This window comes from Notechis scutatus, chromosome 4, assembly GCF_049901735.1.
Source record: "Notechis scutatus isolate UNSWTSFEM ecotype Mainland chromosome 4, rNotScu1.2, whole genome shotgun sequence".
Classification (NCBI taxonomy): Eukaryota; Metazoa; Chordata; class Lepidosauria; order Squamata; family Elapidae; genus Notechis; species Notechis scutatus.
The window spans coordinates 7283702-7408172 of NC_142012.1; the positions used below are offsets into that span (position 1 = coordinate 7283702).

General features: G+C 52.3%; 3 protein-coding genes across 6 annotated transcripts in view; 1 reads left to right on the forward strand and 2 right to left on the reverse strand.

The window, feature by feature from the left end:
- The window catches only part of EMX1 (empty spiracles homeobox 1), a 17305-nt gene extending 16172 nt beyond the window's left edge, over positions 1–1133 (forward strand). Inside the window, exon 3 of one of the 2 annotated variants that reach the window (XM_026690938.2) lies at positions 460–1133. In XM_026690938.2, coding sequence (XP_026546723.1) covers positions 460–627 — 168 coding nt within the window. In that variant the 3' untranslated portion in view covers positions 628–1133. The remainder of the gene's footprint in view (positions 1–459) is intronic. The other variant, XM_087965855.1, reaches the window with a different exon arrangement.
- A 9422-nt stretch (positions 1134–10555) lies between these two features.
- On the reverse strand, positions 10556–80305 carry SFXN5 (sideroflexin 5). Of its 3 annotated transcripts, XM_087965727.1 has the most exons (14): positions 80168–80305; positions 74002–74070; positions 57046–57123; positions 51587–51613; positions 50442–50496; positions 49275–49300; positions 44787–44840; positions 43871–43927; positions 42184–42249; positions 40238–40328; positions 39921–40036; positions 37604–37689; positions 27513–27630; positions 10556–12079 (listed from the first exon to the last, which is right to left on the reverse strand). In XM_087965727.1, exons 1-14 carry the CDS (start codon positions 80222–80224, stop codon positions 12002–12004), a joined length of 978 nt encoding a protein of 325 aa, XP_087821853.1. In that variant the 5' UTR covers positions 80225–80305; the 3' UTR covers positions 10556–12001. The 3 variants fall into 3 exon arrangements, with proteins under 3 accessions (XP_087821853.1, XP_087821852.1, XP_087821854.1); XM_087965726.1 differs by lacking the exon at positions 51587–51613 and having other exon boundaries at positions 80168–80280; XM_087965728.1 differs by lacking the exons at positions 27513–27630; positions 39921–40036 and having other exon boundaries at positions 11893–12079; positions 80168–80280.
- A 4977-nt stretch (positions 80306–85282) lies between these two features.
- Positions 85283–119752, reverse strand: RAB11FIP5 (RAB11 family interacting protein 5). The gene is given in 8 exon segments (XM_087965702.1): positions 85283–85622; positions 86368–86554; positions 100443–101097; positions 101100–101120; positions 102663–103099; positions 119238–119404; positions 119407–119528; positions 119531–119752. Coding segments are annotated over 8 exon segments (1896 nt in total). The 5' UTR covers positions 119637–119752; the 3' UTR covers positions 85283–85421.
- Between the last annotated feature and the right edge of the window lie 4719 nt (positions 119753–124471).

The following is a 124471-nucleotide window of genomic DNA, read 5'->3' on the forward strand; positions in this document are numbered from 1 at the left end:
CTACGCTTATATAAATGGCAACACACATTCTCTTCTATTGATAGGTGTGGTTTTTTTGGAGGCTGTGGCTCTCATTCCCATGCATTAGGCAGGCAGCCCCTTCCCCTTCCGGCAGGCAGCCCCTCGTTTAAAACTTTTCTTCCTCTCCCTGGGAGTGGCAAAAGCTGAGTGGCTGGCCGTCCTTTGGTTCTGGATTACGGTTGTTCCGTTTGGTTGGTTTTGGGTGCCTCTTTTCAACGTGTAACTTCGATCCTCCTGAAGAGGGAGGTGAAAGATGAATATGTTTACATCAACGAATAAGTGCCAGATCTCTGGCAGTTCAGAGACAGGGAACACATGAGTGCTTGTGCACATCAGGACATCAGAAAATGCTTCCCCGGGCCTGGCACTGCTCCAGTGGTTTCCAAGAGGGCCTTAACTTTTTACCTTCCCTTCTTTTCTACTCTCCGTCTCGTCCAGGTGAAGGTCTGGTTTCAAAACAGAAGGACCAAATACAAAAGGCAGAAACTGGAAGAAGAAGGTCCCGAATCCGATCAAAAGAAAAAGGGATCCCACCACATCAACCGATGGCGGATCGCCACCAAGCAGTCCAACACGGAGGACATTGATGTCACGTCCAACGACTAGCGAGAGGCGGGAGGAGGTGGCCCGAAAAGGACCCAATGGAGATCCAGCTGCTCTCCTCTCCACCAGGGGTGCCCCCTTCATGGGGAATCTGGGGAGGGGGGGGGAACCTAAGGATGATCTAGGAAGTCATTTCTCTCCTGGAATCCTGCCAGTTGCCTAGTTGCCATGGGGCAGACTGGGGAACGTGGGATATGCCCAGCCCAGCCCAGTGTGGAGGGACGAAGCCACCAGGGACGAGGTGAAGCTCTTTGCCAGCCGCGGGAACAAATCCATCCAGCCACCAAGCCCTCCACCGTAACTCCATCCTCTCGTCTTTGTTGCACTTTGGTGGGATCATTTTTTTAATCAACAACAACAACAACAAAAAAAGAATGCATTTTTATTTTAATTTATTATTTCGTGTCTCTGCATTTTGCTGGGCCCTGTGTACATAACTCTGATGTCATAGATAGCGAGCAGCTGTAGTGTGTCTTGCTGTGCCGTGAATAAAAATAACCTGGGTTGGATGTGCAAGGCCTGGTTGTAGCCGGCTTACCTGCAGAAGGGCCCCTTTACTGGACCTGGTTGTCTCCCCAGCCTTTGGCTCCGTTCCGGACAGCCGCCCAAAGTTTTAGACAGGGAGGGCCAGGAAAGCTGCCGGATTCCGGTGGGAATGAGGGTGTCCTTCTGGGCCACGCCCGTGCATTCCCTTCCTGGTTCAGAGGGATGTGTTCCAGTTGTGGCTATGGCTCGTACCTCTCTCTCTTCTGTGCCCAGAAGGCCCCCAACCCCAACTGGGGTCAGGGGGTGGTGGTGGATAGGACAAGCCAAACCACTGGCAGCTGCCTTGTTCTCTGGTTCCTGGTGTGGTCATCCGATGCCAAAGTTTGGGTCACCAAAAATCCTTTAGGCAGGAGCTGCCCTCCTGCCGGCATCTGTGGGTTGGGACTAGGGTGGTGCAGAGTCTCTACCCTCCCCCTCAACAACTGGGTGACCTCTGCCCCTTCAAAGAAGACCCCTCCCTCCCCAGGACCTTCTCCTTGAAGGAGGCTGGGGGGTGAGCAGCACCATGTGGGGCACCTGAACTGGGCGGGCAGGAGCTTCTGCAGTGGACAACCGACTCCCCTGGCCCAGGTGTGGATTGGTTCAGGAGACACCCGGAGAAGGATGAACTGGCTCTCTGGCGCAGTTCCGCCACCACGCTGCCCTACTCTGCAAAGGGAGGAAGCACTGGGACTTCCGCGAGAGCAGCACGGATCTCCCTACAGGCGCTTTTCGGGGACCCGGCCGCCCCATCGGCAGCTTTCAGGCTCCCGGATGCTGCCCGCCTGGAGATGCAGCCTGGAAGGGTGCCCACTGAGTCTTCTTTGCCAGGAGGCCTGAGCCCAACGCTGCGAGAAAAGGGCAGGGGTGGGATTCTACAACTTCGCACCTATTCGCTAGAACCGGTTGTTAACATCCTAAGCAGTCCGGAGAACCGGTTGTTAGAAGAAATTACTGGCCTAATCCTGTAAGGAAGGCAGGAAGGAAACATTCTGGTGTTGCTTACAGAAACTGCCTCTCCGTTAACCCTTATTACATTCTTGGCAGGACTAGACTTCCCGTCTCAGAAACTTCTCTGGAGTTTTTTTCCCCTCCTTTGCTGGTACTTTGCTTGTGTGGAGCGACCATTCAAAGTTACAATGGCACTGAAAAAAAGTGACTTATGACCATTTTTCAGATTTACGACCGTTGCAGCATCCCCACAGTCATGAGAGGCCAGGCGAGGAGATGCGTGCCTCGATGTGAATGATATTGAGTTGGCCACACCCAGCCAATAACATGACCACTGAGCCACGCCCACCAACTAAGCCACGACCACAGAACCGGTGAATCCCACCCCTGGAAAAGGAGTGCGGCACCCTCCCTTTGAGCCCCCCCCCACACCCCGGGATAGGACGAAGGAAGAGGGAGGCCTCCCTACCAGTCCTGAGATGGATCTGTGGGAGCAGGACAAGAGGTGGGGGGAGGGGCGAAGAGGGTGACCCCTTGTGGGCCCCAGATGTAGAAACAAGATTGGGGGGAGGCAGAGGGGGGGAGATGGTGGCAGCTCTGCCCATAAATAAAGGAGCCTCCTGGGGCCCAGGTGACATCTGGTAACCTGTCATCCTCGGGGAAGAGGGCCTGAGGTGGGGGATACTACCTCACCTAGGTGCTGGTGGCTGTGTCTTACCTGGCTTCCTCTGAGGTGTGGGGTTGACAGATGGGCCTTGTTGCTGGAGGTCCGAAGGGGCTTCCATATGGCATCTCCTCTAAGGCAGGAGTCTCCAACCTTGGCAACTTTTAAGACTTGCGGACTTCCAACTTCTGGGAGTTGAAGTCAGGGGTGTTATCCAGCAGTTTCTGACCCGTTTTGGAGAACCAGTAGCAGAAATTTTGGGTAGTCCGGAGAACCAGCCAATCCCACCTCTGACTGGAGATTTTACAGTATCCTTCCCCTGCCACGCTCACTAAGTCACGCCCACAGAACCACTAGTAAAAAACAAAATTGAATCCCACCACTGGTTGAAGTCTACAAGTCTTAAAGTAGCCAAGGTTGGAGACCCCCTGCTCTAAGGCACCTGGGATTCAAGGTGCCAGGCAACTAGCGTCCATGCTCCAACCTTTTTCTTTGGGGTAGCAGCTACAAAACACCTAGAAGAATCTGTAGAGCTCGGCTGTTTCCATTCAAGATGCCTTCAGGACATGGGACGGATATCATGTGGTCACCCTAATCAATTACAGCATACCCCAAGTTGGAAGAGACCTTGGAAGTCTTGGACCAAGCCCCTGCCTAAGCAGGAGACCCTACCCCATTCCCAACAAATGGCTGTCCAGTCTCTTCTTACAAAGCCTCCAGGGATGGAGCAGCCACAAGTTCTGGTGGCAAGCCGTTCCACCGGTTAATAGTTCTCCCTGTTGGGAAATTTCTCCTTGGTTCCAGGTTGCCTCGCTCCTGGGTTAGTTTCCATCCGTTGTTTGTTGTCCTGCCTTCTGGTGCTTTGGACCAGGGGTCGGCAACCTTTTGGACCTCAGGGAACACCAAACTCCTAATTTTAGATCCCAGGGACCGCTAACTGGTTCTGTGGGCGTGGCTTACTTTGTGGGTGTCGCTTGGTGGTCATGTGACTGGCTGGGCATGGCTTGTATGTAAATATTATAAATATTGATATATTGAATTTTTTTATTTAAAAAAAAGAGCAACTTTTACCCAAAATCAGGCAAAGCAGGCAGGCAGATTGAGTTGCTCACAGAATCACAGATTCATTCAGAAATCTATCTATCTGCCATTGGCTAGCTCAGTCTGTCACACAAAATTTGCTTGCGAGCAAACTCATAAAATTTGCTAGCAAGCAAACTCACAAAATTAACTCACAACGCACCATGTATGTAAATATTGATTTTTTTTATTAAAAAAGCAACTTTTATCCAAAATCAGGCAAAGCAGGCAGATTGAGTTGCTCACAGAATCATTGAGTGATCTATCTATCTGCCATCGGCTAGCTCAGTCTCTCAAATTTGCTTGCCGTGAGTCTGCACTGAATTTGCTTGCAAGCAAACTTTCAGTCCTAAGGGAGGTTCGGCTGTGCTTAAAAGCAGAGCCGAAGATCTAAAGACTAGCTAGAAAGCAAGAAATCCAACCATTTCCTGCTTCCTAGCTAATCTAAATCTCCCGGCACAGCAGAACAGATGATGGTCAGAAAAAAAGGAAAAATAGCAACTTAGCAGACAAGTTTGCTGGGTAAGGAGCGAGTGGGCGAGGAGGGTTCTCGTGGGCCATGTGGGCGGCATAGCCTTGTGTTTCTGCGCAGCCTGGATTAATTGCTTTGTTGGCCGCAGAGAAATCTCTGGGGAGTGAGATTTCTCTGTGGCCCACCAAAATTTTCTCATGGCCCACCAGTGGGCCGCAGCCCACCGGTGGCGACTACTGCTTTGGTCTTTTACCTTTACTTGAATCAGGGCTTATGTAAGGGATTGCAACCTTACCTGTCCAGGTGGTTCTTCCAATGGCCGGTTCTCCCAATGGCGCTGCAAATTCCTCCTGAGGGTTTACTTCCAAAGGTTGGCTGCACCTCAACACGGGCTGTTAGAGGTCTTAATCTTTTCCTCCATCTTATTTAACCACTGTAGGAAACCACTAGGAAGCTCATCAAGGTCAGCCTGCTTTACATCCTGCTCCCCAATTTAATGGCAGTATCTAGGTGGAAAAGATGGAGGAGCCAATAAAGAAGGCAAGACATTGCGGAAGAGAACATTAGCTCTGCTTATTCTGCTCTCCCAGAAGGAGCGGGTCTAGAGCAGGGGTCCCCAACCACCGGTCCGCGGACCAGTACCGGTCCGTGGAACAAGTCCTACTGGGCCGCTGGTTTGCTGGGCGCCGCCATCTTGTTTTGATGAAAAGTGCTTCCAGTGAGCTTTTCGGATAGAAAGCCATTTCTACCCGGAAAAGCTCACGAAGCGCTAAGCGCCGCCATCTTGTTTTGATAAAAAGTGCTTCCTGTGAGGTCACCGGAAGCACTTTTTCATCAAAAGATGGCGGTGCCCAGCTGATGCCGTACCGGGCGCGCCATAAAAAGGTTGGGGATACCAGGCCGCGGCATAAAAAAGGTTGGGGATCACTGGTCTAGAGCAGCGGTCGCTAACCTTTTTGGGCTCCTGTGCCGAAAACTGCATGCATGCAGGGCCGTCCATGCGCATGTGTGAACGATATCTCCCGCCACCCCCTTACCTGCACTGCACATGCGTGCGTCTCCCGGTTGATTTTCAGCCACCCAGAGGCTCAAGGGAAGCCTCTGCAGCCTTTGGAGGCCGAAAAATGGGCCAGTTTTGTCACTTCCGGTATTTCCGGAAATACAGGAAGTGACTAAACAGGCCTGTTTTTCGCCTCCAAAGGCTGCAGAGGCTTCCCTCGAGCCTCTGGGAGGCCGAAAATAAAACTGGGAGGCACACGCATGTGCAGTGCAGGTAAGTTTGGCTGGGGCTTGCGTGCCCGCACAAATGGCTCTGCATGCCACCTGTGGCACACATGCCGTAGGTTCACCATCACGGCCCTAGAGCAAGACTCATGCCCCTGTGCATTGACTAGACTACTGCAATTCATTTTATACTGCACTACCCTTGGAGACCACCGAGAACCTTCGGCTGGTACGACCGGTAGCTGCCCAGGTGCTAACAGGACATCCCCAGGCTGTCATGACAGCAGCGCCAGCCTGCTTCTGGGTGCAAGAAGGGCGTGGATGATGGCTAGGAACCAACCGGATAGTATCTGGCCAGCTACCCAAGGCCCACAGGGCCCCCACTTCCTGCCAGGGACAGCAGGAGAGGACTCCACAGTGGGCCTCCCTTCCTGAATTCAGCCCCTTTGGGAGAGGCTTTGCTCCACAGTTTAAGGTGGGCCTGCAGAGATGTGGCTGCTTTTGCAAGATTTGGGGGTGGAAGACGGAAGCATCTCGCCCCTTGAATATAGATTTGCTCTTATTATCGCACTGAAATGGTGTGCTGGTTTTTTTTCCTGCGTCCCTTTCTTGTCCGTCAGCGTGATTGGCGTTGCTTGTGTGCTGCTTACTGCCATTTCATTGTCAGAAGCGGCAGAAAAAGGCCCCCGACTCGCTTAGTGCATAAATCCTGACAGGCCACTTCAAAAATTTGCCAGTGTGACCACAGGTTGGCATTTAGGGCACCAGAACGTTTTTCCTGCAATGGGCATCGGGTGGGAGAAGGGCAAACCAAGTTCTCAGTAGGGCGTTTCTCCTCCTGTGGGGCAGGCGTGGCCTTGGGGGCATGGCTGGGCCCCCACCTGGCCCATAGAGGGGAGGCCAAGGCAGGGAGAAGCGGGAAGGAGTTCCTTCAGGATGTTGCCACCCAGAAGGGCCGTCTCAAGAGGACTAGCCTCTTTGTGGCTTTCATTGCAGGTTCTTGGCCAAGGCTCCCTCTGCCATCCGTCAGCTCAGTCGTGGTCTGTCTGCCCTGCTGGTGGGCTTCCAGGAAGAGCCGACAGGAGGGACAGGACTAGATCAAGGGGTACCTGGGGCTGATCTAGGAGAGATCTGAAGTGCTCTCTGATCTTAGATGTTTTCTTGCAGCCGTTTCATGACCCAAACTAGGTAACATCATCAGTGCTACAAGGGAGTGGGGTTTGTGGAAAGGAGGAGGAAACGACTACGGGGTCCTTGGTGCTCTGAGCTTGGCTGTTTTTTTTTTGCCGAAGTTTCATTAGCCAACCTACAAATATCCTACATACATTATCCTTCCTTGGCAGGAGACATCTGAACACTATACACCAGGGCCCTGCAACCTTGGGAACTTTAAGACTTGTGGACTTCAACTCCCAGAATTCCTCAGGCAGCTTTGCTGGCTGAGGAACTCTGGGAGTTGAAGTCCACAAATCTTAAAAGTTATCAAGGTTGCAGACCCCTGCTATAGACAGCTCCCTCGAGATACAGAGGTGGGCAGCATATACATTTAATAAATAAACAAATAAAATATAATAAAGGTGTCCTATAAAATACCAACAGGTGGCTCAGTGGCTAAGACACCCAGTTGTCGATCAGAAAGGTCGGCAGTTCGAATCCCCAGCGCCGCGTAATGGAGTGAGCTCCCGTTCCTTGTCCCAGCTTCTGCCAACCTAGCAGTTCGAAAGCACATAAAAACTCAAGTAGGAAAATAGGGACCCCTTTGGTGGAAAGGAAACAGCGTTCCATGAGCCTTTGGCGTTTAGTCATGGCGGCCACATGACCACGGAGACGTCTTCAGACATTCCTGGCTCTTCTTCGACTTTGCAAAGGAGATGAGCAGCGCCCCCCCAGAGCCGGAAACGACTAGCACGTACGAGCGAGAGGAACCTTTGTGAAATAATACCAAGCCACAGATGCAGGTGAGTAGTTTTAGCTGTGCTTTTATTCTAGAGTTTAGAAGTGTTACATAAAGTGTCATGATCAATAAAATCTACTGAGGAAGTTAAAAAAAGACCCTCTGGGCATTTCACAGTCCGCTCACCCAGACAGAGGTAACTGTGCTCAAAGAGTGAGGTTGTTGGAAGACAAACGATGGCGAAACACCACCACCCCCGCGCCCTCGGTCACCACTGGATGACCATTCGGGGGCTCAGGCGAGCCATAAGGTGCATTGAGATCAGTGCGGGGGTGGGTGAGTGGAAGTGCAGGGCAGGCCCAGCTGTGGTTCCCTGCCAAAGACAGCTGAGCCATTGGCCGTGCCCAGCCAGGACAGAGCCTGCCCTCGGCAGCTCTGCAGCCCACTGAGTGGGCTTTCCCAATACAAAACTTGGCAACGTCCTCCAGGGGCTGAGCAACCGCCCAGCTGCTCCATCCCCCCCCCCCCAACAGTTAAATGCATCGGTGTGCCACACACCCCACAGAAATTAGGCTAATGATTTCACTGGGGTTAGAGTTGCAAGATACGAAAAGAACATAATTACATTTTAATTCCTGTATTCCAGTTCTTAAACTGCAGAAGCAGAACCGCCTGCAGCTTCTGTCTTCGGGGTGGTGGCTAAGTGGCAACACAGCCTTAAGTTTTGACACGCACACACACCCAGCACACAGACTTGTGGAATTCTGGGAGTTGAAGCCCACAAGACTTAAAAGTGGCCAAGTTTGGAGACCCATGGAAGATCCCTGATTTAACCCGGATGAGACCGTTCCCCCCTACAGAAGTCAGGAGGGAGGTGAATTGCTTGGACCTCTGGCCGTGCGGATTTCTTCAACCGACTGCACCCGCGTGGCCATTCTGTGGCCAACCACCCCTTCCTTAGCTGCTGGGCCTCACACCTCCTGCAATGGGTCTCCCCTCTTAGCTGCTCTCTGGGCCCCAGCCTCTTTGCCAAGGGATTGACCGGCTGTGGAGCATGGGCCACACAGGTGCCATTGGCCGAGGCAGGTGTTGCAGCTCTGATGGAGGGGGACACAGTGGACGGCCCTCTCCCCTCCCAAGGCAGTCAAGAAGGGGCAGGAGTGGGAGGGTTGAACACCCCACTGGCCTCACAGGGCCCTGCTTAAAGGACTACCTCCCCTGGCCCCTCTTTTCCCCCATAGAGAAGCCAATTCCGGGAGGCAGGATCTTGGCGGCGGATTTGGGACGCCCGGCCCCACTTTCCTCTGCCTTGAAGGGGGGAGGTGGAGCAGCCTTGGCTCCCTCTTTCTGCTTCATCGCAGCCCTCATTATTCCTTAATTAACATACCCAACAAATCAATTAACTACTCAGTTCCTAATTAAAAGCTACAAGAGAGGATCCTCTCATTATTATTATTAGCTGCTGAGGTGAGCATCAAGCCAGCCTGCCAGCCTCGCCCCAATTACGCCTGAGCGAGGACGCGGAGTCCGACGCGGCTCCTTTTGTACTTTCTTCGGAGCGGCGGCAAAATTAATTAGCCGGCGGGTTGCGGGTGCTGGTGCAGCCCCCCGCCTGCCCTGCTCTACTCTGCTACTGGCTGGGGTGGAGAGACAGAAGCCCCTCATCCAGGCAGCGCGGAGACCCAACCAGGCGCCCTCCCGGGAAAGGGATGGGGTGGGTGGGGGGGCACTTTGGAGCGAGGGACGGTTCACTTTTGCTGGGCTAAAAAAACATCCTTGGAATCTTGTTTTTTTGGGGGGGAGTTTAAAATAATCCGCTGGGATCAAGGTGGAGCCCCTCCCTCTGGGTGAGCGAAAGCCCCCGACGGGCGTGGATTTCGCGACCCAAACATACCCTTGGGCGGAGGGAGGGGAGGCTTGCACCCACCGCCACCCCCCACCCACCCCCGGGCATTTCCTGCTTCAGCCCCAGCTGGGAGATTAAGATGCAGAGTCTGAGCGCCCAGGGTACTCCTTTGGGGGTTGGGGGTGGAGGGGTGGGGGTCTCCTCGGAGGAGCTTCCCTTTGGGGCAAGTTTGAAGAGGCTTGGCTGTGCCCCACTGCCCCCAACGCTTTGGGAAGACAAAAACCAATTTCACCCAGCCCCCGACTTAGGGGACTAACCGGGCAGGGGGTCCAGGGGGCACGAAAAGGGTCTGGGGAGGCAAGGTCTGGTTTGGGCAGAGGCACCGTCTCAGCCCCCCCCCCCAAGGCACAAGGGCTGCGTTCACATGTTTAGGGTCGGCCCAATACACTCGCCTGAAATTTAATCTCATTACCTGAGTTTCCACAACACCCACCCAAAACAACAACAGGAAGGAAGGTGAGGAAGCGTAATGAATGCTGCAAAGAGGCTCACTCAGCTCAGCCCCTGGCTCTGCCAGTCATCGGATGAAGCCTGCTGTCTGCTAAACTGGCACTTCCTCCTGTGGCACTACTTGGCTGTGAAAGTCTGTCTTTCTGTCTTTTTCTTTCTCTTCCTTTCCTTTCTTTTCCTTTCCTTTCCCTTTCTTTCCTTTCCTTTCCCTTTCTTTCTTTCTTTCTCTTTCTTTCTCCTTTCTGTCTTTCTCTCTTTCTTTCTTTTTCTCTTTCTGTCTTTTTCTTTCTTTCTGTCTTTCTTTCTTTTCCTTTTCTTTCTTTTTCTTTTCCCTTTCTTTCTTTTTTTCTTTCTTTCTGTCTTTCTTTTTCTTTTTTTTTTCTTTTTCTTTTTTTTCTTTCTTTCTTTCTTTCTTTCTTTCTTTCTTTCTTTCTTTCTTTCTTTCTTTCTGTCTGTCTTTCTTTCTCTTCCTTTTCTTTCTTTCCCTTTCCCTTTCTTTCTTTCTCTTTCTTTTTCTTTCTTTCTCTTTCTTTTTCTCTTTCTGTCTTTCTTTTTCTTTCTTTCTTTCTTTTCCTTTTCTTTCTTTTCCTTTCCTTTCTTTCTTTCTCTTTCTTTCTCTTTCTTTCTTTCTTTTTCTTTCTTTTTCTCTTTCTTTCTTTCTTTCTTTCTTTCTTTCTTTCTTTCTTTCTTTCTTTCTTTCTTTCTTTCTTTCCTTCTTTCCTTCCTTCCTTCCTTCCTTCCTTCCTTCCTTCCTTCCTTCCTTCCTTCCTTCCTTTTCTTTCTCTTCCTTTTCTTTCTTTCCTAATCTACCAACCTACAGCCTTTGGCAGTTGGTCTCAGACACCAATGTGCCACATCCACTCCCACGAAGGCAGGAAGTGCTGGCCAGTCCTGTGAGAATTAAAACAGCAGGCAAAGCTCAGCCCCCACCCCCCCCCTCTCCAAAAGAAGGGGTCGATCAGAGAAACCCCCTCTCTGAAGCGCTCCCAGAGCTGCAACCAGCACTGCCTGTGGAGAACCTGCAAGAGCCATAATACGCGGGGGGCTGGGGGGGCTTTCAGGAGGGAGCCAGAAAAAGTATTTCAGGGGTTGGGGTGTGTGTGAGCAGGCTGCCTATTTTCAGTGGGCTAGAACCAGCCTCTTTGTGGCCCCCAACCTCTAAGGCTCTAGGGCTGATTGCTGTTGCTGCCCCATATTCTGCCCCCCACCCACCCAGTATGGCTGCCTCCCCACCCCCTTATGTCCCTGCCCCAAGGCCCTCCCGGGTGGTGTGTGTGGAGTGCAGTGGGAAGGGAAGAGCCCTGGCCTGGCCTCCGTCCCACGGCTGGCCCCATAAAAAGAGGCCCTCCTCTGCCCTGGGTTTGAAGGGCCCGTGGGGAGGGCCACTGCAGGGAGGTTCCCTCCCTCCATGGGAGTCTAAAAGCCAAAAAAAACCCTGTCCCCACAACACAGAAAGGACGACCCCAGCTGCCCCTCCAAGAGCTCCTGGGTTCAATGCCCCACCTCCTGAGGGCTGCAGGAGGCGGCTCTGCTCAGGGAAAAGGGGGAGGGGTCCCAGGGAGGAGCAAGGAAGCCCTGAGAAGGGCTTACGATCAAAGTGACCCTCACAGCTCCAGCCAGGACTGAAAAGCCGCCTACTCAAAAGAGTTGCAGCTTGGCCCTCCAGCCTGAAAGGAGGAGCAGGGCGGTCCCCCTCCCCATAGTTCTGCAGTTGCTCCCCCCCCCGTCCCCAAACTATCTGGGACTGCACCTCCCTGCTTGGCCATGGGTGCCTGGGATCCTGAAAGCTGCACCCCCAAACATCTGGTTGGGGGTGGAGGGGTGGGTTGCCAGGCTGGCCTGGAGCTCAGCAGAGCCAGAGGAAGTCAGACTTTCCAACAGCCCCTTCCCCTCACCCAACAGTTCCTGCCTCCTTCCTTCCCCCCCCCCTCTTCTCTTTGTGCTGTTACTGTCGCTAATTGAGAACTTTAAATATTAATCTTTTCGACCAACGTGAGATACCGGGTCTCGGGAAAGTGCTAATTTACACTCCGTTCTTGACGGAGGGAAGATGTTACAAGCCACAGCTTCCTCGTCTTCTCCTTCCTATTGTATTCCGCCCCCTCCCCACCAGCCCCCCTCCTCCCTTCGCGCCTCTCTGTGCCTCCGCCGCCGCTGCTGCTGCTGCCGCTGCCACCGTCTTGGGTGCTGAGGGCTGGGCTGGCTTCGGCTTTACAGCCCTTTGTTGTAGGTGACGGTCAGGCTGGCGGTGGCCTGAGCGATGTCCGGCTCCAAGCGGGCGGTCTCGATCTGCCGAGAAGAAGAAGGCAGGAAAATGGGGTCAGAAGGAGGCCCCTGGATGGGGCACGAAAGCTGCCAGGGGGCAGAGAGGCTAAGAGGTACCACGCCCGGACCTCTTGGATCTCCTCTGCTCACCCAGGTTGTCAACTCATAAAGATTTTAGAGTTGTCAGCAGAAAGGAAGTGGAGGAAGTAGTGCATTCCTTCAATCCGTGATGGTGAACCTATGGCACGTGTACCACAGGTGGCACGCAGAGCCATCTGTTCCGGCACGCAGGCTGCAGGCAAACTTACCTCACTGCGCATGTGCGCGCCTCACCGCTGATTTTCGACTGGTTTGAGGCCTTTTTCGGCCTCCCAGAGGCTTCAGGCTGAAAACCAGCCTCGTTTCGTCACTTTCTGTTTTCCGGAAATACTGTAAGTGACGAAACGGGCCTAATTTTTGGCCTGCAGAAGCCTTCCTCAAGCCTTTGGGAAGCCGAAAAAGGCCTGAAACCGGCTGAAAATCAGCTGTGAGGTGCGGTGCCGGTAAGGGGGCCGCAGGGGGGGATTGCACAGGCATGTGTAGGGAGCGTGGGGGGATGCGCATTGCCTTCTGGGTGCTGGCACGCGAGCATGAGCGTGCAAACACACACAAACTTTTTGGCACAGGAGCCCCAAAAGGTTAGCCACCACTGCCTTAAATGCTTATAGATAATTTCTAGGCAACTGAAGCTTCTGGCGCACAAGATTATTACTGGAGAGCATGATTGGTGACTCTTGGCTATGGATGTGTCCCATTGGAGAAGATACATCCAGGGGGTGGGGGGAAGACCAGGGTCAAGGGTCAAATGAATGATGTGTCTCAGAGTCGGCTACACCCAGGTATGGTCACTCCTAATAAATCTTCTTTAAACTCGGAGAGATGCGGCTAGAGATTCATGATTTAAATGGGGGTGGAAGCCGGAGCCCTGGCACAGGTTGGTTCTGAGAGGCTACTTGGAGCAGCCGAGGCCCGAGAGCAGGGGTGTGATTCAACCGGTATAACAACCGGGTCGGTGTATGCGCACGCATGCATCGAACACTCCTCTGTGCACGTGCTCCATGTTTAAAAAAGCCCCCACATGCTCGTAGGAGCGAACCAGTTCGGACCCAGCTGATTGTTGGAGAACCGGTAGCGGAAATTTTGAGTAGTTGAGAGAACCGGCAAATCCCACCTCTGACTGGCCCTGCCAACCCCATCTATTCCCTGCCTCCCGAGTCCCAGCTGATTGGCTGGATCTTCTTTGGTTGCCCTGCACAGGAGAACGGAGCTGGAAAGCAGGTTAGGGGGGTGGGAAGGGAATGGGGATTTTGCAGCATCCTTCCCCTGACACGCCCACCAAGCCACACCATGCCCACAGAACCGGTAGTAAAAAAATTTGAATCCCACCACTGGGCCAGGTGCAGGGGACTTCTGCTTCCCCAGCGCCTTGGATCTGGAGCCTCCTTCCCCAGGAAGATGGGAGGGGTGTGTGTGTGTGAGGCAGTGGGTGTGCAGACACATGACAGGAGCACAGCTACCCATCATCCCCTGCCAGCATAAGCGGAGCCCGAGCAACCCACCCATTCGTGTCGTCAAAGGAAGGAGGAAAGCTGCTCTAATTAGCAACAGCAAAAGCACTTGGACTTATAGTGCTTTACGGCTCTATCGGAGCGGTTTGAGCGATAATAGATTTTAATTCATTACTTACACACACACACACACACCAAAGTTATACCAGTGACATGAGTGGAGTCTGTTAGCACACCAACGGAGAGTTCTGCAGGAACCCCCGTGGATTTTCATCGTGGCCCAAGCCCCGCCCCGTCCGTGGCCGTCTTGAGCGCCACACACACAGTCTTGCCAGGCGCGAGGAATCACCAGTTCAGCACACACTCACACTCACACACGCGCGCACAGTCTTGGTGGCTGCCTTTGGCTGCCTGTCTCTTAGAGGGACAGGTGGGAAATAGAGAAAGTGGGAAGAATCATCTGGAAGCATCTCAACAGCACAGCTGCGACACCGAGCCCAGAGGAAGTGCCGGCAGAAGCCAACATTCGGAGTTGGGAGGCTGAAAGCGAAAGGGGGAGGTGGGAGGGAGATAGGGAGGTCCCCCTGGTGCTTTGACTGAGGGTAAGAGGCCCGGGGTGCAGAGACCGGCCCCTCCCGGGGGTCTACAAGCCACGATTGCGCCCCAAAGGACCTGCTGCTGTGTCCAGTCTGGACTCCCAGGAGAGGCCGGGGTCCAAGGAGGACCCCCTCTTTCTCCTGGAATGGAAGGCCACATAGTCCCCCCTCTGGGGCCACCCCATCCTAAACAAGATCATCCTTTTACCCTTACAGAGCCAGTACCAGCCAGAAACCTGTCCGCTCAGTGCCACAGTATGTATGTTGTTCATGCCACAACATCCCACGCTGGACGCTCCTTGCAAGCCGCCTCAATGCTGCCTCTCTGCTCCCCACACCAAGGGGGCTTGGCTTCCCTCTGGCATGTCCTTCCCTCGTTTTGAAAGGTCTTTCCGGCATCCCCAAATGTCCCACGCCTCCATCACGGGCAGCACCTGTGCCCCATTTTAGTCAGCCAGAGGACCCAAGACCAGAGGTGGCGTTCAGGCAGGTTCTGACCAGGTTCTGGAGAACTGGTAGCTGAAATCCTGAGTTCAGAAAACCGGCAAATAGCACCTCTGACTGGAGATTTGACAGTCTCCTTCCCCAGCCAGGCCCGCCAAGCCACGCCCACAGAACCTGTAGTAAGAAAATTTGAATCCCACCACTGTCCAAGACCCCCGGTGGATACAACACAGAGGGTTTCAAAATGGGTTTGCAAGACTTAAGGAAGTGGAATGCCTCTTTTCATCTCCCCCCCCACACACTTCCAGCCCCACTTGGCTTTTCTAAACTCTGAAGACATAGAGGCCCCAGTGGTGGGATTCAATTATTTTACTACCGGTTCTGTGGGCGTGGCTTGGCTTGGTGGGCGTGGCTTGGTGGGAGTGGCAGGGGAAGGAGACTGTAAAATCCCCCTTCCCTCCCCACCCCGCTAACCTGTTTTCCAGCTCCGTTCTCCTGCGCAGGGGCAACAAAAGACTAAGATGGGACTCAATGGGAGGCAGAGAAGAGATGGGGTTAGCGGGGCCAGTCAGAGGTGGGATTTGCCAGTTCTCCGAACAACTCCACATTTCCGCTACCGGTTCTCCAGAACTGGTCAGAACCTGCTGAATGCCCACCTCTGAGTGGCCCCCAAAGGGTTGAGGGAACCCGTTTCTTGGAGAAGTCTGAATGATGCCCTCCCCTGCCAGTCGGTTCTGTTGGCTTTGGATACGGGTGGCTTTATGATTCCCGCAAGATGAGTGACTATGTCAGTTGAGGAAGGAAATAAAATAAATACTGCCCCTCGGTACTAAAATCTTGTTTTGATCCCGCAGGCTCTGGAGCCTCCCAAGGGAAGGTCAGAACCCTGGAAGGGGCGTAAGCAGGTGCAGCCACCCAAAATGCTCCTTTTAAAATTATTACTTTTTATAATCTTCAAAACGGTATCGACGGGAGGCAGTGCCAAAGGCTGACACAACAACGCTAGGAAACCTACATGGAAAACCTAAAAGCTTTTGAAAATGTTTAACCTAGTTAGACAAATTAGCAAAAAATTGTGCAAAACAATTTAGGTATTTAAAATATTCAATGTTTTTAAAAACTGGAAAAAACTGTTCTTAGCTTTCAGCTGCAGAAACCCAACAAAATATAACATCCAAGAAATCTTAACATGAGGTGCAACATAACCCTTCACCAAAGCTGTTAAACAGTTCCTGGTGCATCCTGGGAAATAGCACTTCATTTATTCAAATGCACATATGTCAGGTTTTGGCACCATATGTCATTCCAAGCTATTTACAGTAATAATTAAATCTTAATCAACGTTTAACCTCTGTAAAATGTTTGAAGGGATCTAATCACCCTTCAGTCTGCACTAATGAAGCAGAAATATATAAACATAAAAAGAAAATGATATACACCAGAAAGAAGAAGTAATTGCAAAATTGTATTTCTTTTAAATATCATCAGCAAAGTTATGTAAAGGAAGCCGACGGGTATTTTAAGTGAAGACATCTTGGGTGTCAGAGGTGTGAGTAGCTAATTTTGTACTGCTATCCATAGCAGATGTAGCATATTTTCTCTTAGAGCCATTATTAGCAACTTCACCATTTCTTTTCTTATTTAAACACAAAGCAGAAAGCGGAAAGGGAGACGGCGGAGGCCTTCCTACGAGGGGAGGGTGGGACCGGCTGACGTGGAGGAGGGCCACTGCGCCAGCCGCTGGAAGGTGTGGGCCCACTGAGCCCCTTTGTTGGACCCGCCAAGCCCAGTTCCCTCTTGGCAAAGCCATGGAGGCCACCTCCAGCTTGGCGCCACCTTGGCCTGTGCACTTCCGAGGGGCCGGCCAGGCTGAGACCGGGCAGCAGCTGCGCCCAGCACCCGTGGACATGGGCTCATACCACAAATATGCAGAGAGAGGGGCCGCCTGGTCTCTGCTTGCAGGGCAGCCCACTGCTCTCTGGGTCGCTGATTCCCCCCCCCCCCAGTGAACGGGTCTTCACGGGAGGAAGGTCAACAGATCCCGCCCTCTGAAAATGGGCAGAAGAATAATTTTAATCGCACATAAGTATGGCAGTGAGAATCCGCGTGCAAAACTGAAAGATAGACAGAATTCTTTATTGGCCAAGTGTGGTTGGACACACAAGGAATTTGTCTTGGTGCAAATGCTCTCAGTGTACATAAAAGAAAAGATACATTCATCAAGAGTCAAGAATCATCAGGTACAACACTTAATGATAGTCATAGGGTACAATAAGCAATCAAATCATACCAGGAAACAGTCAATATAATTCGTTAGGATACAAGTGACAAAGTTACAGTCATACAGTCACAAGTGGGAGGGGATGGGCGATAAGGAGTGATAAGAAGATAGTAATGCAGACTTGTAAATAGTTGGACAGTGTTGAGGGAATTATTTGTTTAGCAGAGTGATGGCATTCGGGGAAAAACTGTCCTTGTGGCTAGTTGTTCTGGTGTGCAGGGCTCTATAGCGTCGTTTTGAGGGGAGGAGTTGAAACACAGTTTATGTCCAGGATGTGAGGGGTCTGTAAATATTTTCACAGCCCTCTTTTTGACTCGTGCAGGATACAGGTCCTCGATTGAAGGCAGGTTAGTAGCAATTGTTTTTTCTGCAGTCCTAATTACTCTCTGAAGTCTGTGTCTGTCCTGTTGGGTTGCAGAGCCAAACCAGACAGTTATAGAGGTGCAGATGACAGACTCAATAATTCCTCTGTAGAACTGGATCAGCAGCTCCTTGGGCAGTTTGAGCTTTCTGAGTTGACGCAGAAAGAACATTCTTTGTTGTGCTTTTTTGATGACGTTTTTGAATGTTAGGTGTCCATTTTAGGTCTTGTGATATGATAGAACCTAGAAATTTGAAGGTCTCTCCTGTTGATAGGACAGACAATCCACATTCCCCTACTTGCAGGTCATCAAAACTTCATTTAACCTTGACAAACATGGTCCCGGATCTGTTCATCCAAATGTTGGTTTCCCCCCACCTTCCCTCTTCCCACGCCCCATCCCCCATCTCAGCCCCTCTCCGGAACAACTTATGGATCAAATGCAAACCAGGCAGCGAAGGGAGCAGTGCCAGCCAAACCATCCAACAGTCACCCAAAGTGGGTTAGGTGCATAGGATTTAGTGCAAAGCCACTTTGCGCTCGGCACCTGGCCCAAAGCGAGAGTATAGAGTTGGTGGTACCTGGGTTAATAGCAGCAACTCCAAGACAGATCTAGCTGTCCTAGTGGACCAATGTTTACGTATGAGCCAGCTGCCAAAAAAGCCAAGGCAGTCCAAGGATGTCCCAAAGGCGATTGCTTTCATATCAACCCTAATCCTTCTCTTCCTCTCTGCATAGGATGTTCTCCGGATCTTCGTTCATCTGTGAATCCGTTCGTTTCCCTACATCCATCCTAAAAGGGGGTGCTCCTCCACGTCGAACCCCACAACCCAAGAGCAATATAGGAAACCAATGCAAAGTTGCCTTGCCTATTCTCGCCACCACACCTGCTGACTTACATTCAAGTGTATAATCGGCTCTAAGACTTTTTACGGAATGAAGTCCTCTATTCAATACTCGGCGTTTCACTTCTGCTTCGTACAGTCTTTCATAAATTGTAAATCTTTGCACAACAGGTAGCTGCAATTTGGAGGCTGATGCTTTGATCTCTTGAGAACATTCTGAGTTTTTTTTTTTTTTAAATTCCTCAACCTGAACCGATTCGTCTGAACTGGAGAAGCGTGCTTTTATTTCATCCTAAAAGACACGGTGGCTCGGTGGCTCAGACGCTGAGCTTGTCGATCGGCAGTTCGGCAGTTCGAATCCCTAGCGCCGCATAATGGAGTGAACTCCCGTTACTTGTCCCAGCTTCTGCCAACCTAGCAGTTCGAAAGCATGTAAAAATGCAAGTAGAAAAATAGGGGCCACTTTGGTGAGAAGGGAACCATGCACCTTATCGGCGTTTAGTCATGCTGGCTACATGACCATAGAGACGTCTTCGGACAGCACTGGCTCTTTGACTTTGTAATGGAGATGAGCACTGCCCCCTAGAGCCGGAAATGACTAGCACATATGCGTGAGGGGAACCTTTTCCTTTACTTTTATCTAAAAGTAAGAACCGAATCTTTAGCTTGTCCACCCAATACTCACTCCTACAATAAGAAATGACTGAAAAGTACGATTTGGGGGCAATTTTTGGATCAGCCTACGAACCGCTTTTGGACCCTGCCAGCCAGCCCCAAATGGACTGGCATTGCCACGAGGGACTGCAGCAATGGCTTTGTTGGAAGCAGACATATTACGGCCCCAGCATTTCCACAATCGATTAAGAACCCATTCAATCAATCAGAAAATGAAACACAGATGTGCTGGCCATTCTGGAAAGAAGTACTACGTAAACACAATTCCTATTTATTTGAAAAACCTGAAAAATAGGTATCAACAAGTGGGCCTCTGCATTGCCTATAAACAATAAATTGTATAATTAATGCAATCTTAAATGTGTTTGAATCTGAAGATATAACAGTAAATCCCAGTGGTGCTTAAGAATATGTGCTCTCGATATTTCTGCATAAAATCTAATGTGTTCTCCACACAAGTCCTCCAATTGGATAAAGGGCACCCCATCAATGATCCAAAAATATTATGCTTGTTCATTGACTCCCGTGTTTCATTAAGTTCTTTTTATCGAGTCTGAGGACTTATGTGGAAAACAGATAAAGAGGTAACACTTTAGCACACGGTTATGCTAAAATACTGAAATATTGAAAATTCCTAAAGGTTCACAAACTCTGGGGGTTTCCAGTCATCCAGGCACACAACTCTTAAGAACACTCCAAATGTGGTTTTTAATGCAAAAGGTGGGAAAATGTGGTTCTTGACAAATCTACACAGAATTCCGGCAAGCATCACATTATTTTTAAGAGAATTTCAGAGCAGCTGCACCCCAATCTGTCCCCAGCCGTTCTAGGCCCTGCTTTTTGCAGTTCCCCAAACCCTCTGAGGGAGGGGAGGGTCTCCCATGCCTTCCCGCCCTTGTCTGTCCGCTCACGGGGCCCCTCCAAGTCCGGTTGCAGCAGTCTGGAGGTTGAACTCACGGGAAGCGAACAGGGATGCCCCAGACATACTTCCTATCGGTCTCAAGTTTGACTCCTTTCTGCTCTTCGGGGTTGCCTGGTGGAGCAGCTCTACCTTTTCTCTGATCCCTGGAAGAATTTTTCGGTTGGTATTTCCGAAAGAGGTCTTGGAAGATCATCTAGACTGAGCAAAAGTCCTGAGCTTTAAAAAAAGTGTGTGTCAAGTCCTCTGCTGAAAGGAGAGCCCCAACCGCCCCTGCACTGGCGGCTCTTCCGGTTCATGGGGTTAATGCCTCCGTCCAAATCTTGTAATTTAAACGGCTTGTTTCTTGTCCACCTTCCTGGGAGCAGCTCTGAACAATCCTTGCCCTGTCTTCTATGGGGCAGCCCTGGGGGTCTCTTGCCAGTGGTGGTGGGATTCAAATAATTTAACGACCGGTTCTCCACCCGAATGCTTTCTTCCAACAACCGGTTCACAAAATTGCTCAGAAATGTAACGACCGGTTTCTCCCCAAGTGGCGCGGACCGGCTGAATCCCATCCCTGGCCTCTGCCCCAGTTGGGAATACCTCAGCCAAAACAAGACAGAACATTTCGGGAGCGCAAGAGTTTAGGTTGGACCCAAAGCTGGTCAAGCATTCTGCACCCGGCTCACCATCCCATCCTGGACGTGTCCTGCCCTCCAAGTACCGGGAGGGGCTGCTGGTGCACGGAGGGGCTCAGACCCTGGAGGAGCTGCCTTAATACCTTGAACGGGCCAACCTTTCCTTCAGAGGCACTGCAAAGAGGCCCACCCCTGCCCTGCCTTTGTTTCCTGGCCGTGGAGATTCTCTAAGGCACAGCCTCATTCCACCCTTACCCAGCCTGGAGAGAGAGAGAGAGAGAGAGAGAGTCGCCCAAGGCCGGGGTGTCTTGCCTGCATTTTCCTCCGGAACCTTTGGCCTCCGAAGGTCTCGATCTGCTCCTCCCCCCACACACACCTGGCCTTTTAGTCTCCATGGCAAAGGAGGCCCGCTGCGAGATCCCGAAAGGGCAATTCCTTGCCCCAGGGCACCGAGCGGAGCCTTGCCTCTTCCGGCCTTGGCTTTGATCACCGCCTCCTGTTTGACATCTTAAAGCAGGGAATGTCCAAGGGATGAGTGATGTCCCTGGAACAGCTTTCAGAGTCTCCACTTTCTCTTTGCAACCGGGGATCTGGAAGACTTTTCCTACCTCCTTTGGAGTTGGCAGCTGAGCATCCAAGCAGCCCGCAGGTGCCAGGTGTGAAAAGGTGCCTTTGAACCTCTTTGTCCTGATCCCTCCTCCCTTCCCCCATGGGGGGGGGGGGGAAAGAATGCTCTGTTTGCACAACAGAGCGAGAGAGAATTGGAGGAAGGGGCAGGGGGATCTGCTGGTGGAGGGGAAGGGGGAAATGACCGCCTCTGCGGCATCATCATCATCCAGCCTTGTCTTTCTCCCCTCCCCCCCAGAGAGGCTGACAATCCAAAGGCTCCTAGGGGAGGGTCCTAGGCCCAGGGAAGTGGTGCAAACACAGTTGAAAGGGGGTGAGGAAGCAGAGCTTGCAGGAATCCCGGTGGCCTCTTCCGGCTCACCTGGAGAGGAAGGAGATGCCCTTTCTGGTTCCAGAGAGCAGGACCAAAGCCAACCAAGGGTGAAGAGCATTTCCCAAGAGAAAAAGCCCTGTCCAGAAAGGCCCTTGGCCCTGGTCCAGCGGAAGACCATCTTCCCTGGACGCCAGGCCTTCAGGTTCTGCAGAAGCGAGGCTCGGCCCTTCTGAATACCAAGAACCAGGCTTACGAGAACAAACCTTTGAAGAAAAATGTGGTTCCGTATTCATGTTTCACTGTTCGACAGAAGCTTTTCTTTCTTTTCTTTGAATACTGGGCTCTTCCTAGGCTCTTGCAGGGCAGCTTTGGACTCCATCAATCAATCGGACTAGAGGAGGCACCTTGGAGGTCTTCTAGTCCAGCCCCCTGCTCAAGTAGGAGAGGCCCTACACCATTTCAGAGAAGTGGCTGTCCACTTCTCTTCTTAAAAACCTCCGGTGTTGAAGCACCCACAACGTCTGAAGGCAAAGCTGTTCCACTGGTTAATTGTCCACACTGTTTCTCCTTAATTCCAGGTTGCTTCTCTCCTGGATTAGTTTCCATCCGTTGTTTTTTTGTCTTGCCTTCTGGTGCTTTGGAAAATAAGTTGACCCCATCCCCCCCTTTCTCTCTGTGACGGCCCTTCAAACCACTGGATTCGGCAGTTCATGACGGTCTTCCAGATGGTTCTCAGAAACTCCGGGCTCGTCCCAGGTGAGCAGGTGCCCCCAAGGCTGCCAATCCTTGTGGCTCCTGTGCCTGCAGAGGATGTGGGTCCACGGGTGTAAAAAGAGAGCCCAGCTAAGCCAACCAGGTGTCCTTTGTGGAGTTTCTTCTTCCTGGGGCCCACATGGGGATGAACATTTGGGGGAGCTGCGATCTTGCAAAGCTCCCCCAAGGCAGCCTGTTAAGGCCAGAGCATCAGCTGCAGGAAGCATTCGCCGACATTTTAAGGCATAAAAGAAAAAAGTGGGGCTTTTGTTATGATGAAACATTGTCCTTCCTTCCTCCCTTCTTTCCCTCTCTCAATTCCCTTTCTTTTCCTTCCTTCCTTCCTTCCTTCCTTCCTTCCTTCCTTCCTTCCTTCCTTCCTTCCTTCCTTCCTTCCTTCCTTCCTTCCTTCCCTTCCTTCCCTTCCTTCCCTTCCCTTCCTTCCTTCCCTTCTTGGCCCGGGAGCGCCTGAGTGGTTCTGGCATGGCACGGGGCACAAGAGCCATCCCATACTCAGCGTCTCTGTCTTTCCTGTCCAGGATAAGCCCCAGAAGGAGCTCCAGCAGCAACCACGCCGGTTCCAAATTTGGGAACAAGGCAAGGCCTCTGGGGCTAGGCTGAAATCTTGATGGCACCCCGGCCACCACTCACCAAGGGCTTCACGCAATGACCACAAGCCAGCTTAGATGTTGGGCAACTGACTGGCTTAGGGGAACGCCAATCCTTTGTTCTCACGGGATTCAATTCCTGCCACTCGAAGGGCTGAGATCCTTCCCTGAGGCTGCACCAGGATCCAGCCTCCCTACTGCCCGGAAAAAGCCCCTGCCTGCCCTGAGGCCGGAACCAGCTCAATCCCAGTGGAAAAGGCTGGTCCCTGCCTGTCCCCCTGAGGTCCTCCTCCTCCTCTTCCTCCTCCTCCTCTTCCTCCTCCTCCCTGCAAACCCCTCCTCCTTCTAGCAATGAAGATGTTATCTAGTTGGGTCATGAAATGTCTGCAAGGAAACAACCAAGCTCAGAAAAACACCAAGGACCTCGCAGTACCTTCCTCCTCCTCCTCCTCCTCCTCCTCCTCCTCCTCCTCCTCCTCCTCCTCCTCCTCTCCCAGGCAGGAGCCGCCTTTTAACTGTGGACACATTTCAGCCTCACCAGATCTGCTAATTATTGACAGTTGGCGAAGAGGAGATGTCACTCCCCCCCTCCTGTTAAACTGCATCTAATTAGTAATTGCTGCTCACTGTCATCGTGCGGCTGCTGCCGCAACACCACGGCGGCGTTGGCTCATTAACCTCTTGCTTCTCTCATGGCGCTGCCAGCAAAGGGGGCCTCAAACAGATTGGCGAAGGAGAGCCGCTCCCACCCACCCCCTTGGGGAGCCAGAAGGACGCCGGGGCTCCCCGGGGCCAGGCCTTCAGCTGCTCTTCCACCCATGGACAGGGCAGGCCAGCTGCGGAGGGACAGTTGCTCCCAACCTGTGCTGGGAATGGACTGGGCAAGGCAGCTGCCTCCCAAGGACAGGCTGGAATGTTTGGGGGACGGAGGGGCACCTGCGGATGCCCAGAGAGGGGAGTACCAGGAGAAAGAGGAAGAGGAGGAGGAAGAGGAGGAAGAAGAAGAGGAAGAGGAGGAGGAGGAAGAAGAGAAAGAGAAGACGAGGAGGAGGAAGAGGAAGAGGAGGAAAAAAAGGTGGAGGAAGAGGAGGAGGAGGAGAGGAGGAGGAGGAGGAAGAAGAGGAAAAAAGGAGGAGGAGGAGGAGAAGACGAGGAGGAGGAGGAAGAGGAAGAAAAAGAGGAGGAAAAAGGTGGAGGAAGAGGAGGAAGAGGAGGAGGAAGAGGAGAAAGAGAAGACGAGGAGGAGGAAGAGGAGGAAAAAGGTGGAGGAAGAGGAGGAGGAGGAAGAGGAGGAAAAAGGTGGAGGAAGAGGAGGAGGAGGAACAGGAAGAGGAGGAGGAAGAGGATGAAAAAGGTGGAGGAAGAGGAGGAGGAGGAGGAAGAGGAGGAGGTGGAGGAAGATGAGGAGGAACAGGAAGAGGAGGAGGAAGAAGAGGAAAAAGGTGGAGGAAGAGGACGAGAAGGAAGAGGAGGATAAAAGGTGGAGGAAGAGGAGGATAAAAGGTGGAGGAAGAGGAGGAGGAGGAACAGGAAGAGGAGGAGGAAGAGGATGAAAAAGGTGGAGGAAGAGGAGGAGGAGGAGGAAGAGGAGGAGGTGGAGGAAGATGAGGAGGAACAGGAAGAGGAGGAGGAAGAAGAGGAAAAAGGTGGAGGAAGAGGACGAGAAGGAAGAGGAGGATAAAAGGTGGAGGAAGAGGAGGATAAAAGGTGGAGGAAGAGGACGAGGAGGAGGAAGAGGAGGAAAAAAGGTGGAGGAAGAGGAGGATAAAAGGTGGAGGAAGAGGACGAGGAGGAGGAAGAGGAGGAAGAGGAGGAAAAAAGGTGGAGGAAGAGGAGGAGAAGGAGGAAGAGGAGGAAAAAAGGTGGAGGAAGAGGAGGATAAAAGGTGGAGGAAGAGGACGAGGAGGAGGAAGAGGAGGAAGAGGAGGAAAAAAGGTGGAGGAAGAGGAGGAGAAGGAGGAAGAGGAGGAAAAAAGGTGGAGGAAGAGGAGGAAAAAAAGGTGGAGGAAGAGGAGGAAAAAAGGTGGAGGAAGAGGAGGAGGTGGAACAGGAAGAGGAGGAGGAGTTTCTTCCTCACTGCAAGCAAGCAGCATTGCCTCCCACTGGCAAAGGGTTTGAAACTTGAAACGGGGGCATCACGCAGGGAATCATCGCTGCTAACTTGGGCAGTTCAGAGCCCCAGACCTGGCAATGGCCGCTGGCTTGGAAAGTTTCCAATTCACCTCTCAGGTGCTGGGGCAGGGCTGGGCGCTTCCCCCTGTACATCTGGTGCCTTCCACACACACACACACACACACACACACACACCCAGCAGCATCTGGCTGGCCCTGCTGAGGAACTAAGCGCTGGGCTCCCTTGCGTGGCCTTGGTCCCTTCAGCCCCCCTGCTCTGCTCCGCCCTCCCTTCTTCCAGCTCCCTCCAAGACTCTCATCTGAAGCACCAGGGAGGCAGAATCCCCTTGGATGGGAGGGGGGCAGCCCAAGCATTTAAATCAGGGGTGTCCAAGCTTGGCCACTTTAAGACTTGTGGACTTCAACTCCCAGAATTCCTCAGCCAGCTTTGCTGGCTGAGGAATTCTGGGAGTTGAAGTCCACAAGTCTTAAAGTGGCCAAGGTTGGACACCCCTGCTCTAAATCCATCCATCCACCCTTAGAAAGGCCCCCTGGAGGGAGGGGGCAGAAGGCAAGGCTCGAAGGGACAAGGAAAGCAGCCAGGGCAGGGGGATTGGCAAGGGGAACCAGGCAGCGGGGGAAAAAAAAGGGGCCCCATTTTGACTTCTCCAATATCGGAGCCCTTCCGGAACATTCTGGGACATCAGAGCCAACCCAGGACAACTCGCCACAGGGCAAACTCGCCGAGAGACCATTCAACAAATTCGGTTTTTAAAAAATCACTTTAATCTTTTTTTCCCCCTTCCCATTTCATTTTTCTCCCTCCTTTTGACCTCCCTTCCTTTCGTGATTTTATTCCTCTCTTTCTTCGGTAGTCGTGTTAACTTCTGTCCCGTGGCGAGTGACTTGCCGTAAACCAGAGGTCCCCAAACTTGGCAACTTTAAGTACTTGTGGACTTCAACTCCCAGAATTCTGTGCTGGCTGGAGAATTCTGGGAGTTGAAGTCCACAAGTCTTAAAGTGGCCAAGTTTGGGGACCCCTGCCGTAGACCCACCAGGAGGCCCCCCCAAACCTTTCTGGCCCTCCTGCCAGGCACCAGTTGCCTTCCCACGTGGGCAGGCTCAAGCCTCCACCCCACAGGCCCTCCGAGCCCTCGCCTCAGGAGCCCAAACCAAAAACGCCCAGGAGGGCCGCCCTCTCGGGGTGCCGGGGGCCCAGCCTCCGGGGCCCAGGGCTGCAGCTGTCCCAGGCCCCTTTGGAGGGTGGGGGGCCTCGCAAAAGGGTCCGGGTTTTCACTCCTCTCTCCTCCCCCAGCCCCATTTCCTGTAGGGGCAGAGCAAGCGAAGGCGGATTTTCTGCGCTGGCCTGAGATGCGGCCCTGCCTTGCCCCTTCGGGGGGCTTCCCCTCAGCTTCCCTGGGTTACCCATTCAAGTCCTTGGATCAATTAAAGTGGCGCTCTAATTAAAACGGGGCGGCCGATTTCCCCCACCTCCACCCCGCGCGTTTCATGAAAGGGTTTCGGGAACTCCAGGTGGCCTTTTGCAAAGCCAGCAAGGGGGGGAAGGGGGCGAGGGAGGGGGAGGGCGGCACTCCTCTGATGATGCCCTTCCCTGATCCCAAGGCACAAAGGAGGAAAATGCTTTTACTCTCAAACTGTTGCCCAAACTGGGACCTTGGCATGCAAATCCCGCCGCCAACCCCACAGATTGATGTAACCGACAAGGAATTTAAAAAAAACAAACCCACCTTTTATTTATTTCTCAAATTGGCAGCCCTCCCCTCCCCAGTTATTTATTCCACGGCTTATATATGGGCTAAACCCTTTCACTGCAGTAAGCGGATAGGAAAGGGCAGCTATTGGCAATCAAATCTAGCACCCCCGTAAAGTTAAATGGATGGGCCTGCCCCCTAAACAGAAAGCGACCTGCAAGTAAGGGCCATGCCTGCCACCTTGGGGACAAAAGCAGCAAAAGGCTGTAAAGGCCTCGGAGACTGGGACTCTTTGCTTGGCCTTGAAATGGGGGGGGTCGGAGGGAGGGAGGCAGCAGCGAGAACAACTTTCTGGGGTGCCACACGCTCTACGTTTGCCCCCCGCCCCACAAAGGCTGCAAGCAGCGTCTCTGCCCCGAGCCAGCAGAGATCGGACTCGGGGGCTCCTGGATAGTCCCATGGGGTGGTAGGGGTCTCATCCATTCATGGAAGCAGCAGCCCTTTGGTGCCTCCAAGAAGCAGCGGGAGCCGCAGACGAGTGAGCCCCTACAGGTGCTCTGAGCCCAGGCTCTGGAGCAGGTTGTCAGAATGTTCATGAACTGGCAGAGACATGGTTAACAAGGTCAGCCAATGGGAGCTGAATTGGGGGCGGGGACTGGGAGGAATCTAGGCGTGGTTTCTCTCTGCTCCGTGCTCAGCTCTGAGGAAACTGAAACTTGCTTGCTTGCCTGCTGAACTAAAGTGAAACCATTTTGCTTCTCTGCTTGTGTTTTGCCTGTAACTTTCTCCCAGTTGGAAGAATCTACAATTGGTATTGTAAACTTTACTTAGCATGTTATTACGTATATAAAGAAGTGAATGAATCCTGCTGAATCAGCCATCTGTGTGTTTTCTGAATTTGAAATTCTAACACAGGTGGGCTCAGGACCCCCACACCTGCCACTTTGTCGACCGAGAGGGCGCTCAGGGGTGCCCTTGGCCCCTTCCACAAGAGTCCCCCCTTGCCCCCCCCTCCCCCAGGGACCAGAACGAGTGTGTCACTGACCTCGGACATCTGGGGGAAGAGGCTGATGGCCAAAGGCAAGGCAAGGCCGAAGGCGGCAAGGCACACGAGGCTTTGGACTGGGAGAAGCAGCCGAGGTCGGGAGCGCAGAAAAGCCGTCCTGGAAGACAAGACAGATGTCACCGTCAGACAGAGAAGCCCACAGGGACCCCCTTCCCTGCCCCCACTCACAGCCCCCCTAGAAGACACTGCAATTTAGCCCCCAAGGGGCCTGCGGTGGAGGAGAGGCCGTCTGCAGAAGGGACTCTCTCTTGGGCGAGGGTCTGGCCCTCGTCACCCACCCTGGCCAGAAAAGGCCCCGATCGCCTGTCTTTGCTAGCCAGCCAACCAGCCAGCCTCTCTCCTCTTCAAGGACCCACGATGGGCAAACCAGGAAGCTGGATGAGTTTCTGGAAGACTTCCTTTGCCCCCAGTGGAGTTGAAGGAGGGAGGCAATGACGGCTGCCCCTCTGGACCCCTTTAAGAGGGGATGGACAAGACAGCAAAGGCTCCCAGTGACCCCTTCCCGGCTCTAAAGGACCCTTGACAATTGCCCCCCTTGCGCCCAGAGGGCGGGAGCAGCACCGAGGGCACCCGGTTCTTCTGAAGTGTTGCTGCCCCCTCCCTGCCCGGGCGGCCTTCTCTTCCCCTCCCTCGTCCTCCATCCCTGAGACCTTTGGCAAAGGGTTCATCACCTCCCTAGTTGGGCAATACACTGAGACGCTGGCCTTGCCAAGGGGCCACCATGTCTAAGGGCCCCGGAGAAACCAGAGCCATGGAGGCAGGGCAGGAGGACATAGGCGGTCGCCCCTCCCTTCAGGGACATCCCTTCCTTCTGCCGGCAACCGGGTTTTTCTCCTCTCAGGGTAACCCATCCCCTGTCTGTGTACCTGATGCAGGTGGCCGGTGTCCCTTGGAAATTCTACCCAGCACCCTCGCCACCAAAGCTGACAGCCCACTGGAGCCCAAGCAGGACACGCCTGGCCTCTCTGGGATGCCGCCTCTTTTCCCCAGGCCACAACCCCCATTTCCTTTTTGGGGGGGGGGGCTGCTGCCACTTAATTGAAGCCGTTGGGCTCCCCCCCACCCCCCACCCCACCCCCGTGCATTTCTACAGGGAACAGAACCAATTTAGAGAGCCTTGCCTTGGTGAGGCTTGGCTCCCAGGTGTGACTTCCACCCTGGGTGTTTTAAACTCAGACCAATTCAGATCGCAATGGCTATGGGCCTCCTAATTAGAAGGCGTTTTATGGCCCGGATTAAAGAAAAAGCCTTAATTATCACATCAAGTGTAATGTCTTAATTGGGACTTAGATCTCCGCGTTGGCAAAGTTCAGACAAAATGACTCACAATTAGCCAAGAGGGAGGCTCACACACACACACACACACCCAGCCTTCAGTTCCCGGCTCTTAAAAACCGCAGCAAGCCGCGGATGCTGCCTGCAAGGGTGCCACCCTGATCCTGCACACCAGCCAGGGCAAGCCTTGCCCACCCACCCACCCCGGCCTCTGCCCCCCAACTCCCCCGCTTTCTTTGCCAGGCGAAAGAGCCGGTCAGCTTTGGAGGTCAGCTTTGGAGGGAGGCTGTGAGAAGCCCAAGGGGGAATCCGGTGGAGCTACGGCCGTTTTCATTATCTAGGGAGGTTCTCCATCATCCAGCTCAGGGTTGTTCCAAAGGCAGGTGGACTTCCTTGGGGTTTTTTGTTTTTTTCCCCTTTGAAGACGCTTTGCTTCTCATCCAGGGACCTTCTTCAGTTCAGTTTTTCTCCAGAACTGAAGAATCTTCTTGGATGAGAAGCGAAGCGTCTTCAAGGGGAAAAAAAAAAAAAAAACCAAGGAAGTCCACCTGACTTTTGGAAAAAGCACCTTGTCAGAGTATATTTGTGAACTGGGACAGAGCTAAGTAACAAAGTCGGTCAACGAATAGGCGTGGCAACGGACCAGCCAATGAGAGCTGAACTGGAAAGTGAAACTAGATCTCTATTTACATTAACAGCATGGTGTCATTAATAATACATATATTTGCATTTATTCCTACACATTAATTCTTCTTTCTGTGTTCTACCCATTTATACCACCTATCCCAAACCGCATAATATTCTTGCCTTTTAATTCCACTGTGAATTTATCCACAGAGATTCGTAATTTTTAAAAAAATAAATTAAATTAAATTTTTTTTTTTTAAAAAAAAGGAAAGTGAAACTAGAAGCGGCCTGGGTGTGGCTCTGGTCTCTGCTCTCAGCTCTGAAGCTGCTGCTTGTGTTTTGCTTGTGTTACGTCAGAAGAATCTACTATTGGTATTGTACATTTTACTCGTGTTATGATGTATATAAAGAAATTAATGAATCCTGCTTGCTGAATCAGACATTTATATGTGTGCTTTCTGGATTTGAATTTCTGCTGCAAAATCTGACACACCTTTGGAGCATTCTCATTGCAGCCGGTCACAAAGCCAGGGTTAGAAATTACTGGATGCCGTTAACTTCAGGGAGGCTCCTGGAAGCTCAGCTTGAGCAAAATAGAAGTTGCGGTCCTTCTGTGAGGCAGGCTACTCTGACCCAAGCCTCGTTCAAATCAAACAAACACAAAGTATATATAAAAGCAAAGCTTTTTTTAATGCTTCTCTGTGAATTCTGTTCATTCGCAGCAAAGAGTCATTAAAACTAATTGTCCCAGACTTCCGGTTTGAGTTCCTTCGGCGATAGACAGAAATCCGCGATCGTGCATGGTTTCGGTCCAGGCTCGCCGCTGGAGCGCCCCGAGCCGGCTGGTTTCGGGGCTAAGCCACCCCATAGAGGTGGTGAAGAGGGGGGAGACTGCCAGCAGGGTTGAGGAGAGCCGCATCTCTCCTCCTCAGCTGGCCATTACTCCCTTTCCTGAAGGTGGTTGCAGCGGTGGTCAGAAATGGCCACCACAAAGAAGAACTCGACCAGAAAAGAATGTGCAGGAGGAAGATAAGAAGTGAAAGTTTTGGCTGACCGGGTTAAATTACAAAAGCAACAACTAAGGTACCCTGGAATTTAAACTTACAAAAAAATAACATCGCTCCCAAAGAAGAGTCGGAAGCAGAGAAGGAAAGTGAAAAGGGAAAGGTTTGGGTTTTTTTTTTCTTCTCTCTCTTTCCCTATACTGACAACTAAGAGACTTAAATAAGAAATCGGAAAAATCCGTTTTGACATCAATAGGCAATTAAGCTGAAAATAAAACAAAATGTCAAAAGGGATAATAAAGATTTCTGGACACTAAATTTTTTTTTCATAAGCAGGAAAGGAGAGAAAAAGAATAAAAGGGCTGGAAAGAGGGAGGAGACTGCCTGGAATTAAAAAGAATCTACAGTAAAACTTCAACAAGACTTCTAAAAGATACATTTTAACTGAAACTTTGCAACTAAATAGTAGAACCCCAGGAAGAGAAAGTGAAAAAAAGAGCAAAAAGAAACAGCTTGCATGTATTTGGATTACTTGGTGATCTTTGGATTCTTGGTTATTGCATTTGAATGACTAAAATTAATTGGGTGGTTGTTTAAAAATTTATACAATGGCACTACTTCTGGATGAATTGAAAATGGAACTTAAAAAGTATAAAGAAGATGCACAAGAAGGGAAGGGTTCTTTTGGCTTCGTTTTTCAATTCTTAGAAATGGAGATTTAGAACTATGAGAAACAACAAGAAAAGACTGCAAAACAAGAAGACTGGGACAAAGAAGAAGCCATCTTTAATGAACAAGTAATTCTATGTGGGGAAGAAAAAGGAAAGGGGGGAAAGAGAATGGAGAATTTAAGACTTAAAAAAAAACAAAAAAAAAGAAAAATAATTCAAAAAATAAGTATAATACTGGAAAGCAACAGAAGAGGGGAATACAGAAGAGAGAAATAGAGGTAGAGAGACAAGGGGGTAAAAAGGGGAGAGAGAAGAAGAGAGGGAAGAAGGAAAGGATAAGAAGTTATAAAGGACCAGAACAAGATATAGAGAAACAGGACCTATTTAGAGATAATGGGTGAAAATTTAACTGAAAAAGGGATTCTGTAAAGGTACATAAGATTGTATTGTTATATTAGTAATAGAAATAACGTTAGAAAATTGGAAACAATGTATGATTAAAATGAGGGATAAAATAGTGTAATTTAGTGAAATGTTTGTTAATAAAATAAGTGAAATAAAATAAATGAGATAATTGAATTAGGAAGGGACGGGAACATTTTAATTATGGAAAGCTTATAATTGTTCCCATAGAAGTATGATATTTAATTGAAAAGTAATGTTAAAGAAGTTAAGACTTTTATGAATATTAGTATTAATGAAAGAATTGAATTGGAATGGAATGTGTTGTTTTAATTACATATACTTATATATTTTTCTTTTTTAAAGAATATAGTGTGTATTTTAAGAATGTACCAAGCAGAATCCGAATGGAAGTTATGTATTATATTGAATGTTATAACTTTAGGGTATATATTGAAGCCTAAATAAGAGTTAAATGGATAAACTTAAAAGATATAAAGGCGTCATACTCCAATCAGTAACTACAGGAGAAACTTTGTTTAATGAGAAAAGATAATAGATAATTGAAACAGGACAGACAAAAAATATAAATATAATGATTTGAATTGAGACGAGATAATTAAAATAAAATTGAGAAAATTAAAAGAGGGGAGAAGCTATGCAGAAAATGTAAAACAGTAATAAGATATGGAATAGAACATAAAAATGAGCATGAAATTGAATTTGTGTCTGTACAAAGAAATGTAACCCAGGATTATGCTATTTTCAAAAAAGATGTTTTATTTGTATTTTTTTTGTGAAAACTCAAATAAAATTTACAAAAAAAGAACAACTAATTGTCCCAGATAAGAGCAAGCCCTTTCAAGGTTGCGAAAGGCTGCCAAGAACACAAGAGTAATTGCAGAGAAATATCCAAAGCCAGGAGTCTCCGAAAACAAACCAGAATAAACAGGACTCCCACGAGAACTTTGAGTTGAAAGAACTTCTTTTCTTCCTGCAAAGAAGCCAACCCCAAAGGCTGGCTTTTATCCCTTATGGGAGGAGCCATCACCTTGCAGTCTTACTCCCAAATCGCCCGTGCTGCTTCAGCTGCTCTTTCCTTCGAGCAGACCTGCACGCACGCACACTGGGCACAGGCACCTTTCCTTCGTCACTGCTGCCAGACTCCACAAGCTCCGAAGGCAGCACCCCACTCTCCAATAGTCCTGGCTCCTTCGCTGCATCACACACAGGCCCCTCATCCGAGTCCTCACTATCAGAGATCTCAGCCGTCCGCACCTGCTGCCGGCGAACCACAACACAGGCGGGCTAAATCTGGTATCACCCTCATCAACCTCGTCTTAGCCACTGTCTACCCACCACAGTATGAAGGCCTCTTTCCCATGTCTCCAACCAATCCGATATATAAATAAATAAATTACATGGAAGGAAAGCCAAAGTGCCCCGCCTGTAAGGCCCAGGAGCCTCCCCACCCCGTGGGCAAAGGCCCCCCAAAAGGCCCCCTGAGGGGCCAATTTAGGCTGATGGCGGAGAAGGCGCCAAACGCTCCCTGCAGGAGCTCCATCTGAACAGTCAGAGGGCATCCAGTGAGGGCAGGAAACAAACCCACTTGAGCACACAGGCATTCCTTGACTTATGACCACAACTGAGCTCAACATTTCTGTTGCTAAGCGAGACAACGGTGAAGTGACTTTTGCCTCACTTTACGACCTTTCTTGCTACAGCTATTTAAGTGAACCTCTGCGGTTGTTAATAACATGCTTGTTAAGGTCGCAAAGGGGGGGTCAGGTGACCCCAGGACGATTGCGACAGTCATAAATACGAGACAGTTGCCGGGGAACCACCTTCCCCGGACAGTCTCCTCGGGAGCAAGGCAGGAGGAGAAGGCAAAGGTTCACGTGCTCCAGCTACCAGCAAAGACAGGAAACCGTGTATGGAACAGTACGGAAAAGGATCCCCGTAAGCCTTAACTCCAGTGTTGGTTGCATGTGCGAATGGCTGCTTTCCCACCGTGCAGAGGCCAGGGGCCCTTCTCTGCCGGGGCCTGGATGGGAGGAGGCTTTCCGGGATCAAGGCCAGCCTGCAGCCCACCCAGGTCAGTGCTCGTCAGCCCACTCCACGCAGACCCTGCAACCTGCTTTAGAGGAAGGGTCTCCAAACTTGGCCACCTTAAGACTCGTGGACTTCCACTCCCAGAATTCCACAGCCAGCCGGAATTCTGGGAGCGGAAGTCCACGAGTCTTACAAGTGGCTAAGGTTGGAGACCCCTTGCTTTGGAGGCCTGGTTTGATGAAAAGGAGAGCAGCTGGCATTGGCCCAAATTTCCTTGGGGTTCCCAGAATACTTTTAAAAGTGGCCCTTAATACTTGGGGGGCAGACAGCAGGGGGCCAGACAGTGGGCAGGAACAGACATAGTGGAAGTGGGGGGTGTCACTGGGCGCCTAGTCCCACCTGAGGGGCTTCTGCTGCTTCTCTGCTAAGAGCGACCAAGTGCCCTTCTTCACAGCAAGGGCCTCTGGGGGCTGGTCCCTCCCCGAAGCCCCTTCCTCTTGTGGCCAGGGGTCTCAGGAGGCAGGAAGCCCCTTCCAAAAGCCCAAGGGTGGGGGGGTGGGCAAGCCAAGGCCTCCCCCCCGCCCACGAAGGGACCCGGAGAGAAGGATGGTGCAGACGGTGCATCTGTGCTGCAGACACGGCATGTCACCGAGCTTGAATGCGCACCTTCCTTCACGTTTCAGCACATGGCTGATTAGCGGTTCATGTTCTGCATAATGTGGCAGCTGTCGCCGGCATTTTCGGAGGGCCTGCAATGCTTTCCATATGGAAGTTGCTCTCGGGACGCCCAGGCGTTCTCAGGTTCGGTGCTTCAGACCGGCATGTGCCTCGGAGGAGATGGAGGCGCTGAGTGGGCGATAGCCGGGGCTCAGGGCAGGCGCCGAAGCTGGCAGATTCAGGGTGGGACAGGAAGGGCCATGTTTATAGTCAACACGGCTGCCATCGATGTCTCATCGGTTAGAGCATGAAATGGGGAAATGAGGGGCCCTTGGTGTTCTCTGAGCTGGGAGGAGGGTTTCTTGCAGCCATCTCATTATCCAAACTAGGTAACATCATCAGCACTAGAAGGGAGGGGGAGGAGGAAGAGGAGGGGGGAGGAGGAGGAGGGGAAGGAGGAAGGGGATTGTGAGGTCCTTGGTAATCTTTCAGAGGGACGTGGTGGCTCAGTGGCTAAGACGCTGAGCTTGTCGATCAGAAAGGTCGGCAGTTCGGCAATTCGAATCCCTAGCGCCGCGTAACGGAGTGAGCTCCTGTTCCTTGTCCCAGCTTCTGCCAACCTAGCAGTTCGAAAGCGTGTTAAAAAAAATGCAAGTAGAAAAATAGGGGCCCCTTTGGTGGGAAGGGAACAGCGTTCCGTGCGCCTTATCGGCGTTTAATCATGCTGGTCACATGACCATGGAGACGACTTTGGACAATGCTGGACTCTCTGGCTCTGAAACAGAGACGAGTAGCGCCCCCTAGAGCCAGAAACAACCAGCACGCAGGTGCGAGGGGAACCTTGACCTTGACCTGGTGCTCTCAGAGTTTCGTGGTTTTCGTGCAGATGTTTCATGACCCAAAATTAGGTAAGGTCATCAGTGCTAGCTTGGGTCATGAAACGTCTGCAAGAAAACCACCCAGCTCAGAGATCACCAAGGAGCCCCCAGTTCAACCCTGAGCTACAAAGACTCTCCTTGATGGAATGGGGGAAGGCGGGCGTTTCTGGGGTAGCAAAGGGGGCCCTTGTGGGTGTCCCCCACTCCGACTGCTGAGCCCCTGGTCCAGGACAGTCTGCCTCACTCTCCCCCATGCCCTGCTCCAACGAGGAAGGCCCCCTCCCCAACCACAAGGTCCTCAACGCTCAAAGGATGCGAAACCTTCAAGGCCCGCTTGAAACGAGGGATCCCTGTGAACCCCCAAAGCTGCCTGCAAGACGGGGGGAGGGGGTTCTCTTCTCAGCCGCTGCCTTTTCTCCCCTCTGCTGCTGAAGCCACCGTCCTCCAAGGAGTCAATCCAGCTTTAGGGGCTCCCGCAGGGTTCACATAAGCAGCAGCCTCAGGGTCAGAGTTACCCAAGTGTGGATCCTCTTGCTTTACAGGAAGCCCCTCCCCCCTCCCCCCCCCCGTTCTCCCCCACCACACACACATCAGGCACATCCTTTGCCTGCAGGAGGCCAAAGGCGCAGGGTGCTGGGGAAGGCAGTATCCCCCCCACCCATGAGGATCGGGCAGTGGGGAGAGGGACTGAGCACCCCACTCTCTTTTCCTGGGAATCTGAGCCAACTACAGCAGCAACAACAGCGGCATTTCCCATCTGCGGATACGGACGGACACACACACCCCTGCACCAAGTGGGGAGCCCAGAATAGGCGCCACTGAGCCCAGCTGGCTGCTTCCCCAGGGAGCCAAAAGGAGACTGGGGAGCGCCCACAGCAGGAGGGGACGGGAAGACTCTTCCTGAGAAGGGGACGGGAGGAAATATCAGGGGTGGGCACACATACTCCGGAGGGAAGGCAGGCCCAGGAAAGAGGGAACGGGGAACGGAGGGGAAGAGACGCAGCAGGTCTGCAGGGCCTCCCCCCTTTCCCGGAGGGTATGCCAAGAGAGGTGTAGGAACCAAGGCAGGCGGGAGGAGCAGGGAATGGAGGAGGCCAGGAACATCCTTGGTCAACCCAACTTTTACTTCCATGATTGAGTTCAGCTGATTCGAAGTTCTATCTTTATTCTTTTCTTTTCCATTTTGTTTCCTTTCTTCCTTTTTTCCTTTCTTCTTCTTTATTTTAGTTTTTTTTTTTTCATTTTTAAAACTTTCAGCAACACTAAGTCAAACTACAATATATAGAGGTTTGATTAACGCAGACTGGGAGAGAACACAGCGGGTGGGCGGGAGGATGACGAAGATCCGTAAGGATGCGGCAGAGCTTCTTTTACTCAGTGTGAACGCCGAAAACTCTTTAATCGCACAATCTACGACAGTCTCCACCACAGTTTCAACTGGGAAAAAAATCTAAAAATGCTAAGGAATTCCTCTTGGCATTCAGACAAATCAGCCATCAACAGACACATAGTGATGAGCCAAATTTACACACTCAAGAGACACAAAAAGGCTTAAGAAGGAGGGGAAAAAAAAAATCAGAACACACATTCTCCAACAGCCAGCACCAAGATAAGCAGGGATCAGCACCAGGCAAACAATATGGGTGGAAAACAACCCCAAAATCAAAGTAACTACAAGGAGAAAACCATATACCCACCAATACTGCAGTGCAAACCTCTCTCTATATATATAAACAGGGAGCAAACCCCACATTCATTTGCACTGTTTGATGTTACCTAGGAAGGTATTGAAACTTCTTCAGAACAACCAAGCTCAAGGTGCACCAACGGACCCCACAGCTCAACCCTGAGCTACACATGCTGTCTTTCTACTGTTTTTGCTATATTGTACATTTCTCAGACACGCATGGTTCTTTCATCCTTTAGTTTTATGGTTCTGCTTTAATTATAAGCCGGCTGTCCAGAGTTGAGTGGCTTCTAAATTTAATTTAAAAAAACAAAAAACACCAAAACGAAGGAGCTTCTCATCAATTATGCAGATGCCCCAAAAGTGGACGTACCCAAAAGGACGGAATGTGACGGCAACCGGAGTGGCTGGAAGTTGATGTAATAGCACGTTGCTTTGCATAAGGGCTCCCCAAACTTGGCCACTTTAAGACTTGTGGACTTCAACTCCCAGAATTCTCCAGCCAGTCCACAAGTCTTAAAGTGGCCAAGTTTGGGGACCCCACTGTAGACCCACCAGAAGCACACACACACACACCCATTCTGGCCCTCCTGCCGGACACCAGTTGCCTTCCCATGCAGGCAGGCTTAATCTCCACCCCACGGGCCTGGGGAATTCTGGGAGTTGAAGTCCACAAGTCTTAAAGTGGTTTGGAGACCTCTGCTTTGCGTTAACAAAACAAGCATTGGCGAATATGACACCCCCAAAACATCCCTCTGCCAGCCTGCCCCCTCCCTTCCCTTACAGTCCTCCCCAGTGCCATCTGCGCCCCACTTACTTCTCCAGGAGGGACATGATGATGGGAGGCAGAACCAGGATCGGCATCGGCAGGACCACTCTGGTGAGCGCCGTCTCCAGCAGGGCCTGGGGAGACACGGTGGGTGACCACTTCAGATGTGCCGCTTGCCCTCCTGCCAGAAAGAGCGGGGCTCCGCGTGGCGTGGGGGACACGGCCTCTCTCTCTCTCTCTCTCTCACCCGCCACAAGGAAGAGCCCCACGGGGGTTAGGGCTGGGTCAGTCTCACCCCCCCACGGATCGTGTCTTCCACGGAGGCAGGACGGAACGGCGGAGTCCCCGCTCTGAAGGGCCCTGGCAGGTTGCAGCTGAAGGAACAACTTGGGAGGGCACAAGGTGGAGCATCCCGAGAATGTTGTGGTTGCGCAGATGGGCCCTTCCTAAGGCTGTGCCCACCCTGGTGCCCTGGGCATGCCTTGCTGGGCACCTCCTTGCCTGATGGGACGAGGGCTGAAAGGGCGAGCCGTTGCTCTTAATGCCCAGCCCTGCAAGTTTGCAAAGGTGCCCTCGAAGTGCCCGTCCACATTCTGAGCACATTCTGGTCCACAACCTGTTGTCATGCCCCTGTTGGAGTCTGAATCCAAGGAGGAAGATGAACAGCTGACAGGGAGTGGGAATGTGGCTCCGTTGGCTGTGGAGGAAACTGGGGAAGGGCAAAGTCCAGCTGGCAGAGCAGGGAAGAGGTAGAACAGGGGGGGACCCAGGCCCACCGCCTCTTCATCCTAGGGCATGCAGGGAGGAATGGAGAAGAGAGCGATGTGGGTTGGGTGGCTTACGGGGGAGGAAAGGGCCCTGATTCCCTTCATTGGCCACAGCTGGGAGGAGAGTTTAAAAGAAATGCATGCTGAGTGTGGCAGCTGCTGAGAGCAAACGTGAGTTTATCTTGTGTTGACTTTGCTATCTGTGCTCCTGGCATCTTCCCAACCATGTTGAGTTATTGCCATGCCTTCACATCTGGAATTCTTACTCATGCCCTGCTGGACTAATCACCTCATTTTGCCTTGATTGGACTTATAGTTACAGTTTTTGTTTCTCTGCAAGCCAAAAGCTGTTCCTTTGTAACCAGGACATCGGGGGCAAAGTTGGAGCTAATACAGGGACCCCTACTGATCATCTGACTGTGTTGCCTTTGTGCCACACCCCTTTGGGTCATCACAGAACCCTTCTGGGCTGCCACGGGAGGCAATTTGTGGGCTGCCACGGAACTTGGGCCTGTGGATCATCTGCCTGCCCTTGTGGGTTTGCCGAGGCTCAGTGAAGGGACCCCAGTCTCCTGCACCTGCCCCCCCCCTGCTCTTTCCAAAGTGCCCCCCACCCTCCACATCCCGGAGGAGGCAGCAGCTCAGTGGGCGCAAAGTGTGACTGCAGCAGAGCAAACTGAGATCTTCTGGTGGGGAGTACGGAGGGTGTGTGTGTCCAAAATAAAAAGCAGTAGAAAAATGTTTTGACCGAGGGGGCTGCAGGGGGCAGGCATGACCCTGCCCCGGAGACTCTTAACTTCCCAAAGGCTGGTGGTCTCCGGCCCACAGGGGCCCTGCCAGCTGAACAGGTGCGAAACACAAGAGTGACACAACTGTGCCCATCAGGGACGCAATACGTTGTGTGGGGGTTTTGTGTAGGTTATCTTGGCAAAGAGCTACTCATAAGCAGAAAGGCCCGGGGTGTTTGCAGATGGCAGGGCTGAACCGGGGGTGGTGGTGGTGGGGGGAGCAGGCAGGTGTGGGTGGGAGCCAGGAAACATCTGGAAGCATCTTCCCACAGACGCAGCTGGCGATTGCTAATTAATTCCAGGCAGGGAAGTTAGAAACCCTCCTGCCTCCTGCCGTTTTTGCCACCCCACAACCGGGCACTGGACCCTTCCCTTTCAGGGGGAGGGGGGGGAACTGTGGAGGGGAGGGGGGAAAAAGGTTTCCTGCTCTCACGGACCCCAGAAACACCAGATCCTTTCTCACCCCTCTGCTGGCAAGGCTTAAGACACCCTGGGTGTGGGGGACTCCTACAAATGCTTGACTACCAGAGGAATGCCCTCCCCCTGCCCCCCATGGCCCACCTCTGCCAGCAGGAGAAATTCCCAGAGGGGCAAAGGAGACGGGCGTCCTTCACTCCCAGAGCAGCGGAGATAAGACCCCCTGCAAAGGGGAAGGGGCTGTCTGGGCAAAGCTTGAGGGAGAGGGCTGGCGGCACAATGACAAAGAGGGCCTCTGCAGGCCCACCCTGTGCCTGACCCTAGTGGGACCCTCAAAACCCCCCATCCCTGGCAAAAAAAATGCCAGCTGGGACCCCCCCGGGAACCACATACATGTCTGGCAGCGATCCGGGACGATCCAACGACGTTCCCTTCCCCATCCAGGACGTCGATCCCTTCCTCCAGTTCTGTGTGTCTCATCAGGACCACGTTGCAAATGTTGGCACTTGCTGGGGTTGGTTGGGGGAGGGAGGGAGGGAAGAGCTGAAAAGCCGTGCTGGAAGGAGAGCCCACCCCTCACGAGATGGGGGAAAGCCCCCTGTCCCTACTGTTCCCCCAATCCCACAGAAGGTAGTTAGAACTCGAACCCTGGGCTCTCCGATCCCCCCCCCTCCCCCGTGGACCTGGCGGGAGAGGGCAGAGGGTCTCACCTACGGCAGGAAATGGCACGAATCTCTGGATCAGGATCCGGGTGGCTGGCGTGAAGTGGTTGGCTCGCTGGATGAGAATGTTAAGGCCCACCTGCAGGGGAAGCGAGGCGAGGGAGGTCAGGGGGCTGAGCCCCTCCCATGCTGGGTGTCCAAGGGAGGGATTCCTCCCACTTCTGCCCTCCCCCAATTCCCTCTGCTCAATGCTCATCAACTGAAGGTAAAACCCTTCCTGGAGAGCCTTATAGCTCCCGCTGCCTTAAGAAAGTTCAGAACATCCTCAAAGATCCATCTCATCCTGGGCACCCCCTTTTTTTTTTTTTGAACTATTACCATCTGGCAGACGGTACAGGATAATAAAAACAAGGGCAAATAGGCTGAAAAACAGCTCCTATCCCAGGGCAGTAACTCTACTGTAATTCTACTGTGGTGCAGTGGTTAGAGTGCAGTACTGCAAGCTACTCCTGCTGCAGCCCAGCTGCCTACAATTTGGCAGTTCGAATCCCACCGGGCTCCAGGTTGACTCAGCCTTCCCTCCTTCCGAGGTGGGTAAAATGAGGACCCAGATTGTTGGGGGCAAGAGGCTGACTGACTCTGTAAACGGCTTAGGGAGGGCTGTAAAGCACTATAAAGCGGTATGTAAGTCTAAGCGCTATCGCTATAGTGCAATATCAATGCGCTATAGGGGTTTTCAATTCCATTGCATAGAATGCGAAGGGTCTGTGTTTGTGTTTGTTTTCATAGTCATGATGTACACGGAAGATTGTATTTAAATTTCGTGGTATGAAGTGCAATGACAATAAAGTATCATGTGGCAGGCCCGTGAGAGCAAAACTGGGGTCTCACTGAAGCCCCTTCCCCCAAAACCCTGAAGAAGAGCAAAAGGCTCTTCTGGCCTCTTATCGCCTCACCCGGTTCCAACAGGAGACAACCTGTCTCCAAACCGACAATCACAAAAGCGTGGCGAGGGGAAACCACAACACTCCTATCCTCCACGTTGGCATCTGCTCTTTCCAAAGAAGCCCCCTGGCCCTGTCGGATTAGGGGGGCACAGCGGTCAAGCAAGCGAGGAACCTTTAATTCTACCCCTTGCAAGGTCAGGGGCAAAGTCCATCGTCCCCTTCCATTTCCCGAGGAGAAGGTTAATGGCTTCCACCAGAGAGAGAAGGGCAGGAGGCAGCCGAGACCGGAGGCTGCTGCTCCTTGCAGCCAAAGCCGACTTCAAGGCCTCGGCACGGTGTTAAGTGGTCAGCGGAGACGGGGCCGGTGGGGGTCCTTCTGTCCACGGGAGATGCCGGTGGGGGATTCGCAGACTATCAACGCCATCGGCGGTGGCTCCTGGCAGACAATTATCAAGGTGAGCCGAAGGACGGAGGGGGGCAACCGTCACCAGAGAAGTGGTGTTGCTGAGAGGCGGGGCAGGGCAGGTGACCGGCGGGGAGGAGGGAAAATGAGAAGCGGGGCAGGAGAGCTGGACCAAGGAGCCAGGACCCTGGGACAGAAGAGGGGTCAGCTTGGCAGCATCTCACGGGTCGGTCTACCGCAGGGGTAGGCAAGGAGGCCAACTTGATGACAACTGTGGACTTCAACTCCCAGAATTCCTAAGCCAGCTGTGTCCCCCCGCATATCCAAGACTGAGCCTGCTCATTGGCTGAAACTGGGGAGATGGGAGGGACTCCCTTGGGGGGGCCCCCTCCACCTCTATGGGGCAGCACAAGACCTTGGCCTGGTGAAGCACTTCCTCCCCACAGATCCAGGGTGCCCGGACCCCCTCTTGCCACTCCCATTCCAGCCCTGTGGGGACCCTCACTCCACAGGCTTTGGGTGGGGGATCTTCTTGCTGCCAGAGAACTCCCCCCCCCACCTCCCTAGGGGCCCTAAGGGGTTCTCTCTCCTCCCCCACCCACCCACCCAAGAAGGAAAAGAAGAAGCCTTAAAGGGCCACTCACCGCGATGGAGACGGCACTGACCACGGCCCCCAGGTAGCCCTGGATGAACTTGGAGGTCGGAGACGGCTGGGAAGGAGGAGGAAGAGGACAAGAATGGAGGGAAACCAATCAAGGAGAGAAGCAACCTGGAATTAAGGAGAAACTTCCTAATGGTTGAGGACAATGAAAAAAGTGGAAACAGCTTTGCCTTCAGACGTTGTGGGGGCTTCAACACTGGAGGCTTTTAAGGAAGAGACTGGACAGCCACTTGTCTGGAATGATCTAGGGCAGGGGTGTCCAACCTTGGCAACTTTAAGACTGGTGGACTTCAACTCCCAGAATTCCTCAGCCAGCTTTGCTGGCTGAGGAATTCTGGGAGTTGAAGTCCACCAGTCTTAAAGTTGCCAAGGTTGGACACCCCTGATCTAGGGCAAGGCTGTTCAAACTTGGCAAGTTTAAGACTGGTGGACTTCAACGCCCAGAATTCCCGAGCTAACGTGACCGGAGGAGGAATTCCGGGCGTTGAAATCCAGCCGTCTTAAAAGCTGTCGAGTTTGAAGACCCCTGGTGCAGGGGCTGGACTAGAGGACCTCCAAGGCCCCTTTCCAGCTCTGTTCTGATTATTAGGAGACAGCACCCGAGATCCCAAGCAGGAGCGGGGGAAGGGGAGGGGGGGGCAAAAGGACAGAAAGGAAACTGGGGGAGGGGCACTCCAGGTTGGCTCAGGGGCAGAGAAGGAGCAAGTGAGCCCCTCCTCGGCCCTTGAGCGCCCCCTGCTGAAAGCAGCCCGCTCTTCACAGCTCCACTGGGAGGCCTCCTGGGCAGCAGGGCCCTCACCCTCTGTCCTCTGGGCATGCAGCGGGGCGCTCTGGGGCCCGGAGGCTGAGCAAGGCGGGAGGCCTGGGTGGGGCAGGAAAGGCCGGATGCTACCACAAGCCTCTGGCTGGGCTCCAACAGCTGAAGGGTGGGCCCCTTAGAGCAGTGATCCCCAACCTTTTTTTACGCCGCGGCCCGGTATCCCCAACCTTTTTTATGGCGCGGCCCGGTACCGGCATTAGCTGGGCGCCGCCATCTTTTTTTGATGAAAAAGTGCTTCCGGTGAGCTTTCTACCGGAAAAGCTCACCGGAAGCGCTGGCGCCGCCATCTTTTTTGATGAAAAGTGCTTCGGTGAGCTTTCTACCCGGAAAAGCTCACCGGAAGCGCTGGCGCCGCCATCTTTTTGATGAAAAAGTGCTTCCGGTGAGCTTTCTACCGGAAAAGCTCACCGGAAGCGCTGGCCGCCATCTTTTTGATGAAAAAGTGCTTCGGTGAGCTTTCTACCCGGAAAAGCTCACCGGAAGCACTGGCGCCCATCTTTTTGATGAAAGCGTGCTTCTGGTGAGCTTTCTACCCGGAAAAGCTCACCGGAAGCACTTTTTCATCAAAAAAGATGGCGGCACCCAGCAAGCCAGCGGCCCGGTAGGACTTGTTCCACGGACTGGTACTGGTCCACGGACCGGTGGTTGGTGACCCCTGCCTTAGAGGAGGAGTGGGGGGCTCTGAAGGATGGCAGAGGGGCCTGACAGGAAGGCCTAGCTGAGTCCTGGCATCTGGACATCAGGGGATGATGTGGTGGCCAGTCCCAGCCACTGGAGCATCTCAGGAGGGGGGTGATCCAAGCCCGAGCCCTCCCCTGCGCTCTCTTGGGGAGACCCCTCCCCGCCTCACCTTGGTGGCGTTCCGGTTTGCATAGTTGACACAGGCGTTGTGGCTCTGGTTCAACCACTAAGGGGGAGAAGAGAGAGAGAGAGAGAGGGACGAAGCCCTGGTTAAGAGGCAGCGGGAGAGGTGGGGGGCACAGCACGCACGCAACAGGCAGGCGGACAGAACCGCTACAGCAGAAAGAAGAGGAGCAGCCAAAAAGACCCCTTCCAGGTGAGCCTCTCTGGCCAGCACAGAGAGCCTCCGGTTAGCCAGTCCAGGCGATGCTGCTCGTATCTGTGAGAGAAGAGACCCCACCTCCACCCCCCATCAATCATGAACGATGACAGCTGCCCCGGAGTCACTTTGCAGAGTGAGATGGGTGGCACAGAAGATGAATGAATGAATGAATGAATGAATGAATGAATGAATGAATGAATGGCCTGAGGAGATCACTATGTCATAAAATATTCCTATGGTCTTTTTAGAGTTGTCAACAGAAAGGGAGGGGGGGAGGAAGGATTTGAAAGAGCAGGGCGGCAGCTTGAAAACCGAAAGTGCATTCCACTTTTTTTTAAAGATAATAACTAGGTGACTGAAGCTTCCGCCGCGCAAAATTCTAACTGGAAAACCTGATTGATGACGTTTGGTTATGGAGGTGTCCCATTGGAGAATATGAATTATGATACACCCAGGGGGTGGGTGGGGGGGTGGGAAAAACCTGGGTCAAGGGTGACAATGAATGATGTGCCTCAGAGTCAGCTACACCCAGGCAGTTGCCGGACATGTTAATTCCCAAATAAATCCTGTTTAGTTTTGGAAGTTTGGCTCAAGGCTCATGATTTCATTGGGGGGGGTAACTGCCGGAATCCTGACACACTGCTTGAAATACACGGACGGCGGAGGCTCCTCCTCCCGGGGATGACAGACAAACGGTCCTTACCTGCCAGAAGATGGTGGAGGCCAGAGTCTGGTTTGGCAGCAGAAGACCCACAACCTACGAAAGGAAAGGTTTGTTGTTGTTTTTTTCCCCAAAAACAAGGAAGGCGCAAATGCCAGGCAGGCTAAGCCCCTACGGAAAGTCCCCAATGCTCCCTGGGCATAAAATGGAGGGGGGGCGAGCATCGGCACGCCAGCCACCTGCAGAAAGGGAGGAGATGTTTCAGCACCCATCCAGCCCAAGGGATGCAGAGCCAAAGACGGGGGGAGAGGTGGGGTCCCCCCAGGCAGAGCGCCTCCCCTGGCCCCTGGCTTTGGCCCGTCAAGCAGCCGCACCTTTGCTCCCTGGGTCCTGCCCTGCTGGCGATTCCTCCCCAGACTCCAGGGGAGGGGATGCAGAGAGCCTCTGTTTTTTTTTGGGGGGGGGGTGGACATCAGGCTGGCAAGGAGGAGAGGCTGAGCTCCCATCGGGATCAGCCCGGAGCATCCCGAGGCTTCAGCCTGCAAACCTGCATCTTATCTGCAAAGTGTACAGGTAGTCCTTGACTCACAATGATCCACTGAACGACCGCTCAAAGCTACAGTTGCTGTGAAAATTATTCACAAGTGGTCCTCGCGCTTAACAACCGTCGCCAACTGGCACCTCTATACAAAAGACTGCAGTGTCCTGAAGAACGCCCCTAGCGACTTTTCTCAGCCGGCTTCTGGCAAGCAGAATCAACGGGGATAGAGCTGGGGGCGTGTGATTCACTTAGCAAACGGCAGGGATTCGCTTAACAACCAGAGCAAAAAAGGTCATAAAATCAGGCATGACCGAACTGCCTTGCCTAACAATGGAAATCTCGATGCCGATTGCGGACTGTCTGTACCCTAGAGCAGGGGTCGCCAACCTTTTGGATCTTGGGGAACCACCAAACTCATCATTTTAAATCCCACGGATGAGAGACCCTGGGAAAATCCCCCCAAAAGTCTGCAGGGAAAATTCTCCATCCTGTTTTCCTACCTATCGATCATTTTTTATTTAGGATCGCAGGATACCATCTCCAGCTCCGTTCTCAAGTGGAGAGAGAGAGAGAGAGAGAGAGACTTTTGGCTTCATGAAAGGAAAGCAGCAGAAGCAGCAGAAGTCTTTCTTTCTCTCCGCCAGAAATGAGTCTTTGTGAGACTTCTCACGCCGGCGCAGCCTCTTGGAGCAGGAGGCCTTGCAGGGTCCCAAAGACTCATTTCTGGCAGAGTTTGAGGGAGAGAAAGAAAGACTTTTGCTGCTTTCCTTGCGTGCAGCCAAAAGCAGAAGAAGAAAGAAGCGGAAAGAAGCAGCCCGGTGGCCAGGCCAGGCACGTGGGGCACGTTCCCCCACCTCTGCCCTTTTCCCCCCTCCCCTCACTTCCTCGTGTTGTTCGCAATGTAAGCCTTGTGCTCCCACAGGCCATGTAGGCGGCGCAGCCTTGTGTTCCTGTGCAGCCTGGATTAATTGCTTAGGGGGCTGCTTTGTTGTGGGGGGGGTGACATTTCTCTGTGGACCATCAAAATTTTATCGCGGACCATAAGTGGTCCCTGGCCCACTGGTTGGCGACTACTGCCCTAGATCAGGGCGGTCTCCCACCTTGGCAACTTTAAGCCCGGAGGGACTTCAACACCCACCTGTGCTGGCTGGGGAATTCTGGGAGTTGAAGTCCTCCGGTTGCCGAGGCTGGAGATCCCTGCCCTAGATTCTTTTTCCTGAGGCGCAGGTAGATCCTGGGTAAGGAGGGAGGGGCGGGTGGAGAGGCAGGGAATGGCTGGAAATGAGTGAGAGGGAGCTGCGCCTCCCCCCCCCAGAAGGGGGAGGGGGAGACACACACGGGGGGGGAGGGGCTGCCTGTAAGAGGCACGCTGAGCATCTTCCCTCCATCTGGGCCAGGGTCTGCCAAGAACCTACAGCTTCCTTTCTGGCGGAGGGGAAGACAACAATGAGAGAAACAGATTCTCCACGGAGCTGCACATAAGAGGCAGAAAGGATTCTGGGGGCTCGGGAAAGGCAGCCATTCTAAGCCCCCCACCCACCCCCACCTCCCAGTCATGGACCCACCGGAGACAAAGACCCAGGTCCTGGCAAGGAACCCGGCACAACCTCCCTTGCTTCATCGTGCACGGTGGGTGGGGCAGGCAGAAAGTCAACCTGCAGGCAGGAGTGGGATTCTACCGGTTGTTGTTACGGCGATGATTTGATCCCGCCCACATGCCCCTGCCCTGTTCTGTCCTTCATTTCCGGGGTTTTCAGCTGAGCTGTTTGGTGCAGATCAGCGCATTGCCGCTCCACAGCTGATTTACTCACTGGGACTGCAGCAGGAAGTAAGTTTTAGTGCTCTAAAGTGCTTTTCCAATGCTGCGCGCACGCAAAACACATGCTCACCGAACCGGCTGTTGCACCAGTTGAATCGCAGCCCTGACTGCAGGGCCTTCTCTCCCTTGCTGTGGGCCATATATCATCTGTGGGTAGTGCACACAACCCCGTGCACCCCTGGCCCTGAAGGGAAAATCGGACCCGCGTTCCCAACCTGCTTTGCCAAATGCCATGCTGGCAGCTGCCAGGTGGGTTGGGCTCTAAACCACCCAGGACAGGGGTCTCCAACCTTAGCAACTTTAAGACTTGTGGGCTTCAACTTCCAACTTTGCTGGATGAGGAATTCTGGGAGTTGAAGTCCACAAGTCTTAAAGTTGCCACGGTTGAAGACCCCTGACGCAGGACGCTACAGGTCTGGAAGCAGCCAGGCTCGACCACTGAGGCTGCCCTTGAAGGCCAGGATCCAGGTGGCTGCAAACAGGGAGGTCAGCTGAGGCCAGAAGCCTGGATGGTCTTAATGCCAAGTTCAGACTTGTTTCAACTGGAGCCCCAGAGAGGGAGGAGGAGGAGAAGGGAAGGAAGAGGAAAAGGGAGGAAGGAAGAAGAGGAAGGAGGGGGGAGGAAGAGGAGGAGGAGGAAGGAAGGAAAGAGGAAGAAAAGGAAGGAGAAGAGGAGAGAAGGAGAAGAGAAAGAGGAGGAAGGAAGGAAAGAGAAGGAAGGAGGGAGAAGAGGAAGGAGGGGGGAAGAGGAAGAGGAGGAAGGAAGGAAAGAGGAAGAAAAGGAAGGAGAAGAGGAGAGAAGAAGAGAAAGAGGAGGAAGGAAGGAAAGAGGAGGAAGGAGGAAGGAAGGAGGAAGAAGGGGAAGGAGGAGGGAGGAAGAGGAAGAGGAAGAAGGAAGGAAAGAGGAAGAAAAGGAAGGAGGAGAGAAGGAGAAGAGAAAGAGGAGGAAGGAAGGAAAGAGGAGGAAGGAGGAAGGAAGGAGGAAGAAGGGGAAGGAGGAGGAGGAGAAGAGAAAGAGGAAAGTAGGAAGGAAAGGAAAATACAGAAAAAGGAATGAGACGGAGGGAGGGAGGGAGGAAAGAAAGGAGAATACAAAAGAAGGAGGAAGGAAGGCAAGAAGAAGGGAGTTCCCAGCCTCCATCCATCCCCCAAACATCCCCTCCTTCCTTCCCAGTATGCTCAGTTGAAAACTCAGATGGGGATTGAGAGAGCTGCCAATTATGTCACTACATTTCACAGATCAATTGGCATAAATGTTAAAATTAAAATGTAACATTTGAAAATCATTTTTTTTTTTTTTTGCTTTATGACAAGGGGTTCCAGTTTATCATTTACAGCTTGCGAAATGGAGGCTCCGCTGACAGATCTCAGCTCCTCTGACAGGTCTGGATTTGGGCCGATTCTGGTGTCAACCTGATCGCTAACTCAAATTTGTGTTTAACTTTTTTGCAAAGTTAATTACAGATTACCACCCAAATGTTAAACATAAATAAGGACACCTTTCCCCTCTTTACGCTGGGAACCCTGCCATGCCTTGCTTCAAGAGATCATTACTGTGAGGCCCATATGTCTCCGGCAATGTAGCCAGAACCTCCCCAAAGAGGGGGAGGGAGGGAGGGGGCGGCTCCCCAGGAGGAGAATGACGGCAGAGGGGGCCAGTGCTTCCCCCGGAAGGAGGCAAGGGGCCGGAGCCACTGCAGAGCTGGACACACACACAAGGTTTGCCCCAAGCAAACGCCTCCCCACCGGCCCCCTTAAAAAGCCCCAGAGCCCCACAAAATGGCCGCCAAACGTTGCGCGATGCCACTTCTCTGACCGCAGAGATCTTCCATCCCCGTCCCAGACGCTGCCTCCGCTCGCTGAGCCAGCCGTTCCCGTTTCCTGGTCCTTCACCCACCAGGAGCAGCCATATTGGATGAAGGCAGAGGGCAACCCACCCACTTCAGCCGGGGGGGGAGCAGGGGTCCCAGAGAGGAAAGGGGTCTTTGGTGCTCCACAAACTGTGCCCAATCAGCCCCCAAGGGCCATCCCGTGGGGCCCCAAGCAGCAGCAAGCAGAGAAGGGCCTCATAAGGAGCCCGTCACTAATGTCCCGACTGAGAACCGGAAGTCAAAACTAAAAAAGGCATTTCTTGCTACGCAGAACGAAGGTGGAAGGCTTTCACACTTACAATAGGCGTGCCAAAAGGAATGTAACCTAAGGGGGAAAAAAAAAAAGAAAGGCGTGGTTTGAGACCCAGACGATCCCTGAGCCCAAGAAGAGTTCCTGGATGTGGGGGCGGCAAGAACTCCGGGAAACACTAGAGGGCAGCATACAAGAGACGTTCCACCGGCGCCCTCTAATGGCTGGCCAGAGTTTTGCAGCCAGGATTCCCAAATGGGGGTAAACTCAAAACCCCCAGAATGCCCAACCACGTGAGGAATCCTGGGAGTTCTAGCCCAAATACACCTGTTGGGTGAGGGAAGGAGGCTCCTGTTAACTATTCCCTTAGCGTGCCTACGCTGCCTTTCCTTCTTCCCATGAGAGAAGACACAGAGCAACAAGGTTTCACACAAGGGCAGAGGGTGGATTTACAGGCCCTGGAGCCCCGAGTGGAGGACGGTCACGTGGGCTCCTTAACAGCCAATCGAGGTCACCTGAAGGGGATGGGAATCCGAGGGTGGGGCGCGACTCCTGAGGCCATCAGGTCCAGCCCCAGGGCAGGAAGCCAACCTCAAGGACTCTGGGCAGATGGCTCTCCCTGGTTGACCAGCTGGGATCCGTCCGGGTGACCGATCTCGTCATCCTCACCCTCTTTTACCCGCTTGGTAGTTTCCAGCGGGAGGGAGGCGGGGGACAGTGGAGGGACCCTCGGCTTCTGGGAATCGGGCTGTCCTCTGAAAGCGGGGCAGAGAATTTCTCCTGCCGAGCTAGAGAGCGGTCATGGAGTGGCTGGACACTGACCGCACTTGAGAAGCACCGAAGTTTGGAGGCGAGCGCCCGAAACACAGCAAATCTGCACGAGGGCCATACCAGGGGTGGGGTCCTACCAGTTTGGTCCGGTTCTATAGAACCGGTAGCTCCGAAGAGCAGCTGACACCGAACCGGTTTGCTGGGATGAGGTTTTGGTCTGCTGTTTGGCCCACCCACCAGCCTGGGCTCTAGGCTGTCCTGTAGTGGCTGCGTTTTCCTCCTCGGCTGTTTTGTGCCGCACAGCTGAGTGGTCGCTTGTCAGCTGGAGAAGGTAAATGCTTGCCAGAGCCAAGAGCATGCACGCACATGCAGCGTGCATTCGACGTGCATGCGTGTGCTCCCCGAACCGGTCGTTATGCAAGTCGGATCCCACCCCGGGCCATACCTGACATTCGGAAAGGCATGAAGATGGTCTCGTTCGTGTCCGGATGGATGATGGCCTGGAAAAGGAGGAAACGCAGTGAAATTGGAGGCAGGTACCCTGGAAACCGCCACCCTCCTAAGTAAACCAGGCAGGAAACACCCCCAAGATGAGCCAATTCTATTTTTATTGTAAGGCTACACTCCCCAAGTCTTGCATACAAACCTCCCACTGTCTCTTTTACAGCCTGAGATGTCCAGGCGGCTCATTTCTAAATTTCTTTCTCCACCCTTTTCTCAGTTATGGCTCCTTCCCCTCTTACAGATTAAGAGTCGGAAGGGACCTTCTAGGTCATCTAGTCCAACCCCCCCCCCCCACCCAAGCAGGAGACCCTACACCATTTCTGACCAATGGCAGTCCAGTCTCTTCTTGAAAGTCCCAAGTGATGAAGCTCCCACAACTTCCGAAGGCAACTTCTGTTCCATCAGTTGATTGTTAAATTCCTCCTTATTTCCAGGTTGACTCTCTCCTTGCTCAGTTTCCATCCATTATTCCTTGTCTGGCCTACAGGGGCCTTTCGAAATAGCTTGACCCCCCCTCCTCCTCTCTGCGGCAGCCCCTCAAATATTGGAAGGCTGCTCTCATGTCTCCCCTGGTCCTTCTCTTCACTGGACTAGCCAGGCCCAGTTCCTCCAAACGTTCATCTAACCCCTCCTCCTCGGGCAACACCTCCCCACCTTTTCTGGGGCCCTTCTCATCTTCCATTACAAAAAAACCTTTTTCTTGGCCCCTGAGGGAGGGGATTAAAATCACTGCCCCTCCCCCAGCCACCCAGGCTGAAGTCAAGCTAATCGGGGTGGAGGTAGAGGAAGAAAAACCTTGCTTTATCCTTATGGGAATGCGGAGGAACCTAAACTCCAAATCCCGCCTCTTCCCAAAGCCAGGCTGCTGGAATGGCTGCGCCCTGCAAGGCCTCGCGCTCTGGAGAAGCAGAGGGCAAATGGAAAGACAAAGGCTTCCTGGGCTTGGCCCCACTATGCCCAGGATGGCTACTTGGGGACCAAGAGGCACCTGGCCATCACAAGGGAGACCTGCCTTCCCCGCCAGGGCCAAAGGCGGCCCCAAGAGAAGCATCCTCCATCCCCCAAGAGGGACCCTGCGCGGGTTACCTGTTTTATTTTCTGTGCTCTCCAAAGCTGGAAAAGGAAAAGACATGGTTAAGGAGGCTGGTTCAAACAACACACACACGAGAGACCCTTATCCAAAAGTGGGGGGGGGGGTGGGGATGGCAAGGAGGAGAGCAGGAGGTCAAATTCATTGGAGGGGAAGGAAAGCTCTGAGTGATACCCACCTCAACCCGACACCGACTGAGGGGACGGAAGGGGTTGACTAACCCTGCCCTACAACTGGAGCCAGACAGATGCTTGTAGTGGGGGGGGGGCATGTGTGCTGCAGCTGGTTAGATGGGGCGGGGGCAACATTGCCCCCCTCTTGGAGCAAGGAAGGGGGGGCGCTTCCTCTCCTTAGGCCAATCAAGGCAGAGTCCCACCCTCAGGAAAACAGCTGGCCGGGGCCTCTGCAGACCCGTCCTAGAAGGACCACTGAATTCAAGGAGATGGTTTTTGATGTCCCCCTCCGGTCCTGCTCTGTCAACAGCCAAGGGCCTCCCCCCCAAAAAAAGTTTTCAAAATCAGAGAGGCCTCGGGGTCTCTTGCTGGACATCTGGGCAGTTCTGTGGCCGAGGCCTGAAGACATCTCAGTCTGCACCTCAGAGACAACCGTTTCTTGTGTCTTTCACGTCAATTTGGTCACGCAGAAATAAATGTTTGGGGTGCCGGAAGAATTGTTGAATGAAAGAAGGGGAAATGGTGTCACAGAGAAGCCCAATGCAAGCAGGATTCCTGCAGGAGAACGTCATTATCGATCCAAGCGGAAGCAGTTCTTTTGTGGTTCAGGGTCTCTGATCAGGTAAACAAAGGAAGAGGCCGCATTTTCAGCTTCCCAGTAAACTCTTTCTGCAGTGGTGGGATTAAATTTTTTTTTTACCTACGGGTTATGTAGGGCGTGGTTTGGTGGGCATGGTGTGGCTTGGTGGGCAGGGCAGGGGAAGGATATACTGCAAAATCCCCCTTCCCTCCCCACCCCACTAACCTGCTTCCATTCTCCTGTGCAGGGCAACCAAAGAAGACCCAGAAAAGCCAGTTGGGTCTGGTGTGCAGATTAGGGTCCTGCATACTGACACCTGCTGTCCAGTGAGGGTTTGCTCCATATGTGGGCCAGTCAGGGTGCTGATTGAAGGGATTCTCTGCTCTTCCAAAGCTTTGAGCGAAAGCGGCTGAGAGATGAGAAATGGGACCAGGCTTCAAAAGCCAACCGCTCCTCCTGAAGCAGTCGTTGGATTCAAGTTTTTTTACTACCAGTTCTGTGGGCGTGGCTTGGTGGGTGTGGCTTAGGCATTCCCACTAACCTGCTTTCCAGCTCCGTTCTTCTGTGCAGGGCAACCAAAGGAGACCCAGCCGATCAGCTGGGACTCGATGGGAGGCAGAGAAGAGTTGGCGGGGCCAGTCAGAGGTGGGATTGGCCGGTTCTCCGAACTACTCAATGTTTCACCTACTGGTTCTCCAGAACCGGTCAGAACCTGCTGAATGCCCACCTCTGCTCTCCTGTCACAGTTCCCACACACAAACCAAGCCTTTAGTATTTTAGGGAATTATTTTTGAGCACATCTACAAAATTGAATGGAACTGCAATTCGTCTCCGTATCGTATTCAGATGCTTGATAAGCCTTCCCAAATCTGGTGCCTTCCTAACATGCTGGACCAATTCGCCATCCCGGCCAAGACGGTCCTTGACAGTGGTGGGTTTCAAAAAGTTTTCCTACCGTTTCGGTGTGAGCTTGTGCTTCGTGTGCACGCAGCGTTTGCAACTCACCTTCTGCTGCAAGCCCTGGGTGTCAAACAGCTGATGCATGGCAATCGGCTGTGCCGCATGAAGCAGCTGAGGTTGAAAAGCAGCAAATAAAGGTCAGTATACAGCCGGGGCAGGTGGGAGGGCCCAGCAGCTGATCGTCAGAGCAAACCGGTTTGCTCACAGATGATCCTCGGAGGTACCGGTTTGGTCGAACCGGGCTGAACCAGTAGAATACCTCCAGTGCTCCTTGATCCCTACCCATCCGGAGGTCGCAGAGTGGCCAAGGCTTAGCATGTAAGCGGCTTGCCCGTCTTTCATCCTTTGCGCAAGAGATGGCTAGCAGGAGGGACCGTCTGGATGACACACAAACACACATACACGCACACCGCCGGCAGTCTCCTCTTTCTCATCAGCCTTTTCCTTCTCACATCAGCCTCCTCTTCACAGCGGATTCCGCTGGGTTCCGCTCAGTTTGCTTTTGGTGCTTAAATTGGCCTCCAAAACACTTTTTAGCACCCGAGCCAGCCCTGCCGTTCCACATGATTGGATGTGTGTGGCTGAACTCGAGAGACATCGGCCTCGAATAGCTGGGGTGGGAAAAGTGGCGAGGCGCCTGGCTGTCCTCCAGCTGTGCAAATCAGAAGCTCAATCTTCTTCTGATCGCACCCAGCCGAGGAGGAGCCGCCGAGAAGTCCTGACAGAGCCAGGAGATTTAACGCAGGTATAAAACAGCAAAAAGCAACTGCAGAGGAGGAGCCGGTAAGTTCTGCAAGGGACAAGGTAATAAAAAAATCCAGAGCAGTTAAATAACCACTTTACCACTGTTAATTAATGAGTCCTCACAACATCCTCGAAGGAAGTTGGAATGGAAGGAAGCTGGGAAGGATTCAAGCTGCCCAACCGGTCACTAAGTGGAGCAGATCCCAAAGGCTCTCCCAGGGGGGCCTCTCACACAATTGTGTGGACTGCAGGGGGCATTGGAAGGTGAGAAAAGGCTCTTTTCTAATGCTAATTAAGGCTGGGAAGAAAATGGAGCCGGGTGTGTGTGTGTGTGTGTGTGTGGAACGACTATCCTAGTTTGGCCAGGAAGCAGCCAGTGGGGAGGAAGAAGAGCCCACCCACCCCTGTTGATTCTCTCCAAAAAGGTCTCTGAAAATTTCCCTGAGATTCCCTCTTCGGAATCTTCTTTTCCTTTCCACCGACTTTCATTGTTTGCTCTGACATCCAGTTTGCTTTCTTTATCTTCCTCGGTCTCCTTCTCGCGTTCACCCCTGACACCTTCCTTTTATTTTCCTTCCACAGTTCCTCTGATCCCACGAGAGTCAGGAAGGGCAGTTTCTTTGAAAGAGGGCGGGCCTGTGTCCAAGCGGGCTGGCTGGCTTGGAACTTGCTCGCTTCCAGTCTGTGGTCCAGTGGTGGGTTTCCCATTTTTTTTCCCCCTTCCGGTTCTGAGAGCGTGCTTCGCTTCGCATGTGCATGCACCGGGGCTCAAAGATTGCCCTCGGTGTCAACGCTGGTGGAGCTGAGCTGTGCAATTGTTAGCTCAGCTGAGCCGCATGAATCAGCTGAGCCGAAAAAACACGGGAATATAGGAGAGATAACAGCGGGGATGGGTGGGTGTGGCCATCCAGAGGTGGCATTTGCCTGGTTCTCTGAACTACTCAAAATTTCTGCTTACCGGTACACCAAAACCGGTCAGAAGTGGCTGAATACCACCTCTGGTCCGTGCCGCAGGCAGCCCTGACCAGCCCTCCACTGGGGCAGCTCAGATCGTCAGTAACTTTCATCAGGAGGAGGGGCAGCGAGCATCTCTTCCTCGCAAGCTGCTCCGGGGGAACCTGCTGGTTGCGGCTGGGCTGCTGGCTGTCAATTGCGGCGCAACTTCGGGACTGTTCCACAATCTGCCCAGGCCCAGGCCTGGCCCTGGAGACCCCCAGGTGAAGGGCTGACCCTGGGCTCCCCAGTGGCAGCTGAAACCAGAGCTAGAAGCTGGGATCTGGGCCAGGAGAAGGTCCTCCATTTCAGAATTCAGAACTCAAGGGCTTTAGGGCAGGGGGTCTCCAAACTTGGCAACTAAGACTTGTGGACTATAACTCCCAGAGATCTGGAAACTGAAGTCCATAAGTTAAAGGGGAGGGGGGGGGGGGGGGGGAATCTGAAGGAGCAGGGCGGCAGTTCAAAACCAGAAGTACATTCCACCATTATCTTAAAAAGATTGTAACTAGGCTACCAGATCTTCTGCCCACGAAATCCCTTAATTGGATAATGTGATTGATGACACCCAGCCGTCAACGTGCTTCATTGGCGCATCTGATTTATGATACACCCAGGGGGGAGGGGAGAAGGAGGGTTACAGGTGACTGTATATTACGTATCCCAGAGCTGGCTTCATTTAGGTTAATGCTGGCATGTTGCTCCTAATAAATCTTCTGAGTTGTTTTTTTTTGAAGCTTGGCTCGAGCCTCATGATTCAATTAGGGCAATCGCCGGAACCCTGACATCTTAAAGTTGCCACGGTTGGAGACCCCTGTTTTAGGGCATCTATGAAATACAGGTGACTTCAACTTTCCCTTAGCAAACTTAGCAAACACTTGAAGTTGTGACCTCACTGGGAAAAGGGAATTCCATCCCTACTCTGAAATTCGAACGGTTGCCACTCTCCTTCCTCTCAGCCTCTATGGCTTCAGGGACTTGGGGCACCCAACTGCACTTATGGGGTCACACGATCATGTGACTGTGCTTTACGATATTTTTGGAAAACCACAACATTGCAAACAATGGGTTTGCTTAATGACCACGGGGTTCATTCTATGACCACCATGTTCACCAGGAACATAATGGCTATCATGACCACCACAAAAAAGTTGTAAAATCATGTTACATGGCCAACCTGATTTATGACCGTCATTACATAGTACCATAACGGGCAGGTTCTCTTGTGGCCGTATGTTAAGGACTGCCTGCACAAGCTCTCATCAGCTGTCCAATATGGCCAAAGCATCAAATGCTGCTGGATGCCAGCCAGTGGTGGGGTTCAAATTTTTTTACTACCGGTTCTGTGGGTGTGGCTTGGTGGGTGTGTCAGGGGAAGGATACTACAAAATCCCCATTCCCTCCCCACCCCACTAACCTGCTTTCCAGCTCCGTTCTCCTGTGCAGGGCAACCAAAGGAGACCCAGCCGATCAGCCGGGACTCAACAGGAGGCAGAGGAGAGATGGGGGTTGGCGGGGCCAGTCAGAGGTGGTATTTGCTGGTTCTCCAAACTACTCCAAATTTCCGCTACCGGTTCTCCAGAACTGGTCAGAACCGGCTGAATACCCCCCTCTGATACCAGCTATTAAATAATGCCAATTATGGAATCCAAACTATCGAACCCCTGAGCACCTGGATCAAGAAGGATCAAAGGAGAATACTTGGAAAACACCTGGCAGTTCCACCCGGCACATTCCTGCCCTTTTGGAGGAATCCTCTGGGATCTAGCAAGAGGGAATTCCTCCCCCCCAAAACATCGCCCTACACACCTCTGCTCCTCTTGGGAAGAGACGCTCGAGGGCCCTTTGTGGCAACGGGGCAGGGGGCTACTGAGGCACAGGCAGGAAGGGCTCAGCTGCCACACACTCTGCATCAGCAGCATCTGACTACCTAACCTCTGGTTGTCCCACACCAGGCCCAGGTCTCTCCTTCAGGGGACGGTGGGGGTTCCTTCCCTCCGATCACCTCTTGGTTGGTGGTTCCTGGGGGCAGCGAGCCCTGCTTGTAGTCTTCCAGCAGCTGCATGGCTTCCTTGAAGCGACTCTGCAAAGATAGAGCAAGCATCAGTCCCAGCCTTGAGGAAAGGAAGGCACCCCAAGAGACCTTGGAGGACTTCATCTCAAATGATCTAAGTGCTGGAGCCCACTGGAACTACATAGCCAAAAAGGCATTAACAGTTGTTAACCTAATCCTGCGTAGCTTTTTCTCTGGTAATATCACACTACTAACTAGAGCAGGGGTCTCCAACCACCGGGCCGCGGACCGGTACTGGTCCGTGGAACATTTCCTACTGGGCCGCCGGTTTGCTGGGCGCCGCCATCTTGTTTGACAAGAAAGTGCTTCCGGGTGAGCTTTTCCGGTTGGAAAGTGGCGTTTGGGTGCTGAAAGAATCCTCGCGCCTTAGTTTCATCGAAGGAGGGGGCTTTGAATGAAACTAAGGCGCGAGGATTCTTTCAGCACCCAAGGCAAGGCGAGCCGAGCAACCGTCCCAAAGCCGTCCCGAAGCGAAGCCCATCGACAAAGGTACAAAGGAGGAGTTGAAGGTGGCGGGGAGAAGCGGGGGACGGCTGGCTGTCCGGTCGCTTGGCTCGCCTTGCCTTGTCATGCGTGCTGATGCCGGTACCGGGCTGCGGATGATTTTGTGATGCCGGTACCGGGCCATGGCACAAAAAAGGTTGGGGGCCACTGAACTAGAGCATACAAAACATTTGCTAGACCAATACTTGAATACAGCTCATCAGTCTGGAACCCGCATTACGTATCTGATATTAACACAGTTGAGAAAGTCCAGAAATATTCCACAAGAAGAGTTCTCCACTCCTCTACTCATTGCAGAATACCTTATGCTAACAAACTTGAAATTCTAGAGCTAGAAAACCTAGAACTATGCCGCCTTTGGTCCGATCTAAGTATAGTATATAAAATCATACATTGCAATGTCCTACCTGTCAATGAATACTTCAGCTTCAACCATAACAACACAAGAGCACACAATAGATACAAACTCAAGGTTAACCGCACCAAACTTGATTTCAGGAAATACGACTTCAGCAACAGAGTGGTCCATGCCTGGAATACCCTACCTGACTCTGGTTTCTTCCCCAAACCCCAAAAACTTTAACCTTAGACTGTCTACTATTGACCTCACCCCTTTCCTAAGAGGTCGGTAGGGGGTGTGCATAAGCGCACCAACGTGCCTACTGTCCCTGTCCTATTGTTTCTTTTTATTTTTCTTATATGTATTCATTTCATGTATTCATAACTATGTTTATACTTATACCTGTTATCTTGTAAGCGATTGACAAATCAAATAAATAAATAAAATAGAAGAGGCAGGGCGGGTTAAGCCTCACTGGTACCCTAAGCACTGACAAATCTTGGTGCCTCCCCCTTCTTTTGTGCATACTGTACATACTTTGGGCCTGGTGCCCTAAGCACGTTGCTTAGTCTGCTTAATGGTTCATACACCACGTTGCTTAGTCTGCTTAATGGTTCATACACCGCTGCCAAGAGGGCCAGGGCCTCGCTTGGCCTCCTACTTCTGGGCAACGTCCTCAGCCGGGGAAAGAGGAGCTGGGGCTGTGCTTGGGACCCTCCCGAGAAGAGGGGCACGAAGCAACCGCTAGCGAGGCTCGAAGCAGCTGGCAAGGCCTTGCCTGAGCTCCCCTTTCAAGGCAGCGGGTCTGTCTCGCGAGAGAAGAAAGGACACCCTGCCAGCCATGCCGGCAGCCCCAGAGCATCCGAGAAGTCCCAGAGTGGGCCAGTGGCGAAGGCAGCAAACGGAGCCCTTGGGTTCTCTCTCGCCCGGGGTGATAATTCAGAGGGTTCCTCCCAAGCCAGGCAGGAGGCCCCTTGGGAGAGTTCATGTATTCCTTTCTTTATTCAATAAATCAATATGGCCGGGCCGACTCACCCACGGCAAGTCCTCCCTCACCATCACGCAAGGTTGCAATTGCTCTAAAGCCCTTTCAAAGCCCGTTCGTTTCAGCCCTGCAAGCCTCAAGAGGGAGCCACTCATGCCGGCCAGCCTCCAAGGTTCAAGGAGACCCTTGGAAGCCCCAACCCCCACGATCCTCTGAGCTAGGAAGCCAGTGCTGTCCGGTCAGTCCCCCCCTCCGCTTCTCCACCAGCCACCCTTTCCTTGAAGGGTCCTTGTGGCTTGTTGGGTGGTTTTCTTGCAGATGTTTCATGACCCAACTAGCTAACGTCATCAGAGTGAACCCTACCCCCTTCTAGCACTGATGGCATTCCCCGGTTGGGTGATGAAACGTCTGCAAGAAAACAAGCAAGCTCAGAGGGCACCCAGTGTCAGCCCGACATTCGGGGGTCAGGGTGGCCGTGCACGTTGCTACGAAACCCTATGACTCCCGATCATATAAGCCGCCAGTCGTGGACATTGCTATGAAGCCCTGTGACTCCCAATCATTTAGCTGCCGTGAGCCTGCAGCCGTAACTCGAGCGATGGCAGAAGAGGTGAGAGGGAAATCGCATAGGACCGACAGCTGGGGGCGAGCTCCTCTCGGGAAATCTGAGCTTGTGCCTGCCAGTCAGGGCGTGCCAGGATAATTGGGGCAGGGCACATCAGGTGTCTTAAAGATGGTGGGGCAAGCTAAGGGATTAGCCCTGACTTTAATCTCTGTTAGCTTGCATTGTCTAGCAGCGGGTCAGTTTAAGTGCTTGCAAACTCCGGAGGAAGATAAACTGCTTACATCAAATCCCGTTGTGGCTGTTGTGCTTTCTTTTGGTCGTGTGATGGCACCTGACACCCAGGACCAGCGGTGGTATGCTATCGGTTTGGACCGCTTTGCCTGAACCGGTAGTTAAAAAAAAAAAAAAGGCCTCCAATCAGCTCAGAGGATAAAAGAAGAGAAAAGTTGGGTGGGAGGGTCGCTCCTCGATTTTTGTTTCTTCATCCTCTCAACTGATTGGTGTGTTAGGGGCACGCGCGCGTCTTAGGGGCATGCATGCGCACAATGGATCACCCACCGAACTGGTAGTAGGCTCCCACTTACTGCCCAGGACCCCTGATTTCAACCCTGAGCTACAAAGATTCTCCTTTTTTGGGGTACAAAGGCAGCGCCATGGGAGACGGTGTGGGGGAGAGTGAAGAACTTTGGCAGCACCCAGTGGCAGACATTGGACAAAGGACCAAGTCCATCTCGTAAGCTGGACTTTTCTCCAAAGGCTCAGGGACCCTAATTGCAGCCAGGGACCCCCAAGGCAGCTCACATCCCCCCCCGGTACACCTGCTCTCAATGGGGCAGGCCCAGAACAGCCCTAGAGGCGGGAGGGGAGGGGGCATCCAAGGCCAGAGGAGAACCAAGGTTCCCCTCCCCACCACCTGCTGATAGGAGCCTCCAGAGCCAGGCCGGTGAATGGTAACCAAGCAGCCAAGAAAGTGACCCATTTTCCTGTGAAAAGGCAGCCACGCTCTGCTTAACATTCCTGGGAGGCTCTCTCTTCTCTTCATTAGCATGTTTTTGGGACACCCAAATTGTCCAACCCCAGGCCGCCTTTGCGACTGGTGCTTCCCTTCGCTCTTCCGAATGAAAAACCCAGAAAATTGCATCAATGGATGTTCTTGTCCACTCCCAGTTACTATAACAACCTTGGCAGGGGCCCGGCTGGCTACACAGGACCAAGGCCACCCCCCCACCCCAAGCAGCACAAAATGGGCCAGACTTGCCTGAAAGTTTTTGGGCCCACTTTTTCGAGGGGCTGAGAGAGAAGCTCGCCCTGAGGGAAGACACAAGCATGCAAATCTCCGAGCAAGGTGAGCCTGGATGTGGGTGGGGGGCCCACACCGCCAGGAAGTACGGCCCCCCCAATCTGGGATTTGGCCAAAGCACAAGTAAATGCCCCCTGCCCTTACCCTCCACAAGTAAATGCCCCCTGCCCTAACCCCCCCACACACACAAGTAAATGCCCCCTGCCTTCTTCCTTCACTGCATCCCAATAATGCTGCCCCAATCTATAAGATTAGGTAGATAAAGGTAAAGGTTCCCCTCATACCTACGTGCTAGTCTTTCCCAGCTCTAGGGGGCGGTGCTCATCTCCATTACAAAGCCAAAAAGCCAGCGCTGTCCGAAGACGTCTCCGTGGTCATGTGGCCGGCATGACTAAACGTCGATAAGGCGCACGGAACGCCGTTACCTTCCCACCAAAGGGGTACCTATTTTTCTACTTGCATTTTTTAACGTGCTTTCGAACTGCTAGGTTGGCAGAAGCTGCTGGGACAAGGAACGGGAGCTCACTCCGTGACGGGGGTGCTAGGGATTCGAACCTCCAAACTGCCAACCTTTCTGATCAACAAGCACAGCGTCTTAGCCACTGAGCCACCACTTCCCTTTAGGTAGATAAGATCACCTTTATTGTCATTTTTTTCCCCCTGTGGACACACAGGCACCCATTACAAATGAAATTCTGTCGCCTGCGCTCAAAAGTGGACCCATGTATAACCCAACACACATAACACAACACATACGCACCTCTACTTATAACCAGTGGCATACTGATCATTTGATGTTGCAAGAGACCCCCTCCCCAAAGATACTTAGCGCCTGGTTCTGAAGGCCTGACTTCTACCCCCTCCCCACCATCCTGCAATCGTATTCGGAGGGCTCGGCAACCCGCCGGCATTTACAGCTGTTTGCATTTACAGTCCCCTGAATGTTTTTGCCCAAAACTACATTTACATCTGGGTCCTGGCCAAGAACACCCTGTAGCGCAGGGTGTCCCTGTAGCGCAGGGGTCCCCAACCACCAGTCCCCGGACCGGGACCGGTCCGTGGATCATTTTTTACCGGGCCGCAAAGCTTGGGCGCCGCCATCTTGTTTCAACGGCGCTTCCGGGTTTTCGGTTGCTTCCGGGTTTTTGGTTGGAAAGTGCTTCCGGTTTTTCAGTTGGAAAGCGGCATTTGGGTGCTCGCGCCATAGTTTCGTCGAAGGGGGGGGCGGCTTCGAACGAAGAGCCGTCCAGATGGCGGTGGAGTCTCGTGTTACTCAGGTACCGGTCCGTGGAAGAATAAATAATCGTGAAACCGGTCCCTGGTTCAAAAAAGGTTGGGGGCCACTGCTGTAGCGAACAGGGGTTTGCGACTGCCCCAAAAAGGTTGTAAATCAGGCCAGTCATATGGTCACCTGCTTCTTTTTTTTACCACCCTCACAACTTATGACCGTAATGGCCAGGATCCATTACAGTTGTAAGTCGAGGACTACCTCCAACACTGGAAAGTTTTTTAAAAAGATGTTGGTTAACCGTTTGTCTGAAGTGGCGTAGGGCTTCCTGCCTAGGCAGGGGGTTGGATTAGAACAGGGGTCGCCAACCTTTTGGACCTCAGAGACCACCAAACTCATAATTTTAAATCCCGCGGAACAGAGACCCTGGGAAAATCCTCCCAAAAGTCTGCAGGAAAATTCCCCACCCCGTTTTCCTACCTATCGATCATTCTTTATTTGGGATCGCAGGATACCGTCTCCAGCTCCGTTCTTAGGGGAGACAAAGAGAGAGAGAGAGAGAGACTTTTGGCTTCATGCAAGGAAAGCAGCAGAAGCAGCAGAAGTCTTTCTTTCTCTCCCCCAGAAATGAGTCTTCATGAAACTTGTCGCACTGGCGCAGCCTCTTGGAGCAGGAGGCCTTGCAGGGTCCCAAAGACTCATTTCTGGCAGAGTTTGGGGGGAGAGAAAGAAAGACTTTTGCTGCTTTCCTTGTGTGCAGCCAAAAGCAGAAGAAGAAAGAAGTGGAAAGAAGCAGCCCGGTGGCTAGGTGAGGTGTGTGGGGCGAGTGGTGCAAGTTCCCCTCCTCCGCCCTTCCCCCCCTCCCCTCACTACCTCATGTTGTCCGCAATGCAAGCGACGCAAACCTTGTGTTCCCATGGGCCCTGTGGGCGGCACAGCCTTGTATTCCCGCACAGCCTGGATTAATTGCTTTGGGGGTGACATTTCTCTGCAGATCACCAAATTTTTCTCCTGGACCACCAGTGATCCCCGCCCCACTGGTTGGCGACCACTGGGCTAGAAGCCCCCTAAGGTGCTATTCTATTCTACCTGTACCACCCCAAAACCATATCCACCAACCAGCTGGAGCCAGCTTGAAGGAAGCAACCCTTTCAATACTCTACCAGCTACTTTGGCCACTTCTTTCTTGGGGAGGGGGATACACCTCCCACCCACCCACCCCGGCAGCCTGCCAGTCCCGTTTCCCCCCCCCCACAAACTCCCCAATCCCCTGCTGTGCGTTAGCAGCAAATGTCGCATGGACTAAATTAGCTTCACACAAAAAAATCTGCTGAATCCTTCAGATGGTCCCACACAGTTTCATTACAAGCAATTAAGAACCTAATTTTAAGCACCGAAGTCTCACACCTGCCAGGAAGAAGAAGGCAGATCCTCTCGGCGCACACACACACACACACACACACACACAGGAGCCCGGCTCCAGAAGGGGGTCTGGAAAGAGGTTGGCACAGGAAGGGGGAACTCTACCAGCAGCGGATCTGAGGTGATCGGGGCTCGAAGGCCGAGAGGGAAAGGGGTCACCAGCTTATCCAAGCGTTATTTATCCTGTCTCTTTGTTGCACTGGCAATTCTTTTTTTTTTTGCAAGATTCAGATTTAAGGTCCACAAATGAAAGAAATCATGAAAATGTCAAAACAATTTAAGAGGTTTAAAGGGATGCTGTTTGGGTAGTGAGAAAGGGTTTCTTCCCCAGCTTTGCTTAAAAGAGGTAAAGGTAATGGTTCCCCTCGCACCTCCGTGCTAGTCTTTCCCAACTCTAGGGGGCGCTGGTGCTCATCTCTATTACAAAGCCAAAGAGCCAGCGCTGTCCAAAGACGTCTCCGTGGTCATGTGGCTGGCAGGACTAAACGCCGATAAGGCGCCTGGAACGCTGTTCCCTTCCCACCAAAAGGGTCCCTATTTTTCTACTTGCATGTTTTACGTGCTTTCGAACTGCTAGGTTGGCAGAAACTGGGACAAGGAACGGGAGCTCACTCCGTGACGCAGCGCTGGGGATTCGAACTGCCGAACTGCCGACCTTTCTGATCGACAAGCTCAGCGTCTTAGCCACCGCGAGGAACCCACAAACAGTCCGGCTGGAAGGAGCGGCTGCTATTTCCTCAAACATCTACCCAACGGCTTCCGTCCAAGGAGGCCGTCAAGGCCACGAGAACCTTTGCAAGGAGAGCCCACGAAGAGGCACCTTTAGTAGCATTTCCACGCTTCTCCCCAGGGTGAAAAATGTTAATTTGGGGTGGGGGAAAACCTGGCATTTTCTCCGTCAGATTAATCACTCTAGAACAGGGGTCCCCAAACTTGGCAACTTTAAGACTTGTTCTCTTTCTCTTTTTTCTCTCTCTCTCTGCCCCCTCTCTTTCACTTTCTTTTTCTCTCTTGCTATCTCCCTCCTTCCCTCTCTCTCTTTCTTTCTTTTTTCTCTCTCTGTCTCCCTCTCTCCCTCCCTCCCTCCCTCTCATTTCTGTTTTCTGTGTTTTACCTTCTCAGGCCAGGAAAGGAGCGACTGGGAGGGAAGGGCGAGGGGCAGGGCCAGCCAGTGGTGGGATCACCCAACAGGGAACCACAGCAGAGGACCCAAAGAGCCGCATGCGGCTCCAGAGCCATGGGTTGCTGACACCTGCACCAGCTCAATCCTGGCTTGTTTGCCCATCTGCCACCCTGGTCTGGCTGCTGGCATGAATCACGCCCGATTCACAAGGCATTTCTCCCCGGATGCAGGCGGGAAATCAGTGGGCCCTGAGCACCTGCCTGAAGGGCTGCTGGACTCAAGCTGTGTACGGGGAGTCTTTGGGTTACAACCACGGGCTTAGCAAGTGTCCAAAACGACGTTGGGACTGGCAAAAAAAGGACTCTGCCCTCACACTCACAACTGTCCCCACAATCACATGACCCAATGTTCGGTGCAACTGGCATGCATTTGCCATGGTTGCAGCATCCCGCGGCCACCATCCATGATCTTTCAGACAACCAAAGTCAATGGGGGAAGCTGGGTTCACTTAGCAAACGTCTGATTCGCTTAACAACAGTGGCAAAACAATTCTGGGTGTTGAAGTCCAGAGGTTGTAAAGGGGCCACAAAAGGGATTGTAAGGGAAGGAAGGGAGGGAGGGAGGGAGGAAGGAGGGAAGGAAGGAAGGAAGGAAAAGAAAGGAGGGAAAGAGGCAGGGAGGGAGGGAAGGAAGGGAAAGGAAGGGAGGGAAGGGAGGAAGAAGGGAAGGAAAGAAGGAAAAGGAAGGGAGGGAGGAGGGAGGGAAGGAAGGAAAAGGAAGGAGGGAGGGAAGGAAGAAAGTAGGGAAGGAAAAGAAAAGGAAGGAGGGAGGGAAGGAAAGAGGAGGGAGGGAGGGAGGGAGGGAGGAAGGAAGGAAGGAAGGAAGGAAGGAAGGAAGGAAGGAAGGAAGGAAGGAAGGAAGGGAAAGGAGGAAAGAGGCAGGGAGGGAGGGAAGGGAGAGGAAGGGAGGGAAGGAAGAAGGGAAGGAAAGAAGGAAAAGGAAGGGAGGGAGGAGGCAAGGAGGGAGGGAAGGAAGGAAAAGGAAGGAGGGAGGAAAGGAAGGAAGTAGGGAAGGAAAAGAAAAGGAAGGAGGGAAGGAAAGAGGAAGGAAGGAAGGAAAGAAGGAAGGAAAGAAAGGAGGGAAAGAGGAAGGGAGGGAAGGAAGGGAGAGGAAGGGAGGGAAGGGAGGAAGGAAAAGGGAAGGAAAGAAGGAAAAGGAAGGGAGGGAGGAGGCAAGGAGGGAGGGAAGGAAGGAAAAGGAAGGAGGGAGGGAAGGAAGTAGGGAAGGAAAAGAAAAGGAAGGAAGTAGGGAAGGAAAGAAGGAAGGAAGGAAGGAAGGAAGGAAGGAAGGAAGGAAGGAAGGAAGGAAGGAAGGAAGGAAGGAAAAGAAAGGAAAGCTGACTCAACCTTGAGGCAGTCAGGATCGAACTCCTGGCTGTGGGCAGAGTTTGCCTGCCATCCTGTGTTCTAACCACTGTGCCACCACAGCTGTTTTATGATCCTCTTTTATGACCTGCTGACAAGCAAAGTCAGTGGGGGAAGACAGATTCGCTTAACAATCACGTTACTAACCGAACAACTGCAGGAATTCACATAACAGTTGTGGCAAGAAAGGTCCTAAAATGAGGTGAAATTCACTTAACAGGCGTCTCATTTAGCCACAAAAACGTTGGGCTCAATTGTGGTCATAAGATGAGGATTACACACAGCCACTCTTCCCAACACTCAAAACCAGGAGTTTTTTCTCTTTTCTTTCTTTCTTTCTTTCTTTCCTTACTTCCTTTTTCTTTCTTTCCTTTTTTCTTCTCTTTCTTTCCTCCCTTCCTTCTTTCTTTTCTTTCTTTCTTTCTTTCTTTTCCTTTTTCTTTCTTTCCTTCCTTCTTTCTTTCTTTCTTTCCTTCCTCTTTCTTTTTCTTTTTTTTTTTCTTTCTTTCTTTTCTTTCTTTCCTTTCTTTCTTTCCTTCCTTCCTTTCTTTTCTTTCTTTCTTTCTTTTCTTTCTTTCTTTCCTTCTTCTCTTTCTTTCTTTTTCCTTTTCTTTCTTTCTTTCCTTCTTTCTTTCTTTTCTTTCTTTTCTTTCCTTTGTTTCTTTCTTTCCTTCCTTCCTTCCTTCCTTCCTTCCTTCCTTCCTTCCTTCCTTCCTTCCTTCCTTCCTTCCTTCTTTCTCTCTCTCTCTCTCTCTTTCTTTCTTTCTTTCCTTTTCTTTCTTTCTCACCAGTGGAGGAAGGGATAAAAACCAAGTCCTCCCCAGACACATCTTCTGCCTGGTGTGCAGAGAACTGGATCTCACCTGCTCCAGGTGTCGACCTCCACACCTGTTAATAGGGCTCCCCTTTTCTGAACAGTCGCTGTTTTCACCCTCGGAAATTCAAATATTAACAGTTCAAGGGAGAAACAGGAAAAAACAAAACTACCGCTAAAGGTTTACTCTTTCCAGAAATTCCAAAAGCAATTCCTGTTCGGTGGGTGCTTCCTTCATTCCCTCTCTTTACTGCTATAAACAATTATTTCTGTCTCCCAAAAGGCTTACGTAATTCTATGACCTTTCCACTATGCGAAAAAGGACCACAAGTATGATCCTGCCAACTATCTGCCAATTTGTCTTTTGTCTACATTTAGTAAACTACTAGCTTGATAAACGTGCTTCGCTACAAAACTATGTGTTCGGGCTTAGTTTTTGGGGAGGAAAATAACAGGGGGGGGGAATTCTGCCTCTGCCTACCAGCATCCATCGGTATTCACCTGGCTAGCATCCTCGTGTGAGAGAGTTGAGGCCTGTTTGGAAACTGAAGCAGTATTTGCCGTATGAGCAAGGAGACAGCGAGGAGCCTGGGCGTGGCTTAGCTCAACGGTTCTGTACTAAAGCAGCTTGGTAGTGTGAAACTGAAACTGAAACTCCTCTCCTCTGCTTGTGTTTTGAAGTTGGAACAGATTTCTTTCCAGATGGGGAGGGGGAGTAGAACTCCTTAGCATCAGAGCATGTTAATAACAATATACGAAATACTAATGCTCTGACGGTCATTTTGAAAAATCCTTTCTTAGTGAGCACCTAGAAGCCAAGAGGAACATATGTGACAAATTTCAGGTTTGTAGGCTTTACGGTTCTGGAGATATTGTGATGATGTGTGCGTGTGGTATTTTGCTTATATATACAGTATATTTATTTCTATGTTATAAATGGTTGGATTGGGTGCAACTGGAGAGGGGGGCGCTATGCCTTTTGAACTCTCCAGAGGAGTAATTTTTCAACCATGGGGACTTTAAGATGTGTGGATTTCACCTCCCAGAATTCACCACAGCTAGCACATTTCCATCCATTGATTCAGGAGCACTGGAGAATTGGTTGACCCCCCTTCTTCAACTTACATTTAAATAATAACAGAGTTGGAAGGGACCTTGGAGGTCTTCTAGTCCACCCCCCTGCTCAAGCAGAAGACCTTATATAGTTCCAGACAAATGCTTCTCCAATCTCTTCTTAAAAACCTCCAGTGATGGAGCAGCCACAACTTCTGGTGGCAATCTGTTCCACGGGTTAATTGTTCTCACTGTTAGGAAATTCCTCCTTAGTTCCAGATTGGATCTCTCCTTGAATTAGTTTTCATCCATTGCTTCTTGTCCTGCCTTCTGGTGCTTTGGAGAATTGGTTGACCCCCTTCTTCAATTTAAATTTAAAGTCAATTTAAATTTATAATTGGGTAGTGGAATTGTGTGTCATTCCCCGAGTAAACAAAATACATTTACACAGTTTTGGGTAAGATATCCAGGTTTGGGTACTGCCCTATGGAGTATCTTGAAATTAATGGCCTTAAAATTGAGCTTTTAATATTCTCAAGAAAGTGTTTCAGAGCTCCAGCTAGCTATAAGAATGGTGGGAGATGGATGGCTCCAGTTTTTTAGGTACTTAAAGGCACATTTTCAACTTTTTTGTCCACTGGACTAAGCAAACAAGGGAGCTTAATCTAAGACAGGGGTCCCGAAACTTGGCAACTTTTAAAGTTGTGGACTTCAACTCCCAGAATTCCTGAGCTAACATGACTGGAGGAGGAATTCTGGGAGTTGAAGTCCACAAGTCTTAAAGCTGTCAAATTTGAAGACCTCTGATCTGTCTGTCTGTCTGTCTATCGTCTCCCCATCCATCCATCCATATCTATCTGTCTGTCTGTCTATCTAGCTATCCATCAATTCCTCCATCCGTCCATCCATCCATCATCTATCACAAGGGTCTTCAAACTTGGCAACTTTTAAGATTGGTGGACTTCAACGCCCAGAATTCCTGAGCTAACATGACTGAAGGAGAAATTCTGGGAGTTGAAGTCCACCAGTCTTCAAGCTGCCAAGTTTGGAGACTTCTGATCTATGAACTCGGGAGCATTCCTGGCGATTATGAAAGGTGTGAGGCAACGCCGTAACAACAAGGCCCAAGAAGCAATTAAACTCTTTAAAATTCTGGTTTGATGCTGTCTGGTGCTCAGTCCTGCCTCCCCACAGGCTTCAAAGCCACCCAATTAAAATTCACAAAATCCATAAAATGAATCCCCGAAGCAACTTTGGGGGCTCTCAAAAGACCAGAATTCAACTGGCGTTTTCTCCAAGGGCTTCTTAGAGCCTTTGGCCTCTGGCCAAAGCAGATCCCTTGAGGGACTTCTGGCTGCACTGGACCTTGTTAGATGGGGGTGTTTCTCCCCCAGGGAGAAATTAATCTCGGTTTGGCTTTTCTGTTCTGGCAATATCCACCCTCAGCCTCAATAAAAAATGTGCAAATTTAAGCAAAATATTTGGGACATCTAAATGGATAGAGACAATTTCCCACGTCCGCCTCGCTGCAGGTCCTATCACCATTATTGGGACTATCCCCCAATTTTTTTTTAATGTTTGACAAGAGGGATTTTCCTCCTCCCCACACCACCAAAATTATGGGCTCCCATTAGTTTAGTTTACTTTATTGTCATTGCACCTCGTACAACAAAATCAAACACCATCTTCAGTGCACATCATGACCATGACCATGAAAATAAACACAAACACACATCCTTCACCCTCCACACATTGAACTGGAAACCTTCAACACCACACCAACACTGCACTATACAATAGAATTCAAAAGAGCTACTGCCCTGGGATAGAAGCTGTTTTTATTATCCTGCACCGTCTGCCAGATGGTAATAGTTCAAAAAAAGGGTGCCCAGGATGAGATGGATCTTTGAGAATGTTTTAAACTTTCTTAAGGCAGCGGGAGCTATAAAGCTCTTCCAAAGAGGGGAGAGGGCAACCCATGATCCTCTGGGCAATGACGTTAACACTCTGGAGCTCTTTCCTATCTGCCCCTGTGCAATTGGCAAACCATACAGAGGTGTAGGAAGTTAAGATACTCTCTATGGTGCAGCGGTAGAAGGTCACCAGCAGTTTCTCATTCAGTTGTTGGATACGGACAGAGGGATAAATTGCCTTTCCTTGCATAATTCCATCTTGTGTAGGCTTTGATATGGAGAGTAACTCTGGATCACATGTTCAATCAATCAGAATAGAGCTGGAAGAGACCTTGGAGGTCTTCTAGTCCAGCCCCCAGGAAAGAACTGTGTTGCTAAAGTGCCCAGTTGTGGAAAAAAAAACCTATCTTTTCTCACACTCAAGGTGTTACTGCTCTCTTTTTTGCAGTGACCAATTTCTAGATGCCTCCAAGAAGGTTACCAGATTCCTATCAGGATTAAGACTTAACAGTCATTTCATCCATTCCTTCCATTATTGTCTTTTAACTCTCTGTCTAGATCACAGGTGGGGAACTTTGGCCCTTTTATGGCTGGCTCAGGAGTTCTGGGAGTTGAAGTCCACAAGTCATAAAAGGGCCAAAGTTCCCCAACCCTACAAGGGTCTTCAAACTTGGCAAGTTTTAAGACTTGTGGATTTCAACTCCCAGAATCCCTGAGCTAACATGACTGGAGAAGGAATTCTGGGAGTTGAAGTCCATAAGTCTTAAAGCTGTCAAGTTTGAAGACCCCTGGTCCATCATCTATGTCTGTCTGTCTATCGTCTCCCCATCCATCCATCCATCCATCCCTATCCATCTATCTATCCATCTATCTATCCATCCATCCATCCATCTGACAAGGGTCTTCAAACTTGGCAAGTTTCAGACTTATGGACTTCAAGTCCCAGAATTCCTGAGCTAACATGACTGGAGAAGGAATTCTGGGAGTTGAAGTCCATAAGTCTTAAAGCTGTCAAGTTTGAAGAGCCCTGGCCTTAGATGTTCACACACAATCTTTGTATTTGATGGAATTTGATGACTGGTCTTGGGCTGCAAACAAATCAACTAAGCAGAATCTCTATTTCCAAAGCAGACAGCAAACAGCTAGGGAATAGCTGTGCCTTTTCTACCCTGGAGCCGTGTTTGTCAACTTTGGCAACTTTAAAATGGGTTGATTGTCAACTCTGGGGGATGCTGGGAGGTGAAGTCCACACATCTTAACATTGCTGAGGTTGAAAAACACCGAGCAAGGGACACCTCCTAAACTCTGCAAGTAGAACTATCCTTCTAGGTCAAGGGGTCTTAAAACCTGGCAAGATTTAACTCCCAGAATTCCTGAGCTAACATGACTGGAAGAGGAATTCTGGGCGTTGAAGTCCACAAGTCTTAAAGCAGCCAAGTTTGAAGACCCTTGTTCTAGGTCTTTCCTCGTGTGCGTAACACAACATTGCCTCGTTGGTTGTGGTGTGTCAGTCCCGGGTAGTGATTAGTTTTTGTTGTAATTCCTCAAAGGATACATCAAACCCTGGTGCGTTTCAGGCTGAATTCATCTGCCTTGGGCAGTATGAGGCTCCAAAGAGTGGCAGCTACACAGAGTAAACACACCCGGGGGTACAAAACAGGCACTGAACGGCCAATTGGGATGTGTGGGGCAGCTGGGGGTGTATGTGTGGAGAGATGAGGGGCACCAGGGTGAGTCTTGCTGGGGCTTAATCCCTGGTGGGTCTGGGTAGTCCTCTACAGTCTCCAACCTTGGCAACTTTAAGACTTGTGGACTTCAACTCCCAGGATTCCAGCAAAGCTGGCTGAGAATGGCAAAGTTGGAAGTCCACAAGTCTTAAAGTTGCCAAGGTTGGAGACCCCTGCTCTATGGTGACAGGATGCTGCCTTCAGCTGGAGAGTTGTTGGATGTGGCTCCAGCAGGGCTATCTCCCTCTTGTAAGAACACACACACACACACACACACACACACACATGAGCTACACAACAACCCTCCCCAGGTGCCCACCTTCTCCGCCCTCCCATTCTGTTGACTTAATTCTCTTTTTTCCGTCCCTTTTGCTCACAAACAAACACACATACACACACTTAAAAAACATTGTGGGGAGAAAAAAATGGGACCTCTGACTGGTCTCCCAAGTATGTCACACTTTTCACCAGGGACTGTGAGGTGCAAGAAATTAATAGGAGATAAATAAGTGCAGAGAACAAACTGATAATGAAGGAAAGAAATTAAGTGTGCTTTTGGGAGGGGGTAATTAACGGCTTGCCCTCCTTAAAGTATGGTAGTAATCAGGTCCAAATATACTTATGCATATATTAGTCGGTTAGCACCGTTAGACATTTAAACCTTGCACAAAATGTTGATGGGGCTAATTATTTTGGAGGCACCACCACACGCATGCAGAGAGATGTCATCATTCCTAGTTCCCAATCCATTTCATGCCGAACCAGAGAAAATGCATCAAACTATTTTAACAATATGGATATTTTTTTTAAGTGCTAATTTGCATAGTGAGCGGCAGAATTCCTGCTCTGCAAAAGGGAATTCCCCACCACTTCCCTCATCCCTCCCACCAAGGGGCCTGCGGCAGCTTCGCTCCAGGGAGATGCCCCAGGAATTGAGGACTCCCGGGGTTCCACGTGAACCCCTGCTTCCTTGGCTGGGACTCTGAAGTCCCAGAGTCCCTTTTGGAATGAGCCCACTCCCACCCTCTGGGCAAGGGCCAAGACTGACCCAAAATGGCCGACAGAGAGAGATCCACCAAGAGTCAGGTCACTCGGAGGAAGGAGGGGTTAAGGGGACCCCTTTGGCCGGCCATTGGCCGGCCATTTGGAACATGCTTGTCCAGGTGGAAACTGCCACCTCCTCCTGCCCGCAGGAACAGGTAAGACTAAGCTGAGCTTTGCAGAAGTTGGCAGTCAAGGCTGGCTTCCTTGGAAAATATTGGCAGTGGCCCCTGGCTGCTGCTGTCTTAGACATGAGAGGGTTAATTCAAAGTGAAAACTAGTTTACTTTTTATTATTTACTAGCTCGATACCCGTGCTTCACTACAAAACTATATGGTCGAGCTTAGTTTTTGGGAAGGAAAATAAGGGGGGGGGGGGAATTCTGCCTCTGCCTACCAGCATCCATCGGTATTTATCCGGCTAGCATCCTGTCAAGTGTGTGAGAGTTGAGGTCTATTTGGAAACTGTGTGAGCAAGGAGACAGCAAGGAGCCTGGGCGTGGCTTAGCTCAACTGTTCTCTACTAAAGCTGGTTGCTGCTGTGAAACTAAAACGGAAACTCCTCTCCTCTGCTTGTGTTTTGCCTTTGGGACAGATTTCTTTTCAGGTGGGGAGGGGGAGTAGAACTCCTTAGCATCAGAGCGTGTTAATAATAATATGCAAAATACTAATGCTCTGATGGTCATTTCGAAAAATCCTTTCTTGTTGAGCAGCTAGAAGCCAAGAGGAACACAGGTGCCAAATTTCAAGTTTGTAGGCTTTACGGTTCTGGAGATTTTGTGATGATGCGTGAGGAGTCTTTTGCTTTTATATATATAGAAGATACAAGAAGATTAAATTTATTTGCCACCGGCGACTCGGGGCAGTGCATAATAGATTTGAGAAGGGAGTCCTGGGGGGAGGGCAAGAGGGGTGCCGTAGCAAAGCAGCCAGGAGCTGGAACAGAAGAACCTCATCCATGGAGTCTGCTAGTTCCCCCACTTAAAAAGGAAGCATTCTGGGAGGAAAGGAGGCAAAGGGGCCTTCCTCCAAGGAAGGGATGAGAACCCCCATGCCCAGTCAGAGCAGCCCCACCCATTCTGGGGAGAAAACTCAGCTCCCCAGCCCCAGTTGTGGAGGGGGGGGGTTGCTAGGAACAAGGCAGGGGCCGGAGCCTTGCAAGGGGACCGGATGACAGATGGCTGGGAAGGCCGAAGCGGAGCAGGGAGGAAGTCCAGCCAGAGAAAATCCCAAGGCAGAAAAAAAGCCATTTGCGGCCCTTCAGACTCTGCCAGAATCCGCACGGAGAGCAGCTCAAACTGCCCAGGAAGGCAATCCCGATCTCAACTCGAGCATTGAACTGGATCTGTTTATCTGAGCGGGACTTTTTGCAAAGAGAAAACCGCCCAGGACGGAAACGCTCTTGGTTTCAGGGTGAGAAGAAGGCCCAAGCAGGGACAGAGAGGCTACCTTTGTGACGAAGAGTGTGCGGGGGTCAATGATGTCCAGGAAGTGTCTCAATCTGCCGTAAAACGAGCCCTGTGAGGAGACAGAAGCAGCTGTCAGAATTCCGGCACTTAACCCCATTTAAATCATGAGTCTTGAGTCAAACTTCCAAAACTTCAAAAGGATTTATTGGGAGTTAACATGTCAGGCACTGCCTGGGTGTAGCCAACTCTGAGTCACATCATTCATTGTCACTCTTGACCCTGGTTTTTCTCCCCACCCCTGGATGTATCATAATTAATATTCTCCAATGGGACACATCCATAGCCAAGAGTCATCAATCATGCTTCCCAGTTAGAATTTTGCATGGCAGAAACTTCAGTCACCTAGAAACTATCTTTGAAAACATTTGGGGAATGCACTTTTGGTTTTGCAACCTGCTGCACTGCTCCCCCTCCCTCCCTTTCTGTTGTCGACTCTAAAAAGAAATATTTTATGAGGTGACAGCAGTGGCATCAGGACCAGAGGGCCACCCATCTGCAAGACCCTCCTTCCCCCTCTGACCCAGGGACCCCTGGCAGCCTGCCGCCTCTTCTCCAATGCAAAAAAAGCACCTGTGGCCCCCACAGAAGAGCCCAGACCACCAAAAGGCCCGGGGCTCCAGGGCCCCTTCCTTACTGCTGAGGCTATAAGTGCAGGTGCCATTTGGGGCCCAGCTTCAACCCCCCCGCCCATATTACTGCTGACCAGGGGTTCCTGGGATGTCTGGGGTGACCCCTCTGGTCCCTCAGTGTGGGGGACACAGCTCCCTAAGATTCCCTTTTGTTCCAGACACTGAGCCCAAAACCAGGATATCTGGGGGTGGGGGGTGACTTCAAGTACCCACTTTTGAGCCAGAACCTCTCAGACCTTTGCAAACAGCCGTGGCCTCGGTCAAGAAACTCGGGCACTGCCAGGGACAGCACCTCAAAGAGCTGAGGTTGGCGCTTGGGAAGGAAAGCAGGAATTGCCCTCTGCCCAGCACACTGGATCTTCCCCTCCTCCTTCAGAGACAGCCTGAGCAATGGGGACCCTTCCATGGAGACCCCGAGAAGCCCCCCCCCATCCCCTCCAGCAGTGGCACAGCAGCGGGCGAGGCCCCCGTGGTTGCTGGCCATAGAGCTGCCCCCTCTGTGCCTCTGGAGCAGGAATCGGCCATCACAAGGGGATCGTCTGTCTGGCGAAGGCTGCTCTGCTCCACAAGCCATGGAAATAGCCTTGTTTGGGCTTGGATTCTGAAGCCAGGAGCACACCAGGCGGCCCCACGCAACGGGCCCTAGTTAGACAGCCCTCGGCCGTCCCTGGGGCACCCAGACACTTCACATCTCCCTGGTGCAATAGCTGCTCCGGAGGGGCTCCTCAGAATCCACACCAGCATTGCCAACGGAGGTCGGCACCCCCTGCCCACCTGTGTGCATCGCATGACCCTGACTTCCCGGGAGCCTTGCTCAGGGGGGGCACTGTGGACGCAGCCCTTCCGCCAGTCCTCCCTTCAGGGACCTCAGCCCACCCTGAGACCCAGTGGTGTATGAACCATTAAGCAGACTAAGCACGGGCTTAGGGCACCAGGTCCGAAAGGGGCACCACGAAGTGGAGAAGATGGCTTCATTTGCACAGTACGTACAAAGGAGGGGAGCAGTGTTGTGGTTCGCCGGCAGCCAGTGCAGATGGCAGCGGAAAGGGACAGTGGGGAAGGAAGGCGACCATTCAGGGAGTCTGAAGAGGACTCGGACGATGCAGGGATGGGGCCAGGACTATCTGGGAGTGGGGTGCTGCCTTTGGAGTCTGGCAGCAGTGAGGCAGAGGAACAAGGGGAGCCTGTTCCCAGTGCGCGTATGCACAGAGCTGCTAGAAGGCGAGAGCAGATGAAACAAAAGGGGCAACTCGGGAGTAAGGCTGGGAGGCGATTGCCCCTCCCATAAGGGATAAAAGTCAGGCCTCAATGACGAAACCTTTGCAGGAAGTAAAGTAGTTTGATCGGTTCCGAGTCCTCCTTGAAGCTCTGTGTACTTCGGTTGGTTTCTTTTGTAGTTATTTGGATACTTCTGTTTTTGGCCACATTCCACAAAACTGAAAGGTGGTGTGCTTATCTTGGGGAACTGTTTTAAGGTTAGTTCTGGATGGGAATGAAAAGAAATTCCCAGTGTTGCAAAAAAATAGGTTTTGCTTTTAAAAGAAGCTTGTGGTTCATTACGTTTGACGAAGCCTGGGTCAGAACAGGCAGCAAGATTTGTCAGTGCTTAGGGCACCAAGTGAGCCTTAATCCTCCACTGCCGAGACCCCCGTCCCTTTCGAGCAGAGCGTCCTTGCACCCCCAAACCCAGGCAGGTGCCCATCCCGTCCCGTGGGCACTTCAAAGTGGCCATTCACAGCCGCCCCTTAATGAAGCGAGCTCAGAGGAATTCATCCCTCCCACACCCAAAGAGTTTGAAGAAAAACTCCCATTAATCAGCTCTGGGGGGAGAGAAAAAAAAACACATTTTTTTTTTAATTGGTGCAGAACACCTCCAGCTTCTCCCTCTCACATGGCTTGGCTCACTTACAAAAGAATCAAAACCAATTAAGCAAATCTTTTCATAAAATAAATTAGTTCTGGGCAGAGACACAGCAGAAAACAAAGCAGCCGCTCTCGTTAGCTCAGCGAACCAGACAGCTGGCCCGGCTCCCCTCGCCTGGGCCATGCCTGCCACGCTGGCAGACAGTCTCAGAACCGGCTCCGTGGACCCAGACTGTGGACCCTCAGAGAACGAACGTCACTGTCAGCAAGAGGCGGCCACGATCTTCTGGGCGCCCGACTCTAAGCGGTTTCTCCAGCAAATCCCAGGGGAATCAAAAACCTCCATTATCTCCCTTTGAAAGGTTGGCCATTAGTAGCAGGGCCACTTCCCAGCCTGCCCAGGGACCCCAAGATGAATTCCCACCATCTTTCACTTCTTCTCTCCTCTTTTTCTTACCCAAATATTTAAAGCAGGGTTTTGGATGGTTCGTTCCTGAATTGTGGGGCAAATGAGCCCCCTTTTCTAAGGCTTGGGACAATACCAGGTCTTCTCCATTCTTCTGGCGTTTCCTGTGGACCTCCCAGCACTGTCAAAGGCTACAGATGATGTTCCTGAGATCACACGTGCTGCTTCCTTCCACAGCCTAGGACAGAGGTCTCCAAACTTGGCAACTTTTAAGACTTGTGGATTTCAATTCCCAGAATTCCTGAACTAACATGACTGGAGGAGGAAGTTTGGGAGTTGAAGTCCACTAGTCTTAAAAGTTGCCAAGTTTGGGGACCCCTAGTCTTATCATCTATCTGTCTGTCTTCTATCTATCGTCTCCCCATCCATCCACCCATCCCTATCTATCTATCTATCTATCTATCTATCTATCTGTGCAGCACACAGACACCTCCTGTGCCCCTTTTTGCCTCCTGGGCAAAGCTGGGGATGGATGGATGGATAGGTAGGTAGATAGATAATGGGTGGGTGGGTGGATGAATGGATGGATGGGGAGACGATAGACAAACAGACAGACAGATGCTAGAATTCAGGGGTCTTCAAACTTGGCAAGTTTAAGACTGGTGGACTTCAACTCCCAGAATTCCTCCTCCAGTCATGTTAGCTCAGGAATTCTGGGACTTGGTCCACCAATCTTAAACTTGCCAAGTTTGAAGAACTTGTGATAAATGATGGACGGACGGATGGACAGACGGAGAGATAGATGATAGATAGATAGATAGATAGATAGATAGATAGATAGATAGATAGATAGATAGATAGATAGATAGACAGACAGACAGGATAGATAGATAGATAGACAGGATAGATAGATAGATAGATAGATAGATAGATAGATAGATAGATAGATAGATAGATAGATAGACAGGATAGATAGACAGGATAGATAGATAGATAGATAGATAGATAGATAGATAGATAGATAGATAGATAGATAGATAGATAATAGATAGATAGATAGATAGATAGATAGATAGATAGATAATAGATAGATAGATAGATAGACAGATAGATAGATAGATATAGATATATAGATAGATAGATAGACAGATAGATAGACAGACAGACAGACAGTGAGGCGGATCCCGGCACAGCTGATCATCAGAAGGAATGGAAAAAAAGAAATACCTTAAGGAGTGACTGGGCGGAGGAGAATGCAGTCAGCGATGTTGGGCATGCGCGATAAGGACTGGGGGGGGAGGGGGGGTGGGCAGAGAGAGGCGGGGCCAGCCAGCGATACGATTTGCCGGTTCTCCGAACTGCGCAGAATCATAACAACCAGTTCTATAGAACTGGTCCAAACCGGTAGAATCCTATCCCTGGGTGGACTCCCCTGCTCAAGCCCCCCCCCCAATAAAGACACAAGCTCCATTGCCGCAGGTCAATGCTTCTCTGGGTACCTGGAGCCTTCTGTGCTCCTCCCCAAATTTCCGTGCACCCTCTAACCCTTTTACTCGGGCTGCAGGCTCCCCAAACCTGCTCCCCCCACCCCCACCCCCACTTGGACAAGAGCAATCCTGGAGTGAAAGAGGATGCCAGAAAGATGGGATAGGGAAAATAGGGAAGTCTTCTGTTTGACTCCTGGGCCAAACTCTGCCTATTCTTCCTGTTTGCTCCCTTGGTGACGTGAGTCAGCCCAGCAAGACCCCCAAAGGGGGGGTGAGCCCCCTCCAAGGGGACCACCAGCCCCTTTTCCGCAAAAGGGGCAAAACAGCCTTAAGGAAGAAGCACAAACCGCCCCTCCCAGACCCTTTAGAGCAGGGGTGTCCAACCTTGGCAACTTTAAGACTTGTGGACTTCAACTCCCAGAATTCCTCAGCCAGCTTTGCTGGCTGAGGAATTCTGGGAGTTGAAGTCCACAAGTCTTAAAGTTGCCAAGGTTGGACACCCCTGCTTCAGAGAGTTCAAGGTCTGGAGGAAACGCCCAGATAAGGTTTTTTTTTCCCCCACTCTTGTTATCACCTGGACAGGTGGAAGCCGGAAGGCAATTCTGCACTGGCAAGCAAAGTCCAAGGTTTAGTGATATTTATGGTGGCTGAACTTTGGATACAATCCGTGGCAAACCAACTGGGCTGCTTCTTGGGGGGGGGGTGGGGAAGAAGTAGGACACGAGGCACCCCTTTCCAATGAAGAGGACCTGCTGCCAAGGCCAGGGGCCAGCAGAAAGCAAAGCAAGCCGCTGGTTCTGCCTCTCAGAATGGCAGACATTACCCAATGGCAGATCGGGGACCCCCACACACACACCCCAAGTAGCCTGGAATACACCACCCCCACCCCACCCCGCAAGCAGGGCACCTTCGCTCCCTAAAGGCTGGCCCTGCCAGGCAGGAAGACCCAGGCAGGCCCTTGGTCAGGTGGCAGAGGGAGGAGGAGGAGGAGGAAGGGCTCCCTTGGGCTGAAACCGGCCCCATCCTTGCAAAGGATTCGGCTGCCCCAGAAGCACATGGCCAAGGATCCTCCGGGGAGGCTATGAGCTCGGGAGAGAAGGGGAGAACCTGGGGGGGGGCAACTTCCTCCCTGCAAAGGGGAGAGGGATTCAGGGCCGGGAGGGGAGCCGGCTGCTCTGCCTTCCTCGGGCAGCAGCAGCGCTCCCCGGCCCCTTCTGCAGCTTTGCCAAGGGAGATGCCCAGATTAAGAGCCCGGCCCGGCTTTGGGCAACGCGGGCTCTGAGCTGCAGCTCCGACTGCGGCTTCCCCACTTGCCCGCCCGCCCCCTCCGCCCTGCTGGGTAAAGGTGGTGGGCAGCTCCCACGGCCCCCTCTCGCAGGGGAGGCTGCCCCCAAACCCTGGCACAGCTACCACCGGCTGCCCTGCCTCTTCCAGAGACGCACCCTGCCCCCCCTCTCGTGCTAGGGGCTGCAGCGCCCACTTCCTCTACGACCCCCGCACCGAGACTCGAACTCTGCCACCAACGGAGCAAAACAAGTGCCAATCAAAAACCCTTCCTGGCATCCAGAAAAGGGCGGGAATTCCAGAAGGCGAGCGACAGCGGCGGCGCCCAATCAGCGGGAGGCCTGGCGGCGCGGGGGCGGGAGTCGCTCTTCCCCGGTAGCGGAGCCCCTACCCCTCCCGGCGAGGGACGGCCGAGCGCCCGCCCGCCCGGCACGGCGCCCCCTCCCCGATGCCAGCGCGCGCAGCCCCGCAGCCCACCTGCTCGAAGCGGGGCTTCCCCAGCTGGAAGGCCGGGTACCCCGCGCTCTCCGCCATCCCCGCTCGGCGCCACTTTCGCGTGCGAAGTGCTCCTCGCAGCCTGGCTCCGCCCCCGGCCCCGCCCCCGCGCCCCCGATTGGCTGAGGTGCACCGCAGCTCGCGCGGAGCCTGCTGGGGCGCGTAGTTTCCTCGGGCGCCGCAAGGGCCGTTCTGTGGTCGGACGGGCAAGGCCCCGCCCCCTCCGCGACAGGGGAGACTTGGGAAGCGTAGTTCTCCGCACGGGGCGGGAGCGCGCCGACCCTCCGCACCTTCCCCAAGCAGGAGCCCTGCGGGCGCCGGGACTGGGGAACTACGGCCCTTTCATAACTTGCGGACTTCCTATAATTCCCGGAATTCCGGGGCCATAAAAGGTTCCCCACTCCTGCAATAGCTCAACCAGCAGGGAATCCTGGGAATTGGTCGCTCCCTGTTCTCTGTCTAACTTTTATTAAAGATTATTTTAAAGAAGCTAATACTAATATAAAGTAAGGAAGAAAAAGCAAAAAGTGCAAGAAAAGAAAAACCTTTGGGAAAAAAAGTGGCTTCTGATATTCTTCATATCACTTTTACTTACAGATTAAGAGTTGGAAGGGACCTTGTAGGTCATCCAGTCCAACCCCCAACCCAAGCAGGAGACCGTACACCCATTTCTAACAGATGGCAGTCCAGATTAACTTCTCTAAAGTTATTGCTCTTGTTCTATAATTCATCCTAAACCTCTATCACCAGTCTCTTTTTTTCATTTTTACACCGTCTGTAAGTGTAAATAACACTTCTTCTCTAGTCAAAGAAGCCAGTTTACCCATCTCGGGGAGATCTGCCCAATTTCACCAATCCTGGAGGGCAGTGCCAGATCTTCCCATTTCCGTGCATATAATCTTCTCTCCAGGGCAGGGGTCCCCAAACTTGGCAACTTTTGAGACTTGTGGACTTCAACTCCCAGAATTATTCACAATAAGTAACTAAAAGGACACTTCTTCTAACAAATCCCTTATATCAGGGGTCTCCAAACTTGGCCACTTTAAGACTTGTGGAGCTTTGCTGGCTGGAGATGCCATACTCAACATCCAGTACAGTATTTCACTCATAGCTACCCTGGTGGTATCAATGTTTGTAACATTTTGTACATGGCACTGCCTACAGAGCTACTTTGGCTGAGGAATTCTGGGAGTTGAAGTCCACAAGTCTTAAAGTGGCCAAGTTTGGAGACCTCTGCTCCAGGGCAACCATATATTGAGATAATCGTCCCTGACTCTTTTCTAACTATGTGTCCATCAAATATCCTATAAGTCCTGGTTTCAATTTAATGTTGATTTTTTTTGTATCAATATTCTGTATTCAAACTATGTAACTTCCAGTATTTCTTTAGCGGGTTTTTTTTACAGGGCCACCAAGCATGATACAATGTTCCTTCGAGTTCATATTTCTGGCATAAACCTCTAGTCTAGTGGCTTCGTGCATTCTATATATATACCTTCTCTGGCAGATCTTGGAGGCTGAACCCCTGAAAGAAAATCCCACCCCACCAGCAAAGCCTGTGGGAGGGGCAGCAGGTGCACCAGGCAGCCCACCAGGAGAGAAGCTCCGCCTCCTCTGCCTGGCTCTGCCCTCCAAACTCTGCCCCACCTGTCTCTTCTGAAGAGGTGGGCAGTCTGCACAAGGGTGAGGGGAGAGCAGTGCCCCCTCCCCAGGCAGTTAGAGAAATCTAACACCCAAGAAGCTGAGAGAGAAACCAGCCTGCTCTGTGCAGCCCCCAAGAATGGGCTGATGAGGGGAAGCATGATGGGGCAGTGGTATTCAGCCGGTTCTGGAGAACCGGTAGAAGAAATTTTGAGTAATTCAGAGAACTGGCCAATCCCACCTCTGACTGGCCCCGCCAACCCCATCTGTTCCCTGCCTCCCATTGAGTCCCAGCTGATCGGCTGGGTCTTCTTTAGTTGCCCTGCCCAGGAGAACGGAGCTGGAAAGCAGGTTAGGGAGGTGGGGAGGGAATGGAGATTTTGCAGTATCCTTCCCCTGCCCACCAAGCCACGCCCACCAAGCCACGCCCACAGAATCTGTCAGCCATAGAAGCAGCGGGAGGGAAGATTAATTGGGCTTTGTGGGGAGTAGAGTTGTAATTGCAGGAATGTTTCTTATCTGATGGCAAACCTCAGGTAATGAATGTTTACAAAGCAAATACAACTCAGGCAAACAAAGTCATTAATGTAAAGGAGGATTAGAGAGAGGAAGTAAACGTATGTTAGACTTTAACTAGAGATAATTGTGTTAATTACTATGCTAAACAGTAATGAAAGTTAAGCAATAACCAAAGTTAAGCAATGTTAGAGGATTACTAAAATGTGTATAAATGCAAGACTAGACTCCAATAAAGTTCATCATGATTCATTTGATCATGATCAAACACCTCGACTGCCTCGTCATTACAACAGGGGGAAGAGTGCTGGAGGCTTGAGATGGTGAAATGTAAAACTTGGGAAAACTTTCTTGACTATGCTTACTTGCTGATTGTGCAGCTGTAGTCTCTTATCTATTCAGGCCAAGGTCAACCTTCCTGGCGAGCCAGATGTCTCAAACACCACCTGAAGATGCACCCACATGACATGATACAGACCTCAGATTGGATGGCCAGTTTGAACTATCGGGCGTGGGAACATTGGGATTACTTTCTATATGTGATTTTCGCACCTATTGGCATAGAAGAATAGAATAGAATTCTTTATTGGCCAAGTGTGATTGGACACACAAGGAATTTGTCTTGGTGCGGATGCTCTCAGTGTACATAAAAGAAAAGATACATTTCTCAAGAGTCAAGAATCATCAGGTACAACACTTAATGATAGATATAGCCTCAGATCTTGTATTTCTTCTGATGCTACCACTTCAATGTTCAGTAAAAGTCCTTTTCTCTAAAACAAGGGAGTCTAAGGTTTTCTTTCTTGGATTTTGAATGGAGCCTCACCTGACAGAACTGGTAATAAATTTTTTTTTGGAATCCCACCACTGGAGAGTGCACACCCAGCCACCCAGGCCTCCTTCTGCTGCTGGCTCACAAGGCCATGCCCCTCACCCGCCCCACCTGGGCACCTCCTCACTCCCTACAGTGGACAAACAGTGGAAATCCAGGGATCCTGGAACAGGGTGTGTGTGTGTGTGTGTGTGTGTGTGTGTAGTGAATTAGCCAGGACACGGGTGAAAGGACACGAAGGAGAAGCTGTCTAAGCAACAATTCAACCATTTTTATTTTGTCTTTTAAAGTGCTTAAAACAGAAAAGAGACAAAAGTTTTATGAAACAAACATCACCAACAGCACTTAACCCAAGAACCGAGCCCACCCCCACACACCTCCTTTCCTTCCAGAGGCCACGCAGGACAGGCAGACCCTGCCATGGAGAAAAAGGTTCCCACGGGGGTGGGCGGGGTTGTTATGCAGCTACTGCCAGGGGGTGTGTGTGTGGGGGACCACACGGGAAGCCCCTCGAGAGCAAAGGCAGGCAACATCCAATCTAGGGCTCACAAGATGGGGCCCGGTGCGTGGTGAATATTTGGGCCACAAAGGAGAGGAACAGAAATTCAGGGAGGCGGTCAAGAGGCCACTCACTGCAAGCTCAGGGTCAGGGGTCCTCAAACTTGGCCACTTTAAGACGTGTGGACTTCAACTCCCAGAATTCCTCAGCCAGCATGCTGGCTGAGGAATTCTGGGAGTTGAAGTCCACACGTCTTAAAGTGGCCAAGTTTGAGACCCCTGCTCAAGGGGGACAAGCACAAATCCCCCCATCGCAGCCAAGGACCGCCAGCCCCGCCCTCTCTTTCAAGCCCCTCCTTGTCAGGTTCCCCCCCCCGGACTCAGCAGCCTCAGGGCATTTAGTGCTTAAGACAGAGGTCTCCAAACACGGCCGCTTTTAAGACTTGTGGACTTCAATTCCCAGAATTCTCTAGCCAGAATTCTGGGAAGTTTGAAGTCCACAAGTCTTAAAAGTGGCCATGTTTGGGGGGACCCCTGGCTTAAGGGGCAAACAAGTGAAAACATTTTGGCAGAATCGGGATGAACCAAAATCTAGGGAGCCTCCTTGCCCAGCCATTTCCAGGGGTGGGCGGGTGGTGGTGTCTGGGGGCTTCCTTTCATTTGATTTCCCTCACGTTGGCAGCATTGGGGTTGCGTTGCTTCAAGCCTTCAGTAGTACCCCCCCCCCAAGGCCTTCTTGGCAAGGGAGCCAGGTGGGTCAGAGCAGGCTTTCCCGAAAAATTAAGCTACCTGGAAGGGCACTGGCCCAGGGCACAGAACCTAATCTAGGCGGCCAAGCAGGCCGGGTGGAGGGGGGGTCGGTACACCTGGAGCTAAGGCATTTAAGCCTCTGTGCCTGCCTTAACACCAGCCTTTCCTGGCTGTGAGATCCCTGGGGGGTCAGTAAATAAGGCGAGAGAGTGCCCATCCTTACATGCAGACCAGGTTTTTTTGGGGGGGAGGAGGGTGTCTCAAAGGCACGTCTTGTCTTGTTACCATTCCAGGCAGGTGCGCCCCTCCTTTCATTAGTGTGATTCTCCAGGACAGGTAGAAGATGGGAGAAAGGGGGCAGAGGAGGGGGTGTTTTGGGGGCATGCACCGTCAGCCCTTGGTTCTTCTCTGGGGCAGGCAGAGCGCCCTCTCCCCCCTCTGCCCTGAGAGATAGCACGGAAAAGATCAGGCTGGTTCCAAGGGGGCTGCGTGCTGGCACCGCCTTGGACGCTGATCAAAATCAAGAGGAAGACACTAGCCCTCATGGAACAAGGCAAAGCATAGGCCCCCCCGGAGCTCTGTCCACTCAGGCGGCTTTTCCTGGGTCAGCCACCAGCGCCTTTGCCTTCGATCGCCCTCCAATGAAAACCTCCCATTTCACCCAAGGGAGTAGGAGGGAGGCATAAGTTTGTGGGTGGGGGGAGGGGGACAAAGACTGCCTAACTGTAGCGGGGTCGAGGCGACGACATTTGCAAAGGGACAGGCCAGGAAGTTTGCAGGGCCACCCCGCAGCCTGGGACACACGCCACTGTGTCAAGAAGAGTCCGTGATGCCCGACAGGTTTGAAGGTCCACCAGAGATCCTGGGCGGAGGCTACAGGGAGGCTGAGGGAGCAGGGTGTCCTGGGGTAGAGGTGCTGTCTGCGCCAAAGGAGGGGAACATTCAGCAGACCAAACCCAGGCAGGAAGGGAGGGGCGATGGGATTCCTGGCAGGGGGGGCTACTGGGTGGCCTTGGCCACCTCCTCGAGAGGGATCTGCAGCAAGGTGGGTGATTGCTCCATGATGCGCACCAGCAGCCGGTCGATGTAGCCCTCCAGCTCCTGCACCTGCTCCTCCTTCTTGCCCAGCTCGGCTTCCCGTCGCAGAAGAAGTTGGAGCAGCTCCTCCCGCGTCAGGTGGTGGTACTTGGTGGGGGGGCTCTGCAGAGACACAAAGGGGGGGAGAGACAGATGGGGGCTGAAGAGCAGGGCCTCTTGGGGCCAGAGAGTTGGGAAACTGCCGGATGGGCTGGAAGGAGGAGTCAAGCGAGGGCCTGGTTTGGAGTCCTCGTGCAGCTACGAGAGGCAGGAGCTTAACCTCCTCCAAGGCCAATGAGAACCTTCCCAGGCTAGCAACCTGAGGAGATTCTTGTGCCATAGGCAGTAGACAATAAAGTTAGTGACTTCTTTTTCTCCCAGTTTGGACTTGTTCTTTGTCTCACAGAATTCCCACCCAGAAGGACCCTCCTCCTCCTTTGATGCTCCTGACTCCATCCTCTCCCTGCACAGCATTTCTGCCGCGTCCGAGGCCCAGAATCTCAGTCCTTGGCCAAAGCGTACAGACTGGCAGAGATGCCCTTGAGAGGCCCTGGTGACAGTTGCCAAGAGAGCTGAGCCCAGGGCTGCTCAATCCAGGAGCTCAAAAGGTTCTGGGGGCCACTGCACGAATCTTCCCCTAGGCCAGGCCTCCTGGCAGCTAGGCGGCGGCAGGGGAAGAATCAGAGGTCCGGAGTTTTAAACAATGAGCAGTTGCACCTGGCCAAACAAACCCAGGATGGCCTCCTTCTGGCCAAAGGCATAACGGGTGAAAGAGAGGGATCATCGATGCTCCAAAGGTTCAGCACGGGAGACCCGCTTTTGGCATTCAGGAGCACACCTGTCCTCGGCGGCTCAGCCACCACCTCACCTGATTGGGCTGCGTCTCCTCCAGCTGCATCACCGAGGCTGCGAAGCTCCCACTAAAGACGGACTGGAGGGTGAGCTGCTCCTGGCCAGTGGTCTGGATGGGGCTCGGACTGGAAGCCTCGGGAGCCTTCTCCTTGCGTGGGGACTCTGGGGCAGCCGTGCTTCTCATGGGCTTGACCGGGTGCGGACTGCAAGAAACCAGAGGCATCATTAGGCTCCCTTTTGGATGGAGGGCCGAGAGAGAAACACCACCCCTGCTCAAAGCTGCAGAGAACCACCACCACCACCCCCGGCGGGACCTGGAAGCTGTGGAAAGCTCCGAGTGCCAGGCCCAAGAACAACCACCCAGCCAAAGATCACTTTGTTATTTGCTCACACTGTGCAGACAGAATCTTGCCAGACTAAACCTATACTTCTCTCACGCTAATGAATACACCTTGGGAAAATGCAGAAAGTGTCTATCCTGCATCTTCCTCCTTTTCCCATCCAGCTCTGGGCTGGGGGGTGCCTCTGGCCTGCCCCCCGCTCCTTGGAATGGGCTCCCCCTTCAGTGTCATCTGTCATGGCAACTTCCTCAATGGTGGGATTCAAAAAATTGTACTACCGGTTTTGTGGGCGTGGCTTGGTGGGCGTGGCAGGGAAGGATACTGCAAAATCCCCCTTCCCTCCCCACCCCGCTAACCTGCTTTCCAGCTCCGTTCTGTGTAGGGCAACCAAAGACCCAGCCGATCAGCTGGGACTCAATGGGAGGCAGAGAATAGAGCAGGGGTGTCCAACCTTGGCAACTTTAAGACTTGTGGACTTCAACTCCCAGAGTTCCTCAGCCACTTTGCTGGCTGAGGAACTCTGGGAGTTTAAGTCCACAAGTCTTAAAGTTGCCAAGGTTGGACACCCCTGGAATAGAGGGAGGCGGGGCCAGTCAGAGGTGGGATTGGTCGGGTCTCCAAACTACTCAAAATTTCCGCTACCGGTTCTCCAGAACCGGTCAGAATACCCCCTTCTGCAACTCCGCCTCTGTAGTTGCCATCCTTCACCTCCAGCAAGCAAACGGGGAGGGCTGGGAATCTCCCTCCTTCCCCAGCCTCCCTCCTTCCTCTTTGACCACCAAAGGAAATTTCCCAGGGTGCCCTTTGCTTCCTTTCTCTTAAAGGAAAAAAAAAAGGGCATTCTGGGAAATCCTCAGCCCTCTCCGGAAATGCTACGCCTATTAAGCGGCTCCCTGTCTGGGTGGGGTGCATTCCAAATCCTCTTACCCCACGGGCCCCACCAATCTCGGCCTGACGCCTGGGCACATGTTGCAGACCCTCCTTCCTGAGGAACCAAGCCAGACCCCCCCAAAAGGATCCTACCCAGCCCAGCCCAGCCCCAAGCAGGCCCCTGGGAGCGGCCAGGTGGGCAGCTGTACAGGCATCCGGGAGCCCCCTTTTAAGGGGGGGAGAGAGTCCCAGGACTAGGTAATTATCTGTCTTGGTAGCCCACGGATGAGGGGTCCCCCCAAACCCCCACTTACTGCAGTCTAAGTGGTTTTTGTGCAGCACCAGCGCCACCTGCTGGCAGCTGCGTCAACTTCTTTGTCAAGGTAAATTCTAAACAGAGAAGCAATTTTTAGCTCCCTCCAGAAACAGCTGTGCTAAAATTGTTGCAACAAATCACAAAACAGTGTCGGGTCATCTTAAACGATCAACATGTTAATTACAGCATAAATCCGAGAATGTTTTGAGAAACTGTTCACAAATTATACTTAGAACGTGGATATTAATTTGAAACATCTTTTGACTTTACAGCTTGGGCTGAAATCAGCATTTGGAACGCTTAAAATATCGATGTTGCTGGAAAACAATTTTGGAGGTTCACGAATCCAGCAGATATGTAGGAAGGACGATGTGAAATCTTTACCAATTGCAAGCGTAATATTTTAGGAGTGACACTGACTCAAGTGAAGAATGAGGTTTTAATTTGTAGCACTGTGATTTTGGTTCGATACTCAAGATTAAAGGTGAAAGGATTGAATGATATTCTCATATTCTCAAAATCTGGAATCTATTAAACATGAAGAATTCAGGGTGTATGCTAGGACTGCAGCTAAAAATAGTTTTTTTTCTCATGAAAACATTCTATCACACTTGATTTAAAATCCTGCACAGAAAAAATCTGTTCATTTCTTATACATTTCTTAAAACAATTAATTTTTGTTTTAAACTTTGTGGGGTTTTTTTAAAAAAAATTGAGATTGCTATTCTTCTTTCTGCTTATATTAAGAATAACTACATTGTCTCAAGGAATAAAGAGCTGCAAATATCCAGCTGCACTAGATGGTAGCAAAGGGATGCCTAAACCTCTCTAAATCTCTCATCTGGTGATCATCGGAATTTTTGCAACAAGGTATTTGGCAGTTCCAATCAACAATCAGGCCCTCGAGACGTCCAGCTTGGCAGAGATATGCCGAACTGTCCATACCAGCCTGGAAGAGCTGTGCCAACTCAGGCTCAAGAGTTGCCCTCCACCTGTCTGGGGATTTTGCTCAGCTGCAAACACTTTCACTTCAGTGCTTCAGTATAGTTTACACCTGTACTGTTGTGCAAAGAACTGAAGAAGCTTCCTGGATGAGAAGCAAAATGTTTTCAAGGAAAAAAAAACCAAGAAAGTCCAGTTTCCCTTTGGGAAAAACCACCTTTGGGACAACCAAGGTTCCGTCTTAGGCCCAGTACTCTTCAAAATCTTCATTAACAACTTAGATGAGGGAATAGAAGGGGAACTTACCAAATTTTCAGATGATACTAAGCTGGCAGGAATAGCTAACACCCAAGAAGATAGGCTCAAGATCCAGATGGATCTTGACAGACTAGAACACTGGGCCATATCTAACAAAATGAAATTCAATGTAGAGAAAAGTAAAGTCCTACACCTAGGCAAGAAAAAACAAAAGTACACATATAGACTGGGTGAAACCAGGCTCAATAGCAGTAACTGGGAGAGGGATCTTGGAGTCTTAGTGGACAACCAGCTAAATATGAGCCAGCCATGTGCAGCGGCAGCCAAAAAAGCCAATGCAATCCTATATTGCATTAACAGAGGAATACAACCGAGATCAGGTGAGGTACTAATACCACTCTATAAAGCCTTAGTAAGACCACACCTAGAGTACTGCATCCAGTTTTGGTCACCACAGTATAAAAAAGATGTTGAGACTCTAGAAAAAGTGCAGAGAAGAGCAACCAGGATGATGAGGGGACTGGAAGCTAAAACATATGAAGAACAGTTGCAGGAACTGGGCCTGGCTGGTCTAGTGGAGAGAAAGACCAGCGGAGACATGATAGCAGTCTTCCAATATTTGAGGGGCTGCCACAGAGAGGAAGGGGTCAAGCTATTTTCTGAAGCACCTGTAGGCCAGACAAGGAATAATGGATGGAGACTGAACAACCTAGAAGTAAGGAGAAACTTTCTGACAGTGAGAACAATCAACCAATGGAACAGAAGTTGTCCTCGGAAGTTGTGTGAGCACCATCAGTTGAGACTTTCAAGAAGAGACTGGATTGCCATCTGTCAGAAATGGTGTAGGGACTCCCGGTTGGGCAAGGGGTTGGACTAGATGACCTACAAGCAGTGGTGGGATTCAAATAATTTTAACAAGCGGTTCTCTGCCCTAATGATTTCTTCCAACAACCAATTCACCAAACTGCTCAGAAAGTTAACAACCGGTTCTCCCGAACTGGTGCGAACTGGCTGAATCCCACCACTGCCTACAAGGTTCCTTCCAACTCTGATGATCTGTTATCCGTTATGTCCTGGAGGGTTGAGAATCTCCACAGACATGGATCACTTGGAGCCTTTTTGAGGGCTTTCTGGCCATGGACATCGAGCCAGCTTTTCAGGGGGCACAGAAATGCTCACCCCCGAGCAATAAATCAATGCCACATTCACCACTGCAGGAGCATTTCCAGAATAACTGTGGGAGGAGGGTGGGCTCTAACCGAGGAGGAAGTTGAGGAATGGCTGCAAGGGTCAGTGGGCTGAATCTGGCCCCCAGGAAGAGGTCACGGGTCAGCAGCCATGGCAGCACCTGAGGTGGGGGGAAGGGGGGGCACCCTACTCCCTACCTGAGAGCAATGAATGCCTGCCTGGAGCGACCCAAATGAACTGGCCAAGGGGGAGACCTCTTCCGCCTGCCCAGGTAGCTTCCCCCCTTACCCCTCCTCCCTCCCTCACCCAGCCTCTCCTATCAGACAAGGGCTGGACACGCCACACCTTCCTTTTTCTTTTTCACCTTTGACCTCCACAGCTTTTCTGCTGCCCTTAAAGAAGACCCTGTCCAACTTCCATTCGTATTATCATCTTTGATTTTCTCCTGTGTTGGATGTTTTAAGGCCCCCTCCCCAGAGTTGCTGGTCAAGCAGTATAAAATAGATTAAATAAACCAACACACGGGACATCCAGCGTTAGGGAAACTGACTCAGGTGGGACACATGCAAGAATTAAGGCTAACCACTGCAACCGGGAGGAGGGGGCTGAATTCCTAGCCCCCGCCCCCTTTTACAGGCCATGCAGGAAAGAGGCTTTGAAGCAAGACTGCTGGGAGGTGGGGAACTCCCCCCACCCAGCATCCCCCCCCCCCAAGGGAACTGCTACCCGTCCCTCCAGAGACAGCCCCGTCCTGGCACTCCAGCCCCAGCTAAAGGCTCCCTTGGATCCACTGTGCAGGACTAATCCAGGAGAGATCCAGGCTAGAACTAAGAAGGGATTTTCCTGACGGTGAGAACAATTAACTAGTGCAACGACTTGCCTGCAGTTGTGGGTGCTCCAACACTGGAGGTTTCCAAGAAGAGAGTGGACAGTCATTTGTCTGAAATGGCATAGCGTGAGGCATAGCAGGAGGTTGGACTAGAACAGTGGTCGCCAACCAGTGGGCCAGGGACCACTGGTGGTCCGTGAGAAAATTTTGGAGGTCCGCAGAGAAATGTCCCCCCCCAAAGCAATTAATCCAGGCTGCACAGGAACACAAGGTTTGTGTTGCTTGTATTGCGAACAACACGAGGTAGTGAGGGGAGGGGGGAAAGGGCAGAGGTGGGGGAACTTGCCCCATGCATCCCAAGCGCTTGGCCTGGCCACCGGGCTGCTTCTTTCCACTTCTTTCTTCTTCTGATTTTGGCTGCATGCAAGGAAAGCAGCAAAAGTCTTTCTTTCTCTCCCCCAAACTCTACCAGAACTGAAGTCTTTGGGACCCTGCAAGGCATCCTGCTCCAAGAAGGCTGCGCTGGCGTGACAAGTCTCACAAAGACTCATTTCTGGCGGAGTTTGGAGGAGAGAAAGAAAGACTTCTGCTGCTTTCCTTTCATGAAGCCAAAAGTCTCTCTCCTTCTCTCTCTCCCCCTGAGAACGGAGCTGGAGATGGTCTCCTGCGATCCCAAATAAAGAAGGATCGATCGGTAGGAAAACGGAGTGGGGAATTTTCCTGCAGACTTGTTTTGGGATTTTCCCAGGGTCTCTGGTCCACGGGCTTTAAAATGATGAGTTTGGGTGGTCCCTGAGGTCCAAAAGGTTGGCGACCCCTGGACTAGAGGACCTCCAAGGTCCCTTCCAACCCCATGACTGTTAAGAATAGCAGCAGCTTCTTCTCTCACAATCCAGGGGGATGTGAAAACGCCACGTCCCAGGCAGAGACCCCCAACTCCTCCTCTTTGCCTGGCTGGGCAGCACTTGCAGCCGCAGAGGCTGTGCCATTTGGGGGGGGGGGCAGGGGGTCACTCTGCACCCACTCAGAAGCCCTTCAGCCACTGGAACAACACAGCTGCCCCCAGGTGGAGGCACACGGGGACTACAATCCCCAGGATCCCCAGCCTGCAGAGCAGCTGGCCCGAGAATTCAGAGCACTGCAGGCCTCCTGTAAGGGAAAGGCCGTGTCCAGTGGGGGCTCCGACCTCAGAGCCAAATGCTGCAGCCCCCCCACCCCAGCTGGCACTCCAGGCCTACAGCTGTCCTGCCCTCAGGCACCACTCCTGCCAAGCTATGCTGGCTATTTCTGCTCCCCTCTCACAAGCTTTGGGGATGCAAGGCCCCCCCAAGATTTTCCACCTCTCCCCTGCCCGATCTCCAAGAAGTGGTGGCCCTTAGTATCATGGGGAGACGGGGTGGGGGAACTGGCCTTGGCACCTGAGGGCCCCCTTGCCCGCTAGGGAGGAAGATGGCTATGTTCAGCTGGGAGCCAGGAAGCCAAGTCAAGCTAGAAACGGGGAGGCCACAAATTCCCCCCATTCCACCACCCCCCCAAGGAACCCCAACACAGACAGCAGCCTGGCTCAGCCAAAGAAATTGGCAGGGGGCCCCAAGCAGAGCGATGGGAGGCAACCGCACACACTTGCGAAGTAGCACACACAGGCATGGACATCTGGACGGACACACACACACACACACACACCCCTGTGCACACACAGTCCACCCCTCCCCTGCTGCTCACCTGGCCGTCTGCTGTTGTGGGGCGTCTTGAGCCGGCAGCATCTCCGTGGGCAGAACCGAAGGGGCCGAGGCGTCGGTGCTGGGGGGCGAGAGCAAAGGGAACGGGGGCGCCCTGGGCTGGCCGTCCACCGCAGCCCCTGCGCTGGTGGCCGGGGGCTCCAGGGGAGAAGGGAGGCGGCAGTCGGGGCTTGGGACGGGCTGGGAGGAAGGGGTGGAGAAGGCCAAGGGCCGAGGGCTGGGCCGGCTGGGGCCCACCGGGAGCTGCACAGAGAAGCTGTGAGAACGGAGCTGCCTGGGAGGGTTGGCGCCCACAGGGATCTCTCCCAAGCCCAGGGCTTCAATGGTGGGGGAGACCGGAAAGGTGGCAGCCTGGGCCCAGGGCACCTCTGCCGCAGGCAGGGCCACAAAGGGGTTCTTCTGTGGAGAGGGAAGGGCCCAGGGGGTAAAGGGTTGCCTGGGGTCAGCGCGGGGTCCTTCTGCTTGCTCTCTGGCTGCCCCCTGCCTTCCTGCCAGAAGGAAGCCTTCCTGAAGTCCATCGCTTGCTCATCGGGGAGCTCCGGCTCCTGCCCGGGTGCGAGGGGGCCACATCCTTCTGTCCCAGGCCGGATGGACTTTCCAGGCTGGCGCCCTCTCCGAGCAGCCCCCGGTGCTCTTCCAAAGTGGACCAGAACAGCAGAGACGGGCTGGGCTCCACCCGCAGCTCAGGGGGCCCCTGGGAGGCCTCAGGGGGGCAAGGGGATCTCTCCGAGCTCCACAAGGAAGCCGAGCCGGGCAGCCCAGTCGGCCAGGCCTCCTCGAGCCCCCAGGGGGCAAAGCCGGCCTCCCCGTCCTGCCTGGGACTCTCGGGGACCCCCGAGAGGCCTAATCCGCCCAAGGAGAGCTGGGAGGGGCAGGTGGAGAATGGCAGGGTCTCTGCGCTGGGCCCCTCGTTCGCTGCCAAGATGGTCCCCCCCGAAGAGGCTTCCTGGGCCCCCGGCTTGTCATCTTCTAGAGTCTCGTCTTCTGCGGCGGCCAGTGGGGGACCCTCAGGGGCCTCGGAGACACCTGCTCCAATGATCACCGCCGGCACCAGGGAGACGGCAGCCGCTGGAGGGGAGCCAGCCATGCCCTCAGGAGGGAGGGGCTGATGAGGCTCTGGCCGTGCACCCCAACCATCCCCCTTGGCTTCTTCGGCAAGCTGGAGAGGGGGCACCCTCCTTGCTGGCTTTGGAGGTGGGGTCCCTGCCCCACTCGGCACCTCAGTCTGTGCCGGCACCCTTTGCTCCTCCTGGGCAGGGCCTCCGCTAGTCGGGGCAGCCTCTTCGGCCCCTCCCTCCTCTCCCCTCTCGGGGTCCCACTGAAGCCAAGAGGGCTCACTGCTTCCAGCTTGGGGGCCCGGCTGGCTTCGCGGGAACATCTGCTGCTCTCGGCCCCAGTCCAGCTGCTCCGAGGAACGGTCGGCCATGGAAGGGGTGGTCCGGTTGCGTGGGCAGCTCTCCGGTGTCCAGCCGAAAGCATTTCTCCGGCCACTTCCGGGGGCAACAGGCACCATCTGCGTGGAAGAGCCCAGCTGCCCCACACTCTGGGCCTGGGTGGCTTCCCCTTGGGTCTGCTCCTCTGGGAGGCTGCTTGCATTGGGTACAGAGTTCGCTCCCTCCCCGAATGTCCCCCTCGCTAGCAGGGGCCCCCCAGACCCGCTCCAGGTCCGGCCTCTGTCCTCAAAAGTGAAGCTCAGCCAGTCCGGATTCTGCTGCGAGACCCTGTCAGGGCTGGGGGGACCTTCCTCCTGCTGTGGGAGACCAGCCGCCCCCCCTGGGGGCTCTGCAGTGGGAGGGGGTTCAGGCCCCAGAGCAGCTGGCTGGAGACGGCTGGCGGCAAAGGCATCAAAGCCATCGTCCCCTTCCACGGGTGGGCGCACAGGAGCGGCGGCGGCGGCGGCAGCAGGCGATGGCTGAAGGTGGCTGGCAGGTGGGGCGAGGGGCTCGGGCTGCGCTTCTCCGGCCTGGATGGAGGGAGGGAGGCCCTGATGCTCAGAGACCACCCGGGGATCCTTGGCGAGCTCTGGAGTGGCAGGCAGGCCAGGCTGGGAACTAGGGAGAAAGCGAGCAGGGAAGCAAGTTTAGTATCTGGTCAACGAGGAGCTAGTCCTCAAGGAAAGGCTGGTCTGGGGCCGAGCGCCTTGTAGGCGGGGCCCTCCAAGGGGGGGGGGCAGAAGAAAGGAAGTGGGGCTGCTTGGAGGGCTGGTGACCCTGGAAGGCCCTAGGAGAGGAGAGAAGGATCCCCCCAACTCTGACCCCTCACACTGGTCACAATTCAGTGCCACAAATGTTTTAGGTTCACCAACAGCCCCACGCGCACACGCACACACACACGCACACACACACACAACACATCCACTGGTGCCTTCATGGAACCACAGCAACCAACCTTTGCAGAAGCCACAAAAATGGATAACTTAAAAGTAGCACAAAGCAGCAGAGATGGAAGAAAAGGGGGGGGGCCTTCACAGTTGCGGGGGTGGGTGGGTGGGGGGAAAGCAGACTTGGCCTCACCACACCCCAGCCCCACACAACCCCTAGGCCAGGTCTGCCCTACTCCAGGGGCTCTGTCCCCCCAACAGGTTTCCATTGGGGACTTGCCCCCAGCCTCTTTGACCTTGACCCCACCTCCCCAGAAGGAAGAGCCCTGGGACTCTCCCCCCCATGGCTCTGAATTCCCTCCCCCCTCCTGAAAGCCCGTCTATTCCTCTGTCAAAAGTAATAATGCTACAGTCTTCATCGGGGTGGGTGGGAGACCATGCAGCGATCCAGGGGGCTGCCTCCACTCTCCCTTGAAGCTCCCCAAAGCTCCACCCCACCCCATGCCCCCCACCTCCTCCACCCCTCCCAACATCCTCCAGTTTTTCATTTTACAATTTTAAGTTTTTAAAGAGGGCTGTGAAAATTTCTAGAGACCCCTCACTTCCCGGACATAAGCAGTTTCAACTCCCACCCTCAAAACGACGCTATAGGGCACTGCACACCAGAACATCTAGACACAAGGACAGTTTTTCCCCAAATGCCATCACTCTGCTAAACAAATAATTCCCTCAACACTGCCCAACTATTTACAAAGTCTGCACTACTATCACTATTAATCCTCTCATCACTCCTTATCACCTATCCCCTCCCACTTGCGACTGTATGACTGTAACTTTGTTGCTTGTATCCTAACAATTTTTATTGATGGTTTCCTAGTATAATTTGATTGCTTATTGTACCCTATGACTATCATTGAGTTTTGTACCTGATGACTCTTGACAAATGTATCTTTTCTCTTATGTACACTGAGAGCATTTGCACCAAAGACAAATTCCTTGTGTTTCCAATCACACTTGGCCAATAAAGAATTCTATTCTATTCTATTCTATTCTATTCTATTCTATTATTCTATTCTATTCTATTCTATTCTATTCTATTCTATTCTATTCTATTCTATTCTATTCTATTCTATTCTATTCTATTCCATTCCATTCCATTCCATTCCATTCCATTCCATATATTCTATTCTATTCTATTCTATTTCTATTTCTATTCCATTCCATTCTATTCACTGTTTCCTAGTATGATTTGATTGCTTATTTATAACCTATGACTATCATTAAGTGTTGTACCTGATGATTCTTGACAAATGTGTCTTTCCTTTTATGAACACTGAGAGCATCTGCACCAAAGACAAATTCCTTGTGTATCCAATCACACTTGGCCAATAAAGAATTTCTATTCTATTCTGTTCTGTTCTAGTCTTATTCGCCATTTCAGGAATGGGATTCAGCCGGTTCAGACCGAATCGAGAACCGGATGTTAAATTTACATCTGGTTTGGCAAACTGGTAGTTTCTACAACTGACTGGCCCCGCCTCACCCCCCCCGCCCCCCCCCTCCCAGGAGTCCCCATGCGGCCTGTTTTGTACCACAGGTAAGTGCAAGGGGTGCGTGAAGCCCGGGGTGGGTGAAAAACGGGCATCCCGGAAGTTCGGGAAGGCCGGACATGGGCCCGTTTCTAGAGAGCCTCTGGAGCCCAGAGTTAGGCAAAGTGAATCGGTGGGGGGGGGTTGTCTCCTCCAAAGGCACATCTGGAACATCTGTGAGAAAATCAGGGATTTACAAGGGACACTTTTCTGGGCCCTGGCTGTGCTTCGGATCCCTGATTATTCCAAACTGCAAGCAGCATTTCAATGGCCTCATCTCGCAAAGAGAGGCTAAAAAGCCCCAGCTGCTATTTCAACAACAGCTGCAGCAGGATTTTTAAGAAATATTTTCTAAGCCCACTTAAACTGACCTCCGTCTGAATGAGTGAGATGAGCAGCAAAGAAATTGAATGAATAAATCAATCTCCATACACATCTTTTATTTGGAATTGTCCTCCACTCCACCCCTGTGTGACAGTTCTTCCAAATGGCCCCTGATCTTCCTTTGCTGCTTTTTTTTTGCAGTCTTTTACCACATCCATCGTTGCAGAAAAGGTGACTCCTGAGATCTTCTGAAATAGAAATCTTGTCCTTGAGGTGCTTGTGGAGCTGCAATTCCTGCACTTCTCTTTTGCTGTCTGTGTAGCGCAAGAGTTTAGCCAGGCAAGGTTTCCTCTCTCTCAGTCTCCATTGCTTCCTTCAACTTCTGGTGGTTGTTTTTTTTTAACCTGTCAGCTGACCGTCTTCCCACCTTATTTGCTGAACAGCATTTTGGAGTATTTTGGCTCCATGACATCACCTGGGTTACTCATCAAGTCTAACCCACTACATCTATTTTTAGCTCTATTATCTCGTGATGATACGGACCATGGCGGAGGTCACACCTCATGGGTCTGGTCCTTCTTGCTTCCTGGAGTTTGCGTTCCAAGGAGTCAGCACCGGTGGTTTCCTGCTTTCTGCTGGCCAGGCAGAACGTCTGACCTTCCCAGCACCATCTCTAGGCAGGGCGTGTCCAGGGGAGGCTCGGAGGCTGGGCCTGCCGTCAATCTGGCTGGTTCTTTTTATCTCTCCTCCTCTTGGAGCCCTGAAGCCAAATCTTCTTCTTCTTCTTCCACGTGTTTGCTTACTTCAAAGTGGTGGGATTCAGCCGGGTTTGTACCAGTTTGGGAGAACTGGTTGTTAACTTCCTGAGCAGTTTGGTGAACTGGTTGTTGGAAGAAATCATTTAAGGCGGAGAACCGCTTGTTTAAAAATTATTTGAATCCCACCACTGGCTTATTTCCAACGGTGGCACTCCGGTCTTCAAAATTAGGACGGCTCTTTTTGGATGAAAATTGCTCAGATCCGTTTACTCCCTTCCGCTTTGGGAGAGACTGGGATCTACGCGGGAATCAGGCCGTCCTCATTCTGCAACCGTTCAAAGTTATACTAGTTCTCCCTAGGGATGCTTACCTTCCCCCGCCCCCAGTTCCAAAGGCCATGTGCCCCCTCTGGTCACATGATCAAAATTTTGGTCACTCAGCAATGGATCCGCATTTACGACCATCTGCATTGTCCCACAGCCACCCGACTGCTTTTTACGACACTTCTGCCAAAAAAAAAACCCCCAGCATTTACATCTGGTTTTCAGTAAAATCAGACAACGGCGGACAACTGGTTCACTTAATGACCATGGGGTTTGCTTAATGACCCCTGCAAAAAAAGTTTGTAAAATAGGTCAGACCCGGGAGGGACCTGTTTTATGACCATCACAACTTATGGCCATAAGTTGTTAAGTCGAGGATTATCCGTGTCAATAAGGTCGGTTGGGCTTTGAATAGAGGTAATTGCTTTAACCCCATTTTGTTAACGAAGGCTGCTCCCGTTTCTTCTTCTTTCCTTGACTGCAGGGGTGGATTTGTGGCTCTTCAGCTGTCAGATGGAAGCTGCCCATGCCAGATTCCCAAAATATGAGCCTCCGGTCTGGGCAGGCCTGCGCCGAACCTCTTCCACCATGCCCCTCCTCCCTCTTCCATCTCGCCCTTAGAGGTGTTACGTCCTTTTGCCTCTGGGCCAGGGGTGGGATTCAATATTTTTTTTTACTACCGGTGCTATGGGTGTGGCTTGGTGGATGTGGCTTGGTGGGCATGGCAGGGGAAGGATATACGGTCAAATCCCCCTTCCCTCCTCACCCCTTTAACCTGCTTTCCAGTTCTGTTCTCCTGTGCAGGGCAACCAAAGAAGACCCAGCCAATCAGCTGGGACTCAATGGGAGGCAGAGAACAGATGGTGGTGGAACCAGTCAGAGGTGGGATTGGCTGGTTCTCCGAATTACTCAAAATTTCCGCTATCGGTTCTCCAGAACCGGTCCAAACCGGCCGAAGACCACCTCTGCTCTGAGCCCCTCAGCATCAGTGGCCGCTATTTCCAGAGAGAGGGGAAATGCTCTTTGGGTGCCTCCATAAAATGGACTCTTCGTTGCAGAGGGGGCTCCCGGAGGGTACATTGGGGGCAGGAAGCAGGCGAGGGAGGAGTGGAACCCCAACGCTGTGGCGTCTCTGACTTGAAAGCCATTACAGGTATGCAGGGGGCAATCCAGAGTGACTGGCTGAACTGGTCACCAGCCTGAGTGGTGCACCAAAAAACATGGACTTCCGGTGCTTTTCACCTGCATCCTTCCCGCATACAAACCCCAGTGCTCAACCGGCTGGATCCTGGGGGGGGAAAAAAACCTCACTTCCTTCTTCTAGCATTTCCTTTCAGGCAGCACAAATCTCCCTTTAACTGGCCCGTGTTCAAATTCAAAAGAGCCCCCGACTCAAATGTCCAGCTGCACTAATGACAGAGCAGATGCCGTTACTATCAGGTGCAGACGGTTCCCATAGGGTGCAGCTCCTCTCTGGCCCAATTCAGGCCGGGCTGAGGCAGGGGGGCAGCAAACATGGCGACTGGAAGACTTGTGGACTTCAACTCCCAGAATCCCTCAGCCAGCTTTGCTTCCCTTTGCTTCCCCTTCAGCACTGGAAACGGAATGCAGAAGGGGAAATGCAACTTAATACACCAAGATAGGGCAATTGGGGGGGGGGCACCCCTCCTGATGCTCTCCTGCTTCTTGGAAGGGCTCCCTTTGGCAGCAAGATGGCAGCCGTTCCTCTCACACACACACCCGGTCTTCTGGCCCAAAAACAGCCGGCCTTGGAGGTCAGGGAAGTCCGATCATTCCTTCTCCCACAGAACTCAAGGCTACTTTCTCCTCCTCTGGAAAGGCTACCCCCTCACCCATCAATCTGACCCCCCCCAAAAAAACCAGGCACTACCTCAGGGATCCCCAAACTTGGCCACTTTAAGACTTGTGGACTTCAACTCCCAGAATTCTCCGCTGGAGAATTCTGGGAGTTGAAGTCCACAAGTCTTAAAGTGGCCAAGTTTGGAGACTTTGTGACCAAGGCAGCCCTGGCAAAAGGAAGGCTGGGCAACCCCGCCTCAAACTCAGGCAGCTGACCCCCTTCTGGCTCTTCTCTCCCCCCACCAACGCCCGGGCAGCTGCCCCTCCAGGCGTGCCAGCCTCTATCCCAGGTGCCAAAGGTCAACAACAGGGCTGGCTGGACCCAATGGCTCTGGAGCCCAGAAGCACCATTTCCAACTCCTGCCCACCCAGCCCTCCCTAGCACCATGGCCCCCCATCCTCTGTGACTCAGTCCCACACAGGTGCAGGCTCACCTGGGCTTTCGAGCTGGCTCCCTGGGGTCTCCCAGACTGATCCGGCTGCTGCCACCACTCCAAGCCTCCTCTTTCCCTCCAGGCGTGGCCCCCAGAGTCGGCTCGGGGCTCTGGCCGTGGCCCTTGAGGCTCCCGCGATGGTCCCTCTCGTCCTGAGGCCTGACCCTCCGGACCTCCGAGGGGAAAGCCAGCGGGGCGGCCATGGGGACGGGCTTGCTCTCAGCCTGCAGCCCCTCCTCCTCCTCCCGTCTGGCTCGGACCCGCTGCTTGTTCAGGGCGATGGTCTTGACGGAGAGCTTGTCTTCCTCCTGGGCCGCCAAAATGGGGGGCGAGGGGATGAACCGGGGCAGGTCTTTCGGGGGTCCTTTCTGGAGACCGCTGGCAGGCCAGGGCGGCAGGTCCGGTTCGACAGCAGGCAGTCCGGCCCCCGAGCCCCTCCGGTCCCGCTTGCTAGGATCGCTCAGGGCGGGAGGGAGGGTGGCCGTCGAGAGGAAGGAGGGTTTGGGGGAGGGCTCCTCGCAGTAAATGTGGCTCCCATTGATGCAGAGTGAGGACCCCGAGGAGGGGTCCTTTGGGGTCTTCAGGCCCTGGATGGCTTCTGGCAGCAGGTTGATCTGGGACACCTCATCGCTGAAGGCCCTCTTGTGAGTCAGCTGGGGGAGGGCAGAAAGTCTCTTCCTGAGAGGGAGGGAGGGGAAGGAAGGAAGATAAGGGAGGGAGGGAGGGACAGAGGGATGAAGGAAGGGAGGGAGGGATGAGGAAAGATAAGGGAGGGAGAGAGGAAGATGAGGGAGGGAGGGGAAGGAAGGAAGGAAAATGAGGGAGGGAGGGAGGAAGATGAGGGAGGGAGGGGAAGGAAGGAAAATGAGGGAGGGAGGGATAAAGGAAGATAAGGGGGAGGGGAAGGAAGGAAAATGAGGGGAGGGAGGGATAAAGGAAGGAAGATAAGGGAGGAGGAGGGAGGAAGATGAGGGAGGGAGTGAGGGAGGAAGATGAGGGAGGGGAAGGAAGGAAAATGAGGGAGGGAGGGATAAAGGAAGGAAGATAAGGGAGGGGAGGGAGGAAGATGAGGGAGGGAGGGAGGGAGGAAGATGAGGGAGGGAGGGGAAGGAAGGAAGGAAAATGAGGGAGGGAGGGATAAAGGAAGGAAGATAAGGGAGGGGAGGGAGGAAGATAGGGAGGGAGGGAGGGAGGGAGGAAGATGAGGGAGGGAGGGGAAGGAAGGAAAATGAGGGAGGGAGGGATAAAGGAAGATAAGGGGGAGGGGGGAGGAAGATGAGGGATAGATAAAGGAAGGAAGATGAGGGAGGGAGGAAGATGAGGGAGGAAGGAAGGAAGGAAGATGAGGGATGGATGAAAGAAGATGAGGGAGGGAGGGAGGAAGGTGGAGGGAAGGAAAGAAGGAAGGAGTAAAGACATGGTCAGCCTCCCAGCTGCTCTGCCCCACAAAGGCACAAGAGAGTACAATCCCCTTTGCTTTGAGGACAGCCTTTTCCAACTGGCACATTTTATTTTAAAATCAGGTTTTGTGACCCACACTTTACACCAGGGGTCCCCAAACTTGGCAACTTTTAAGACTTGTGGACTTCAACGCCCAGAATTCCTCAGCCAGCATAGCGTGGCCACAGAAGAGGCTGGCTGGATGAGGAATTCTGGGAGTTGAAGTCCACAAGTCTTAAAGTTGCCAGGGGTGGAGACCTCTGCCTGACACCTTGAATGAAAAACTAATTGGAAAAAAAGGGCTACCACACTTTCTTTGGTTGTTTTCCCCCAAAACAGAATAATTCACCCAGCTTAAAAGCTGGCTGGGGTGTGTGTGTGTGTAATGACCCCCAGACCCTTAGTACCGGAGGGGGCTCCCTCCCAATGCCAGGCCTCTTTTGAGGACGACTTACTCCAGGGGGCCATGAACTCCTCTTATGCCCAGCCCCCAAAAGCCCCCAGAGGCAAAGCCCCTCCTCCTCTGAGATGAGACCCAGAGGGGGCTACCTTCCAGTTGCTGGCGCAACCCGGCAGCTGTTCCGTTTCTTCCCCTGGGCGGGGCACCCAGCGCAGGAACTCAGTTCTCTGACTCAGAAGGACAAAAGGAGCAGCAGCAGCATCTGTGTGGGTGGGGGAGCAGGAGGCCGGGGGGAGATCAATCTAGGGTCTGCGGGGGGTTTCCCTAAGGTCAGCCGGCACACCCGTCCCTGGCTGCCCTGCCTCCCTCCACATACTTACCGGCAGGGTCAGTGGAGAGGCTGCTGTGCCGGCTGGGTGAGGGTGCCCCCTCGGCGCTGCCCAGGGCCGCCAGGCTGCTGGCGGAGGAGAGGGTGCTGGCGGAGCCCAGGGAGGTGCTGGAGCGGGTCAGGGAGGAGCGGCGCAGCTGGCCCTTGAAGAAGAAGCTCCCCCGGCCCTTGTCCTTGGGGGCCCCCAGGCGGAAGTCGTCGTCCAGGGCCCCAGTGCTGCTGGGCACGATGGCGGAAGAGGAGTCCAGGTCGTAGCTGTGCTTCCCCTTCATCTTGTCCCTCAGCCGCCGGAAGGGAGAGCGTGGCTTCTCCTTGACCGACAGGTCGAACATGCTGGCCGTCAGGCTGTGGCGCGTGAACTGCAGGCTCAGCTGGATCTCGCCCCGCTCCTTCTCCTTCTTGCCCGGTTTGGAGTGGAGCTTGTACCACCTGGGAGGGAGGGAAAGGCAGGGCGATCAAACCCAGAGACCCCCACGAGGGGCAGCGCACGTCCTCAAGATGCCCCACTCCCGGCTGCCCTTCCCCCCAAAGCAGCCAATCTGGCCCCAGGTGCTGCACGGCCCCTTGGCGGAGACGCCTGGGAGCTGCAATTCCAGGGGGCACCAGGAATGGCAGAGAATGCCCTACTCTCTGCCCTCCTTCTCCCAGGGTTTTCTTCTTGGCACTTGCCCTGATCAGGATTCGCATGGAAGGCACAGCCCACCCCGTAAACAGCCAAGCCAAATTCCTCCTGGGCTGCCCTGGAAAGAGTTGACCCCCCCCATCACAGCCGGGCTGCCCCCAGGACGGTGGGGCCTTCCTCCTTTCCACCAAGAAAAGCCAGCAGCTGAATGACCACACCTGCCAGGCTGCCACCTGCCATGCTCCCCGCATCCACCCAATGACAATGCACAAAGGGGTCCACTCTAACTAAGCATTGTGCCCCCTACGAGATGGCAGAGACCCTGCCTGGTCCTACTTTTGCCCGTGTGCCAGTTGTCGTAAAATGGCCCCTCTGTGCCAGTGAAACAGATGCCAAGGAACTGGATCCAGTGTTATCCTGGAATGTCCATCTGGGCAACAGCAGGAACATGGGCAGGGCCAGGGGCTCAGGAGAGAGAGACCCTCCCCTGTTTCTTAAGCGGTAAGGGGGACGGGGGAGGGGAGAGAAATGGACTTTCAGACTTGCCAGACCCTGTGAATGTGCTTACAACAGGGGTCTCCAACCTCGGCAACTTTGAGACGTGTGGACTTCAACTCCCAGAATTCCTCAGCCAGCTTTTTTTTTGGGGGGAATTCTGGGAGTTGAAGTCCCACACAAAGTTGCCGAGGATGGAGACCCCGCCTTACAATAAACCAGATCATGCTGAAACCTGAAAGTCCATTTCCCCTCCCCACTTCATAGCCAGCCCCCAAACTAGGGCGGGTCTCTTCTGTACCTCCAGCCCTGCCCACATTCCCTCCCCCCCAGGGCTGAGCTGCTCTCCTGAACTTTCCTGGCTGTCTCTCTCTCTCCTCTCTATGGCCCACGTTGGCAACGATGGCCCCTTTGTGACCTGTGGACTTCAACTCCCAGAATCCCTGAGCCAGAAAAATCGCTGAGCAAGACATTCCTTTCCACAAGGTGATATGAAAGACCCAAGACAAACTATATACTAGCCCCTGAATGACCCTCCAGGGATGTGGTGGCTCAGTGGCTGACGCTGAGCTTGTCGATCGGGCAGTTCGGCGGTTCGAATCCCTAGCGCCGCATAACGGAGTGAGCTCCCGTTCCTTGTCCCAGATTCTGCCAACCTAGCAGTTTGAAAGCATGTAAAAAAAAATGCAAGTAGAAAAAATAGGGACCCCTTTGGTGGGAAGGTCACAGCGTTCTGTGTGCCTTCGGTGTTCAGTCATGCCGGCCACATGACCACGGAGACGTCTTCGGACAGCGCTGGCTCTTCTTCGGCTTTGTAACGGAGATGAGCAGCGCCCCCTAGAGCCGGAAATGACCAGCACGTGTGTGTGTGTGTGTGTGTGTGTGTGTGTGTGTGTGTGTGAAGGGAACCTTTACCTTTTAAATGACCCCCCCCAGCTTAGCAAACGAATGAGGAAAGGGGCCAGCCATGCCCTCCCCTATTGCTATGCTGGTGAAGGAGGCCTTCAGACAATCTTGGCTTCCCTTTTTTCTGCTTTTCGGCGGCCAAGAAGGCTGGCAAAGAAGCTCACAGAAGGAAGCGCTGGGGGAAAAAAAAATCACCAGGCCACCTAGTCCTTAAGGAGGTCTTGGCTGCACCCTTCCAACAAAGCAGGACACAACTGCCACCAGGCCTCGACTCTTGGCCCCTCCACCTGCGTTGGAGCTTCCAGGAACCCAGGGAGGGGATCCTGAAATAAGGAGAAATTTTGACAGAACCCATCAACCCATGGAACAGAAGTTGTGGGAGCTTCATCCCTGGAAGCTTTCAAGAAGAGACTTGGACTGCCATCTGTCAGAAATGGTGTAAGGTCTCCTGCTTGGGCTGGGGGGTGGGGGGGTGGGGTTGGACTAGATGACCTACAAGGTCCCTTCCAACTCTTAATCTGTAAGTAAGTAATGTCTGACTCTGCTACTCAGCCCCAAGGAAGCTGAGCCCGCTTCCTTGCAAGTTGGGGGTTGGGGTGGGTGGGGGAATTGATTGGGTCCATTTTATATAGTGGCCCATCTCGACAAGGAATCTGGGAAGCGAACCGTCTTTAAAATCACATCAGAACATTAAACGCCATTACAATCGATCGAAACTACAAGAACGGAAATGCAAAGCCGCAGCCGAGGAAAATGTTGCAGTCATTACCACAGGCAGGAGCCAGCCCCCCCCGCCCCCTGCACATTCAGTGCCCCAGGCCCAGAGCCAGGCCTTTAAGCCAACAGGGCGGTCGGGGCCATCCTAATCTCCAGAAGGAGAATGTTCCATCCACATGGTGCCTAGAAAACAACCTGCACCTGAACGTCAGCAAGACAAAGGAGATGGTGTTAGACTTCCGGAAGAAGAGAGAGAAACCTGCCCCACTTTACATCAAGGGGGCTGTGTGGAGAGAGTTTCTTCCTTTAAATTCCTGGGAATTTACCTCAGCACAGATCTCACCTGGAAAACCAACACAACCCAGGTAGCCAGAAAGGCCCAACAGAGACTCCACTTCCTTAGGGTCTTGTGAAAGAACAAAGTGGAACAACGACGGATGACTTCCTTTTACCGGTCCACTATAGAAAGTGTCCTCTCACATTGCACTACAGTGTGGTCTTCGGTCTGATCTAAGTGTGGTATATAAAATCATACATTGCAATGTCCTACCTGTCAATGAATACTTCAGCTTCAACCATAACAACACACGAGCACACAATAGATACAAACTCAAGGTTAACCGCACCAAACTTGATTGCAGGAAATACGACTTCAGCAACAGAGTGGTCAATGTCTGGAAACCTCTACCTGACTCTGTGGTTTCTTCCCCAAACCCCAAAAACTTTAACCTTAGACTGTCTACTATTGACCTCACCCCTTTCCTAAGAGGTCTGTAGGGCACCAACGTGCATAAGTGCACCAACGTGCCTACCGTCCCTGTCCTATTGTTTCTTTTATTTTTCTTATATGTACCCATTTCATGTATTCATAACTATGTATATACTTATACTTATTATCTTGTAAACAATTGACAAATCAAATAAAATAAATAAATAAATAAAATAAAATAAAGTATGCTGCCTTGACAGCTGCAGATAGAAAAACATTACAGAGGGTGGTGAGCACAGCACAAAACATCATGGGCTGTTCCCTGATACTACTAGATGACCTTACTAGGGCTCGCTGCCTTAGAAAAGTGAGGAAAATCCTCAGGGATGACTTGCACCCCGGTCAGCCCTTCTTCACTCTCCTACCATCAGGTGGGAGATATAGCCAGCCGCACCAACAGGCTGAAGAACAGCTTCTACCGATGGGCTGTCAGACTTCTGAACGGAAAATAACTTCATGCTGACAACAGTACGACAGACTTGTGGGGCCGGCGTGTTGTGCAACAAGGTCACATAGTGTAATAAGATTGGGACTGGGTGAGGGACTTCTGTCCTCACTGTGAGTTGTGCTGGGTGTGGGTGTGTGCACGAAGGGAGGCTCAGCCAATCTCATTGTACAAATGTTGTACAATAAAGGTAATAATAATTTCCCAGATCCAGCAACTAGCAATCCCTGGCCCATGGGGACCCGAGCATGCCTATCCTGCTAGACTGGGAGGGATGGGCAGAAACGACTGGGGGGAGACCCCAGCCCCACAAGTACCTCAGTCCCAAATCATGAAGGGCTTCACAGCTGGCAACCAGCCGGAAGCAGACTGGGAACCAAGGCCTCTGGCGGGAGCGTCCTAACACGTTGAAAACAGGTGCCATTTAACCACCACCGCAGCCGAGTTCTGTGCCAGGTGAAGCTCCCAGATGCTCTTCAAGGGCAACCCCAGGTAGGTCGCCCTTGAAATTTGCTTCCATAGACTTTACACATATATAAACCTTTGCTTGCTCTTCCACCTCATGCTTTCTGAGGCAGCAGAGATGGAGAAAGTTCTCTGGAAGGTTGAGCGGAGAGCTGAGGGCCAAGGAGAAGGGAAGGAGGGAGGGGGAGGAAGGAAGGGTCCCATTCCTGCCCCAGCTGCTTCCCAGCCTCAAGGCCAAGGAGGTTTTCCTCCCAGGCAGCCTGGAGGCCTCCTCTCTGTCCTTGGCAATATATCCTGGTTTCCCCAGCTCTTCCCTGCCAGCTCCGTTTTCCAGATAAATGTTTATTTGGAGAAGCTTCGGGGAAGGTGGGGAAGCACATGACTCAGTGGAGGCCCGTCAACATCACACTTTTTTCCAAAATACCCAGCCCAGTGAAGGAGGAAACTGATCCACAGCAATCCCAGCCTGGGGTTAGTCGCAAACACTCTGAAGTCGCAGCAGAGCCACCCTGGCACCGATTCACTGCTCCTCCGTTTGCCAGAAGAACATCTGGCTGGCCAGCAGCACCGGGACAGGCAGCTGGCTTCGGGGCTCCACTCGCCCTGTGCCAAAATGGCGTGCATAAGCGCACCAACGTGCCTACCGTCCCTGTCCTATTGTTTCTCCAAAAAGGGCCCCCGAGAGGCTGTGGGGACGAGTCAAGCCCTCCCCCAGACCTGGGTCTCGAATGGCCCTCCCTCCCTGGCAAAGAATCTGCCTGCGAATCTCCAGCTTCTGTGCTCCATTCCTTCCAGGGATGGGCTGGCTGGCTCAGATGCTGAAAAGCCCCTCCCCCACCCTCCCACAGCCCAGAAGGGGTTCAAGCTGAGGATGCTCCGGCCAGGGCTGCCCACAACGCTTCTCTGCACAGCTTCCCACTGGTCTGCATATCCCTCCCTCCATTTGCTACCGTGCAAAGGAGATGAAGGATGGACCCTCCTGCAGGCGGAGGAGCAAAGCAGAAGTGGGGGGGGCGGGGGCTCCCTGTCCCAGTGACAGGAGACAGACCCCCCCCCATTCCCTCCAGGGGCCACTTCTGGGGTTCCAACTGTAACCCCTTCCCTGCTCTGCATCCGGGAGGCCACCCTGCTTGGCTTCTCTTTCTGGAACCAGCTGAGCCCATTTCCACCTGCTGTGGCTTCAGTCCTAGCACCCCAAGTGGGCTTCCTGCCTTTTGGAGGCTTTGCCCCAGAGGTGCCCGGTGAGAGGTGGCAGCAGAGGGCTCCCTCCCAGCTCAGGCTTTTCTCTTCTCACCAATGGGGTACCAGCCGGGCACTCAATGGGCGCCATGTGTGCATTAAAAGCAAGCAAAAGCCAAGCATTCTTCTACTCTCAGAACGCAACACTGCAGCAGCACAATCTTTGGACACGGGTTATTCCGGGATACCCAGACCCTCCTTGGGGGGACACCCCTGCCCCAAGATTTAGTCTGAACTTCTTTGTTACTTCTCAGCTGCCACAGAACAGCCCCCCCCCCCACTCTCCTGCTTCCCAGTATGTACTGACTGCCATGCTCCAACACGTCTCCCAGAGACTTACGATATTCCAATAAAAACCAAAGTCGATAAATAAAAACAAATTTCAGCAGAACAGCAGCAAAACCCAAGTCTATAAATACATTCCTCCGAGTCTCAACTCCTGCAACCCCGTGAAAGGCTAAAGACTCCGCAAAGCAATTTTCTAAAAGTGGCGTTTTATTTCCTGAATGTCAGAGGCGAGAAAGCACCCCAAGCGCTTTTCTGGGGAAAGTTCCCTGAATGGAAATGCACCAGTTTGGGGGGGCTCTGCCCAGAATGGGAGTGGGGGCTCTATTGGGGAGGAATGGGCTGGGTAAAGAGAGGGCACCGAGTGCCAAGCCATGCAGGAGTGTTTTACTTTTTATGGCAAAAAATGAGCAGCTCAGCAGCTTCCCGAAAACCCAGCTGGCATCACCGGGGTTCTGTATGGGCGGTGGTCTTTAAACCACCACCACCACCTGGGAGGGGCTGCTGAAGCAACAGGGAGTCTCCAAAGGAAGCCCCATATAAAACGCATGGCAGTAGCCTATTCTAATGCTAACAGAAGTAGGACTGAAGGGACCTTGTGCCCTCCGAGTTTGGCTCTTTTCTTGCAGACATTTCATGACCCAACTTGGTAACATCATCAGTGCTAGCAAGGAGCTGGGCTTGCTCTGAGCTTACATTCCAGTGGCTGGCCCTGTCAGTGTTGGTGGGGAAGGTCTCAAAAGGTTATTCGGCTGTCGGCTGGTTTGGCAGGTTCTTGATTGGGGTGTTGTTTCCTTGATGGTGGGTCTGAGGTTAACCTTGGCGTTAATCTCTGCTCATCTGGGTGCCAATGGCTGGTGGGGAGCTCCTTCTGGCAAGATCTGCCGGTCGAAGAACCGCTCTTTCTGTTTCCCACCTGCTCCCTGAGCAGTTCCCGTAATGCCAGATCTCCTAGCTATGATCCCTGCGGCCTCCGAGGAAGTGGCCTCCCATCCCGAGTCCGCAGCAGAGCCCATAAGCACCTTCCTCCCACTGGGATTCACTTCCCTTCAGCACCCGACAGCCTTCCAAGGTGTGATGACCCAGGGCGTGGCACAAAGGCAACACAGTCAAATAAGCTAGGAGAGTCCCTTTATTATCTCTAACTTTGCCCCCAATGTCCAGGTTACCTTTGGCTGGAGAAAAACTCTCCCAGGAACAGCCTTTGATTGTAGAAAATTCAGTCCAAAACAAGGTACCCACAAACTGTAACTTAAAATCCAAACAAACCAAACTGAAGTAATTAGTTTGGTAGGGCAGTACCACAAATTTCAGACTTGAAAGCACGGCAAAACTCACAGTTGGAAAGACGCCAGGAACAAAGATAAGCCACGACAATACAAGATAAAGTTACGTTTGCTCCCAACAGCTTGCTATGTGCAGCTTCCTTTTTTTTATACACTGTGTTCCCAGCTGCAGCTAATGAAGGGAATCAGGGCCCTTTCCTCCCCCATAAGCCATGCAACTCACGTTGCTCCCTCCTCTGTTCCTCCCTGTGTGCCCTAGGATGAAGAGGGGGTGGGCCTGGGTCTTCCTCTGCACTCCCTCTCCCTTGTTCTACCTCTCCCCTGCTCGGCCCAGCCGGACTTTGCCCCTCCCCAGTTTCCTCCACAGCCAACGGAGCCACACTCCCACTCCCTGTCGGCTGTTCGGCTTCCACCTCCGAGTCAGATTCCGACAGGGGCATGACACAAGCACTCTCTGTCCCATTCGGCTCCGAGAGGCCTATTTGCCAACCTGCTGATGGCACATCGCCCTGAACCATGGAACACGGCTGCCGGCACCCCAAGTTCTCCTGTGAGTCAGCCGTGGGGCGCCTGCAAGCTTATCTTCCCAACGAAGTTTTCCTCCAGTTATTTGTGCTCCTGGCCTAGGCCTCTCCCGGAGAAGTTTTTTCTCCTCAACGCGGCCTCTCTTGAGGAGTCCGGTCTCTGCCTGGGCCTTCTCGGTGCGGGCCCCACTTCATTACTCCCCTCAGGAAGGCCCCACACCAGCTCTTCCACTCAGCCACTGGATTCCTTCGGCCACTTCGGTTGTCCCACAAACACCACAGAGGTGACCAAGACACCAGCAACTGCTTCCCCAGAGCGGAGTCCTCCGACGCACATTTGCCTCATTGCTTGTGTGCCATCCAGACCAGGCAGCCAAGCTCTGGAGTTCGGGCCCCAAATCTCCACAATGACCGGCAACTCCTGCCTCAGCACAAAGATGGCGGGAGGCCCAAGGGGCAACCAGGCTGCCCCCACCCCCCACCCCAAATGGCCTTCCAGACCCTGACCACAACATCCGGGGAGTTGTGACTGATGGCTCCAAAGTCTCGAGCCACAACAGTTGTCGTATAAAATCCTCACACACACCCTTCAGTACACAGAGCTTTTCTGAGGGACGGAAAGCTGGAAAAGCCAAATAGGGGCCAGTCCTGGCTGTGTCTTTTCTCTGCAGCCCCCACCCACCAGAGATGCCCCTTTCAGGGGAGGGGGCAGGAGATGACCCGAGCAATAAAATGATGAGCATCTCTTCGCCTATTGTTCGCTTGCTCCGTTTTTTGCAGTTTATGTTTGTGTTATAATTTATAATGACAATTTTATGTATCTACTCCAGAGGTGGTATTCGGCTGGTTCTGACCAGTTCTGGAGAACCGGTAGCGGAAATATTGAGTAGTTAGGAGAACCAGCAAATCCCACCGCTGACTGGCCCTGCCAACCCCATCTCTTCCCTGCCTCCCATTGAGTCCCAGCTGATCGGCTGGGTCTCCTTTGGTTGCCCTGCACAGGAGAACGGAGCTGGGAAGCAGGTTAGTGGGGTGGGGAGGGAAGGGGGATTTTGCAGTATCCTTCCCCTGCCACGTCCACCAAGCCACACCATGCCCACCAAGCCACACTCACAAAACCGGTAGTAAAAAAAATTGAATCCCACCACTGATCTACTCACTATTTCAGTTCTGTTGTACACCACCCAAAATAGCTTTTTGTGAGATAACTGGCTACATAAATTAGATAAATAAATAAAAAAGTAATAAAACTCCTCAGGTCTCAATCTTCCCCCAATAACAGATCAGCTCCGGACAGAGTTTCCAGTGGGGTTTTGGGAGCCTGAAATATTTACACACACACACACACACACACACACACCATGGGCAAGCAATGCTGAGGAAGGCCCCTTGAGCAGATCGAGTGATGTTCCAAACAATTTGTTTATTTGTAACATTTATTTGCCGCTCATCCTGCCACACAGTGATTCTCGGCATCTTACAACATTAAAATCACAGAAGGCCAAAACAGAGAAACCGGGTAGATTTCCCTGGATTTTCTCTACCTCTGGAGCGATTCCTTGGAAATAGGAAATGGGACTAAAAGAAAAAAAAACGGAGGAAGGAAAATAACTGCCCCAAGATTAGGGCATAAAGTATGATAATCACAGGAGCTCAAACTACTAACCAGAGGGGACAATTTTGAATTAATAGAATATGGATTGATAAAATTGCAAATGTGACAGAAAAAGATAATATGAGAAATGAACATAGAAATGAGATAAGAATTTTAGATAACGTTGTAAAATAAGATACGAGAATATCCTAAGAAAAATGAAACAAGTTATAACATGAACTGGAATTGGATAAGTTTAAATACTTCATATTAATAAGGACAACGTAATATGAAATTGAATAAATACAATGAATAGGTAATTATGGTCATGTTTGTATTGAGGTGTGAAACCTGGAACCACACTGCTTGCCAAATGATAATTTTTTATTTAAAACAAAACAAAAAACAAAAATTGGGGAGGAAATTGAACATACCAGGTATGTTTAACTGATATGGTGGTTGGCATTAGGAGAGAGTATTGAAATGTTGAAAATAAGCAATGAAGGATTATGACTCAATGTGAGGTGTATTAAGAGAGTGTATTAAGAAAGATGATTGGTATTATTAATTTTGCTTATACTAAAATGTATGATATACTGATGCCACACTGTTAAATGTATTGTTGTGTACGTGTAGATTGAAATAAAAAAAAAAACTTGGGGAAAAAAAAGGATGGCTGGGGAATTCTGGGAGTTGAAGTCCAAAAGTCTTAAAGTTGCCAAGTTTGGAGGCCTCTGTAATGTTGAGAGTTTGGACATACAGAATTCTCCCTCGCTCCAGAGGGGAAGACCTGAACTCACAGGAGGAAAGGAAGACCCCTAAGGAAGACCTCCTGGTCAGGAAGAGGAACCGATTAATGCCCACCATGGCTTCTTCTCCTTCGCTGGAAGTTTTCTTACAGAGGCTGGACAGCCACCAAGCAGGGCTGGTGCAGTGAATGCTGCTGGATGCAAGGGGTTATGCTTGATGACCTCTTAGGTCCTTTCCAACTCCAAGTCCTAAAGAACAACGGGTGTGCTTCAGGAAATGCATGAATTTCTGAGGGGCTGAGATGCACCTTTCCTGGTGAAGTCACTGAACCGCGATGCGTTCTCAGCTTAAATTCCAAAACATGTTGGGCAACAGCTGCACAAAACTGTCATTTCCTCTGCTGGGTGTGGAGAATGGAGGAGCCACCGAGGAAGGCAACTCATGAGAGAGAGAGAGAGACTCCAAGAGGGGATGAGAGCAACCTTGGCAGGCTTCCAAGATTCCCCACAAGAATAAAATTGCACTCCTGGAATTCAGACAGTGCCCCGTTTCCTCACCTGGCCCACCCCAAGAGCTGACACGAGGTGTCACTTCACTCTTAATAGTCCTCGGATCGCCACAGCAACTCAAAAGGAATCCAGAGAGATTGCAATGCTGCCGGGTGATGGGAAGCAGACGAGGGCATTGGGCACCACCAAACCACCCCCCAAAGACAAGGGGGCAGGGCCTGAGGGCTTCTGGGAGAGGAGGAAGGCCTAAGACCTCCAGCTTTTCATCCTTCAGGCTCTGCTCAGCCATCAAGTCCAAAGAAAGCTGTTTGAAAGTTTGGACTTGCAAGCCAATGAGAGCTGCTGTCATGCCCTTGACAGAATCTGAATCCGAGGAGGAAGACAGACAGCTGACAGGGAATGGGAGTGTGACTCCGTTGGCTGTGGAGGAAACTGGGGAGGGGCAAAGTCCAGCTGGGCAGAGCAGGGGAGAGGTAGAAAAAGGGAGAGGGAGTGCAGATGAAGACCCAGGCCCACCCCCCTCTTCATCCTAGGGCACGCAGGGAGGAACGGAGAAGAGAGCAACATGGGTTGCATGGCTTACGGGGGAGGAAAGGGCCCTGATTCCCTTCATTAGCTGCAGCTGGGAAGACAGTTTGTAAGAAAGGCAGGCTGCGTGGGTTAGGCTGCTGGGAGCAAACGTGACTTTATCCTGGGTTGTCCTGGCTTATCTGTATTCCTGGCGTCTTCCCAACTGTGTGAGTTTTGCCATGCCTACAAGTCTGAAATTCTTGCTCCTGCCCTGCCAAACTAATTACTTCAGTTTAGCTTGTTTATATTTTAAGTTACAGTTTGTGGGTACCTTGTTTTGGATTGAATTTTCTACAGTCAAAGGCTGTTCCTGGGAGAGTTTTTCTCCAGCCAGAAGGTAATCTGCACATTGGGGGCAAAGTTGGGGAGATAATAAAGGGACTCTTATTATCTGACTGTGTTGACTTTGGGCCATGCCCTGGGTCATTACAGCTGCATTCCAGATCTAGCAGGACAGGCTGCTCCAGCGGTCCTCTCAATGTAGTGCAGCCTGGAGGGACCCAGGGCGTGTGTTGCCTTCTGTCAGGACACCTGCCTTAGGGAACAGCCTCCACTCTACTAGCTTTGACTCTCCTGGCCTTCTGGAACGCTGCGAGGACTTGGGTTTCAGCATGTGAAGGAGCCTGGTCTGGGTTAGATGGTCCGATGTCATGGTAGCTTGTACTTGCCTCTTGTAAATTGTTGTGGAGCGCTGCATTTTTATCTATGCTGCCCAGGTCAACCCTATAAAGAGTTTTCCTACTCTGCTTTTAGGCGAATTCCTGGCATTTCCAAGCTAGTATGGCAGCCATACAGAAATCCTGGCTTTAGGCCACTCTGAGAAGTTTTATTTTCCCTTGGCTCTCCGGAAAAGTTGGTTCAGGATGCCCAACTCTCCCAACTAATGGAAGGGAAGGCTGGTGTCGTCTGATGGCCGAGGCTCTCCTGCATGGTGGCCATTCCCAAACCTGCCCTGGCCCAAGAGCCATAATTAGTGCACAATTAGTTTGGCAGGGCAGGAGCAAGAATTTCAGACTTGTAGGCATGGCAAAACTCACACAGTTGGGAAGACGTCAGGAACACAGATAAGCCACGACAACCCAGGATAAAGTCATGTTTGCTCCCAGCAGCCTAACGCACGCAGCCTGCCTTTCTTATAAACTGTCTTCCCAGCTGCAGCTAATGAAGGGAATCAGGGCCCTTTCCTCCCCCATAAGCCATGCAAGCCATGTTGCTCTCTTCTCCGTTCCTCCCTGCGTGCCCTAGGATGAAGAGGGGGTGGGCCTGGGTCTTCCTCTGCACTCCCTCTCCCTTGTTCTACCTCTCCCCTGCTCTGCCCAGCTGGACTTTGCCCCTCCCCAGTTTCCTCCACAGCCAACGGAGTCACACTCCCATTCCCTGTCAGCTGCCTGGCTTCCTCCTCGGATTCAGATTCTGTCAAGGGCATGACAGCAGCTCTCATTGGATTTCAACACAGCCAGGAAACCTTCCACCCGCAGCTCGTGCAGCCTTGCAACGCCCCACAGCCCTTTGCACCAAGTTCAGCTTGCAACCGTCCACGCTGGGCAGCAACTGGTGAGAGAAGGGGAAATTGCACCACCTCGCTCAGAAGCGAACACAGGCCCTGAAATCGACCAGAGGAAGGAACCCCGGAGGTCAGGTGGCACGTGACTTCTCTAAATTGGGATGGACACCTTCTGTTGAAAGGGACAGTCAAACCCTCCAGATTCTAAAATCTCTGGAGGTTGGGGGTGTCCTTGGTGCTGAGCTTGGTTGACCCCCTCATTTCAGCACTAAGCTACAAATACTCTTCATCATTGGTACCCTGAAGCTCTTCAGGTCCTGAAATACAAGACAGAACATTCACCCTCAAGAGCCACGTTGGTTTCCACCAGGAGCAAATCTTCTCAGCCTCTGTTTTGGGGCTCCATGGCTGAAGCCCCCCATCGGTTCCACTTTCTGCAGGAGGAGCCTTTCCTTGCCCAGGCCCAGCGTTTGCCACCCTTCTTCTTGGGGCTGAGCCCTCCCCCCATTCACAGCCCCCTTTCATTTCAGTCTTGATATCTGTGAATTGCAATGCCCAGGAGCCCATCTAAAATGGACACCTAACATCAAAAACGTCATAAAAAAAGCACAACAAAGAATGTTCTTCCTGCGCCAACTCAGGAAGTTCAAACTGCCCAAGGAGCTGCTGATCCAGTTCTACAGAGGAATTATTGAGTCTGTCATCTGCACCTCTATAACTGTCTGGTTTGGCTCTGCAATGCAACAGGACAGACACAGACTTCAGAGGATAATTAGGACTGCAGAAAAAACAATTACTACCCACCTGCCTTCCATGGAGGACCTGTATACTGCACGAGTCAAAAAGAGGGCTGTGAAAATATTTACAGACCCCTCACATCCCGGACATAAACTGTTTCAACTCCTTCCCTCAAAACGGCACTATAGGACACTGCACACCAGAACAATTAGACACAAAGAGTTTTTCTCCCCGAATGCCATCACTCTGCTAAACTAATAATTCCCTCAACACTGCCCAACTATTTACAAAGTCTGCACTACTATTACTATTGATCTTCTCATCCTCCCTTTCACCCATCCTCCCACTTAGGACTGTATGACTGTAATTCTGTTGCTTGTATCCTTACGATTTATATTGACTGTTTCTTAGTATGATTTGATTGCTTATTGTACCCTATGACTATATAACCCTATGACTATTATTAACTGTTGTACCTCATGATTCTTGACTCTTGATTAATGTATCTTTTCTTTTATGTACACTGAGAGCATTTGCACCAAGAAAAATTCCTTGGGTGTCCAATCACACTTGGCCAATAAAGAATTCTATTCTATTCTATTCTATTCTATTCTATTCTATTCTATTCTATTCTATTCTATTCTATTCTAATTCTAATTCTATTCTATTCTATTAATTCTTACTGTACCCTATGACTATTATTACGTGTTGTACCTTATGATTCTTGACTCTTGATGAATTTATTTTTTCTTTTATGTACACTGAGAGCATTTGCACCAAGACAAATTCATTGGGTGTCCAATCACACTTGGCCAATAAAGAATTCTATTCTATTCTATCTATCTATTTGGTGAGATGACCCCAAATGGCAGCCAAGAGCGCCTGGTTTTCTTGTGATCTGCCCAACGTTCTTTGGAGACATTGTCAGAAGTTGCAGAAATGGCTTCTTCCACTCTAACACTCTTTCTTTGGAAGTTAGTCCTAGTGCTAACCTCCTTGAAAGTTATTTTCTAATTATCCCGGAGGAAACAAGCCCATCCTTCTTCCAACGCAACCGTGGTTGTTTCTTAATTCCTAGCAGATTCATCTCATAAGGTCTGAAAATGCAGGAGGGAAACACGCAGCTCCACCCCCCAACCGATGGCAGGAAACGTCCTGCGGCTCCTGCAGGCACAGAACATGCTGAAGGTGGTTATGGCCACAGATGGGATGTGCCAGGGGAGGCCCAGAGGTGGCTGGAGAACAAAACAGTCAGCCTTATCTCAAGCGAACAGCCCAGAGTTCACACAAGTGTGTGACATTTGGAACAATCGCCTGGGATGAAACCGGTCTGCATTGAAGCAGGAAGCAGGAGCAGCTTCTGAGCTACGGGCAACCAAAGAGACGGAGGAGAGGGGTGCCAGGGAGTTTCCTATGGGAACAAACCAGTATGTCACCCCAATTGATGCTCTGCACCCCGGGCAGGAAGAAAACTGCCTAGCACCAGCCACAGCAGCCCAGCCTCTGCTCTGCCCCCTCTCCCTTGCAGGCCCCCATAATGTTCCCTTCTGGGCAATATTGCACTCCCTTTCCATCCAGCGTGAAACATTCAAGGCAACAAGTGACCAAACAATTTAGCTATTCAAAAACACAAGAAGAAAAACACAACCTGGGCCAAAGTCAGCACATGACACACCCTGAGTGCAGCTGGTGGGCTGCCTGGTTATAACAACAGAGGCCTTCAGCAAGACCAGGTCAGCAAAACACAACGTGCTGGGCGTGGACGGAAAGGCAGGTCCTCCCAAGCCAGGGCCCAGTATCCTCCAGCAGGGACTGGTCAATTCCCCAACCAGGGAGGAGGCACCCCACAAGATGGCTGTCCCACACTGGCATCCCAAGATGCAAAGCCCTCTCCCAAGAGGCCCCAACTGGACACCTGCAGAGCGTAACGGACACCCGGACTTCTGGGGCAGAGCCGACCAGCTAAGCTGGGTGAATTTTAGTATCGGCTGCTGGAAGTCCCCTTTCCCACAACCGGCCTTCGATTCCAACTTGGGCAACGCTGCCTGGGGACTATGGGAGTTGAAGTCCAGCCTGCCTGGGGGGGGGGTCACCAGGTAGGGGAAAGTGAGGAGTGATCTGTGCAGCTTCCCCAAATGGACCGGATGGGAAGGAATCCATGCCTGAGCCTCTTTGCTAAAGGGGAGGGTGTTGCAGGAGGATGGGTCTTTCTGCGAGACCTGGGCACGGCTCCTGCAATGGCTACACCAGAGGCTGGCAGAGTGGGGGAAACCAAGCAGGGATGCAGAGGCCCTGGTTCCTCACAGCCATGCCAGTTTCTAAGGCCCCCCACCCCACCCCCAGGAACCAGGGTTAAGGGGGAGGCCAAGCCAGCCAGCAGAAGAACCTGGCTGCTCCAGGGCCCCCACAGACTCACATGAACCTGCATTCTCTCAGGGCAGCCAACCTCCACATAAAAGAGCCAGGCTCTCGAATTCTCCATCCCAGATGGGTGTCCCCTCCCCCTCCTGCAATGGGGCTGGCCAAGGGAGCCCAAACACACCACTCCAGTGTCCCTCCTTCCGGAGCCACCTGGCCCCCATGCAGGAGATCAGAGGCCCCACAGAGAGGGGGCTCCTTTGCAAAGCTGGTGCTCCTGGGCCTTTGGGGCACCAGCACAGCTTCCCCCCTCCCCCACGGGGCATCAGTGGCCACGGGACAGGCTTGAGTGGGCAGCCCTCCAGATGGGACAACCTGCAAGTGTTGCCCCAGGTGTGCCCAACATCTGGGAATATGGGGTCAAGGTTCCCCTGGTGGGAGGGGGGTTTGGCCTGCCTTCTTTCATTCCAACTGCACCTCCCCAAAAAAGGTCCAGACTAGAAATCCAGCAGCCCCAGCAGAGCCCCTCCTCCAGGGCTCGAGAGGGGCCTTCCCTCCCCTACCCCCCCCCCGCACAGGATGGACAAAGCGCCTCTCGGGCTCGGGAAGCGGGGAGACCAGGGGCGTCCCCGCCCGATGCTTCTCCCCCACCCGGCACCACCCTCCCTGCGGCGCCCGGGCGCCTCCCCCGGCCGCGTCCCGGGAGTGACTCGGCGTTTCGGGACCGCAGCGCCGGAGCGGGAGGGGGAGCCGCGCTCTGCACGCGCCCCGGAGCCCCGCGCGCCACTCACCGGTCCGGGTGGGAGCGTCCGTCCTGCAGCAGGGCGGCCAGCGGGAAGGCGGCGCGGCCCAAGAAGCGGTCCGGGCCCACCAGCGCTCGCTGCCAGACCACCAGCTGCAACAGCTGCGGGTCAGGGTCTGGCGGCGGGGCCGGTCGGGCGGCTGGCGGCGGCGGCGGGGCAGCTCCAGCGCGCACTGCTCGGCCCAACGCGGACAGCCGCCCTTCTGCGCGGCCACGGCGGTGCGGTGCTTCTGCCGGCCCAGCTGCAGCGTCACGAAGGCGGCGTCGCCCGGGCCCCCTTGGCCCGCAGCCCCCGCGCTTGCACCACCGCCACCTGCACGTGGCTCGGCAGCCAGGACGACGGCGGCGGCGGCGGCGGCGGCGACTCGCCCGCCCGCGGCAGGCTCATCCCGGCAGCGGGGAGGGGGCGGCGGCTCCTGCGGCAAAGTTTCTCCGGCTCCCGCGGGCGAAGCAGGCGGACGGACGGCAGGCGCGGCGGTGCTGCAGCTGCAGTCGGGTGGCCCCGCCCCCGCCCGGCCCAGCGTCCCCCCGCGCCAGGAGGGCCCCGCCCTTGCGGGTCTGGCTCCGCCCTGCGTCCGGTTGGGGCTGGGGGGCGTCCCGCGCAGAGCTTCCCGGGCGGGCGGGGGCTCTGGGCCTCTTTGCGCCCCCCGAACTTCGGGGGGGCTGGCCGGACGGCTGCCGGGAGGCCCTCGACAGGCAGATCCGCGCCTGGCCTCCTGGTCCGCGGGGCTACTCGGCTCGAGTGCGGAGAGAGCCGGTCGCGCCCTTCGAGTAGGTTCTCCTGCTTGAGCAGCGGGATGGACTACAAGACCTCTAAGGTCCCTCCCAGCTCTATTTTGATTGATTGATTGGACAGCCTCCGCGCCCCCAAGACTTTTCAGCGCCCCTCGGCGGGGCTACTGCCCCACCTCTAACCGCCCCGCCGGGGACTCCGTTCCCAGCGGCCTTCTGGCCACCCGGACAGGGCGAGAGCGGCGGCCCCGCGCAGCATCGGCGGGCTGCGCTCGGGAAAGAGCTCCGCCGGGAACTCTGCCACAAAGGGAGCAGCCGCCGAGCCCCAACTCTAGGGCGCCCCAACTCTAGGGAGCCCTGGCCTCGAGGGGCCGCTAAGCCCAGGAAAGTTCGGGCTAACCGAGGTTTCTCCCCTGCCCTCGGTCAGCTGCCCACCCGTGGGAGGGGGCGCTTGGTGTAAGTGGAGGACGAGCGGGAGTAGGGGGAGAGAAAGCGGCAGGCTCGGGACTCCAGAACAAGGTGGAGAGAGGGGTGGGGTCTGAAGTTTGGGTCAGCTCTAGACAGGCGCTGGGGTTACGGACCCTGGAAAGGCTGAGTATTTTTCCAAGCCTAGAAAACTTAATTTTATAGACAGCTGGACTGCCCCGTGGCTCCCGTTAGCTTACAACACAGGTCTCCAAACTTGGCCACTTTAAGACTTGTGGACTTCTACTCCCAGAATTCTCCAGCCAGCATAGCTATTCTGGAAGTTGAAGTCCACACGTCTTAAAGTGGCCAAGTTTGGAGACCCCTGGCTTACAACTAAAACCCAGCTCACTAAAAGAAAAATACAAGAGACCAGAAAAGCTAAGTAAAAAAGTCAAAGTAAAACCCCAACGTCACTGACCCCTCCCCCAAGGAAGGCCTGCAAGGGGGCAACCAGGTCTTCAGCAAAGGAAAAGTGTCCACTTAAGTGACATAATAACTCTCAGCCCTCCAGTGACCAGCAAGACTAGAATAATTGGATCTGTCTATAATGGTATATGGAATGGCACCCCATTCTGTTGGGAAACAGGAGGAAGAGCCGCAGACTAGGCAGTGGTCAGATCAGAGGCAGCTGAGCACAGTAGAAGGAAGGAACTACTAACGTCTCAGAAGGGACCCTCCCTAGTTTCTTGGCCCGTAAAGGTGAGGGGGTGGAGCAATGTACCTTCAGACTTGCGTGTTTCTATTAACATAACCTTACAAAAAATATAGCGCTAATATTCCTGAATGTGCTTTGTATTTGGACTACCTTGCAAGGCTGGTAGATCTGTGCCAAGGGTCTTCAAACTTGGCAAGTTTGACTTGTGGACTTCAACTCCCAGAATTCCTGAGCTAACATGGCTGGAGGAGGAATTCTGGGAGTTGAAGTCCACAAGTCTTAAAGCTGTCAAGTTTTAAGTGCTGCAAGATTATCTTTGCTCTTTGTCTTTGCTGCCATCTAGTGTTCATCTAGATTTTTGCAAGCCCAGGGGAGGCTGCAACAGGCTGGGAAAGGAAAGGAAGCAATTGAGGTCTCCAATAGTTTCAGGTTGCAATCTAATCAAGGAAGCCATAGTGGCAGTAACGGTGGGCCTCCAATACAATTCTACTAATTCATGCCTAGACAGACATTCATTATCCAGGGTTTAGTGCAGGGTCAAAGCATTGATTGGGCATGCATTATAGCTGGGGTCTTCAAACTTGACAGCTTTAAGATTTGTGCACTTCAACTCCCAGAATTCTTCCTCCAGTCATGTTAGCTCAGGAATTCTGGGAATTGAAGTCCACAAGTCTTAAACTTGCCAAGTTTGAAGACCCTTGCATTACAGTGACCTAACTAAGAGAGGAGAGGGAAGTTTTTCTCCTCTGAGTTGCTCTCAGTTGTAGCAGGCCAGGGGTGGAGGTGGGCAGGTGGTATGGCCACATTCCAGAGGAGCTGCCTCTCATGGACCAGAAGCTCCAGTGATCCGTCCTTATTTACTGCAAAGATGCTCTAAGTCAGAAGCCAACATTTCTCAACCTTGGCAACTTAAAAGATGTGTGGACTTCAACTCCCAGAATTCCTTGGCCAGCATGCAGTCTGGGGAATTCTGGAAGTTGAAGTCCAGTCAAGGCTGAACAATATTGGACTGACCCCCAACTGAACAATCATCTTCCTTTCTGATCTAGACAGATCACTCAGTGGTAGAATAAAATAGAATAGAAAACTTTATTGGCCAAGTGTGATTGGACACACAAGGAATTTGTCTTGGTGTAAATACTCTCAGTATACATAAAGAAAAGGTACATTCGTTAAGAATCAAGAATCATAATGTACAACACTTAATGATAGTCATAGGGTACAATCAACAATCAAATCATACTAGGAAACAGTCAAGTGGGAGGGGATGGGTGATAAGGAGTGGTGAGAAGATTAACAGTAATAGTAGTGTACACTTTGTAAATAGTTGAACAGTGTTGAGTGAATTATTTGTTTAGCAGAGTGATGGCTTCCGGGAAAAAACTCTTCTTGTGTCTAGTTGTTCTGGTGTGCAGTGCTCTATAGCGTCGTTTTGAGAAGAGTTGAAACAGTTTATGTCCAGGATGTGAGGGGTCTGTAAATATTTTCACAGCCCTCTTTTTGACTCGTGCAATATACAGGTCCTCAATTGAAGGCAGGTGGGTAGTAATTGTTTTTTCTGCAGTCCTAATTATCCTCTGAGGTCTGTGTCTGCCCTGTTGGGTTGCAGAACCAAACCAGACAGTTATAGAGGTGAGATGACAGACTCAATAATTCCTCTGTAGAACTGGATCAGCAGCTGCTTGGGCAGTTTGAGCTTTCTGAGTTGGTGCAGAAAGAACATTCTTTGTTGTGCTTTTTTGATGACGTTTTTGATGTCCATTTTAGGTCATGTGATATAGTAGAACCTAGAAATTTGAAGGTCTCTACTGTTGATACTGTGTTGTCTAGTATTGTAAGAGGTGGTAGTATAGGAGGGTTTCTTCTAAAGTCTAACACCATTTCTACGGTTTTGAGTGTGTTCAGTTCCAGGTTGTTCCCATTACACCACGAGGCAAGTTGTATAACCTGATGTCTGTATGCAGATTCATCGTTGTCTCGAATGAGACCAATCACTGTTGTGTCATCAGCAAACTTCAATATTTTAACAGATGGATCGTTTGAGATGCAGTCATTGGTATATAGGGAGAAGAGAAGTGGAGATAGCACACAGCCTTGGGGGGCCCCTGTGCTGATTGTACAGGTATTGGATGTGATTCCGCCTAGCTTCACCTGCTGCTTCCTGTCTGTTAGGAAGCTTATGATCCACTTACAAGTGTGTTCAGGTACCACTAGTTGGTTTAATTTACTTAGAAGAGTGTCTGGAATGATGGGATTGAATGCTGAACTGAAGTCTACAAAGAGGACCCTTGCGTAGGTATTTGGAGATTCAAAGTGTTGTAGGATGTCATGCAGAGCCATGTTAACAGCATCATCTGTTGATCTATTTGCTCAGTATGCAAACTGCATGGGATCTAACAGTGGATCCGTGATGATTCTCAGGTGGGACAGGACAAGTCTTTCAAAGGTTTTCATAACTACAGAAGTTAGAGCAACTGGTCTGTAGTCATTCAGTTCCTTGATGGAGGGCTTCTTTGGCACTTGGATGATAGTAGAGCATTTGAAGCAGGAAGGAACACAGTGGTGTGACCATAATGTCCTAAGCTTCTCTTGAGTGGCTCAAAATGTCAGCTCTGCCACCCTGGCCATTGCCCTGTCCCTCTTCATCTCTGGCCCCAGGCAAGCAGCTTTGGATAAAGCCAGTGATCTGAAAAGGAGGATAGCTTTGTGAGAAATCCTGGTCAGTCTGAGATGGCTCTGAAGCGCCACAGAGTGGAAAACTGGGGGATCCCACCCCTGAAAGGACCTAATGGCAAAGACTGCAATGACGACACCATCAAAGCCAACCTCTTTAACACATTCTTTGGCTTAGTATTTGTAAACAGCAATGGATCAAGCCCAGTATTTCCTAGTCGAACCACAGACAACTACAATGATCTAATACATATCGATTTTACAGAAGACAATGTTGAAAAAGCACTGCGCAATCTAAAACCATCCCTGTCTATTGGACCAGACAGAATATGTGCCTACTTCTTAAAAAAGCTATCCACTGGCATAGCCGAACCTCTAAGCATAATCTTTGAAAAAAAATTCAGGACCAGCTCCTTGCCAAAACTATGGTCACAAGCCACGGTCATCCCCATCTTCAAAAAGGGAGACCCCAGCCTAGTTGAAAACTACAGGCTAATCTCCTTATGCTGCGTCACCTGTAAAGTCATGGAATCAATTATTAACCAATCCATTATCCTCCACTTAGAGACAAACAACCTACTCTCTAATAAACAATTTGGTTTCAGAAAAAAAACGATTCTGTAATCTGCAACTCTTACACTGCAAAAACATATGGACTACACAACTCGATCAGGACAAAGCAATAGATGCAATCT

What these genes read in the sequence shown, in the direction of transcription:
- SFXN5 (XM_087965727.1), bottom strand. Translation starts at nt 80,224, where the DNA reads ATGGCGGAGAGCGCGGGGTACCCGGCCTTCCAGCTGGGGAAGCCCCGC. An exon ending in GCACACTCTTCGTCACAAAG is followed by an intron (nt 57,124 to 74,001) that starts GTAGCCTCTCTG and finishes CTATCTTTGCAG; the next exon opens with AGTCGCTTCAAGGAAGCCAT. An exon ending in CGTGCCATTTCCTGCCGTAG is followed by an intron (nt 40,037 to 40,237) that starts GTGAGACCCTCT and finishes AACCAACCCCAG; the next exon opens with CAAGTGCCAACATTTGCAAC.